At 32.6% G+C, this 124,407-nt stretch overlaps 1 protein-coding gene across 3 annotated transcripts; it reads left to right on the forward strand.

Annotated features, from left to right (window-relative positions):
* Positions 1-29,258: 29,258 nt before the first annotated feature.
* LOC124369803 (homeobox protein abdominal-A homolog) lies at positions 29,259-112,671 on the forward strand. 3 transcript variants are annotated; one of them, XM_046827911.1, is made up of 4 exons: positions 29,259-31,260; positions 46,228-46,260; positions 73,303-73,415; positions 108,363-108,603. In XM_046827911.1, exons 1-4 carry the CDS (start codon positions 30,648-30,650, stop codon positions 108,456-108,458), a joined length of 855 nt encoding a protein of 284 aa, XP_046683867.1. In that variant the 5' UTR covers positions 29,259-30,647; the 3' UTR covers positions 108,459-108,603. The 3 variants fall into 3 exon arrangements, with proteins under 3 accessions (XP_046683867.1, XP_046683865.1, XP_046683866.1); XM_046827909.1 differs by having other exon boundaries at positions 29,271-31,260; positions 73,303-73,320; positions 108,348-112,671; XM_046827910.1 differs by having other exon boundaries at positions 29,276-31,260; positions 73,303-73,320; positions 108,363-112,671.
* The last annotated feature ends 11,736 nt before the right edge of the window (positions 112,672-124,407 follow it).

The following is a 124,407-nucleotide window of genomic DNA, read 5'->3' on the forward strand; positions in this document are numbered from 1 at the left end:
ATTATATGTGTAACCTTGTTCGCTATTTCATAAAACGATGGTAGCCTCAAAGTTATTTAGAATTGAGGACCTGTAGAACTTTTTGTTAATCAAAACATCGTGTGGTATCCTTGCCTACTTACAAGACTTAGAGGTGAACCCCTTGGAATTAATGAGAACGGTTAGAACCTGAAAGATGTTCTTTTTACTGCAAAAATTCACATCCTTATCTTCAATATCGTTTCTTTATGCCTGTTTATAATACTCCCCCAAGATCTGCTTCAAATAAACACCTCTCTTCGTTGAGTGGGCAAAAAAAAGATATTTCCATTTTATTCTCTCTTTGTAAAATTTACTATAGAGGGTTGTGACCAGTGTTGAAAACATGTACAAAACTGCAGTAGAAAACCAATTTTTCATCCCTAATTGAAATACTCATTGACTATTAGCTTAGCACGAACTTCGGAAAATGAACTTATTTTGATTTAAGAGTCTACGTTGCGTTGGGTACAAATCACCTACGTTTATACAGGTTTTAGCAGAACCTCTGCAACTAACTTAAAACAACTTAAATTTACATTATTTCTTACATCTACAGTATAAGGAAAATGGGCAAAAGCTTACAGGAGCTCATATTAACTAATAACCAAAAATAATACGATGAAATACCAATTAAAAATTGAAATGTTCACTTTTTATCTTTTCAATTAAATACTCTTCAGTCAAATAATAAATTTTGACATCTTTCTCCCGCAAAAGGAAAGAAGATAACATGTAGTGCGGTATAAAGGATAACAGGACTTTGAAAATTTGTTACATTTATATATCACAAATGGAACACAACGTTTTGAGTATTCACCTATCGTTTCGTGGATTGTAGTGATTTTCGTATTCTTTGCAGTTTATATCATTCATGGTAATACAATTTTGAAGAGTTTCGAAAACAATTTATAAAAAAAATCACTACAACAGTCAGACAAATTTGTCTTGAGAATTACTTGACAAAATTGACCCTCATTGGAATCCATAAATTATTTCTCTTTTGTTTTTTACAGTATTATATCAAAAGGGTTCCAAAGATTTGTGTAACTTTGGAATGTTGTGGAGCTTTGGAATGTTCTTCTTTCGTACAAATAAAATCACTGTGGATTCTGGTATTCTTTAGAGCCTGAAAAGAAAACATTACATGTATAATGATACCGATCAATCCTTAGACAAGGGTTGGCGTCGGACCACCCTCCGTACACTAGCGCCCCCGTTATTGCTCGGAACTGCTTCTACCCTTGGGTCCATCAGGGTTCGGGAATCCTCCGTTAGATCGCGCCACCTGTATCCAACCCTCTACCACCACCGCTGTGGGTTTTATAGCTCACCTCCTGCTGTAAAACGGCAACACTACTTACTTTTATGGCGTGTTTACTTTTGTCATTATACCAACATAAGGTCAATTATCATGTCATTGTAACGTCATTGTAGTGATGGCTTCATTTTTTGATCCGTAGAATCATTGCAACATCCGACAATTTGGTACAAAAAAGGGAATGTATCCTTTTAACAATCGACAGTATGTTGAGTTATTTTTGCAGGTTACATTTGTATATAATTATTTAGTTAACTAACTATAAATTTAATAGAATTTATGCCACTTTATTAAACTCTTGCAAACACTTTGTCTTAACTACCCTTTCGGAAATATTTTAGTTTTACGTTCAAATTAGTGGTACACACATAACGAGAGAGTACATACACCTGACAAATAGTATATAATTATATCTTGGTATTTAATAAAGTGATAAAACTATGTTGAAGTTTTAGTTTATGGCTTTTAGTTTAGTTTATGAATGTAGATTCTAAAATTTATTAAATGAACTTAGAAAACACACTTTACAAATCCATGCGAGTGAAAAACAAGTTATTATTATAAGGCATAGAAAATATCTTATCACGAAAAACTCTAAACATAAGATACTCAGCTGTCCAAAACAGGATGAAACATGACCAAATACAATGCTTTATGGGACAAACTATATTTTTAAAATAACATCTGAAATGAGTATAGCTTAAACACTGATCAAACCGTAATATAAATTTATTTTTGTATGATTATAAAGTCTCTAGAAGTGTATAGTATATATTCTATAAATACATTTATATGCAGTAGAAAAGCAACTTAGCCTAAACCAGTTCTTCATATAGTCTGGTTCAATAACGTAACGTTCATATATCGTGCATATTACAATTTAGCCAACTTATTCAAATTTTAACTCGTTTAATAACACATGAGACCTTCTATTTCTTTTTATTTGCGCAAATTGGGTATTAATATGTGAAATGACAGGAGTGTGAAGCACACTTAGCTCCATCCGGTACTTCTAGCGATAACTGCACACTAGAACCGGCTCACTAAACCGTGACGCTTATACGATCAAGACTATGATCAAACATGCAGTTACTGCGGTATAACTTCTCACTGAATATGTGAATATCCAAGTCTTGATGAATATTTCATTATGCCTGCTGATTCTCTTTCTGGTCACATCAGTTGTAGAATGTGTAAAGAAGATTTTAGTCAATAAATTGTGGCTTTAGTAGAGTACGAATTGCAGAACTTGCGAATTTGCTACTCTTGTCGAAAGAGCGTCGTGTTGGTTATTGACGAATTATTTATTCACCGAATTCAACATTCCGTAGTCTACACTTCTGATTCATGATCGTGACTCGTTGTAAATGTGAGTAGTAATACGACTCAGTGCTTAGCGTCAACTTAAGTTTAAAGAGGATTTACTGCTGATATCACGACTGATTCATTCCTGGTTTGATTCGTTCTGCGTACGACTAAACACTCACGATCGGCAAAACAAATAAGGAATATGGATTTTTTTCCTAAGTGTTCGAAAATACGAAGGGCTAAAATAATTGAAAATGAGTTACAATACTCTTTATAGCACAATTTTCTTGCGTTGAGATTTACATAATTAACGCACGTAAATAATTTTCGCACTATAGAAGCAAATGAAGTAAAAGTACATGATCACTTTGTAGTTATCTTTTACAAAGAATAAGGGATCTATAATGCATTATCTCTTCTACCACTTTTGAAGGTAAATATTTTTGAAAATTATAATTAAAACTGATTTAACAGTTGATGTTTCTAACTATGTGAAGGTGGGTCATGTTGTAATCGGCCTTCATACATATAGGATAAATTGTACATAACAATATATATATATATATATGTGTCTACCCCCAATTCGTACAGAAAGAAACGATCACGAATTCGTCTTTTCAGAAAAGGTCCTTCTTTTCGATGGTGTGATGGCAAAACAAAGATATATTAGTAGATATTTAAAAAATTGTTCAACCGTATTATACCCGACTTTGTAATTACCAAAAAATTGAAAACCCCAGTGATAATATTTTTAGTTTATGATAAAATAATATATATGGGAGCTGAGAGCCTTGAAATTGTCTAATATCGTCTCTATTCGTAAATGTCAAAACTAAAATTTTGTACAGTGCCATAGGGCATAAAATTGAAAATTTTTATGCAAATGTTCAATGCTTTACCACCTAAGGATTCGGTGGAAAATCTTAAATGTAAGCATAGTTTTATATGTTATAAATGTGTATACCAGTTTAAAGGTTTTAATTATTAGAAGATCATGTCGCAAATTAGATCTCAAAAGGTAAATCCTAAACAAAATGGCGGAGCTCGAAATTTTCAATATTGATCTTACGTGCAGGTTCAAGAATGGCTTAATTGGATTATAACCATATCATACGAAGCTAAAAACATATCATATGATTACAAACACATGTTTTAAGATATATGTATTCAGTATCCTGCTATTCTTCTATGGCAACTGTCTACGAAGAGTTAGTAGAAAATTTTTAACCTAGCGTAAGTTGATATGCACATCATTTTAAAGAGCCTGTCAAGCAAATAAGTATGCCACAAACCGCACTTCAAAAGCTTTATCCGTTACAAAATAGTGGCGGTTCAAATGGTATTTAAACTATTTTAAATTCAGCAGAAAATGTATGAAGTTGCTTTAATCATTTTAATTTAACATTGAAAAGGTTTACTGGTTAGTGACATACCACGGTTGCGGCATACTTCTTTGTTTGACTAGCCCTGCACTTAAGGAACTCTACGTAACTTTGTCACCTTAGTTGAATTTGTCATGTGTGTAGGTACTTATTTCCTATGAAAAGCAAATATTTTTAATTATATATCAGTAGATTATTGAACACAGTTTTCGAACGGCACAGTAGCACCCCTTAAAACATAAAAAATAGTCTACAATACAAATATAATATACTGTAGGAATTGTAATATCACAAATATTGTATTATAAAATAAGTATGTCAGTATTATAAAAAAGAATATAAATCAACTATTAAGTATTAAAGGAGGTAAAACTGCTATTAACTAAGTTGTGAGTTCAAAACGATTCAAATATTTAGTCAAACTTTCCAAGCGCAATACTTGGTTTGATATTTTTTATGTTATCACTGGCCTACTTAAATGAATTGTTAGTGTTAATAAATATTATTTAATATTAGTTGAAAACATTATTAAAATTTACTGGAGTTACCGGTTCTGCTATTTAGCCACATAAAGTAATAACAAGCCTTATTATACTGAACTTGTATTGGTAAAATTATAGTCTGTGTATTCACATATGATTGTTATTATTATTAAAAATATTTTTTAAAGGGCTGTTATAAAAGAAAAGCATTGGTATCTCCATATTTCGTTCACTGCTGGCCAGCAAAAAATATTTTATAGGGGATTTAATTTGCATTATTGTTGGTTATAGTACTATAAAATCAAAATGACTATAAATATTGGTTTAGTAGATAAATTTATATAAAATGATCAGAACACCAATTTCCTTCCATTAATATGTTTATGTGAAATTTTATATGTTTTATTGAGTAAACATATTGGAATACAGGCTTGCAAAGTAATTGCTATTTAAACTGCTCTAAGTTTAAAGCAAAAAAGAAATGAGAATTTTTTTTTACCAACATGTTTATTTTTCTGTATGCCTATCTGTGCTTGTTAAAATATTATATTAAAAACAATAATCTAATTTTGATAAAACATTTGTATTTGTACAAACTTCCAGTTAAGTTCCAGAAAATGATCAAAATATAATAACTCTAAAATTATGTTAAAATTCGATTTTTAAAAATTATAAAAATATAACTAGATAGTTTGATTTTTTTATTGGATAAAAATAAATCTGTAGAAATATTTAAAGTGCCAGCTCATACAATAATGTACAAATTATACAAGTTTTGTTTCTATATCACAGTTCTTGGAAGTTCATTAATTTCGTGCAATATAATTCGTGTACCGTAAAAACTGCTGGCTAAATACAAGGAAATGTAATGCGTAATATAAATTTTGTTCTATTTACTGCAGTAGGTTAACTAAACAGTGGCTTTTTTATATACAACCCACTAGGTACTGATCGATATTTATTCTTCGCATTATTGAACAGTTTGTACTGATGAAACTAAAAATAAAAATAAACAATAATATGGTCGTTGTTTTTAAAACAGATTATCCATAATATTTAGGATGGTTTGGCAGTAGTTCCAATGACATATTTAGAAGTAAATTTATCTTGTTGGTGTAAATGAACCTGATTCACTAGACCCCGAAAGCAATAGTACACAAATATTACCCTTGGCTGGACTCCCATTGTAATCGTAGTCTAGTCATGGTGAACCCTTACTATTATAATATTTGGTATTTACCAGCCTCCATTGGCAAAAAGTACAGGTTACGTTATCCATCCATAGATTTCCACGTACAGTGCGCGTATCCGTGGCAATTACTCCACATTTCTACACTATGCTGCTTATATATCTCGCTAATTCTCTAAACATATCATAGGTCAGTGATGATCACTGGAAGAAATTCTAATTCCATCCTTTTCTACTTTCGCCAGGACTGACATCTTTTTTCATTAAAGTTTTCCATCTTTGGGAACCAGTATCTTTTTTACAGAGATTCCAAATACCTCTTGAGTTCCATGATCGAAATTAGTATAGATATATATTTGCACATACTATTCCAGTTTGCTCCTGGAGGGACCTATGGCCCCCAACAGGTATTACATCGGGAATCCATGAAATGAAACTGGAAGTCTCAGTCACGTATATCATCGGTGATGGTCACAAGGATGACTTTTATTTTCTCTCTACTTCCAGTTTCTAGCATTGGAACCAGAGGCCCGAGCAGTATGGTATCACTGGGAAACGCCATATATGACGTAAAATCTGAAAACACCATTAATGAAACAGTTTATCATCTGTTACTGTAAATTATTCCCTTAAGATCCAAAAGATCCAATGCTCTCACAGATAAATAATCGAAAATCATTTATTTGGTGGTTAGGTGCTTTCCATTACTCTTATAGCAGTGTTTTACTTGCTACAAGAGGAATCCTAATACCTATAACCTATCCTGTTTCACTACCAGATAGCCACAAAATCCCAGAAGTTAGTGAGAATAGTTGAGTGAAATCCTACATCAAAGATAATGGTTTTTATTGCCATAAACTAGCGGTAGCCACAGTCATGCAACGGCCGCCGAACAGTCACTCTGTTATCGTTGGAGCGTTATCATTGGCAATGATTTACTTTACAAACGGCCCCTGAGGACTGGGTCCCCCATATCGTTGGAATGGCAGTAGTTCTTGTTGAGACATGGCCATACGCTGATAACCATGACCTCTGACAAGGTGATTGATAGAAACATAGAGTTTATGAGAGGGTAGAAGAGATATCATCCCTTTAGCCGAGAGAACTATGAGCGTGAGCTTAGGAATTACTGAACTTTGGGTGTATGTACCTTGTAATTGTTTAAAAAGAGATCATATTATTTTTTAATACTTTTTGTATTGCTTTCAATACATAGTTAAGGATTTAGTGTGGATTATACATTTTTGGAGAGTAATATATAAATTATTACACAAACCCATTTATAACCATATCAAGAATTTCATTCATTCAAATATCTTTTTAGGTGTGTACCAAAAACCTATCAGCTCTTCATGGTGTATCGTTTTATTTATTTGTCATACAAAATTGTCTTCTTTGGATAACTGGTGGTGTAGATTGATATAGCATTGCTTTTAAATTGTTTTATCAGCCATAGATGGTTTGTGGGTAGTGACAACCCAAATCCGCGTAGCGTAGCAGCAATACGGTTAATTGTGTCATCCATTATTAATATGTTTTTGAATATATTTTTAATGTAAGAATGTTAGTGCTTCAAATTTGCATCCCATATGTAATAGAATTGAACTTAGTATTTTACAAATACAATATTATGACTTTTCAATAAACCTGGACTACTGTCGTACGTCGCCATTTCCGTATATCAAATATATCCATCCCTGAAAACTGAAAGAGGTGTTCTAAAATGCGATCTGTCTGCAACCCTTAAAACCCTGAATGTGAAATCATAAAATCCGTCTCCGTTAGGTGGCAGCCCGGTTCCGGCCAAGACAGCAGCTGATATACGATTTGTTTGCACCATGAATGGCACCCCCCACCCCGTCACTCCCCACATAAACGTTTTTGACAAAGCACAGGCAGGCCGCGTGGATTTAACGGCGCACTAAAGGCGTTAACGGCCTCAGCTTACAAAACGTACACCACTAAAAACACCTTCGCTACCGTCATAAAAGCCAAATTCTATTGCCTGATGCGGGGACCACTTAAAACCCCATAAAACCCTTGTGGCGGTAAGCGGCCATTAGTGTGGTATCTAGACCACTATTGTCGACCACCACTTAAAGTTGGAACGGGCGTAGATGGCTAGTCCAGCACTGTTGTTAGGGGATGCCACTACGTCTGCTCACTTCTAGCTTTTTCATTTCCTTTTCGCTACTAAGTTTGGAACAATTAAAACATTTTTATGATTTTCCACGTCACCATCATTTAAATAACATAATTGTTTAAATTAAAAGTTAATAATAGTCTATAGTAAATTACTGAAAAATGTTTATTTTTGACTCCTTACAGTTTGATAACTGAAACGTTTATGTATCAATGTTGACGTTTGGATACACGTAGATTTAACTCGTTACATAGTTTACAGCCATTACTGAGGGGTAGGTTTGTATATAAACTAATTTAAAACCGTGTACAAGTATTTTAAAATACTCAATGTCGAGAGTCAACACTAAGTCTATCTTTTAGCTGTACAAATTGTAACATAAACATTTCACTTCAAGTTTCACGAAAAATATAAACGTTTTAAAAGAACAATTACAAGAAGGAAATCATTTAAAATGTACGTCTTTGTGATCGAGAAAATATATAACAGTATCACTGAAAATGTCATTTTATTATTATTATTTTTATCATTCCTAGTTATAATATTACCTATTAATGCTTTCAATGCAACCTAAAAATGTGCTATGGATTTGATACAAATATTTCTTTAACATAATTTTTATTATATAACTTAATAATATGAAAACATAAGGTGATGGCTAAAATTAATAAATACATACACACACTGTGTGACAATTTTGTTGCTTGAACAGGCTATTGGTTGCACAAACAACAATGATGCAAGCCACCAGTGTCATCAGGATGAACGTGTATCAAAATTAGGTTAGTTTAGATATTCTTAGCCTGAAAATAAAACTTTCAAATCTCACTAATTGAAGAAATTTAGACAGTTGATGGAACTATTGCGTAACATTTAAAATTTTAAAATTTCCAGCCGAATTAAATTTATTTTCATATTTCAACTATGTTCCAAAATCAAAGAACTATTAAAAACCACCGTTCGATAAAGCTATTACAAGTGAACTGTAACATAACCCGTTATTAAATTGTAATAATAACCTTTTATAAAGCTAATAAATACATTTACATAAATATTACATTTAATGGGTGTAATAATAGTCCTGCACAAAATACCGCTTATTCAGATCAACTTCACTCCATATATGTTATCTATGAACTGCAATGCAGTATTTACTCTTACCTAAAAGTTTCCACATAGAAAGATCAATACCATGATAGTAAAAAATTAAATAAATGAATAGTTCTACTTAAACGGAGTTCCATAGAACACAAACACATTGTACATAGTATAGATTACAACGCAAATTTGAAAATGTGAATAACTTAAAACATGTAATTCAACAAGGAAAACATGCATCGTACAAAACGCAAACCACCGACCACATAATTGGCTCACCAACTAATTGTAAAACTGAAACAATGATCATAGAACAAATGTTCTCGATATATGTGTATCATCTGTAATCACTATCGTACGTATACGATAACTATTGATCGAAAGGTTCTAGAGATTTAAAAATCGACACATAGTTTCCTAGAGGTGGTCCAAGTGAGAGCTCTATGGATTTTAGGTGCAAAATGTCAAAGTGCAAATTTTTCATCAGTCTATCGATTTTCTATTTTAACTAATCTTGAAAAAATTTGCCGCCCGATCGTTAAATACTGTAGTTCCGTTCTGTGGAGTCCTTCGTTGCGTGCCCCTTGTTTTCAAAACTCATTCGTAATTAATGAACATTTTACAAGTAGGCTGTTTCATTATTGCAAAACAATTATTTTAACACAGCCTTAGCTTTTACTTGTATGGCTAACTCAAAGGAAAATCTCATAGTGCACTCTGAATAAATTAGTGAATAAAGATATGCTCATACCTCACCACAACTGGTTTAACCGCCATTTTTCCAAAGCGACTTCAACAACAGGTTCTCTTTCGGTTTCTGGCGCCGCAAAGGGAAAGAAAAGAATTATCGTTGTTTTCTGTGAAAAAGTCTAGTTTAAATTAGCTGACGTGCCGAGTGGCTACAGGGGGTATATAGGGGCCATCATGGGGCGGTTGAGTTATTGGGGTGGTCCGGCCGTAGCCACAGCCTAGCCGGGGTTGTTTAATTAGATACCCTACCCTCCTGATTGGAGAGCCGTTGTGGAGCTGCACAATCCACCTTGCGCCGCGCAGCACCGTCAGCGTCGTCATATCGCAGCAGCAGCAGAAGCATCAAACATAGTCACTACTTCTGTATATTACTGCGTCGTTTAGCATTGCAAATTACGAGAGTACTATTGCAAATCGCACACTTTTCCTCTTTCCCTACCTACAGGTCCTCAAACAAGTCGAACCCTGTGTACTCAACATGTATTTTGACTATCGGTTTTGGTCTTTCCGTCTAGAACTGGTGCTAAAAAATGGTTGAAAGAAATTTATATTTAATTTCTAAAGTATATTTAAGTTCGTTTTGGATTTTTATGTTTAATGTTTTAATGTTTAATCTCTGTACTAACAGTCCAGACTTTTTGAGATAAATTATTGTATGCCTTATTTTGTTTATGTGCTGCCCTTAACAAACATCTGAGCCTGATGTAATATTTTTTTTTAATGTTAGGTTCCTGATTTCTTTATCTATCCTTCAGGGTGTTACCTCTTACGATAGTTTTATAAAAACCCCAGAAATATGTTGCATGTTTTATTTAAGGAAATTACGATGCAAATAAAACATTTATGAAAATTATGGACTGTACAATATTTGTTCCTAAGCTTAAGAATTAACTATTGATTACAGCTATGTAGCATGAGTCATTGAGAAAAACTTTAACTGTTCTTATTTTTTAATGTGACGTTTCTTGTTATTTTTTATAGCTTTGCACTCCTTCAGCTAAACAAATACTGAACTGTAACTTCAAACCTAACTTTGACTTTTATCCAGCAAAATTGTCGCATTGTAAGTATTTTAAAATATAACTTCACAACCTATAGAGTTCGATCAAAAAATGTTATTGGGTCACTGATACATTGTTGAAAAATTCTCAATTTAGGAAGGACAGCTAAACACAGAATAAACAAGAATAAGATGGTAGTATGGTTTACTAAAAACATATTTGGCGCACGGTGAAAAATAAAAAAAGGTATCCTAAAAGATGAAAGTTTATAAACATATTTAAGAGGTATGTTACAGCAGACAGATGAACACGCTACCGTACAATACACGATACCACACATATGGATGAATAACAGATATAGGTCGTAGATATCTGGAAAAAGATTTATGTCCATACGGAAAAATATATTTAATTTTGAGATTAAATTTCAATAAATAACAATGAATGAGTAACTCACACTACTACAGTCTGAGTCTAACCTCCGTGTGGCTTTGCGTAACCGTGTCATAAAGGGACCATTTACAAAACACATGTTCAAGTAGAAAATTTAAAATTTTATTTTTGAGGCCTTTTTTTTAATGGGTTTGACATGAAGATTCATTACAGTTTTAGAAATCGTAATAAATAGCTTTATTGATAATGTTCGGACGCTTATGTAACACTTTTTAGCGACCTAACTTTAAATGGAGCTAAGTATAATAATTGGTATATGTATTTTGCCACGTCTGGCTGTTTAAAATTTCCCCCCATTCAATGCATCCAAATTATCTTTCCTCTGGAAATGATATAAACGCCAAGAAATTCACAAATGGTCAGAAATATTTTATAGTTCAGTACTTTAGTACCAACCGTATTTAACTACGGGTGTGTGTTGTACCAATTTTAACTTCTCGATATGTATTGTTTTTATGCCTTTCGGTCTTACTTCTGGTAGCACTTGCGGCAGAGATTGACCATAGAGCCGGCGACTCCGCTCACCGTGCCGGACCGGCAAGCATCACAATGGCCAGCCGCAGTAAAATACAGACGCTGAAGGGTGAAAGCCACCCTTGCTACGGCCCTTCTATTGATATTTCCGTATTGACGCGTCTTCACCCCTGGTTTGGCCTTACCCTCCCTTTCTCCGCTCTGGGCCGCGACGCTCCCCATCCTGACCGTCCGTCCCCATCGTGAGAGCGCGACCGCGATTCCGGGCCGCTCTTCGCTCTCGAGGAATTTCTCACCTGAGGCCATGTGTGGCATTGTCTGTTTAATTTTTACAATATATCTTCTTTATCTTTCAAGTGTAAGCCGCAATACGCTCATTCAGACATAAGGCGGACATTTGCACAGAAACCATCACGTAAACAATACGGCATGTTTTAGCCTTTGGAAAAGGCATCGCCAAATGCAAAAGTTTCAGGATTTAATCACACTACACTGGACCTTTTTTATTTTTGGAAGGTTAGCGTTAGAGGCAGGGAGATTGTAACAGTTAATTAAAAAAAATCCTTTTTTTACAAAATACAACGAAAAAGTGCATTAAGCAAAATTTTTGTCATAGCTAATCTTGTCCTATAACGTGTATGTAAAAGGGTTCTTCCCACGAAAGCGAGTTGGGTTAAGGTAAATGTGGTTTGGAAAATATTCATCCATACATGAATGCAGACTACATATTTTATCATCGCAACGACCAACCTACTGAAAAGATTACGACCATATTTTGAACGCTGGAATAGTTTTGTAAATGGAAAGACGGATAAAAAATCATGGATATACAAAAACCCGAAGTAATGTTTAGTATAGTCTGAAAATACCTGACAGAATCGCACATATAATTTTGCAATTTCTCAAGTTCTCATTTTACAAAAACAATTATAATACTAATTAAAAACGTAAATGAGCGAACTGATAAAGTAGAAACTAATTAACTGTTTTAATTTATTTTACATCCATACTTAACTGTATATATAATTTAAACCTCAGAGTTCCAAACTTTAACGTATTTATTTTACCTCAATAAAACAATTATTTGTAAGAGAGCACCATGATTCCTTCAAGAAACAACACTTTTTCAACAAAACTGAGTTTTCACGAAAAAGAGAATAAAACACTAAATTGTTAGCACGTGTAAGAATGATTCCTCAGTGCCATCGTTTGCAGCACAGCTAGCTGAATAAATAAAGGAGACAAACTAAAAAAGAGAAATAAAGGAAACTCTTTTGCTCAGTCGTTCATTCCATCTATTTGGATCCAAGCTATATACGTAGCCAGAAGGAACATTTTTTGCTAGGTATTGAGGTAAGAACAGTGCAATTCTATAAAGGCCTTTTCGACACATATACATTTTTAAATTGCAAATTATGAGTATGGCAAAGCATACTTTAGAAATAAGAACAATACTCGAAAAAAATTCTCAAATAAAGTAATTTGAAAATAAAGAAGCCAATAAAACATTTATAAATAGCAAAGTACTTTAAGCATTTTCATAAGTAATATGTGGTGATATAATAACAGACAAAATAGTAACTCAAATGTCATTGATATAAGTATGCAATTCTTGAACAATGCAACATCTACGAATAATAATATTAAAAAGATGTAAAATGGACACGTTTTGCATATGATTACTTTAAAAATATATTTCTGATCATAATACAACCATTACCTTACTTATGATGTTCCAGATAAAGATGTTTTAACAGTTTCTTTTGAGCTCTACTTATTACCTATATGTAAGGTTGGGCAACGAGTGAAGAGGTTTTTTTAGCCGAATTTGTGCCTCCTTGTTTTAGTGATAAAATACCAATACTTAAAAAGCGATACTCATTTCTCGTTTCTGACTGAAGGCGAATTCCTGTTATTTAATTTAGGTTTATTACTGGTAATGTCCACCTTCGCATTTTATTATGTAACTCAGCAGGTTTTTTCTTTTCCTCTTGCATTTTAATCTAATTCCTGTAGAGCTTTGAGCCAATTTCATCATCAGCTAGGTGCTGAGGGTACAGTTATGGTAGTATGGGCTATAGTTGATTGCGGTTCTTGTAATAATATAGTCTAAACTAAGTACCTCCAATGTACAACTCCGATGGATGCCTAAAAAACTACCATTTACAAGTGCGGGTGTCCAAACGTTTACGCATCCAAAACACCTGAAATCTAGGAATGATAAAAATGCAGTCCTAGTAAGAAATCAGATTATAATTAGATAAAATATCTTCTCTGCTTGTATTGGGTTTCGACACTCTTAAAGCAGTCTATAATGTGAATGTATCTAACTACTCTCTATCAATGAGGATATTGACGGTGGAAGAATGCTTAACTTCCTCAAGGCCATAGATAAGGAGTTGAAGAAAATGCGATTTAGAAAGACTCGCTGATATTAACATCAAATACAACAGATTGATTAGTCAACTCAAACCACCTTCTATTATGTCTTAAGCCTTTCTTTCTAAACTATTTTGTCTCCAAATTCAGTCAGAACCTTCACAGAAAGAGATTTCCAGAAAACAAACTGAAAACTTAGAAGTCCTCCAAGTGTTATTTGTACGAGTAATGTTGGTATTACTGCTAAGATCTCATGCCAGAAGACACACACACACACACACACACACACACACACAAATTAGTAGACCTAGAATAAATTAAGAATCTTATTCACCATCTCCCGTGGTTAAGAAGGAATATGGAATCCTTCAAGTAAAAAAATCCAGCCTAAAGAATGAATACCGAAAGAAAGCGAATTCGTAATGATTACGTGTAATGGGATAGGTAAATACTAAACATTAGTCAAAAATCTTCAGCTTCTGAAATTTGCGTTTATTGTGTCGGCTGATCATGACCAGTTCTGAATATAAATACTTACCAATGTTACTTACCATAAATACTTATGGTAAATACCAAAATTACCAGCTCACATAGCCTGTATGTTTCTTCCCCACCCTATCAAAACTGCTTCTGCGGCTTTTAAGTCAGGGATTGATCCAATGAGAAATATTACGCAAGTAAATGTGAGGAAATGTACCTAGCTGGTTCTCATCAAACTGTATCACTCTGTAAACAGTCATGTTATCTCTGCTTACAAGAAACTTAAGCAATTGGTTGCTAGTAATTATGTAGTAATTTTTACCTGAGGAGAAAGCCAAGAAATGAACTAAATCTGTGTAAAAGGGAACATTTTTGCAAACGGAATCCTAAACTGAAATTTCTGAACAATTTGAAAGAACGTCGGTTAATATTGATTGAGGTCAAAGTTTTTCCAACCAGTGTAGTTTCTGTAATCTAAGGAGTATTTTACTTCCATTTATCAGGCCTTTGAAGATGGGTAGTTGAATAAGAAATGAAAAGAAGGGCGTATATGAAATCAAAAATTGTAGCGATGCAAAAGAGTAAATAATTGACATTATTGTCGTAGCGGTTGAAGCTATTCAGCCCGTCATCAAGAAAACAAAACTTTTTCTAATGACGAGTTGTGCAATGTTCTTAGGTTTATTTTCAAGTAAAACAAATATCCTCCACTCTGTTTAAGTTGGGTTTATTGACCTGAAAGTCTACTCGACATAAATAACTCGGAACTTAAAAACAGAACACTCGAAATGTTTTATTGTCGTATGTTGGTGTTGTTCAAATGCAATTTAAAAAGTTATATGAATGTTTTTAGATTGTTTGTCATCCTTCCTCTCTATACTAGCACGGTTTCGTGAGATGGCACTCAAATGACAAGTGAGCAACCATCTTTAACAGCAACCGGTCGTATGGTTGATTTATGACATTATGTGTTTCATATTTATTTTCGAAGAAATACTAGTAAAACTTCTTACTATAGCTTTATTGTGTGTAGACAACTCATTAGCTCCACCGTGCTTTGGAATCGTGTCTATAACATCGCAATGTACTAAAATGTGCACCTGATGAGATAATGAGAAGTCACCTGATGGGTGTTGGTTAAACCAGAAAGACTAGGTGTCTCTGATGTCGTTACGATGCAACAAGATAACACCAAAGAACTCATTGTATTTGTGAGAGTAAGTTTTGAACGTATTCTCGCCAACTGGATGTGTTGGTTATAATGCCATTGGTGGCCCCTTATGATGCTGGTATGTTCAAGGATATTGAAATCATGGCAAGTACAAAGTATTATTACCAAGTTACTCTACTGTTTCGGTTTTACTGGACCTCTTCAGACGGACGTCAACTAAAGATTCCAAGAGTCAAGTCTGTGATAGTGTCAGATTTTAGGCGCAACACTAAGCGGAAGTTAAAATGTAACTAAACCCAGGATTCATAATCTGTTCCATCATTATTGGTAGAAATGAAGATTTAATACCATATGTATACTCATACTCAGTATATAAATGCTTCATGAAGTAAATTGTTTCTTCATTGTCAACATTATCTCTTGACAACTACCTATGTAATATTTATTAGACTCATTCGGGTTTCAAGGTATAGCTTCAAAAGACAAAAATTAATTTTAATATTAAGTCCTACGTAAAATTACTATTTATAGCAAAGCAACATAATCTCTTCCCTTTTAAACTCTTAAATAATAAGTATTAGAGAATAATCATATATGCTCATTATACCTGAAGACTTTCTTTAACTTGATTGTGGCCATTTTGTAAATATGTGTTGTTGGTATAAGTCAACTTAAAATTGTCAAATGAATGAATGACCAACAACTTATTAATCAACAAATGAGGAACACACTTATTTAAATGAGATGTTTACTTATAAGACTATTTTATCCACTAGTCACTACAAACAATGGTGACAGCCTTATACAAACTATAGAATTTTAAAATTCGTAATATACGATTCTAAAATTATCACAACATGACTAAAGACAAATCGACTTTCAAGCGGCTTTGGATTCAGTCTTATGACAATTAGATAAACAATCTAAGTGTTTTTAACAGCTTCAAATTGTGTTTGTTAAACTGTACTACCCCATGGATCACAAAAAGGGGGTTGATTTTTCTCCCACCCCTGTCTTTAAATTTAGTAACTCAATTGTATAATTTACAATGAGGTGTTTAGTTTATGATAACGCTATATTACGTATTATTAACTATACAACCGGTGTAGTAGGGTTAGGTTTGTAGGCTATTCATATAAAACATGCATATAAAAGAAATCCCACCCCCCTAATTTAGAGTAAAATACATGTTTTGTTTGTATTAAAATACGAAATACTATAGCTTATTACTTCATACAGAATGGTAATAAATCACTAACCTTATTTCACCCGCACTTTACAAACAAAAACGTAAACTGTTAATTTTTTACACAAATTCGAGTAATATATTTTATTGGCTCTACATGATTAAGTTTTAAAAGGCAATTGTACGAGTACTGGATACACTCAAGTATTATTCCCCATCGAAAAGTAAACAATTTTAAAAATTGTTATTGTTGTTTATTATTATCAAGGGAATTTTAGTCTTAATTTTGTAGTATTAATGATATTTAAGAAATAAAATTCATACAACACAATTTTCCCACGTTCCCAATATCAGGGAAAAAGGTATGAAAGAAGATATATGTGATCACCTTATTGTGTTTGTATATTAAGCTGGAATTCCATTAAATTCTTGTGATATTTTATATTTGCAGTTCATATATCCAAATGAATCTGATCCAGATACATTACACCAAAATGGAATTCTACTCCCACATGACGGAATTTAAAAAAAATTTTGTTGAGTTGGTTATGATTTTTTGGGTTAATAATAGTACTCTCTTAGAGGTTAGATTTAATAAAAAATTTGCTGTTTTTATTTTAAAGTACAATTTGCGATATAATATATGGCAATGCCTGTCAAGTCTCGAGCATTAGCTAGTGATGAATATTATTCTATTGTTGTAAAAATATTATACATCTTGATTCATCACATACGTATAAATTTAACTCAAGGCTTTATAATGAATCAGCCAGGAACTTGTGTGACTCATGGTTACACAAGTTTAACGTCTTTGAAGTTAGTTAAAGTTCATGATTTAGAGCATAATATATCAATTGGTATATGTATCTAGAAATACAACCTCGTCTCACTTCAATTTAGAATCCTTAAAGAATAGTATAACGTCAGAAAATAAAATAAATTGTTTATAAGATGCGCTGTCGGCAAGTAAACTCTAAGTAATACTTAATCAACGATATGATCATTAATGAAATAAAACAGCGAGTAAAAATAACATTTTGGAGATTACAGGACAGAAGCGGGGGTAATAAGCAGAAACGGCACGATGCGGCCCGGCGGGTGGCGTTGCTGTAGAGGGTTAGCAGGGGAAGTATCAGGGGGAAGATAACCAAGTGTGTGCTTCGCCGATGCAGATAACGCCTCTCTACCATTGCAGTTATGTTTATTGTATACTTCTACTACCCTTTTAGCCCAGCGCTGCTTTTCTGAAAACATCCGCTCTCGTTTCACCCCAGATAAAACACGTGGGTCGTTTTGTAAACAGGCGGTTATGATCGTGGTCATCTCGTGTACAGGGGTTTCCAGACAATATATTTTACAGTCAGACAATGTAGAATTGCTACTTTGAGTTGATTTATCTTGCGGACTGATTCTTTCATTTTGGGAAGATATTTTCTTAAAACTTTAAGTACTTTCTCTAAAACCCATGTTAGGCTCTTAAACGTGAAATAAACAGGATCATTTTGTATGTAATTTACTCAAACATTTTCCGTTTGAGAAAAATCTATGTACACAGTATCGGAATATTTTATAGCATTGTACAGCATGTGAACAGTTTTGATCAGTTACGTGGTACCATTTATTTCAAATAATGTCCTGTGGAATGAATATAAGTAGCCTATGTTTCTAGAAATATATTCGGTCGGTTACTGCTTAAACTCTGGGAAAGTAAATTTCATTCCTTCGATAGTATTACGCAAAGAGCCCACTTTTGAGGCCTATTGGAGCGAGATATAACACTTCCTTAAGTACCATTTACGGTATATAAACAGGAATAAACTGGATGTAGCTTAAGATTAGTTAGTCATTATGAAAATAGTTTGGAATGTTATATATTTCGTTCGTAAGTAACAGTTCTTTCAAGCAGGATATTTTTTATAGTCTTCGTAGCTAGTTTGGGTAGAGAAGGGTAAAATTCAAATTCATCGTGTTATTTATTACGTTATTCAAAATAAAGTTTGGAAAAGATTATCATTTTAATATTATAAAATAAATTATTAAATATCTATTTATGCCCACAAGTGGCACAATTCAGTTACAGTTTACATTATTACGAGTGATAGGATTGCTCGATGTTCAAGCCTTAACCATAGCTACATTACTAACGTGTAATTGTGTAGCATCTTAACATAAAAATCAAAGTATTGTGATATAATTTGTTTTTCTGCACAGAACGTAATAACATAATTATGTATAGTACATAACAATAAATTTAACGAAGGTGCTATATATAGCATAACAATGTATTGGACAAAAGGAAGAATAACAGCAAAAAACAAATAGTTTATAAAACAGTGTTATAAGTATATTTAGCTTGACTATATATTCAACAAAGAAATAACAAATAATATAACATTTCAGACTAAACGGACTGACAAGTTCTTATATAAATAAGAATAATTTTATCCGCAACATTAAAAGAAAGTCAAACAAAATTAATGAAGCTAATTAATAATATTAATATTAATATAATAATAAAAATAAATTTAATGTATTTATATGTACAAACAATTACTTCGTATTACAATCGATTATTATTATACTTCGTATGTCAGTTACACAAGTGTTTTTTTTATTATTAATCCAGATGGCGTCAGTAGCAAACTAAAAATACTTCTTCAGTTCCTGAAGAATAATTAAGACAACCACTTACCCATAAATTGCGTATAAACGTTCATTCATATTTCGTCGCAGCTCCCTACTTTTCTTTTCCTTTAAACTCACGAGGAAATAACAAATACTTCACAACTAAACTAAATGAAAATGACAAATACTACACAACTAAACCCAATAGAATTTTGTTACTTTGTATTAATCACATATGGCTACACGGTTTCCTGGACTGAAAACTCATATAATATAATACCTAAACAAATATCATACACATTTACAGTCATGTTACTTCAAAGATTTACCATAACAAAAGGATATTTCCTGTAACTCCAGGTCTTGCAACGCTGGCCTTTAATTTTATCGCAAAACCCCATAGAACCAAACCAAACCACATGATATTTTTTTATGATCGCAAAACCGATTATTCTTTATAAAAACCGATAATAGCGTTTTCTTGCTGACTGCCTGTAAAAACAATAGAAAACACAGATAACATAAAAACAAATTACATAAAAATCTGTAGGTATATTCAAGTTGCCTAAAAATTTATACCTACAAACGGCCATCTCCTGTGAATCGAGGACTTATCCATTCTGGCTCTTACAGCAAACCCTGATATGACCCGTAGCCTTAGTCCCACTGGTTGTTAGTCTTTCACCAAGACTCATAAAGAAATTTCCTGAACCAGACACCTTATGTTACAACAGTTAATGCTGTTCGATAGTTACGATAATGTTGCGGCATTTAAATATCTTACATTAACTATTTAGATATTACACAATCAAATCAAATCTTATTACAATTTATGCAGTCAGTTACTGCATGTGTGCCCACTAAGAAAAGGAGTAAGCCTATGGCTTTAGAATGCTCTATTACAATTTAACAAGAGCAATAGCTGTTAAATGAAAATCAAAAACTTCTCAACCAGAATATACCAGATGTTGCTCATGTTACTTCATAGTGCTCACTTATAGACCTCTGTTTTCAACCCCATATATAATTAGATATTCAGTGATTCAAAAGTCGTTCCAGAGATGAGCATGTTCTACAAATGACAATTAATTATCTCAGAATAGCTCGGTATGACACAAAAATAAATACAATGCTCCCATTATACTGTGAGTATAGTATACATAACTGTGAAGGAAACGGACGTTTGCCATCGTTTAGTGAAACAAAAAATCAGTAACACTACGCTTCGAGATCTGCATCTCTTCTCTTCTTCACGTAATTATTCATGTCCTTCCACTACCAGGTGACTGTCTTACAAGGATCACGACCTAACAATGTAAAATATTTCTCATGTCTAGGCATCAAAGACACTTTCTTTTACTAACTTTTATTATTGAAAGTTATGCTAAGTCATGTTCAAATACTTCGTATATATTCTACAGCCTTTGCCTTAAAGTACCATATCCTACAGTTTCTGTACGTGGACATCTCCATGGCAAATTGGGAAGTTCAAGGAGACGAGTTCGGTTATTTATCGTAAGGGAATATCAATCCAAAAGGAAATATTTTTAAATGGCCTGTATTTCAAGGTTATAAACAACCAGTTTCCCAAAATTTTGGAATATTTGATAACTACGTTGTACAAGCCATAGGAATTTTTCTTTGGATTTATAAGCTACATTGCTATGTATCTTAACTTTTTTATGATTACCCAAATAAAATTTGATTTAAAATACCCAATTATTTAAACTTCTATAAGAATTTTGTTTCTGTGCCTATCAAAGTGCACTATTCAAGTCGGGGCAAAATTTTTCATTGCCTACTGTCCTAAGAAGACGTATTTTATAAGGTTTTCTCTAATATTTGGAAATATATTTGTATTATTTACTATCCAATTGTCCATAATGGTTGATTTGTTGTTTTGTGAGTTTTTCAATAAATATAAATATTGATGGCAATTAACTGTAATTCACCTTCCTCTTAGTGGTGTCTGAAATTTGCTGCTGTCCTAGACTTAACTCCGATAGTCTGGAATCATGTTTGTCTGAAGAGATAAAAAAAGTTGGTGACGAGAAGCTAAAAATGAACTCTTTACATCATTTCGCCTTCAGAGACACCCAGACTACATAATATAGTGTGAATAGTGAATATAGTGTAATCTAGGTGTAGTGGTATTCCCATTGTCTCATCAGGTTCACAATTGAGAGTAATTTGATGTTTTTTTAATAAAGCGTTTATTTTGAGCTTTTTCTGGAGTCAAGTCTATGACAGCGTCTGATTTCCATTAAATAAAATTCGTATTAAAAGCATTACGTGAAATTTTTTAATCAAATTTAGTACTATTAGATTGAATAATTACTTGCAAAAAGAACCGCCTACATTAATTCAGTTATATATATATATATATATATATATATATATATATATATATATATATATATATATATATATATATATATATATAAAATTCAAGAAAAGAGTGATCTTTTTCCACGTGTTTTGAGAACTTATTTTTAAATATTTATTTTAATATGCTACGCAACCGAAAGTTCTCAGCTAGTCTTGGTTTTGTTGAAATAAATTTATTTTAATTCTCATAACGAAACACAATACACGTTACAAAGAACACTATATTGAGTATATTGAATTATATACTGCACAGTGCAGGGTCTGTTGGTCTGCTGCTATGTTAGGGAAGGACTGCCATAGAAATGATTTAGAATGACAGCATAACCCATGGTGGCTGCATCATACGTCATAATGATTTACGCCACGTCGTGGGCACAGCTTTATTCGGTCTTCGTTGGACTATGTATATAGACATATAATATATAATATACGAGTAAACTGATATACCGAAGGCGTGGAGAAGATGCTAAAACTGTACACGTTGTTGGTCGAACAATTGACGATCGATGTATTGAAACATACAACCGATATTTACTTACATTAGCTTTGAGGTTTCTATTGCTGTAAATCAGACGTTTATTTGTAAATACATATGTTACAACCAATCACATAATTAGTTAGTGGATTGAGGATAACTGCTTGAGTAAAACATGTTGTTGTAAACTAATAACAAAATATTCCCATAAGATTAAGTTGTACTTAGGAAGCGAGTGACGCAAATGCCTGGAGTTAGAAGTACCAAATCAACACAAGCCATATCTACAATGTAATAACTTTCGATTGATACCTAATATGTGTATTAAATAACAATTTTAGATACTTAAATTTTCCTAAATATATCAAGTAATACTTTTAACAACATAGATACCAGTATAATATATACAGGGTGTTCAGAAAAGGAAGTCAAAACTTCTGTGGCTGATAGTCTTCATCATTTCAAACAAACAAGTAATGTCATAAAAAATTGAAAAATAGGTATATTATTAGTTTAAGGTTCTGTGACGACTAGTTATAAAAGCCTTAAAAAAATCATCGTCTGCGTGATATTATTTACAGTTATTTAAAAGTTCACATCTTCTGACGAAGATATATCAAAGTGTATATGTTAAACGGGTATATACATATTTTTAAACACTCTTTATACACATATAAATTATAGTTAAAAATATTTTTTCTGCCAAAATGAAAATGGAAATGCTAATAGAAACCGAAGCAGACTTGCCAGACAATCGAGAGTCGAAGTTCTTTGTAAATTTCAAAAATCTATTTTAGCCAGAAATTCAGAAATAATTCAATAACAGAAAACTCTCGCTCTACTAAATATCTAATATCATCTAAAATGTATTTGGGTGCTGACAGGTCCAGAACTTTCACTCTCTGACGAGAATTGCATTTGACACGTAAATTTAAATTATGGCGTGTTTTCCCTTTTTAGGTCTTCATATCTGTTTGCCTAATGCATGAAAATCATTTTAATGTTTTAAGTATATTTGTTTTATTGCAAACGCACTAGGATATAATGTATCCTAAATCTGTTTCAGGTAGGAGACGCCCGTTTAACGCCCTAATCAAGGATGGCGTCAGGCCGCTCGGTAAGTGTTATGACAACGTCATTGTTGTTCGGTACAGTGACACCGATTTGCATGAACCGTACAAATCATTAATTGTTGTACATATGTAGCGACCTCTCGTGTGTTATAATCTTCAGTTGTTTGAGTGTAGTTCACTGTCAAAGTCAACATCTTCTGGTATGTTAAAGACGAGGTGGAAAATAAGAAATAAGCGCTAGAAATAGATAAAACAACCAACCAGTAGAATTGCAATGAATGTTACACTTTTTACTTTTATACACCATCTCATGCAGAAGCAAATATTTAATGACTAAGCTAAATTAGTTTCTGGCTTTCAAATTAAATGTTTTTTTTTTTACTGCTAACCGTAGCATAAGTAATGAGTACTGGGAAGTGCGTTATATAGAAAATGCCCATACTCTTAGTTAAAAAAAATGTTTTTGTTAAATCTATGAGAAATTTTATACATATCAAGTTGTGTTTAAAATCGCGTGTAATTACAACTACAGAAAAATGGCTAAAGATAAGAATATAAACTATGACATTTTTACAGTGTGTAAGAACAAGTTGTTTCTTAAGTAGTATTTTAATTTTAAAACAATTTATCAAATTACACTTAATTGGAGAACTACACTTCGTCAAAAAACATTTCCAGTAGCCGAGTACATACTGTAAAAATGATATTCTTATCTGGACAGTTTATTATTGGGGCTGATAAAAAATCGCTTCTAATTCATAATTTAAATCCCTTTAAATCCTTACGAAGTGATCAGAAGTCTTATAAATGACTGGGGTGATATTAAAAAACCCAAACCAAGAAACCAAATTCACAACCTTACCTGAATGTCTCAAACTAACTGAGACTGTGTTTAGAGAGTTGAGTTGTTTCATCATTTTTCTAAATGTGTTTCTCAGTTACAATTTAATTTTTATAAATATTTTTATAACCATATACATTGTTTTGTATAGTTTTAATGGGTTATAAGATTAATAAAACACACCAACACTATTAACCACAGTGGCCCAAAACTTCTTCTAGTAAAATGGAAAATGTTTATATTTTTGGAAAATAAAATCAAAAACATTATGGAAACTCTACGATGGACAGTTTTTGTACGATACTGTAAATTAAATACTGTACGCAATGTGCCAAAAGTAACTATGTGATTTTTGTATATTTCAAGGCATACTGGAAATAACATTTGCCTAGAAACAAAGTTATCTAACGTTTTGCAAGATTTATTGACTTTTATTGATTGGTCAACGGAAGAACCCGTTATATTAATGAACGTAATCCAAATGTGTCATTATCTTTAATTATATTGTACTTTTATAATTAATCCTCTTCAACGTTCTTTTTTAATTGGGTATTTTTACTGTGTAGTTTAAAATTCTATATACGCCCCATATCGACCTAAGCGTTCCAGAATTCTCGAGGAGTATTAAAATTGCAAAGTACAATATGCGATGTGTTATTTTCTGAAAAGTTATGATAATAATTAAAGTTTTAATATATTTCTGTGATGCTTTTTTGTTTACTTTTCTTTGTGATCTTTCTTCCCTTACATGCACGTTTAGTGTATGTGTCATAATAGAAATAAGCATACTGATATCGTCAAGAAGGTTTTACATTAATGGCCTCTCTGTCTTCTTTTAGCTTTATTACTGACTTTGAATATTAACTAGTTATTAATTAACTTACTTACAATTCCCGTCTTTCCTTCTATTTTTAACAGTCACTTTTATCAGTTTTTAAATATCAGTATCTTAACTTTGATTATTTATATGATATGTGGAATACAGCGATATGCATTTTCATAATAGGTTTGGTTTAATAAGACATTGAATATAAATAGTGCCTTTAATATTTTCTTGAATTAATTTTTATTTGCTAATACATCTGTACCACACCTGTGCTAGTATGGTATGCTCAGGTTCGAGTACTGCTCTGGTATACAATCTTTATCAGTACATTGAACTGCACGGTACTTTCTAGAATATTAAGATGTTTCAGAGGCTTTCGGGCCATACAGTGTATCATCGTTCTACCATAAATATTTATCCAGGTGGAGAGACAACCCACAATAACACAGCATTTGACAGTGCTAAACTAATTATATGCATCTATTTATGCTACTAAGTAGTCTGTATGTTGGTATGTTGGAGAAGCATGAACTACATTAAATAGCCTACAATTTGACTTTAATAATACCTGATTCAAACATGAATACGCACTTAGATAGACACTACTACACCGGTCACCTGGCGTAATACAGACCCATTTATACTATGTATGGTGGTGCAATTAAGAAAGATTAATTATACTAACCATCCGGTGTAGTAATTTGGTGTGGTGATCCGGTGTAGTAATCCGGTGGTGTCATCTGGTGTAGTTATTCTGTGTGGTGATCCGGTATATTAATCCGGTGTGGTCTGCTCTTTGTTTACCAACATTAGTTTTTTAGAGTTTCTAAAAACTTTATTATTACGAATACTTCAAATGCTATACTCTCTAAAGCGACTTATAACGTTAACTAGTATAGTTATCGGTGAACAAAGAAGCTATTGCGCCATATCTGGTAATAGACATCTAGCCATTGCATGAGCAGGTTTAGCGCCAGTTAAAAAGTAAGTGGGTGGGAGAACCATCGTTCCTAATATAACTTATATGTAATACTTTCCTTCCTATTTCCACTCCGTTTATTTGAATGGTATTACACTTATTCATAGTTGCTTATTTTCCATTAAAACCCTTTTCCGCACATCCTTTAACTACCTCATCGAAATATGATTGCGATAGATACAAACTTTCAGTACTAACTCCTCATTCAGGAAACAGAAATAAAAGTTAAAGAAGCAAAACATGTTTGTAATATGTGAATACAACATACCCGCGTATGTTTTACGACCTTGCGTTGTTTTTTGGATACAATTTTAAACAAAAGTTTCTTAGATAGAAATGCGACAGACCAAATAAAGTAGTTATTATTGGTAGTCAAGACAAATAGGACGTAATATTGGTTTTAAAAGACATCCAGGCTTCAAGAATCGTGTTCTTTATAGACACATAGTTTCAAAATTGGTTTGGTACCTTAAGATTTTATTATCAGTACCAAACCAATTTAAGTACCCCCCCCCCCCCACCACCATGCATAAATAAAGGCAAACGTATGTTTTTTACGAAAGACGTCTGAGAAACAATGATTTTCGTAATAGTCTTTTTATTTTTTTTTAAGTGTTACTAATTTAGATAGAGTGAGAATAAGAAGGCCCAACATATCGTTGAGCTAATACATTATCAAGGGACGGAGCCCGCATCATCAAGTGTTTACAAAAAGACTTCCCCGACAGCAATCCATGAGCCTTTCAATGCCATGACGTCCTCCACAACCAGCCGGACCGGTCAAAGGACAGCCTTGCCAGATTAAGTGCTTTCAATAGCGTGATGCCAACCGAATCACCAGTCAAGTTGTCAAACACTGCCTTGTCAGATGTAGCGAGACATCCACCCATTGAGGTTCCGTGCCCATTGGGAATCTTCACTCGACCAAGAGAATAAAGGAAACCCTACAGAATGTGCCAGAAACGTTCAACAAGAATTTGACAGGAACCGGGAGAGAGAACTGATAAATCTGGATAGCTACTAGTCTACCCAGAGCTGTGCAAGAACTTTTTTATTGTATCCGTGGTTTGTTACCTGAGCAGTTAAAACCCAAATAATGCTCCATTAAGGATCCAACCCATGAACTATTCATCATTAAAAGACAAAAACTGTAAACATATGTGAATTCTTGAACCTTTCGAAAATACCATAAAATGAATAGACATACATAAAAAATTTTTTTATGTTTAAACGTAACTTATTTCTCCTCTAACATATATGTTACCCATAACGTTGTTAGGGGTTACGTCTTTACGTATACGTAAGACTACATAAAACGCGTTCCAATAGATAGTAAAGTGGGTTTTTGTTTCACAAATATAAATAAATTTAAGATTTATTTTCAGCCACCATGAAACATTCACCAGTTCCTTCCATGAAAAGTGGGAATGTACTTCTACTGACTCTCTCCTCCATAGAAGCAAACGTAGCTAACCATGATTCGCCTGCAACATAAATAGTTTTATTCGTTTTTTTTAAATTTCAAACCACACACGAAGTAATTGTGTAAAATAGGAGAGCTATTACGGAGAGATAAACAAGTTTGGTAATATACTTAGTTGAACTTCATCAGAGGTTGCCAATCATGTGTTTCCAATTTCTTTCTACATTTACAAAATGTTTTAAGTTTGGATATAATAAACCGAAAAATGTTACATAAGTGTGTAAAGTGTTTTATATATTTATTTGAGTTACACAACATGCCTTAAAAAAAAAATATATATATATATATATATTTATTTATTTATTTATGTTTCATTACAGCATTGATTGTGGAACATAACAAATATTAATGACATGCCTTATCTTTGTTATAGTATTATCTATAATATCTATTATGTTCATGCATTAGAGAATCAAGAACAAAATATTAAAAATATAACAAAATTATAAGCTGAAAAATAATCGTGTTTATTAAAAAATGAATTTTATATTCCCATATACCATAACAATGCGGTATATGGCGAAGGCTGAGAGTGAAGTGAGAATAGTAGTTATTCGTGATGCGGTACTAACTGGAATGCTGATTATGTACAAGGGCTCTTTGTTTCCGTTAAAGATATTTACGATATCTAGTCTAATCATTTCACATCAACGAACAATAGACAACGGAAAGCTCTCTTACACTTAAGAAGCTACTTTGCTCTATTACTGTGTAGGATTTTTCCTCTCATATATATATATATATATATATATATATATATATATATATATATATATATATTAAACACAATAGTTGTATGAAATATTATATACATAAAATACTCAATACTTTGATGAAACTGTAGAGTTTTAATTTTTGTTTAAATTTAAATTAAATCTAAGACTACACAAATTATGATTTATCTTCTAAAATGTTGTCGATTTTGTTTAATCAAATATGAAATGCTAAACTTCATAAAGAATTTAGCACTATGGGGGTTTTATATCTCAAAATCTTTTTCTTGCAGGTCACGTGCCTCTTAAAACTTCGTTCCTACTCTATCCTAGAGCAAACTTAACATATAAAAGTAGAATAAAGTAAGAAAACAGAGAGCAGAAAAATATATATTTAAGAAATACGCTCGTATGTGGCTTTATTACCTTCATATTAAACTGCAGATAACAGGCTGCCTTAAAGCAACAGTTTACGAATATCCGATTGATTATTTCAGTATAAAATGTATACGACTAAAATACTTTGTACCATACATTTTTTCTCTGCTGTTGATTATTGATATAGCTCTCTCCATGTAAATCCTATTAACTTTTTTGGATATTAGATAGAACAAAATGACTATGGTACTTATGGTCGTAAAGATTATACTACCTTATTTTACATAGACTCATACACGTAGTTCAACATTATCGTTGTCAACCCAATTCATCACACAATATTACGCCGAAAAGTAAATTTAATGTCAATCGCTGAACATGAGCAAACTTTGACCTCAAAAATGGGCATACACAATCTTGGCGTTTCAATATTTAATTGTGCTTGTACAAGCGTACCATAAGTATTACTAAGAAGTTCTTAAAAAATATAAATTTTTCCTTATAACTTGTTAAAGTATAACATATTTTAATATATTTCAATGCTTGCTACATATATAAAAAGGTCGTAAAAGATTAAACTTTCAAAAACAAAACAATCGGTATAAACTATGGAATGAGTTCAATGGTATTTGACCGAATATATAATTTAATTGCGAGAGATCCATTTTGTGTTGTCTTACATTTAAACTAAAATCATATCAGTTATTTAGGTTTCAAATTAAAAGTTTTTTGGCAAAAGGTTATAATAATAACATTTTATATTCATATTCACAACTTTCGCCTACATTCGAAATCTACGCCTCTGTATGACCAGTTACCACAGACATTCAGACATAAACACTGAACGTGCCCGTTGACCACATACATACAGACACTTTTATGAGATTCGCTTTTCTAGTTTAGAGTATCATAAATGGATCACAAAACCTGTTTTTGTATTATATAGCTTTTTACCACAGTTTTTATTAGAAGAGTGTGCATTTCAATATTATTTACAAAGTTATTTTATTACGAACTAATTAAAACTTTATTACGATGTTTTAATTTAAGAGGAGCATATTAGAGGTTGATTATAAATGTTTTACTATATATAGTATTTTTTTAGAGTATTATTTAAATCAAATAAACACTAACACTAAGCACTTAGAGTGTTTTGTTTCATTTAATATTATAATAAGACTTGGACAGTTATTTTACTATTTTTCCATTATTGGGAAAAGTAATGATTTGATTTGTACGTTGTCCTTTCGACATTTTGAGGATACGAATATTGTATATTCACGTAAAGTAAGACAGCCACCCACGAACTGTTGAGTAATGACAACAGAAAGGTTTGTTTACATTGTAAATTTAGCAGTTAACTTATCTTGAAGTTTACAATTGGGGGCTAACGACATGTCCGCTCCGAATGCGCCCGCATGAGTAATAAACAAGATAGCGAGTGTGTCATTATTAGGTGACCGAAGTCATGTAGTGAAGTCGGTACTTACTTATCCGGTCACCGCGCTCCAAGGACGAGCGAAACCATAACCCTTAAAAACAGCGCTTACACCCGATCAGGCCTCTTTTATGAGGACTGATAATAATTTTGATCACCCGAAAATGTTTTGTTGTGGGAGTTTTTATCCCGCTGTTAAAATTCCGCGCGGATCCGCTAGATGGTGTTAGTAGTGCCGGGAAGGAAAAGAGAGTATCGACTGGGAGCCGCGTCTGTAGAAGTGTGCGCTCCGGTCCCGCCGAGCGCTCCGATTGGTCCGCCGGCCCCGCCGTCGAGCGCTGATTGGTCGCCGGTCCGCGCGGTAGGTGAGAGGGGGACTCTATAATGTTAAGGGGTTACTCAGCCTGGTGATATCCCGCAGTACGTATACCCTTCACATACACTACGGCCATAAAGGCTTTAACAAGTGCATACTACTACAAGGGCCAGGGTGGTGTGAGTGAGAGGGAGTTTTTTAGGTTAGGTTCGTCGTTTAGGCGCGTCTTTCTACCATGTGTTATGATGACTAGTCGTTATCAGTCGCGGGTTACGTCATGAGCTCCAAGTTCATCATAGATAGCATGCTGCCCAAGTACCATCAACAGTACCATCACCAGTTGTTGAACCCCGTCATCACTTCGAGCGGAGGCGACGTGTCTTCCGCGGTAAACTACTCGATATCCACCAACAACTCTTCCAGCTCTTCGTCGTCACCACCGCCTTCCTTGGTCTCCTCGGCGAGCAGGATGTACCCTTACGTCGCCGCGCATCACCACCATCAGCAGCAGGCGGCGGCAGCAGCGGCGTTCGCAGGAGCAGCGGCCGCCACAGGGTCCATGGTCCCTGGCGCCTTCAGCACCCCCAGCTCAGCCGCCTTGGCAGCCGTCGTGGACGCTGCCGCCGCTGACAAGTCCTGCCGCTACACCGGCAACGTTCCTCCCCCTGAGTCCATGGTAAACTACTCTCTGCACCACCAGAACGGCTCGGCCGCAAGTTCCGTCTCTGCCGCCTCCGCATCCATGGCCGCCGCCGCCCAGTTTTACCACCAAGCCGCTGCCGCCTCCGTCGCCGCCGACCCTCTGAGCTCATGCACGACGCAGGTCGCCAACGCCGCCACCGGTCAGCCCATGCCCGACATCCCTCGGTATCCGTGGATGTCGATCACCGGTGAGTACACTGCTTTCGCCACTGTAACCCATAAAAGCATGTCCTACACAAGGCCCTACCTCAAGCCCGTTTATGGCCCATATAACGGCCATAAAACACCCTCTTATGGCTTTTATAGCCCATTATTACACATAATGGTAGTTAACTGGAGCATTCACTCGGAACGTTTTATTGCCCATTAATACGATTGTTATTGGCTAATTATAATTAAATCTTAGTTACGTGTCATTTAAATAAAGTGTTTATTGAATGATTCGTCGATTACTGAGGGTATCGATATGAATGCCTAATCAGAGTTGGCTTTTACAACTATTCATTTTATTTAGCAATCTGATAGTATTCTTATAACATCTTTGCATCGCGGAATATATACAAGCTATAATATTTCCAAAAGTCAATACATTTTCTTGAATGTGTTACCCTACAGATTTTACTGTGTGTATCTGAACTTGTAATTGGTTAGGAATTTGAGCTTTACGTATTAAAGTGCTTTAAGTGTCCTTATTAATTGTTAGAATCTTTATTATTATGATCTTTAAACACAATAAGAGTCAATTAAGAAAATGAAATGACGGGAACCACACTATAGGAATACTAACTAAACACAACAAACGTAGATGGTGCAAAATTTATAAGTTTTCCAAAATTGTGTTTATGTTCTAAATTGAGTGGTTTCGATTCACTTTGACTAATCACACAATACACTTTGTTGCCGAATGGAACCGTGAGCTTTAAAAGTGAACTTGCTGTAAGAGCGGCATTGTTTGCTTATCACGGAAAGCTGAGTGTGATCAATTGTGAAATGCGATTCATCAGAGTGCTACAGAATTACCAATTCATTATACAAGTGCGATAAGTGCGGTACGGGTCGTTAATGGCCAATAACTTGTTTACGGCCGAGTCATTGGCAGCTTATGTGCAAACGGGCACGTACTCGGAGCGTTTAATCTGAGTGTATATGGGCTCCCGAAGCGACGGCGGCCACAAGCTCCACTTGATTGATTTTGTTTACTTTCCTCCTACAATGAGACCGAAACATTAACCGCTCGTGTTGTTTGTGTTTCGAACACGTCTGCATTATTGGCTATTCGGTTTTGTGCCTTGGATTGTGTATGTTTGGCCTCCGCGCATGGTAGCCTATCGGTCGTTTGTATTTTGTGAACCATATTTTACTCTCGGTCACTGAGTTATTTGGCAATTAATGTCTCGCCCAGGTCGAAATGCATGCCAGAATAAAACAGTAGTTGTTCTGAAGTTGATTGATGTTTCACGATGCATGTCACCGTAGCGTAGCAATCCCATCAATTGTTTTTACCTCGCACTAAACTAGGTAGAGCTAAATTTACTGATTTTGCAAGCGCAGCTATTTTTGTAGAAATGTAAAGTGTAAATGAAACTGTGAACGTGGGTTCTGTAAACTCAAATACAGTAATAATTAACAACAACACAATGTTTTAATCATTTACAACTCAATATAACCCGAATTGTATATTAATTTATTTCCTTATTGGTATGAATTGATTGCTGTATAATAATATAACAGAACAGCAGTTGATTCCAAGATGCTTTACCATATATAACTATTTTTATCGTCCACTATCATTATCTAAACACCATATTATTGTACTTATTACAGACAACTAACCTGGGTGGTTATCATTATACAACTCGACACCCATTTAGTTTTGTTTAAAACATTTAATGTTGTATTTGACATATTTTTTATATTTTTTATTTAGTACTGTATTTACCACTGCAGTAATATGTTTAACGAGAATGCCGTGTCTGCAAACTATACCACTGGGTCTTTGTCATACCTTAACATTTATTATATATAAATCTAATGTTATAAAAGTAATTAGTTTGAACCGACTTTTTGCATTAATTAAAGTTTCCCCCACCCAGCCATTTAATAACAAGCGGCCGAGCACTTTGTAATCTTACACCATAAAACCATGCAATTCTTCTATTAAAACAATTTAATTGCACATTACACACCAGGGAACGGATTTAATGGCGTGATTCTCACGTCGGCAGTAAAAATCGCGTAAATATTTAATATTATTGCACTTACGATATGCCCATGATGACGTTTAGTGCAGTTTTTAGTGGCGAAGTCGGTAAAACCCATATAATAAATAATCCGAATACACATAAATGCATAATAGGCTGTATAGTTTGATCCTGGTGAAAGCCGTTGTGGCTGTTTCCACTACACACTGTACTTTTATGGAATGCAACAGTTCTAATATTGGTTTTGTAATTTTTGCTTCATTTCCAAATATACTTGAAACAGTTGTTGTTGCTGATGCTGACACACATATTTATATGAAGAACCAAAGTAACAGTCTTAAATTAGAGAAAACATTACCTTCTTTATGTTTTGTTGTTGAAGTAACTGTTAGATTGTGTGATAAAAACATTTGACATTATTTTTAAGTGGTAATTATTCGGTACTTATACATACTGTTCTGGAACCAATCACCAGTACTGAATATTTATGATAATGTGAACTTGACTTGTGTATGTAAAATTGCTTGCTCAGAATTAAATGGCCTTTTTTTAAGGTATAGAGTTTTTGTTACTCGAATATATAGGTCAATAGTCCATCCTACCATTAAACTAATCGTGACTGCAGACACCTTAAACCAACAAAAAAAGAACGATTTCTAATTTTAACCAAATCGTTTGACTGGTTTCTGATTTAATTTGAGATTTCTTACCTGCAGAAACTATGAGATTTTTAACATACGAATGGTTAGTAAACAACTCTTAAAAATGAATAAAGATAAATACTTTGATGGTTTTCAAACAAAGGTTATCTGTAAAAGAATAGATGCGGTTTTATTTTAGTTCTGCAAACAAAAAGGATAAGGAATTACTTCTAAACGGTTATTACTAGCAAAGCGTGTCGCCTATTTTTAGAAGCGCGAACCCTTAGCCAAAGAATCCGGAGTAATCTAAATTTGTTTTCTGTTTTTTCATTTTACAATTTCCTCCTCCTCAATACTTTTGATTTTCTCTCTATACCACTTTTAATTTCTGTGGAAACGTATTATTTTCAGATTGGTTTTTACTATAGTTTTATGTTTTGACTGTCACTTGTTAAATAAACTACAGACTAAAAATAATATGCTCTTTAATACTTTTTCAAAACATATTAAACAAAATAAAAAATTACAGATTAACATATATTTAAAAGAGAGACATACACAAGGTCATATTTAACATAAATCCAAGTCATAAATTTACTACTTTTTATTCATAAATAAAAATTTATATGTTGTCTTTAAAAATAGGGCAAAATAAACAAAATAACTTGCTGAAATGAGTACAATTTTACATTGTTTTACTTATAAGTGGGAATGACGTATTACCATTTAGTAGAAACATATAATGCTCGCCTTTTAGATTTAATTATATAAAGGGAAATTCGGTCTGAAGCGCAAAAAAATAAAATCCTGCCGTATTTTATTTCTTTACAGTGTTTAGTAAATTTTATTATAAGTTATTAGTACTTGTAAATACTTAAATATTCCTCTTCATATTTGAATTACGAAATCTGTAAACATACAAGCATTTAAATCCATTTGTAAATATTAAAATAATCTTATTTTTATCAGTTAGATATATTTATCATAATATTGTGTTTAAAGGACTTCATCATGTTAAAACTCACGAAACAAATATTTTGTAGCTTTTAAATCTTTATGGGATGTAAAATTTTGTTTTATACTAGTGCGTTGATAAATATTTATTACTATATTTCTTAAACTAAATAAAAACACTATTCTCCCTTCTGTAACACATCGGTACACGATGCGGCACGCCGCGAAGCGCACATCGGCCGTGATGCGCTGGACCCGGCTCGGTGCAGAATGGAACTATTTTCGGATTATTATGTAATGTACTTTACGCGTTGGTTTCTGCAATTATTATTTTAGACTATTTATTACATTAAAGTATCTAATTTTACTTCACTTTATATATTTAATGGACTATTCTTAATCCCCGTAATGACTACTCTCCTTACAAGTTCAACTTCAAAACCTTCAAACCGATTCCTTTATAAGATTAGACTGTCTTTATTTTATTTCAAATTAAAATATTTTTTTTATGAAATATAAATTAAAGAAAGTATAAGTAGATGCAAACATGTCGAATTACCGACATGAAACTAGTTAGTTTGTGACCTCCAAAAAATAATACGGTTCAAGTGCTGAGATACAATCAATGTAGATGAACAGTGATAACATCCAATTAAAAGAATGACATTATCCGGCCTGAAATCATGTATAACATATTTTGTGCAAATTTGTTCCTAATTGACCAATCAACTGGTTTATGGTAGTACGAGTAATTGTGGTTTATTGGCACTGAACTTCTCATTGAACATGAAAACATATTTTTCAGTCAATGAACAAATACACCATTTATATAATTATCAGTAGGTTAACTATATATATACATATATGAATATATATATATATATATATATATATATATACATACATAATATATATCTTATTTTTAAAGTATTTATCATTTTACTTAGTTGATCGTGAGATTTGTATTATTATTTCACTTTCAGGAGCTATTGCGTTAGTATTATTAATGTGCTGATTCTATTAAATTTATTTTAAATTTGTATTTTGGTTTAAAATTCGTTTTCAATAATTTCATTCAGTATCGGAGGTATTTTAGTATTTTACAGAAAGAATATCTTAAAAATAATTAATATAATGCTACGTAATAAAACTAAATTATTAAATTACGTTAGCTTACATTAAAAAAAATAAAATATAAGTTAGTGATCACTAACTAACATAAAAATAACTACGTTATGCATAGATACTTGAATACTTTTAACCATAATGAGATCGCATTGAAAATTCAATATACTTTAAGAATGATTTTATAATTCATGGGAAAATTTAACTCAAACGAATTTAAGTCTGCAAAATTTAATTATTATATACATACAAGAAAGGTACATCAGTAATTTAAATCAAAATAACCACACACATTTAATTTTGTCCTAGGAAATTAATGGATTTCTCCCGTCAACAAAGTTTATATTTGCGTTAATTAAATAATATTACCGTATAACCTATTAAATACTGTAGTACGGTTATAAAACGTTATATGAATCACGAAGGGAGGAGATTTGGTTATATTTTTACCGCTTCAATCCTATTCCTAATAATTTAAAGTCGCACATCCCGCAGCGGCGTTGGTGCGGCCTGGACGCGGTGCCAACATTCATTACGATCTCGCATCAGTCTTTTTGATTCTGTAACACACACAAAACATTCATCCAATTAAATTTGTTTATCCGGAATAAATCATAGGAAACATAAATATGTGAATGCATGAATAAATAAACTCAATTTTCATATATATATATTTCATAAGTATATATATATATATACTTCTCTCTTAACACCTTTTTGAAAAATGTATAAATAAATACTGTATTCATATATGTAGAAATTAATAATCGTTTATTCTAAGATAATTCAGGAAAATCATGTTCATGCACCGTAATGCGATATATAAGTAAAATCCCCTTTAATATATATACTGTTGTAAATATAATTAATAAATGTTTACTTATATGAAATACATGGAACATTTTATACTGAGGTCCTAGTTGTCAAATTTTTATTTGTAATCATAGTTAAGTACATGCATTATATTTACGCTCTAAATAAAATACAAATATTTACTTTTGCCTATTTTCTGAGTTAAAATACAGCACAAACTAAACTATTTACATACTTTTAAACGTATTATGTACCCAAAAATATGTTACTACAGCGAATAAGTCATTATAATATTAGTATTGTGTATGGGTATTAGTCATACTTTTTAAAAAATTATCTAAGATAAAATATTCATATCCCAAGTGTTAACATAACAACATTTTTATAATAAATGTTTATTAGCGATACAGTTCAAAGTTTAATTTCTAAAAAAAAACACCTTTTAAATATTACTAACTTTACTTACAATTTTACTTCCAACCGTGACAATACTACTTAGGTAAAAATAGCCATAAAAATTATTTAGCGTAGATAAAGTTGTAAACAAACACAAATTTTTAATAAATTATTGATAATTTTATTACATCTTAATAGATACGATTTACTTTGCTTCATAATTTAGTAATAACTTTGTTGTTCATTTCGAAGAAATAGTATACTGAACACAAACTGAATGATAGTATCTCATATATTAAAAAAATGTTTTCTAAAAGAAGCAATTGAAAGGCGTTTCAACCGGAGAGAACATGACTTTGTAATATTAGTCATATAAGTATATAAATAATATTAACCATTTGTGTACAAGCAATTAAAAAGTACTGTTTTATGGGTTAAATCTAGAAGAATTTGCGCTATTATTGTATTACTTACTTATTATATTATTACTAATGTGTTTCCTTAAATTTTGTTTTCGTGCCATTCTCCAGTTATGACAGTGTGACAAACGTCTTACTTCATTTTCCAGTTCCAGTAAATTAAACGTGACTTATTTAATTTACTGTTTTATAGGCATTTAATTTACTTATTTGCATAATACCTATTACTTGACATGTCTTTGGTAAACAATTATATATTCATTAAATGTTACATTTGTATAAGTGACTCAATTTTATTGAACTATATCAAAACAAATTTTGCAGTTAGTTTATCTACAGGAAAGGCTTTCCACTTAAAAACTACATAATCCCAGAATATGATAATAATTTCCTCTCTTTACATATTAGAAATCTAAATTGACACAGGCTGCTCATTAAACTCGAGCATTTTCGAGGGATCAAATTAGGGTGAGGTTTGGGCCCCAATGGCTTCATTTGCATTTCTACAACCAATGCTAGAAAAATAATAGTGTAGGAGTATTAATGCATACCAGGTTTATACTTTTTGATGGCCCGTATACTCTAAAACAATATAGAGTATAGTATTGTTTTAGAATATAGCATAGTGTTTTATAAATATTGAATATTGTAGGCAAAACTCCTATAATTTTGTTTAATCAATTTGATCCCTTATAAAACAGTACTCGAAAAAATTCAAGAAAACATCAAGAAATAAACCTACCCGGCAGATTCCGTTTCACTCTAATCCGTGTGGGTTCATTACTCCAAATGTAAGTTTATTATTTTATAACTTTAAACTAATATTTTTAATAGGCAGTTTTTGCCGACGGGTTTCGAGAATAATACTTTCCATTACATGTTTTTTTTCTGATGCAACTGTTATGTTTAGGAAAAGTGTGTAGTATTAAATATGTTTCGTAGTTTATTATGGGAGATTTTCTAACTTGAAAACATTTTATAATATATTTTTTGGAATATTCTTGAGAAAGTATATCACAATTCGTTTTTTGGATCTTTATATTGGTACGGTTCAGTTTTGTGACTTTACTCTTTATTATCTCAATCGAGAAAATTTGGTCTTACACTAAACTAACTACTTTGGCTTGCCCTAGATCTCTAATACGTCTATGTTATATAAGTATTTTATTGAATCCAGTTTGCTTGACCTATTTATAAATATTTACTTCTTTTTTTAATTCTCAGTTCTTATGTAAGACATTACTCACTAGACTTGAAACTGTATATATACACTCTGTAAAACGAGGAATTTTCTGGTTCAATATGTACTAAAGTAGTCCATCCAACTTTGGTTTATTTCCATTTCAGAATGTTTGTAATCTGAAATGTAATATATTTGGTAAGCAACTTATGTTTTTATCAACTAAATTATCCTAGGGCCGAAAATTTTTAAGTATGCATAAACAAATAAAAACACTGAAAAGCGTGAAGACAATACAACATGTAAACAAATAAATTCCATAACAAGTGTTAAAAATGAAAAAAAGAGCTAGAATTTTAACTGTTAAATGTAATAATCAGTTCAGTAAAAATATATTTAATTTATTATTATTATTTTACAAAAATAAACTTTCTATTTAAGTATTAAAATTAACCCATATTTACCTATCCTTCTTATATTTTCATAACAATACAAATTATATTGTAAGGCCTTCATTTTAAAACCTAAGATAATATTTTTTTACATTTAAAAACTGGAATTGGTCTTAACTGGGATAAATATTTAGTATTTTGAATATAGTACACTTTATTAAATGTAAAGAAATAATTTCTCTTCCTAAAACGTAGACAGTAATCTAAGCAATATAGAAATGACTTACTTGTTTTGACCTAAAAATCGTACGATGAAGTTTAAATGAGTAATTTGTGGATAACCTGAGTTTTAAATATGAAACATGGTTTTATATTTTTTAAATCTTTATAATAATTCTTAGAATCAAGTAATATGACTTGTAGCGAGTATCCTAAATGTAGTTTAGTATGAAGCGCATATGGTTGTACTCGCCTATGAGTTCCATAATGTAAGAGTGAAAAGAGTTTTATATACTTACATATAAAAACATCCATATATATATATATATATATATATATATATATATATATATATATATATATATATATATATATATTGTATCTTTTACCTTAAATAGTATCAAAAATTTTGAAAATAAACAATGTATTTACACATATGTCTATTTAAGGAATGGAAGTGAATGGATACTTAAAATAAATTATTGTAAATTTATACACAATTGTGATCAACAAATTTTAAATTCATGTAATAATGTATACGGGAATTAATATTCTTAGGTAAAATGTCTTACAACATAATTAAGCAATCAAATAAAAACCATTTTGCAAAACAGTTGAAAACACATGCCATTATACAACAGTTTACATAACCAAATTCAGCACCATATATGTAAGCAACATGAGGACTTTTATGGGTAAAAACCAATTAAAGAGAAAAGGTCTTTAAAACCTTTATGCCATGCTAAAAGTTACGTTCTATTTGGCTGAAATGACCTAATCGTGTTTTTACTTATTTAATTTTGTCAGAAACTCTAATAGAACTTTACCAAATTTATTATGATTGCCTCGATTGTATTAAAAAAAAATGTCAGCTCACAGTTTTATTTCGAAGTAAAAGACCAGAAGAAACTATAACAATCTGCAAAAAAGGTGGAACAAAAGATTTTCTAATTGTGCGAAGCAATTTGGAGTATTGTCTTTACACCCTATTACTGAGGTATTTTCAAAAACGATTCCGCGAAACTGCTCTCCGCGTGCCGGTGATGGCGGAGGTAATTTTCCCAAGTAATTCGACTGCCGCTTGCCGGTGCTGCGACCTCGCGGTTCACCTCTCAAACACGGAATGTTCCAGCTCTTTGTAAACTGCACGAAAATAATAATAGACAGAATTGTACCTTAAATTGTAGGTTGTACATTATCGTCCGAAAAATCACCAACATCACCATAAGATCAAATTACTCTGTAATATTACACTGGCGAAGTAAAAGATATATCAAATGTTATTTAAAATGGAATTAGTAAGATGTAGTTTAGCCCCTATGGATTATAAGTGAAACGATTTTCATCTCAATAAAATTGATTTAATACGTTTAGATTTGGTGTGAGTTCAATATATTAATACTATTGATCTTAATTCGAAGTCGTAAGTGGATTTCACATCTCAACAGTAAGCAGTATCGCTCACTCTTTTAGTAGGATATCCAAAGAAAACAATAGGCCTCGTTACATAAATAAACGAAAAATCGTACAATAATTAAATACACAGACAACCCTCCCCGCTCGAAAACACCATGTTTCTTTTTCTCTAATTGTCCTTTCATAAAATGCTTTTACATATGCCGATACACCAACTTTTAACTGTATATTTTGAAACTAAGTACGTACTTATATGTTTTTCTTTTCTTTCTTTAGTAACAAATTATGGATTTTCAAAGTTGACTATTTTAAATGTCACTCTACATGTAAAGAGCAAGAAATTAATTATGATTGCACCAATAAAATAGCGATTTTGTTTTTAAAACGATCTAATATGTAATAAATTACTGTTACATTATTTTAAAATCTACCAGTAAGTTTAAGTGTAATATTTCTTTCCCGCAACGCAGTTTTGGTTTCTTTAACAGATAATAAATACTTAATAATTACTCTAAATCTTGACGGTCTTATTTAAACTTAGCCTATTGACCATTACAAATGTCCAATGGATCATAATACAGTGCGAACGAATTGACTGGCTTAAGAAATAACTTGTCCTATAATATTTAGAGTATCTGTCTTGGCTACTTGAAAATATTCATGCCTACTGCAAGTCAATAGAGTGAGTCTTGTTTTAGCATACACCTAACAACAATACATCAACAACACCTCAGAAACAACACAACATCTCTTGTAAACACGTGTAAAATAATTAAAACCAAAGAGTACTAAGTGGAAGGTGGAATGGAACTAAACTCAACAAACGCACACACAAATATTTATGAAACATTGCATATGCATATTTGGAAAAGTTTAATTTATGAATGGTCTTGGAAGTTGGCTTACAAAACAAATATTTTCATGAACTTTGCTAATTTGTTTTATTGTAAGTGAAGTGAATTTTTGCAATATTGTATTATAAAACTACCTACATAATACATAACGCACAAGATACATACATAACACAACATTACATCACACTATTACACACATCACATCACACATTATTTTTATGTATACATTATACATAAGAGTACATGAGTATTTAATTTCTTTATGTATTATGTATTATTCCTTATACATTATTGTCTTTATATACTTCATCTCTAGTGGATGAAAATCAATTGTGGCAAGAATAGATTTATTTTTAATTGCATAAAAAATAATTAAATTTTATGCCGAATATTGTATTAAAGTTTTTAAGCTCACAGTTTCATTTAAGTAATAACTATAATTTATGTTATTTCGTATACGAGATATATATTTTTGTAATACTTTATAATACTGCTATATTACGACAATTTCACCACTCTAATCACAAAATCAGCTTGAATATTTTGTATATACGACGACTAGTCACGTTAATACATTTTATCGCTTCCATTGGCTAAAAGATATAAAATGTAAGCTTTGTTGTTTTCTCTGTACGAATTAACGTAACGTGAATTCAATGGCCCAGACGTAAATCATATTTTGAGAGATGTTTATTGGTCCATCACCAATCAGTTGTTGAGTGCATGGACCTAATTAGTGACTATTTTCCGTGTAAATTCTTGAAAAACAAGAACGATAAATCACGAAGTGACCTTTAGACACTTCTGTTGATAAGACTAATTGAAATAGCTTCATAAACAATACACTAAATTTTATTATGCAATAATTCTTGTCGTAAGCCGTTATGATAATTAATTGCATTGACTAACGTTACTTGTTTATTGTCTTTGTCAGATTTTTACTTTTACGGATTTTTATCCCTCGAAGATTAAATAGTTTTATTCGAAACAACACTTTTCAGTCTCGTTAGAGTTGTTCCCTTTGTTGTTTGCTAGTCATGCCTCCTTACTGTATATTACTATTTACTCTCTGCCCTGTTAGCTTATAAAAAAACCATAGTGGGCTATATCTTTTCCATATTTATTTTTTCTGCTTTCGTATAAAATTTTTGTTTGCCGTTGAAATAAATAAACACAATGCAGCGTGTATATGTAGTGTAGTTTTCATGTATATATTTTTGTATAAAGCTAATAATACAGACTTTTCTGTCATTCTTGGATTATTCAGTGGAATATTATTTACTATCCTATCCATATGACCGATTTCAGCTATACAGAATCATAATACATTCGTTAAAAGTGTAAATCTGTGAGAACAAAATCCATTCATGTAATGATTCTGCAGGAATTCATATTCGGTGACCAGATAGACAACCAACAACACTACAGTAGTTATCCCAATAAGTATATGTGAGTAATTCACTTATGTAGTTTCAAATCACTGGGTTTAAATATACCGTGGCGTTGGTCTAGACATGATAAGGCCTGAGGAAAGATGTCAAACATGAACGTTATATGTCGCTAACATCCGGTATTCACTTTATTACTGATGAAACTTTGGTCAGGCCCATTTATTTGGAAGTGACATAAGTGCTATTAACTAAACTGGTTTCACTTTCACCGCTCTGCGTTTGGCAACTGATCATTGACTTATAAACTTACACCTATTCAAGAGTGAATAAATATACGGTTTTCACAACACAAATGTCGATAGGAACAGTTATAATATGAGCCAGGTACAAGTTATCATTGAACTATTTAATAAAACGCGAATTGCTGTAACCATTGTCAGAGAATGATTTGAAATAATGTTAGCTACCTTGTAAAAGTAAAAGCAAAATAAAATATGGTTTTCTGTAGATATTTTATACATTCGTGGCACCTACAGCAAAAGGTTTAACTTTTATAAGTATAAACAGTATGTACATATCTTAATTTTGGTATAGAATAGAAGTATACGATTGACTGTTTGCCAATATTTACCTGTACTGCTAATATACATAGCCTGTCTGTCAAAAAAGAAATATACCTTAAAATGTTGGACAAGCGAACGTATTCGAGTATTCTTTTTATTTTAGATACTGAAGGAAATTTGACCTATTGCAGACTTTGTCCAACTGTTAATCGACCAAATTTCCGTGTAGTTGCAGTGGATTTAAAAGTAAGTAGTAATAGAATATTAAATGTGATCATAAGTTCAGCAACAATTGCACTATACAACGATTTATTACGCAGATATTAAAACTCCAACGCCTAGGTACAAAAATCACAATAAAGTTTTAATTACCGATGAACAAGTCATTTCTAACTAGACAGCGACGTAAACGTGTAATGAATGACAACACATCCCGAGGTTTGTTTTTCTTTCTTAGAGATGATTTATTCACTATTTTTCAACACTTCGGATAGTTCCCTGCAATATAATAACCCAAGAGTAAACAAACAAGTATAACTTCACAAGACTATATTTACTCATTGTTTTGGACAAGTACGGATTATAAATTAAGCAGTTGTTTTGTAACCCACTTTATCAAAACAAATATTTCAACAACCGGTTACTATACGATAATGATACCTTTTAATATTGGAGATGAATTCAAGAAAGACCTTATCAATAATTGAGTATAAAGAATGTTAATTTAAAGAGATAATACGGTTTATTGTAAATGCTTTACAATATATTTATCTTTTTATTGAATGATTATATTAGAGGATCATAAAAAAATTCTTGAAATCCTAAATCCAATCTTTTCCCAGAAAGCGGCCTTTCTAAAATAATAAAGTAACAAGACACCTATCAAATGCTAATAGCTTTGATAACCAAAACCAAATTCAACCAATGTTATATAATGTAGAACAGAATTTTCATATTCCTTTTGTCTATTATCAACTATATAATAATTACACAAATATTCTATATTGTGTATTAATGGACGGTAGAACTTTATTTCAATTGTAACCTTTTAATCCTTTTGGGTTTCTGCAATTTTGTTTGGTATGCTTGGTGAGACGTGGAATAAGGCAAATACAGTTAAATAGGAATAGCATCGCATGAGCTATAATAAAAGGAGTTTGTTTATACGCGTATAGAATTTTATAAAACAATGGAAGGGTAATTATACACTCATTCAATACGAATGGTAATTTGTGATAATATTAATTAGATCTCTACCATAGCTCATCATAAAACTAGTTTAAATATTTTAATGCACATAAAATCTAAATGATGTGATATGCGTTTAAATAAATATACAGTTTGTGGGGCGCAAGCAAACAAGTTGTGGAAATTAATTGTGGTTTAAGCCATATACTTGTTTGGATGACAGTACGTTTGAGACTGGGATAGGTGTTTCGAGCTTAACGCGAAAACTTGGTTAACAAACAGAATGAAATCAAATTGTAACATATTTTATCACCAAGTAAGAACGGTTTAATTTCAGCAATGAAAAAATAAAACTGTTGAATATTTTGTGTAAGTGACAATGACTTAAGGAAAGAATCAAAATAGAAGCTCATGCAGCCGGTAACTTTGACATTGGCGACTGATAAGAACGTTGCTTTCTAGCTGTCAGGGCTGATAGTAGCTGACATTCATGACACTATTGTCACACTGGCACCCGATGATTTGTGCCTTAGCTAGCTTTAACTTACGCATACAGTATTACCGTTTAAAGTATTTCAAATCTTAAAGCTACTAATGCGTTTCATTTGTTTTAACCACTGTGATATGTCTTTCAAGAGTTGTATAAAATACTATGGCCTTAGAGAATCATATAAATGTGGGCCTTTTTAAAAACAAACTTGTAAAAGAAGTTCAATAAACATGTTACAGCTGACAACGCAATACTCAATAAATAAATAAAGTTCAATTCTTACTGAGTTTACATTGATGGTTAGCGTTCCATGACAAACTAACTGTTGTGTTGATCATTGAAATTTACATTAATAACATTTCAAATATACATCCCATCATAGCCCACAGAGAACCTGTATCTGCAAGTTATGCATTTGCTGTATCGAACCAGTTATTAAAGCGTTTAAATATTTTGTATGATATAAATGATCTTGTATTTTCTTTTAAAAGTTTAGGTATATTTTTATCACACTTAATGTGATTTTCTCATTTTTATGTTTTATTACCTGAACCGCTTTGCAGTGAATTTTTACTTGTTAGTAAAACTTGCATGAATTGTGTTGCACGAAGCTATGTAATATTCAGTATTTTAAGTAGTTCAAGTAGTTAATAGAGTGGATACAGTAAACATCTGATTATTTTTTAAGTTAATAACATGACTATTAATCAACTATAATGTTTAAATTAATAGTTCTTAATTATTTTGTAGAAAATTAAGTTATAAGTGGTCAGTTAAATTAATTTGCATGCAATTCCATCAAATGACGTAACTTAATCAAGCATATTATTTGTTTTTATATTTCATTTATTTTAATTAAAGCTTATTATTAAAAATTTAACTACCGTATTAAAATCTGTGTGTTATTTTACAGACTGGATGAGCCCATTCGACCGCGTCGTTTGTGGTAAGTAGTTTTATTATTTAGTGTTTTAATTATTTGCAATAAAATAGTAAAAATAGTCAATTAAAAATACTTCCAATACAGGCTATCAGTTAAAATTATTATTTAAACAACGACTTCTTAGTGCACTTCATAAGAAAACTAAAGCAGTTAATTTATGTAACCAAGGGTACTTAATGGATACACTTTAAATATAAAGCAATTTCCGTTATTATTAGTAAATTTATTTTTTAACTAGAATACTGTTAGAGCTTATATTTTATTAGTAATTTTGTTGGGTGGATAGAACAAATCAAACAATTCTAGACTCTTTTTGAGAGCTTACGGTAAAATGCAGAAAGTATTAAATTGCGACTTATTTTATTTAGTTTAAATAGATTTTCAAATTATTACATAGATGTTACTGTTGCAAAACATTTCAGGATAGTACTCAGATAATGTGTTGCATCGTAAATATATGATCACACTTTGAATTGTCAGCAAACACCATACAATATACAATGTTAATAATACATATCTTGCCACATGTTCAAGTCGTTTAGTATCGTATCCCTTTTTCTCTTTTTCGAACGTAGACGGAACGAGGTTTACTAGAATGATCACGGACAATCGGGCAATTCATATAAATTGAGGTTAACTCCCGCGCATAAACACGGCTGAAGAAAGATCGAATAGTGAAACCAACATAACACTCACAACTGACTAATTACGATTCACTGGCCCGACGGTATGCAAAACAGCGCCACAAACAATGGATCGTACAATACAAAAACAATAGGAACACTGCATTGTCGGATAATTATTTAAGTGGGCTAATTGGATAGTTATCATACTACTCTAATTATTCGTCGGAATGCGTTGTTGAAACACATGTAGCTTTCTACAGGTTCGTCAAATGAAATTAACTGGCTTTACAAACCACTACAATCCGATTTAAAATTATGTATGATTGAAATCATCTCTTTCCAATTTATTTAGAAGTGGACCATTAACACATCCGCAACATCGCTTTGACTCCTCGCTACTCAATATCAGAATCGCTTTATTACTCCATCCGGTGTTATCTGTGATTTCCAGAAATTAATTTAGCTATTAGATTTATGATTGAGTAAACGTGTAGCTAACTAAGACGAAAAGACCGTACATATTTTAGTTTTTAATGGAGAGATGCTCTCATGATATATTGTCAAAGAAGCTTAAACATTATCCTCAAATATAATTTTTTACATATACAGTCCCATTAAAAAGCCAACCAATGGTCTATTAATGGGCAGAATCATCGTTTGCTATAGTTTCGAAAACACTAAATCTTTTTATGAAATCCTTCTTATCTAGAGGGATATGAGTAATGCAAAGTATATCCACTTTTAAATAACAAAAGTACAGATAAAACTGTAGTGTGTCTTAATCAGACTTTTTAGAATATTTCTTATTTATTTCTTAAACATGTTTCATATTGAGTAATCATGTGTTTGAATGAACTTTTATCAAAATAAAATTATTAAGCACTTGTTTAAGTGTAGCCTATCTTGAAATGTCAATTTCTAGCTTAAAAGGCCAGCTTTTTCGGACACTCAAGTAAAATTGCTATTTTACTAGAACTTAATTTTTAATACTTTTTAGTAAGGCCGCCTTGTATATTCAATGCGAACAATGGGTTAAATACTTCATATGCTAATAACAGGTTTGCTTGCTCAACAATATTGACAACACTTAAATATTTAATATTTTTGTTTGATAATATTTTTACTAAAAGTATTCAAATAAATCCGGTGAAGTTTGAAGACATAAAACATATTTAAAATGGTTTCATATTGGAAGTCTATAAACTTAATGAGAAAATTCAAGATGTATAAGTAAACAGATGATACAACTGTCGTTGTTTGTTGATTCATTTTATTCGTTTCTGTTTTTCGGACTATTTTAGCTTGGACTCTGTCTAGAAAGCCCATTACGGTGTCGGGGGATAGGAAAAACTATTTTGTAGACGTGCTAAAGGGGGAGAGAGGAGCGGGTTAGATTTGGTTCGCCAATACACTCATCTCTAAGGGTAGAATAGATAATAGATCTATATAAATAGTTTGTTTAAATTATATATTTAAATAACTTACAACAACTTTGGGGAGTCCAGCAGGCTATATGACTATGTTAAGGCAAAATAGAGAAATTTTAGAGATGGATTGGTACTCGTTTTTTATAATTTGTAAATCATTATTACATTTCAATTAAAACATTTGTGTTGGATTAATTTCTGTTGCATTATTGCAGTTCTAGATTTTTAATAGTGTTCAATTAACGATGTTTTAGTACATTGCACTGTTTCCGGAATTGTGGAGGTAGAATGCATTTGTGTAATCTCTAATACAAAACAGTTGAGGAGGAACAATTAAGGAGGAGCAGGAGGTAAAGTAGTGTAGAGGAAGCTAACTGGACATTGTTCGGTGTTCTCCATTACTAATTACTTACTTGTAACGTACCGTATTCCACATAAATTCCACCGTTTCGGACAAAATCGAGAACTCTCGTAAAGAAATCAAACAGTGTATAGGCTTATAAGATACGGTAGAATGTGTGGAAGTTGGCTATATTGACTGTTTGTGAGCCATAAGCGTGGTGGTGGGACGAGAGGGGGGGTAAGCGACTACGAGCGGAGCAATGACGCCGCTTGTCGGCACGACTTGGCAACGCCGCAGCTGGAAATAGCGCCGCGCATACTGCCTCCACTACACCGCACCGCCACCGACACCGCCGTGATCAAGCGAGGCGCTGTTTAATATACTTACACTTTGGTTGGTCGGGCTCGCCTCCACTTCTCTCTCTCTCTCTCTTTATCTCTCTCCTATATGTTGGAATAATATGGAGCGAAAATATTAAAAATTACCATCGAATTCCACGATCCAAATCTTATGAAAGGGTTTCAAACGGCACTAGAATGTACAACTAAGAAATTTATTACGGAAACTCTACTTAGGCATAAACTAGTAATTATTTCCGCTGATGTTACGTTACATTGTAATTTCTTCCCCATAAATTCAAGCTGGCATTGTCAGGAATAACATCACCACTTTACGCTAAAATAGAGCATAAATAATTGTTAATATCTAAAACACAGTCTTACGTCAACGGCAATAATCGATTTATTGCAATTGACAGAATTTCCACGGCTCAATCACCACATTGCATTTCTGCATCATGTGAACTGGGCTGTAACGGGGAACACGAACATTGTCGGAATACACTTATACAGGTCAATGAACAGGGGATTCTTTTTTTAAAGGCCGAAAGTCATTGTCTCATGAGATGATACTATTTTATTATAATCACACCGTTAAGTTACAAAATGTAATTAGAACAATCATAATTAACTCACACTACACTGTATGTTAAGGAATATCAAATTTGTGTACTGATTTACACCTTTAATTATAACAATAATAACTATTCCAAAGATTCGTGTTGCTTATTTAACACATCAGTGCGGTCTGCATCTGTTTCAGTTCCTACAGACTGGCAGTTTTTTCAGAGGCCGAGAGAAAGTTTGAATGAAGGTGCCAGGCGCAGGGTTAAAAAGGCGCTTTTTAGCAATAACAAAAGGGGTGAAAGTCGTGTTTTGCTAAAGGGTTTTAGCAATAAATTTGTCACGTCCGAAAACAAAACGGCCTATTATTATGTTTGGCGAGCCTGGCAGGTGTTGGGCGACGAAACAGTGACCTCCGGTAAAGTCTGCCGTCTTACTGCAGCTTAAGGTAGGAGATTTGATGCGTCAATCTAATTTTGGTTTTCACTAGCACTCCAAATGAAGTTTTATTCAAATATTGCGTGTAATTGTTTTGTGTTCGAATGGTTCGTATGACACTAAACGAACATTTACCTATTAATTCATAAGAAAGCGATGAGAGTCACAGTTCTGTAGTTTAATATTTTATTGCTATTGCTAGAAGTTATTATTTGTAATTTTGATACATAATCGTTTTTAAACTAGAAATTAATTTTCAGTTCTGGTGGCACTAACTTATTTTTAAAATACAATAATACGGTTTATTTTTTTTACAATTACCTGGTAGTGCATGACATATTGAATTGTGTTGAGAGCTCATTTATGTTTTAAATGCCCACATCAACAGTAATTCAGTTGCCACTTAAACTTATGTGTAGACTACTAAGACCTACGAAGACAAGAGCATCGGATGACTAAAGGGTCCCTAGGTCTTTAGCAGACAATTTATGTTAACATTTCTACTTAAGAGATCTCGGAAACAGTCGATAGCTAGGGTTGAATGGTATCAGACTACATTATGGTCACATTGGGTACAGTGGACTACTGTTAATTGGGTGTCGGAGGAGCAAAATGGCCGCCGAGTCGTTACTATAGCAACCAAATGGCCTCTTTGTATGCGGGCCAATGGTTTGTTGATAAAATAAAAAGGCTGGAGGGCCTTGGGATAAATTGCTCCTCTCTCTCGTTCTCTCTCTCTCTCTTTCTCTCTCTCTCTCTCTCTCTCTCCCTCGCTGTCTCTTTCTTTCTCCTCCCTTGTAGCTCCTGTCCCGCTTCTCGGTGTTCGAACATCCCATTCCATTCTATGATTCAGTGCTCTTAGATTTGGAGTTCTAACTGAATTTACTGATTTATTAAGAGATAAGTTAAAACAAAGCCCGAAGGACATTTTTGTAAGGGTTCCAAACCCGGACCGAGGTTTTGTCCCAACCTTTGGGATTTACTCTTTTCTTATCTCATCTTGAGTATGTTAGCAATTTCGCAGGATGTTACAGCATAAATGAAATAAGGTATTATGTAATACAAACTGCCACCACTAAGGGAACTGATTTATTAAAACTATTAACGGAATTTATATTTGCATAAGCATTGTTAACACTAGCCTATTCATAAAATGTATACCACTACTTCTGTTTTAAATAAATATTCCCATCATACATTTTATCGTACGATGTAATAGGTTTTGTACTGATTTGTTTCTAACTTTTTCCATGTATTCCTTTTATACTTTAAATAAGTACAATAATATACATTTTTTAAACACTTACAATTATTTTAAAACAAATATAGATTTGTAATAACAATTAAATAGACATTTTCATCAGTGGCATAGAAAACGGCTTGCCTGTTGTATCAGTGTGTGAAAGCGTTGTCCAGTGTTGAATAGTTGGTAGTGTAATAAACATCATTATTATTACAGTTATGAATTTTAGAAAGCAAAGTAGTTATATATAAGCAAATAAAACAAACTACCTTTATTTAACAACAGAATTAATATAATACCTTAGTAGGAAATATAGCATTTTACCGGGTAAATTTCACGTGGGTTTAATGTAATATAATTTTTTCTAACACCATTTTTAAAAAGTTTAAAAGGTAACTAATTAACTATTGTATGAGTTTTATGTAGCAGATGGAAAATTAAACTAGTTGGTTTACTGATTTAGTAGATTTTTGAAATAATTCATTATTAGAAATCTGTAGACAAAATGGAATTTTGCATCCCGGAAGCTATGTTTTAAGTCTATTTATAATTTTTAATTCTATTGAAAAAATTTGATTTTTTGGCACAACTGGTATTGTTATAACTGTTATTATTTTATGTGTACTTTTATTAGAAATCTGTAGACAAAATGGAATTTTGCATCCCGGAAGCTATGTTTTAAGTCTATTTATAATTTTTAATTCTATTGAAAAATTACCTGTAAAAAATAACTGTTATTATTTTATGTATAACAACAATCTGATTATCCAGTAAACAGTGTAGAAAAACATTTGTTACAAATTATGTATACTGTAAGTGATACATTTAAATCTATTTAAATGTTATAAGAAACTTCATCCCTGTTAAAACAATTTCCATTTTAAAAATTTTCTGTTTATTTTTGCCTTAATAATCGGAAATAGTTTGTTTATAATTATTACTTTTCATTTAAAAAAGCAGAAGCTTTATCGAATTAAAGTTATTATATTTACACGAAAATCTTCCTTTGATTATGATTTTCTGAGAGAATCTTGTGTACAGCAATGATTCAGTTTACGACTGCCATTGAAACTAGTAGCTTACTCACTGCCTATTTCCCGCAAACCCTCGTTGTGCTTGTTTATTGGTGGGGGTCTTTCCATTTAACAAAAAAAATGACACTTTAGCCCGAGGCTAGATAATATATTGGCTCTTGTGACATTTAAAGCTATATTCGATTCAAGAGAAATCAACTGAACGTGGGACTTTACACGAGTATGTATTGAAATTTTCAATCGTAAAAACAAGGAAGACGTATAACTTTACTATCTCTCTTTCTTATGCCGTTAATATAGGTTACGGACAAGCGAAAATAATGACTTAAAATCTAAACTAGATAAAAAATATCTAATTTTTTCTAAAAGCTAAAAATAAATGTAGATTAAAAAGGGAATGCCGATAGTTTTAATTACATTCAAATATTACGGTAAATAATGTTACCTCGAATATGATTGTTTTAGTTTAATTGTCGGGTGATATAATGTTATAAAATTTTCATGTTATCAAAATTTTATTATGATTCAGTGCCTGAAAAGTTTTGACATTTATCTCACTGAAATACGTATCTATTGCACGTATTACAGCTGTTCATCACACTGACAATCATACATTATTAATTCTTATTATCATTTCCAGAAAACAGTCACATTGTGGAATTTGAGATGTTTATTTTGCTCTCCAGTCAGATATGCTTGTTCAATATTTCAAATCTTTTCATTAATAAATTTTTAATGTAATTTGATTTTTTCACGTTTTTAACATGTCCAAAGTCAAGGATTAAAGTTATAATAGTGTGTAAATATAACACAACAAGGAAAATTAAAGTAATTTTGCTACTTATTAGTATATGGCATATTGCTTACAGATATTTCATTGTTCATAATTATATTTTTCCGTTGTAATGAAACCCCAACGGGAGAATAGGTTTAAAATTGTTTATCAACTATGGATGATAAATATGAGATACCCAACTGCTTACCGGCAACACTACACTCCAACTTGATTAACCCAGGCTAGAGCACGTGAGTTTTGTAAATAACTGGAATCAAGCCTTCAATTCGATAATATTTTGCCGTCCTTGTATGCTTTCCTGAGTAGTTAACGCCTTAGATTTTCACTCCAGGGATCCGGGTACGAACCCCGGTTCGGGAAATATATTTACGCACGTTAACAAATTATTATTTGAGCCTAGTTTGAAGTAATTTGATAAAAATTTCCGGACTAGATCTTCAGATTCATTAAACTATCAGATTTGTAACCAATTCTTGCTCTGTTCAAACTCTAGAGCCAGTCATTTATTGTTCGTCCGGAACATCCATCATGATGTATACAATAAACACGAATAGATCGGACTCCGGGAAAACAGCGTATTTACACTCAATTATGCCAGGTAGACTTACGATTAAGCAATTTTGGGCACATAAAGCTGGTATTAAAGTGAGCTAGCATGTAAGAGCTGACGGGGTCGGGGGAAGGAGGGCGGGCCGGGCCGGAGTCTGTCGCCCGCGCCAGTCGCATGGTTGGCTGCAGTAAACTCCGTGACAAGCCCCATTAGTTACACTCCAGAGATTCTGTTCCGAAATGTAATGTAAGGCTTTGTTTCACTAATGCTGGACAAATTGGACGTCCAGTGCTCGACCGGACGTAACAAGTGCCGACAAATTTTTGTTATCAATTTTACTAACTATTTGTCTCCCTAGTAAAAAAGGTACTCCCACTACAAGGGAATATCACCTGTTCATTAATTTTAATGACATAATATTTTTCCGAAATTGCTGGTCTGCCCAATAGCCTAGTAATACTTGACAATATGTATAAATTTTTAGTAATTGAACAAATTTATAACTGTAAATATATATTTTTACCTTAGACGACAGTTATATTAAATATTGATAAGTAATATAAAAAGACATATGCAGAGCAACTTTTTAAACAAATTTTCAAAAAACGTCTTAAAATAGCAGCTCCCTAATGTGTTCTGCCCCATTTTTGTTTTATTTTAAAAACTGAAAGGTTAAAAACTTAAGATAAGTTAACTGTAGTTAAAAGGAAGTCGTGGAAATTTCAATTGTTGTATTATTAGAAATTACGCAGATACTAATTTTTTTAACTATGATGGTTTTATAATCATACACTGGGTAAAATAAAATTAGCATAATTACGTTGTTTAGTTTAAAGCTTAGTTGAATGTACGGAATATGGTGCACTTTAAAATCTGGAAACTATTCTTTAATTTATTATGAAAATTATTCATGTAAGTCCAAATGAAAGGCTTAAAGAAATGGTCTGCTGACAAAATTAAATGAGAAAAAGAATAACTTTTGAACTAAGTAATATCGTTACAATTCTGTTTTTTAAACCAAATCTCCCTTTTAATTCAAGAAAAAGTACTCACATAAAATAAAAACCAATCAGTATCCTAATGGTCGAATATGTATGTGTATATCTCAATTTCCACTCCACAGCCCATAAACGAATGGTAGAAGTGGCCATTACGTTTTTGGACAGTAATAAAAGTGGTAGCACACGAAGGAGTCATTAAAACAATTATAACCTCTTAATGGCCCATAAAGCAAGTGTTTTGTGTACTTTTTGCGTTATAAACTAGGATGGCCCTTTCTTTGATTTACGGTCAATTTAGGCCACGCGACCAACTCTGACCTGTCAGCTATGTCGTAGTTAACACTTGGTGGCTGGCATCATTTGGCTGCCCTTTTTATGTATCCCAAATCAATTTTAAATTGACAATGCAATAATAGATTTTGTTATGTAAGTGTTTCACGCAACGAAATGCTCCTTGTTTTGTAAGTAATGACCCGTGAGAGTTGGGAAATCAGTCACAAAGATGTTAGGACTGTAGTTTTGTTAGCGTTTTCGTTCTCTAATAATAATACAAATAACGACCTCTATACGAATTTAATTTTATTCATAACTATAATTTATAATTGTTGTGGAGACATATTTTGGTTATTTGACCGTTTCATTGAATCAGCTTTATTAGAATTGTTTTGTCATTAAGAGACAACTATAACTGATATTGTTTTAAATTATTGTTTATACTCCTTATGAAATATGTATTGCATATATGTATAAATAGTATATGTATATGAATATGACACACTAAAGTTTAAGTATTCAAGTAAAGTATTTAAAAATTAAATTCCTTCCAACAGTTTGGATGGATATAGGTGACGCACAGGTGCCTCTGGCATTCCCAGGGTGGGGTGAGTTACAGTTGGGTGTGGTATTCACCATTGTAAGCACTCACTAAAATATAAATCATTTTCAGCGCCCAAAGGGGCAATCAGTTTAATAAATTCTTCAGTGCATTTGCATACGGCGGCGGCTTTGAGGCGGAACTGGTTTCTCGAGACTGGACAGTTCAAGATGGCCGACGTAACCGTTAATAACCACTTTTCGATTCTTTGCGGCTGTCCCCATCAATATCGGGTTTCGTTACCGACGCTGTCCACACCGAACATATGTTTTTGTTGATTCAAAAATACGTTCACTGATGGCGAGTCAGTATAAGATTAATCAAATACCTTAGTTTCGTATAATTGATTATCAAAGTGCGTGTGCTAGTGAATGTGCAGGATTTACGGGCAATTGTTCTTGAAATAAATGTGTCTATTATTATTTAAACAAAATAAATACCTTTATGATAATAGCGTCTACGTCCAAAAATATGCGTATAATAAGGTAAGGCGGTGCGATCGGTTTCGGAAAACATTTTATTTGGTAAAATTCTTAGCTCTTTCGTAGAACTTTCTTAATTACAAACAAGTCGAATTATAAAATTACAGGCATTATAACTAAGAAATATTTGCATTTTGTAATAGGGCCCAAATAAAAACAGCGGAAGATATAAATGCGTAATTTAACTGTGAGTAAATGAATTATAGATCTAGGGAATGACGTGTATTTTATCCATTTTTAACATAAGGGCATCATAAATTTGTTATTAAATATGATTTAAGAAAATATGTTTTTTTAGTGAAATTAAATTTATTTATAATTAAAAACAGCACTTCTTTAAATCATAACTCATGTACATGCTTATAAATGGTCACAAATTTTGTCTTCAGCATTATTTCTTTGGGCCTGATAAAAAAATGCCTAAATTTCCTCCTTTACTTTTTAATATATTCTCATGGATGATCAGAAGTTGTTTTTCTACTTTTTTGGTGTTCAGAGAAGTCATCTTAAAGAGCTGAGAATTTAACTTAAACATATTTTAAAAGCCCTACTCGATTGCACTGCCTTAACGATAGTACGTTGAGATCAGATTTATTCTCAGTTCTGCTGTATTCAACTTGAAATGCTTAACAAATCTACTACTAAATACTACAAAAAAAGCTGTACTAAATAAAGGAATAACAATTTTACTGCGATAATAACTTTTTAGACCGATAAGTAAGCACTTGTGATCGGATGTCTTAAAACATTCAAGTAAAAAAGAACTTGGGTTTAAATCGAAAGGAACATAGTATTACAACATGAAAATATTTTTGGATTAAAACTCAAAAACGTGTTAACAAAAACATGTGCTTAAAGTATTTAAGGTTGTTAGTACCCCTGGCCAAATTCACGAGGCAACAGTTCAAGGTCGCACATTCTAGAGTGTAACTGTATTATTCTCTAACGACACTGAAAATAGACACCTAACAATCTCTTGCTGTTGTATTGTTTAATGTTGTAAATATCCTAATCGATAACTTCCAAATCAGTAACGTTTTGTTGGTTTAACGCTGCGTTTAAGGGATGCTCCAGTTGCCAGGTAAATCTGTGTATGCTTCCAAGGCTTTCTGTGTTTGCATCATTCACATCTCTGTATCGTTCATTTTTTATATTCTTTGCATCAAAAAATTCACTTTGACTATCGCTTGGCATTTTCGTTGTAAATTTTCGTGTCGCAATCAGTTACAGTCTTTATACTCTCTCACGAAGCTTAATTTTCTTTGCTTGAGATTGTTGGGTGTTAGATAGGAGTTGGTGTTTTATGTTTTTTTTCTTGACGGATATACCCACTTGATTTGATGTATACAATCGTCATTCAATCACTTCCTGATAACGTATTTCTATAGCACCAGTTGATGATGGTTTAGATGCTTGTCTCGTTGATTCCTGAAAAATACAAGATTTTCTGTTATCTTATAAACAATAACTTTTATGGCATTCATATTGGAATTTATTTTGATTCCAAGTTATTATTTAGTAAATCTGAAATCCGTTTTAAACCCCTATAACTTTGGCATATCGCAAAACTTTATTGTTTCATAGAGTAAGCACGGCTCTCCTGCATTGAGTATTTTTCATTCCCATTTGCATGTAATATGTTATGTACATTCTTTTTATGCCCAGTGATGTAAAAATTTTGTTTGATATGGTCAAAATGTTTATGTTGATAATCATAGTTTTATTTGGTTTCATATCAAGAAATCCACGTAAGTACAAGTGTTTTATTATTCATGTAATAATGTTAATATTTTTATTATCATTTAACTTCTGTTGTTTTTATACCTCCGGTTGCGCATACAATTAAAATTATTTAAACTGCTTTATGGAGCATGTAACGAATTTAGGGGGTATTAATTGAATTTTAAGTCAACGTTTCTTCTTATTATGATCTGCAAAATGAATAGTTGGCGTGGCTCAAAGGTTTCTGTAAACTTTCCCTCCGAGTAACTTCTCGTCAGTGTTACGTCTACTTCGAGTTAATTCCAATTATTTTTAGTCCGAGGGGAAGCATACATTTTCTTTTTCTCAGTTCTGGGAAATGTCGTTGGCATCTCTTTAAATAGAAGGGTGTCGATGTCAATGCACCGATCCTTAGTTGAAGACCTGAAATAGCCTCAGCAGCTAGTTTAAACCTCGTGCATCGTTATAGCTAGCCGCACAAGCAGAACAGCGCATCATGCTAACTAAGCCCGAGCTGTACAGGAAAAGAATGTTGTTATTAAAGTGCATGTTCCCTTTGTCACAAAATATTCACGAAAAGAAGATGCCATATTTAGGTTCAAGGTGATTCTCGTTTGTTGGGTGAAGCCGTTTAAGGAATAATTATACCTTTTTAAAAATAACTGCTGTTAACGTTCTGTAAGTTGATAACATTTTTACCCCTCATTTTAAAGCTGAAACTTTAATCGTAATTCATTTTTGTCGTAAAGTGTAGTGGAAACAGGTTTACCAGAGTTCGTGTCCCACGTGTGGTAACTGTCACGATCTGTCCTCGTAACTCAAACATTCACACTCTATATAGGGAGTCACTCAAATCGCCAGACGATTGTGTAATACAAAGTCCAGTAAGTGTTATACATACGAGCAGACTCAAGTGCCCGTCATTGACTCTGTAACTGTAAAGCTCTAAAAACGTGTGACACGTTTTCATTACATTGTTCCGTACTATAGTGTCTGAGTAACATTTATTATTTATATCCTTACGCTTTCTTTTTATAGGTAGAATGAACATGTTTGTATTATAATATCAATAAAGGATTTTTAAATCCTAAGTAATAATAGTAAATACAGTTCCTGACACAGCTCCAGTATCTATACGATATTTGGCATTGGTAGCTGTTTTGAAAAATATCATCTAGTGTATTTTATTTTTAAACTCAAGGAAAGTTCTTTACCTAACTGATGATACTTTATTTATCATTTAATTAAAATAACTATTTCCCTCGTGCAATTAGCATAAATTACGTGTCTAAGAAGCAACTGTTGTAGGTTCGATTTTACTTTAAATAATACGCTTCCGATCGGTGTACTGGGGATTAAGTGGAGGTTAGAACACCCAATCTGATGCCGAAATTACGCTATAAGACCTGAATCATTGAGGCGGTAAATTATAAATAGGAAATTACTTGCGGAAAAGATTTTAATGATTGTTAATTTCGAGAGACACTTATATGGAGCCAATTTAAAAATCGGGCGGATTTGAACCTGTTGGGTAAATTACGACCTCGGACCGGTCGTAGCAGTCAGCAGGGGATTGAGATCAGGAATCTGGAGTCGTAAAATCGGTGGGACTGAGCGATCTCACGCTTTGTAGGAGCGAGTATACTGTAGTGAGTAGCGAGTATTGGACGGTGCACTGAGCCAGGGAACGCTTCGTTTTATAACTGAACCCGTCTGCGGTGCGGGTGAAATTTGTTCGATAGATCGGAATCAGTAAACCACACTTGAAAGGTCAGGTTAGTCCTGTTTCCTGCCTCCCCGCAAAATAAAATTTATTGCATTCCCACAAGAATGGATATTCTGCAGTAGATTACACCGGTGTGAGTACTGAACTGGCCTAGTCTAAGGCTCTGAGAAATAGTCACTTCCTTGATTTCACTTGCTGTTTTACTGCTGCAACACAACTAAGTGTACGTGCAATTGGTCATAAAGCAGTGACCTGCTCACAAGCAATTAATGTTGAAATTTATACTAATTCTGAGATACTTCCAGGGGACATTCGACCAGTGACTGGAATGTTCGGTTTTTATAACGTAAATTATGTTGAACCAAATAAAATCGATTATCAATTTTACTCCTTAAACTGCATATTAGGCTCCTCCATTAATACTTGTTTTCAGTCTCTGAAGTACTAAAATAAAAAATGTTATTGGTTTATTTTTTTCTGCACATAAATTATTTGCCAAATTCGGTTAGAATAAATTAAATTATTTATTAAACAACTGTATAGTAACAATATAGTTATAAAATTGTATCACACACATGTACTTTCTTAACGAATATTGAACTAAAAAAAATTGTCTTAAGTCATAAATAAAAAAGTGTCACTACCTGAATGTATAACCCATGTAGCCTATAAACGGTAAAAACGTAACATTTTTATATTCACCCGATTTTATTTGGGTTTGATTATCAAATTTTCTATAATTTCTTGCTTTAAATATCTGCAATTTTACGTAGAGTAGGCTAAGACAAAATTTGTCCTACGTTTTCTGTATTCAGCACAGTTTTCTTAAAAAGCTATGAATTTATTATAAAAATATATCCTCAACCAAAAATATATTGCCTTAACTATCAGTTACATTTTATTAGCTGTTATGAATTATTTCGTAATTTACAAGTTTAAATAGTACATCAATTTTAATATCCAGTATAAAGTGTAGTATTGATACTGTTGCTTTTATTTAACATTTATACTTCTTTTCATTACTTCAAAAAACACAAATCGTTATAAAGAATCGTCTGTACCTTCGTAAACAATTCCATCTAACCCAAATGATTATTTAATGAAATTAAGACTTCATTATACTTCAATAATCATAGATTGTTATCCAATAGCTTACGAAAATTTGAATCTTACACGTCCCGGCGACTACATTCATGGCCGGTGGGGACGCTTGTGTAGTCGTAGAATGCCACGTAACGCCCACGCGTTTAGGCGTTTTAATGTCTCTACTAAATCTCCCGGATGGAGCTCTTAAACCGGGATTATTTTACAGCCGTGTTAACCGCTCATCGATTAGAAGTTAGAGTGTCTTCTATTTGTCTTACTCCTTAAAGGGACATCTCACATAGAATATGACTCCATTCAGATTGTAGGAGCATTAGAAATCTCTTAATGAGAATTCCATACATTAATTCCATTCGGTTGAAATACATTATTCGAGTAAAACTGTATATAAACACGATCGTTCTCTTATATTAGTAATGATGGGTACATTAATTAAGTATTCATTTTAGGGCAGCGTCGTTAACATATAACAGTGCTTATAATTTTAAATTCATTAACATCTATTTAGGGATGTGGCTTTCCTGTACGCTGGCATACAGAACCGACAAGCTCGACTGTGTCACAAGCTGAAATTTATTCCCTATTTAAAATGAACAATTTAGTTATATAAATTGTTTCTACTAGTAGATTGAGTTATCTCTGTACCTGAGTCAATTTACGGTCACAACTATGTAATCGATTGGTCTCTGTGTTTTCCATATTTGTGATTAATTTATATATCAATGGTAGCCTTTATCAGTTGCTCGAAAAATTATTGGTGGAAATAAGACATTGTTTTATTCTTCTCTCTCGTTGCTAAATGAAAGTTTCATAATTGATTTGAATTGCTTCCATAAATAAGGAGCTGTGCTCTTGGCCATCTTGATGTTAACCCCATATGAAAAATGTTATATTTTATTCATATTTATGATTATATCTTGAAGTGATAACCCCTTCCATTATTCTAAAACTAAGGGCGTCAAAGGGGTTGAAGTAACGAGTAAAAGTGTGAAGTAAAAGTTACAAATAGAAACATTGTTCTTGTAGGGTAAATCCAAGTTGTTTATCACGTTTATAAATCAAATTAATTTATTATTATCCATGTATTAACCTATTTTATTGTTTATTACATGTATCATAAATGTTCTATAAAATAAATCTTACTTTTAAAATATAGTTCGATAGTTATCACTTTTCTTTTATTTTAAAGCTGTATAAAGTTTTATTCAAACGTTATAACACGGTAAATTTTAGTTTTAAAGTTAAAAAAATAAATTAAAACCGTAATAGATAACGTACGTCTACGTTGTCAGAAACTGTAGTACACACATAATGTGCAATGGTTTCATATACAGATGACAATATTCAAGAATAATGAACTGTTCAAATAGTCCTAGACTGTACTAAAGAGCAGGTTTTTGTGTCTGTATCTATGGATTTTCAATTTTAACATTTATTCAAAATGTTAATTAGGGTTCGTTTATTATGCAAGGGAACAAACCGAATTTTATATTTTTATAGTTATATATTTAGAAAAATAATTTATTTTTAATACCACCTAATAATATATTTAGTTCCGTAATCACCAACCTACAATATTTTATATTAGCTTTTGTGAATATGTTGGCAAATTTGAACTTGTGTCATCGATATACCTACTATAAATCATTCAATGTTTCCCACTTTCGTTCAGATATCCAGGAATATTGGTATCCTTGATCACTGGGGGTTGAAAACAAGACCAGCTATGGCGCGGGTTTAAGCCAAAAGGAAATCAGATTCTTATTTGTCGTAATGAGTGTAACACATTTACTTTCTAACCAAGCATATTGATAGCTGTCATACTTCATGTGCTGGATATGAGTCCCATTTCGATTTTTTATGACCGGCCGTTGGAGCCAAAATGTAATTTGCACTCTATAAGGATTCAGCCGAATTTTCGCTGTAATAAATAGAGGGAATGATTTCCTTAGAAAGACAGCAATCATCAGCCATTACAGTTTTGTTTTTGGTCGAAATTTCAGGTTTTAGAAAGGGTTAAAAATATGAAACCATAGATTTTTTCACAGAATATATATTTTTTAGCTTAATACACTAAAAACTTATCGTTAGACACACAAATAACTAGATGAAGAGACATGAAGGGTCATTTTAAGGATCTGTAGATAGATAATTATCTACTCTGATTTAACATTTATTTGTTTACTTTCAATTTTATTAAGCTGAAAAAATATTATCTGATATATAATGTATCTTATTATCTTTTAACCCTTTTGATACCTTCCGATTTTGACCTTCGCTAAAGCTAGCGCAACTGACAGTCGATTCTTTTTTTAGAGAAGTTTCTCTATTGATTTAAAGGAACTCTTGGAAGTGAGCTTATACAGTGCGAATTGTCTCTTGGTCTATAAGGGAAACTATTCACTTACATAAAATACAGTGGGGATAGAGAAAACTTAAAAGTTACTCTTCAATTATGGACTTACACGTTCCAGAAAACAAAACAGAACATATTTCGCCAAATACTGAAAAATTCATTTAAATTTTAACTTCGGTTGCAAACTATGACGCGTGTACTTGTTTGAAATTTTGATGAAATAAATAGCTAAATACTAACATATTCATACGGTTACCACGAAGCAAAAAAAAAAAAATATTAATAACACATTTTCAAAGATAAAGGTAAAACAATTTTATTCGCAAATTATAAAACATAATCTTCTTTTTTAATATATTTTGTATTATTGACTCATGGACCGAAGCGAAGTAGAGAAACCAAGTGTGATAGACTTGTGTGTAACTCTGAGGTGAACGAAAAGTAAGAAAAGTAGCGTTAAAATTATTTCCTTATCTTACTCACGCTACTTCTATTTGACAGATATATTGAACATTGGACGAAATTCGGGACCAACTTATGATGATCACAGCTGACCAAACCGTCAACAGTTTGACCCCTGCTCCCCTTGATAAACTAAACCATTCCGACCTTGCCGGCAGTCAGAAATGGCCCAAGCATCGCCGGAGTTAAGTTAGAGCACATAGCGCTGTGAGACGGCCCGTTTATTCTTCTGATGACAGTGGTACACGAGCTAAATCGCTCTATTTTGCAGCTCCAATGTCGAGTGGGGGGGCGAGGGACAACCCTTCCCTCAGGGGCTCAGGGACGACTTCCCCCAAGTCCGTACGCATACCTCCCTCGACCCCTCCCCCCCACACCGGAAAATAAAAAGCAGACATCGCTGTAACTGTTCTGCACGTTGGAGCCACGGAGACTCGGTTCTAGTTTATCCCCTGGCTTTCTGAGCTCGCAGTGTCTTTCTGAAAACACGCCATTGTCGTTTGTTCTAGTCACAAATGCTTCTATTTATTATTTTATTTTCGAAAACAACTCCTATATTGTCATAACGCTGTTTGTGACATGTTTTCGTGGAAGTGAACACTCATTGAACTTCGCCTGGGTTTTGTTTAGCTGGATCTATTTATTTTTATACGGATGAACTGTATTTAGAGTTAATGTTGATTGTAGAAAACAATTTCTAAACTTATACTTAAAAAAGGCACATAAAATAAAATTCCTTGCACATATGATTTCCAAAGTTTTAATGTTAGCCTTTAGTTTCTTTTGCGGAATTCACCTTTGAAACATAAAACCCACTATTAATTATATAAGTTACGTTAGAAAATCGCTAATATTAAATTGGATTGCAGGTTAAGTTATTCAGGTATTATGGGATTTATTTTAAACTTTAAACATAAATTCCACAAAGCAAAATGTAAATTCCACATGACTTTATTTGCAGTTTATATAATTAATTATCACAACTATGAACTCGTATCATTTATCAATTACACACACACACACACACACACACACACACACACACACACACACACACACACACACACACACACACACACACACACACACACACACACACACACACACACACACACACACACACACACACACACACACACACACACACACACACACACACACACACACACACACACACACACACACACACACACACACACACACACACACACACACACAAACACACACACACACACACACACACACACACACACACACACACACACACACACACACACACACACACACACACACACACACACACACACACACACACACACACTCACACACACACTCACACTCACACACACACACTCACACACACACACACACACACACACACACACACACACACACACACACACACACACACACACACACACACACACACACACACACACACACACACACACATATATGAAACCGAAAATAATCTTAAAATAAGCATTGCATATGTCTTCTGTTTATGCAAACCTATATTGACTAAGGAGCTCAGTAAAACCTAAATTAATTAAGGACAGTCTCATTTAAAGTAAAGAACTATGATTCAAGAAACCGAATCTTTTTAATGAGAATAAGCACATCGAATACGTTTTATGGACAAAAATTTTCATGTTGTATATATAGATTATACCTTTAGTCTTACACCAGTTAGATGTTGCAATGAATATAATCAGTTGCCTTTCGTCTGTATGTAATAATAATCGAACACTGAATTTTCTTGTTCATTTGTCAGTTTTTACATGATCCTAAAAACTCCTGTAATCTTCTGTTTTCTTATCTTATGTTGACTTTAAAATGTCCAAAAGAGGCAATATTGAATACTGTCTAATACTTGATTCAGTGAGTGCACCAGCGAATATTTTATACAATAAATATATTTTTCCATAGCAATTACAAAGATGTAACTTAAACATTTTAACAGTTTTAATGTTTTAAATAACAATCACAGATATAAGGGGCGCAGTAATGTTATGTTCATTGTAACCCATAAAAATATTTTTCTAAGTGTCTATCCACATTTGTATGCTCCGCACATGATCTCTAGTCACAACTATCACGAATTCAACACATCACTGACGCCATTTCACGATGCAACCCTTTGACAAACCCCATACGGGTCCACAGAAAATATTGATTTATAAACTCCCCACCCATCAGTCCAATGAAACTCAATTTAAAAACAATTGAAAACCGGAAGTGAGAAAGTATTCCTAATTAAAGTTGGGGAGGAACATTAGGCTCTCGACTAATGAGAAAAAGAGGCCAATCGGGCGTCGAATGGTGTGGAATTCTCTACAGCCCTCGAAATAAATGACATCCGGCAGTGCTTCATTCATCTTAATCGCGCTAGCGCCCATCTTTAAGGCTGAGGGAGGGAGGGGTTGTTAGTTATAAATTTGACTGTGGAGTCGCTTTCAACTGCCATTAATTTCACCCTAGGGCCGCCACCCCCGTCGCCCCCCCAACCACACTGCTGCTGACTAAATTGTGATTTAATGGCGACACGAGATGGGACAACGGCTTTGTCATTGTAATAATAAATTATTGCTGCAATCACTGTTATTCTTTGTTGGGACAGTATTTGTAAGCCATGGATTAGGATTGTGAGTGGCTGGACGAAGGTGGCTGAAAATATTAAAATCTCCAACTAGTGCAACAGATTCGATTTCGTATTTTGTGATTCAATACAATTTTCACTTACTTAAGGAGGAAGCAGTTAAAACGTGCAATTACAAATTGTACTTCTGAAATAGTAAATTTTTATCAATAGGCAGGCAATTACCACGGAACCTCAAATCCATTACGACCTAGTTTTTGACATTCCTAACAATGGCAAAATAGTAATTTACTTAGATTACCCTAATATTTCTCTCTGATTAAAAGTGATGATCAACCAAAACACTTTGTTAATGGATTGCACAGAGTCGCGAGACCGTATAACCTTGAATGATTAGGAAATAGCGAACAATCCATTCTCTTTGTACACTCTATTAATTCTTATCGAAACGTTTACGTAATTTCCTGAAGCAATTATAATTCTTAATCATTATAATCTATAAAACATTATGAATCGAATATAGTATTTCTTTTGACACAATACTAACTTACTTTACAGTATGTTTTCTTTATATTTAATGAAATTATTGAAGTAATAACATTATAACAATAAATACTTATTCGGAAATGTCGATGATATTTTAAATATGATTCTAATGCCTGATAATTTAATTGATGCTGTTGGGTGGCATTGTCAACTAAATAAAATTTCTACTGCAAAGAAATATTTTAATGTAAGTAATTATACTAAAATTTCCAAATCCTTCCGAAATACGTGACACAAACATCGTGCTCGAAGTCAGTAAGAGAAATATGGAACGAACTTTACTTGAACCACTTACTTCATTGATGGCTGTGGAAAAGACACTACAGCAGCGAGGTGGACTTTCCTCCTAATTATTATGGTACAAAATTATTAAGTAGGTTTAGGTAAGAGCTTGACCAGTGTTGGTTTGTTCGAGTGAAACTGCCGTGTTCAATCTCTGAGTGTTTGTTATTGCACTCCTTTATAGCTGTTGTTACCTTGTATACCTTGAGTAAATACAGTTGTATTGTGAAACCAGCAGTCTGCGGATTATAGTGTCACAATGAAATTGTGCGCCATTTACTGAAAGTTTTAATTTTCTCACACGATGTTATTTTTCTGACGATTGAAATGTATACCGTTTAATGAGTTGGGAGCGTTCATCATGCTAGTAAGCTTAGTGTTATCTCCTCATTAACTATGCACTTTATATAACATTAATAAACGATTAATTAACCATCAATCCTTTTAAACTCACGTTTAAGGTTTAAGGTGTAATGTGTAAAATAAATATATAAATTTCTAATTTAATTATTTGAGAAATATTCTCACATGAGCTACTAAGACTGTGCGTGAGAACGAGTCACCCACAAAATACTCGGTTGGTATTTCAAACCGTAAAAGTTTTAGTTTAGTTTTGTAGTTTAGGGGAATCAGTAACCATAAGAAACTGTAGTTAATAGTATTATTTACAATAAATTTATTTAGTTCCTACTAATCTCTGAATAAGTAATGGCACTTAATTATTTCATAATTCATTAACAACATGACATTTTTCTGAAACTATAATTCATATGTGCAATGTAAGTTAAACAAATTCATTACAAAACCGATTAAATTTCCTCCTTTAAGTGCATATAACTCATGTAATGTTAAAAGCTTTTTTTATGTTTTTATGATGTTATCTGGCTGGGAAATTAATAATCATTATCCTAAGCGAATGATCAACCTTAATACACGTATCATATAATAATAATATTGAGACAGCACTACACTTTAATAATTTACCCACTATAATAAACAATATATATATATATATATATATATATATATATATATATATATATATATATATATATACACAGTTGCATAAATCCCCGTTAAACGGAGAATCCGACTTTAAATTTTCCCTCCTCGAGTTTAAAATAAATTATGTCATGAAATTGACATCCGTCATCAGTATTTACAGTCTTTATAATGACTTCGTTGTAAGCACAACAAAAGAAAGAAACCTGGCATAATGTTTTTAAATAACATTATCAACAAACTACTTTTAGTACGCTGTTGAAGTGGGTATTTCTCATCATAAGCCTAACCCTTTTACGATGGCTTTAAAATTTACAACACAGATGTTTTTGGAACAGTAATTGAATATAATTAAAAAATGCTTACAATTAAACACTACATTTGGTTTCATAATAATTTTTTATGTGAGATAGCCTATTAGGACACATTTTACTCTTTAGTGAAAGTAACTCTGTCTTCTAGAAGAAAATGTACCTGCTGTTATATTTATTTTCATAGCCACCTGATATTGCAGGTGGAGTAAGGTTTTAGGTTTTGAGTAAAACCATATTATATACACCAAGGTAATTCAGGAAGGATACATTTTGAGTTATGTAAATATTTACATACAAAAATATGACAAAATTCCCATTGCAGTTTCGCTTGTTATAAAAACCTGTGAAAAATATGTATATACTGTCAAAAACCATATTTTTAGTACCGAAATGCTCCTTCATATTTAATTTAATTTAATTTTTTAATTTAACATTAAACAATCTTTAGATCAACTCGGTGAGAATTCACACTGTGGAATAGATCTTACTTATGAGGAGGACAAAAAAACACTATGAGACTTCTAGGTTATATCTGAAGATAGTCAATTAGTTTTTCTATATTAATTTTAACACCTATGTATAGCATTTTAATTGCTGTAAATTCGAAATTAAAAACACAATATGGAGTGAGAAATTAGTTGTTCCAAAACGTTTTATCGAAGTCACCATCTGGAGCACACTGGAACAGCCATGGTCGCTCAGTACCGTATAATTACAGATTGCGAGTACACCTGAACATTCTCCGCGCAACTTTCTAAAATGAAAATGTCTACAATTATACCATTAGCCGTTCTTCAGACATGGCTCCAATGGTTCACTGGCTTTTTTCAAGAGTGTAAGGCATAATAATGTTAGGTTTTACGACCAGTCGTAAATGTGGTTTAAGTGCACCTGCGGGTCGTAAACCCCCTCCACGGCGCCCTCTCCCACATAGCTACGTCATTCTCATTTCTCAATACGATCGACTTTCCTTTATACGTTTTTAATTTAATTATTTCATCGCAAAATCGTTCACCTCCTCCTGCCGATCACTGTCGGACAGCTGCGCTTTCCGAGATTGTGTCATTGTTGTGCAGAGTATGTGTCGTTATACAGTTTATTGTTTTACTCTTCGTGTTTGTTGACACTCGCCTTGTGAAAGCTCGATCATTTCTGCTCGCTGTATTTTCTTTATAAATAGTTTTTTGAACACCTTACGGTATTTCTTGCTTCAAAAGGTATAATATTTTAAATAAATAATAGATTCTAAGCATGGTAATTAATTATAAAACTATCGACCCGTTATACTTTAAGACTAAGGAATGTAAATGAACAATAGTTCTACAAGAACAAAACTATCATTACATGTATAAAATATTCATTAATGAATCTCACTTTTCAATCATGATGTTGTATATTTATAGTTATTTTAAAATGATAAATAATACATTTTATTGATTTAAAATTAAATTAAATTTGAATTAAATTAGCTCGCTGAAAACATTACTTTATATTTTTATGAACAATTAATGCTTTATAGGTGGTAAGTTGTTCGTAAATTCAGTATTTTTTTACAACAATTCAGTCATTCTCCCGTAGTTTCATATTATTTGAAGTGGATTTAATTCAACAACAGTTTACATTCTCCTGAATTTCAGTTTGCATTTTTACAATAATTTAAAAAGATCTTTGATTATATTTTTAAAGCGTACATAAATAGGTTATAATAAATTATTTTGATTAGACTTTATAATTTTCAATAGAAATAATTTAAATTCATGTGATTTAAATTGCACGAATTACACGCTCCACATTATATCCTGCTGGTAAATCCATTTATTCATTAGTTCGTTTATTTACAAACAAAAGAGTAATTAGTAGTCTAAACCGAAAGGTAGTTATCTTGAAGGGAATAAAACTGCTACCGAATTACAACGCGGACCGGTCCGTATTGTTTGAATTCAAACACGGTCGGCAAGCGATTACAGCGTGTTCCGAAATCAAACCCGTAACTCGTACGATAAAGGCGATGTTAGGATTAGAAGCACGTTGGGTACACATTTAGATGGCGAGTTTGGCGCATCAAATTACCATTCTGAGCTGGCATTTTGCTAAAATAGCAGAACTTAGGTGTGGTGATGAGAGGACGTGTTCGGGGTAGCAGCGCGGGGTTCGTTAAATATTCCTCCCCCCGGCCTACGGGCAGTTCTACCCCACCTGCCAGTCCACCCCCGCGTCCCCGGAGATAGTGGCACTGGACATGATGCAAATCTGCTTTATCGTGCTCGATGTGGCCGTCCGTTTGCGAATTTCACCCCTTCCACCCTTCGTCCGGGTAAATGTCCGATTCAGCGCAGAACTGCCAATATTTTTCACAGACTTGGGTTTTATCTCGGTACAGAGACAGTTTTTGTTCGAAACCACGGTTTTTACAACACACCTCCCTCCATGGCTGTTTCATTGTCTTCAATAATAACAAAACAAAATTTTCGACAATGATGTATACCAATGGTGATAGTGGAGTATTGTTGTAACACGTAACAAAAAAATATCTGCGACCACTACTTTAGCATTGGAATATTAACTCAAGAACATTTGCTATGAGAGTTGTATTGCGGCTAAAGATATAAAACATAATTTTTTATCATACTATATGAATAAATCCCTCAAGTTGCAGCATTTCAGTTCTGAATAGATTTGTACTTGTATAGTATTTACGCTGTATTGAGGTCAATGAATCTCTCTAACACTGGATAATCCATAAAAATACTATTTCCACTAGTTCTGTTTTAAATTGATGTAATTAAAAGTTGAACAAATAATTGTACTAGCAGATGTATTTTGCAATCTTATCAAATCATTAGATATTTCCTTGTCCATTTTCACCGGAACATTATTTCATTGATAAAAGGAATTATGAATTCTATGAATAAGTAATGGTGACTGGAATATAAGGGAGCACGACAAGCCGAGTAAAAATTAATTGAGTCAAAATCGAGTAAATAATGTTTTGATTGTACTTAATTGTAGGGTTGTCAACAGTCAAAATTAATAATATCCTTAAAATATTCTTAAAATTAACCATTTTTAAAGTGTACATTATACAAAAACCTATATATTTTAAATGCCAAATAGTCTACTGATTGTACGTGTTTGGTCATTTTCCCAATATCGATGGAAGAGAATGTATCTCAAGAATGAAAAACATATCATCGTTATAAGACTGAATCCACCATATCTTGGGTGTTTGCTTCTTTATTGCGTAAGAAACAAAGAGAGAGAGAGAAGGCACAAGTAGACAAGACATGTTTACCACGACAGCTACACGTTCAAGTGCCCACAGACGCGCGGTCGGTCGCTGCACTGGCACGGGCGCGGGCACGAGAAGTGCACTGGTTAACTATCTATGCATCTCACATGAGTTGTAATTTACATAAACAAACAAGTCCAGTATATCAGACCACTTAGTGGAGGTCCACTTGATGACGGTCTTGTTTGCGAAACGAAACGTCACTACAGTCATCACCTTGCCTCGACGTGATCAAAGTGGTCACTTTTAGAATCTAATTGATACCGGGACTCGGCTCTAAATATATGGTCGCCAGGGCCGTCCTCACAGCTGTCACCCCTAGTACTGGTATCATGGGCAAGAGAGTTACTAAGCTTTGACAGTGATTGAGTTTAAAATTTAGGAGGTGATGTAGAATTATACAGCACTTTTTAATACTTTACTTCATATATCATATAAAGAAGGAAAGTTGGCATGAGCAGTATATATCACCAAATATAGACTATGATATATATACATTTTAGGCCACAAAATGACAACTCCTTTAATTCGCGTTACATGTAATACAAACATATAAGCAGCCATGGATTGTAGAAACTTATTCATTTTCACTGTTTTACTTTAGTAATACATGAAATTCAGTTTTGTAAAATTATTCCGCTTATATATAAGTAACAGAACACAATAAGCAGTGTATACAGTTCATCACGACGAAGTTCTGTTGTAATAGAGTACCCAAGGGATCAGTAGGTACTCGGTCACTAGTTTTCCGTTTTATTTTATTATCATAAACTGCCCTTGAAAGTTTCCATACCCTTTCACGTCTGTTTGGATACTGCAGTATTTAGGCCTATTCCTCGCATTCACGCGTTCAGAAAATACAACTCATAGCCATAAATATATATTAATCTTCTTACTTTTAAATAAAATGTGGGTGTTCAGTATAATATAAGATTCCTTGGGTTATGTAACGAACAACAGTCAGTTAATTAGTGGAGCCAGACTGTACAAGCCTGAAGGAACCCTGTCAATTGCGGTGACAACTGGCTTCTCGTGAGTAATGCAATGTAACGTCCGGAATGTAATTAATGAGGGAACGAGGGTTGGTGGCCATATTAAAAATATCTTCCCTCAGGAGAATGTAATTAATAAGGAATGCAGCCTTCCCTCTTGCCCTGGTATATTGCGGTTACAGGCCAACTTAGATTGAAAAACTTGCCGCATCCTACACTCAACCCCTCCCCCCCCAACACTCAACACTGACATGTTCTAAACTTGGAAACGACTTGGACATTTCTAGAATTACACACCTGTAGTTAAATTCTTAGCTTTAGCTTGATTATATATTGCTGATATGAAATTTGAATATTCCGTTAAGTAAAAAATTAAAACTAGAAAAAAGCATACAGTTAGCTACCAAATAATGTTGTTATTTATTTTCTGAAACGAAACATAATTCATAATAATTAGTAAACTGATAACAACACGTTTTGCGCTAGGTTATTTTAAGTAACATAAAAGTTATCTATATAGATACGAAAACCATTAATCTTATTTTACACACTAATGTATTATAATTACATATAAATTAAAACATATTTCAGACTGCAGTCCACACAACATTCCTCTGAACATTATTATATTAGCATGTTATTTAGTGGCATATTTATTTTTCATAATCTGAGAATGCATATACATTTCTTTGTTCAGCCAAAGCTGTATTACTATTCCTAATAACATTTTACGACATTATGCTTCACATGCAAATGAAAATATTCAAGGCACAAATCGGGCTATAAAATTTGTACTAACTAAACTAATAATATATACTATACTCGATTATGATAATAAATACTAATTTATATTATGAAGTAATCGTTTTATGTTTAGTTTGATTTATATGTCTTTTTTAAGTAAAGAACATTAATGGTGGTTTTCTGTTTTTCAGGAAGCCAACTCTTCGAAGGTAAGCCATCGAAAACTCCATCAAGCTCTCATTCTATCTTAGTAAAAATCAAACGAAACTCCTGCAAACGCCACAATGACATTCCTGCATGTTTTGTAAGTAAATGAAAACATAAATGGGAAATTATAAATAAGTACTTCATAAGGAAAGGAATTTTGTTTAGGAACAAATTTTACAGCTAAATATTCCTTCTCACATGTAGTGCAGGGTCTATAATAATGTATTCCATATAAAATATCTTATAAAAACCCCAATTATTTTAAGGTTTGCTTGTACACTAAAATTAACTTCTAAGATTTAACTTCCTTGCCTTTCCTTGGTATGTATTGAAATACAAATTAACAACATTAAACCCTTTATTAATAATAAAAATATAGTTCAAAGAAACTTCAGCTTTTTTGTACACGATACATACAGCTATGCAGTTATACATTTGCTTTGCATTTAACCATTGTAAAAAAATATAAGAGTAAATGGTATTTTAGAACCCCAATCCAAAGTTGAAAAAATTTTAAATGTAAAATTTTGCTGTATATTATCTCTCAGGTTAAATACCCTATCTGATATTTATACAATTAAATGTTAATATTAAAAAGAATTTTTTTAAACCTAGTGAATCCTACAGTTAACTTATAAATTATAAGTTAATAATGTTAAATTAATTTTGGGTGTAAATCCTTACCAATGAAATCAAATTAGTTGCAATATATTTTAAAAGTCCAGTTTTAACACGATGGTTGGATTAGTTATACTATATATCACGTAATTTTAACAAATTATAAAATTAAAAATTAAAAATATTATGTATAATGTTCACATTTACAGGCCAGAATTAAGAAATTAACTTGTGCCATAATATGTTCAAGACAAACAAGTGGGTAATAAATTATACTCATTAGTATGCAATCGAAACTATGCCCGTGCATGTTAGATTAGCAGAACAAACAAGCTATAAAGTGCAATTTCAACATTGCTATTGGGGATAGTTTTACCAAACGTAACAATTTGTATTATTAGAGTCAAAATTTGCACGTGTGTTGTTTTATTGATATGTGGCGTTTGCATGGAGTCGTTTTCTCGTCTATGTTCAGTTTTGATTAGCAGTTATTTTATGTGATGTTTAATAACTTCATATAACCGAAATCACCTTTATTTCTACTCTTTGTTTACACTAAGGTTAAATAAAATGTTAGATAGGCCGAAATAAAACGTTATGATAAAATTAAAATCATCTCTAATTTTCTGCTGTCATGTATATAAACGATGTTGCCTACGATGTCTAATATCTAAATAAGTTGATGCTAAATATCGTCTTCTGATATTCTTAATATGCAATATTCTTGGATTTGCCAACATCAATAAACAGCAGTGAAATTATGATAATACATTTGGTGTTTAGTAAATTTGTGAAATTCGTAGCCATTGAAGACGACTTCCCTGAATGCATAAAATAACAAATATCTTTTATCACTCCATGTGAAATTAGAATGATTTAAGTATGAACTTTAGCCAACTTTTTATTAATCAGGACTATATATAAATTGCCGAAGATTAAAACGTGAATTCTATACAATATGACATAACTTACAGACTCAGGAATCGACATGTTATTATCAATGAATACATATTAACGTAAATGTATTGCTGAAGGAAATATTAGATTTTTAATTTAATTTTAAAAAGTGACATGTTTTTAAACACAAATAATGAAATGTATAAATATTAAATTTTTCGTAAATAAAAAACATGTCAATCCCTGAAACTATAACGCACATAAATGTTGTAAAATTCTACTTCTTTGTAATACACAAAATATGAGGAATAAAATCTGATAAATACGTCCTTCGCCGGGAAATGAATCTATAAATATAGCTCCCTCATATGAATAAATTCTAGAAAGATTTACCACCATTCATTTAAGGGGTATAAGATGAAAAATATTTTGTTTTGAATCAAGAGCCACCTCTTTATTGTTCAAGTTAGATAACCACACCATATACATATATATGTAGATTAATAGGATTGAATGTATGGATTGTCTGAAATTGAAATGTTTTGTTGCTTTTAAAATATACAAGTAGATAAATAACGCCACACACATTGCACTGTGCGACGTTGCAGAAGAAAACAATAACGCTATACCTCAATAAAAGTAAATATTGTAGTAATTCCGGGGGTGGATGCTGATCTAATTTATTTCCACTGTAAACAAGATAGCAGTGCGACTGGCTCGTGCAGTTGCATGGAAGGGGAACATTTCCATGCGAGAGGGTTGAGGATAATTGTACCCCTTTGTCCGCAATAACCACCGGAATCCTGACAAGTTACGGCATCTGGTAGTGACGTACCGGGACCGGGCTGCTGAGCCCGATATTGCCCCATCTGGGTCCGAGCACGGTTAATCGAGAGTCCGGATAATGCTTCCACGCGTTGGCTTTTGTTTACCGGCAATTTTCTTTATTACTGGTTTTACAATATTTAACAAGGCTATTAACACGTCAAATACATTTTATTATTAAACTACACACTAAATTTTATGGGCTAATATTGAAATGTTTGGCATTAAAATAATATATTTACTATTTTTTTACATAATAAAGTAATAAAATTAGCATTTTGTTGTATTTAAATTATTTTTTCTAATTTATTACAGTTCATATTTAAACAAATTCATTCACAAACAGTTATTTTTTTAAGGAAGTCAATAAATTACGTATGTTTTTGTTTAATCCTAGGATAGGGAATAAGTCAATGAGCCTCGGGCGGCTATAAAGTCAGTGAGCAGGTGCACGAGACACATTTCTAATTAAGCCGCTCCAGCCACATCTCCTTAATCTGGCGAGTTAGCGGATTCCTGTATGCAATCGAACCCGTGGTGGAGGAGAGGGAAGGTGAATTGATGACGGGGGTCTCTGACAGCCGGGTGGTCGGTCGTGTGGGAGGGTGAGCAGGAGATCCGATCCAAGGGTCCGAACAAATGACGAGCCATCATTGTATTACACGGCACGGGCGGCCATCGCATTAAATCAGAAGGGTGGTCAGGGGGTTGCTGATAGTGCAAAATTAATTGTAACCCATTACTCGGATTACCGGAGAGCCGCTTGGGTCCGTTCTGGGACCGGTTATGATCCTGGTACTCCGTACAAGTGTAATCAGTGACATTATGTTTTGGTGTGCACACAGTGTCATTTACTTTAATGTGGACCCGGCCCTCTGACTGGAGCTTACCGTTACGTTTCCATCGTTGTAATGACTGGCGGACTTTTAAGTCTCTTTTAAACAAATAATTATTTTAATAATATCTAAATATGGTGTAAATTAGACAGAGTTATCACTCATATACTTAAATTTAAGCAGACAAATCTCTATACTTTGCGTTTTGACTAACATAGTAGTATGTGAAAACCTGCATTCAAAGAGTCTACAATATGAATATTAATATGGAAAAATCATAAGGAAGGATTAATTTGTGACTTAATAAATATATCGAAGAGTCATTTTCTCAATAATGCCACAAGCCCACTTCGTATAAAACGTTGCTGCTCCCTTTATTTTCTTTAATGTGGACTCATGACGTAAAAACACCCATTTGTTTCAATAATGAAATGTTCATTACAAAATGTGATGTAAACTTTTAATTGACCCCATATACTTGAACTTTTAAAACCATTATGTTAACTAACATGTCTCATGCTGAAATACTGACTGATCCAAATTCTTACTAAAACCAGGTTCTAGATTTTCGACTACAAGGTTAGGCATAACAGCGCTTGATCACCCGCAGACAGTTTAAATAGATTAATTTTCCATATAAACAGCATTATTTCCATAGAACTACAGCAAAACGTACGGAACAAGGTCTAGATTTAGAGCACATAATACTAGCAAAAGAGCCAAAAGGGGGTACAATAAAAGTGTAATAATTGGTACATTGCATCTGCCGTAATTTTTGTTCGTATGAGATGATATTTACGTCACACTTTGCCAACTCATTGATTACATACGAGGGAAAGGGAATATGGCAATGCTACTTTTTCTGGCTGTTTAAATGATATTTGTGAGGGACAAGAACAAGGTAATGTCATTTCTACCGAACGTTTTGATGACAGTTTTGAGGGAGAGAACATGACGAAGTCAATCTTGCCAGTTGATTGATGATATTCGTGAGAGGCAGACCATGGCAATGCCATTAATTCCGCATGTTTCGATGGCATTTGTGAGGAAGAGTACATATTGATGTCACCCATACCGGTTGTTTTTCTGTTACAAAAGCTTCGCCTACCAAAAACAGTGATAGTTGACTACATTGTACGCTATTAAATATTGGGCTCTTTTTCGAATTAGCGTAAACTGGGTGTATAACAGATCTATCAACCCACTGAAACGCGTGAGTTATTCTGTTCCCTTTATTCTCAATGCAAAACCTCCAAAGAGTTGACTACTTTAGGCTTTGTATCGTTATTTATGTCACGTTACTCGCTCGGAAGAGGTCATGTTCACTCGACTGCGTGCAGTGACATTAGCGGATGCCGTATTCCGTCTGTCGTTTAAGCAATAATGAACGAATAAAGTTTTACGTCCAAATAAATTACGTTTATTACATACTATAGGGTGATATGTATTGGATGACACTATGAGTTTTAATATTTAAAGTTGGTCACAAAATCCGAGCGTACGTTATATCTACATCTCTTTGATGGAAAACTGGAATAGATTATTAAGGATACAAGCTTCCAGTATCTGTAAGATAATCGGTTGAATCGAATAAATGAAACCTACAGGACATAGTATCACTAATCTAACGTGAAGCCATGCCTCCGGCACACGTTACGTTGTACCACCTCGACTTCGCTGGTCGGCATGCAAGTCGTGCCCGGTCCCCCACGAAGTCAAGGGGACTCTGGTGCATACCCAACACCTTCCGGGCCCCCTCGAGTCGAGGTCAAACCGTACGTCTCCTCCCCTCACACCGTACCTTACCGGTCCAGATGTATGTCACCATTCTATTCTGGCGATCGTGTTTGTTTAGAGTAATACTTCCAGCTAATACAATAGTGAAATATATACTGTCATTCATGTCTTACAAGCTTTCACTCACTTTTTAATCTTTTTAAATATTTACTTCGGTAAATCTAGTATAAAATTTCATAGGTCATCCCTATAGTTAAATCATGTTAATAATTTTTTGTTTTTGTTATTTTGAAAGCTTCTTTGGTGGATACAAAAATGTACAAATCTTCAAAAGCCACATCATATAATTATTACCATGATTAATTGCTGTGGCTCAAAATGTGTACTATAATATTATTGATAAAATTATTAATTTAAATATACTAATTTCATAAGCTTTACATCACTTAATTAATACAATTTATTTACTATCAACTCTCTGGATGTGAAATTTAAAATTTGACAGTCAATAGGGTTGTGGACATTTACAATCGTTATACTTCAACCTGTCAAATTAGCCATAGTCAATAATGAATTTAAAACGAGGGATTTTGGATGGCTTGTAAAAGTTTCTACAAATTCAGCACTATATGTCGAATACCTACATACAAGGAAGACAAAACAAATTTCTTACCCTACTGAGAGCTTCAATAATGAGATCCATCCTAAAACGCATTATTGCCTGATGCCACAACACCTGAATGAAGTTTCTTGCAAACTTTAAAGCCTGCAGATAATCGTTATCAGGATATCTTGTAACAACATAGATTCTAATTTTTGTTCATTCATTTATGTACCATAGCAGTGTTTAAATAATAAATGTTCCGATGAGATAAGAAGGGTGCTACAATGCATGAATGAAATGATATCAGATCATCATTTTTTTTTTTTTTTTTTTTTTTTTGCTGTATGCGTAATGCACATTGTTCATGTACACTATGATTTGTTAAAATCTCATATGGTTGTGTTCAGCTTGTTAAAATTTGTTTTATTCTATTTCGTCGTTGCCATCGTGATTATCCATAAGACCAATTAAAATATATTTACTAACGCTTAGCCAAATACCATGGAGTGACATGCACCAACATCGAACTCATTGTTGCTAATATATAAAGCGTCATGTAAAATTTAATATCTTTAATTTAGTTCATTTTCAATATGTCGTGTGGAGTGGCAAACTAATAGAAGACAAACAGAAATGAAATATGTTCAGCCCCTCGAGTTATAGGCTTCACTAACACTCAACCAAAAAGAGATTTGAAGTCTTGAAATTGATGCATAACTGAGTTATTCCATGATTTAGAAAAGAAATACTTTAAAATCACTGTCTGATTTGGCAGCCCAGTGAATATAAACATGAATAAGCCTAAATATAAATCAAATATCTAATCAGATATAACTTTGAACAGAATATAATTATGTGTTTAAACTTAGATTTGGATGCATAGTCGGAACACATAAGAGATGTAATAGCCTATATATAATTCTCGAACGAAAGGTAAAAAACACTATTTAATTAATAAATGTTCCTTATGTTTTTAAACGATTTCGATTGATTTTGTTTTTAGTGTCTCACAACATTATACGCGTGTTTTAATTAATCCTTGTTTTAATTGTTAATCCGTGTTTTAATTGACATAGTAACTAATTCGTTAAACACTGCATGTATACGAACCCGTTTTACGATATTCCTAATGATATTGTGGTTAAGATATTAATGGTAATAATACACTTTTTAGACTGTTACCTGGATCCTGCATATTGTTAGTTCACAATGAAAGCTCCTATAGTTTCTCGTTGTTAGGATCGAGTTCATTTTTTGTGCCCAGGGGGTTTCTCTTTCTCACTGTCTGTGTTCTGGAAGTCGTAATAAAGGCATTTTATTGCTTTTCCGGACATGCCTTGTCCGTCTATTGTGAATCACCGACAAAAACCACCCCTTTGGGAAAGTTGATCGGAGCTCAACGCTCGGCGACCGACTCCAGCTTGTCAGTTCTGCCCGGTCGGGGGTGCGAAAGGGTGCGAGATGTTATCGGTTCTTCCACTAAGTGCAGTGATCTTTAGTTTACAACTACTCGATAGTTTAAGTCGATCTTATAACTAATCGATTTAGGAAAGGATGTTGAGCCATTTTGTAGAACTAGAATCTGCAGATCTTCTAATACATGTATGTTTTAATATAGCTGTTCATTAAAAGAGGTACTTATACACAAAAAGTGTCATAATAATATTTGTATAAATAATCATTGCTTAATTCATAGTCATTATTATAACATCAGCAATGCGGTTCTTTTTAAACATTGCTTTACAACATTACGTCGAAGACAACTATTTCAATAGATATTCCTTTCGGTACAATAACCACACATAACTTGAGGTGTTTTAACTAGAGTTTAAAAAGTACAATTTTGATTAACCCATTCGACTTAATGTAATTCTGTTTTATATGTTCATGTCTTAAAAAACTATTAATATAAAAATATCTAAGCGTGTTTGTGACAAGTTTTTAAAATGTGAACTTTAAATAAAAAAGTAGTGTTTTTTATCAAGGAATGAAGGAAACTAATATGATGGTTTGTACATTCAATGGCTTTTATACATAATACAAACATATTTTGTAGTTACAATAATTTTCATTTGTTTTGTATTTGAGATTGGATGTTAAGGGTGTTCCGAGATTCCTGCGTACGCAAAGCTCACGTACTCCACTAACAGCCACTAAACGTAACGGACAGAAACAATTTGTGCGCCAATATTTCCTAACATATGAAAATCCCGGGCTCTGCGTCTGGGGGCGGATAAGTTACGACATTTAATCTTCCTCAGGGTATCATGCCTTTAGCTGCAGGAGCCCAATAAATAACATCCGAATATCACGGCTTATTTTTGTTCTCCAAACATTTTTGCAATTTTCAATCCCCGTGGGCCCCGCCCCTCTCAAAAGCGGCCACTCGTATATAACGTTGTTGTACGGTTAAAAAAAATTTTCACAACGACAATCCCCGCCTCTCTTATTTGCTTACCAAATCCGAGTGGGCCCTCGAACCCTAATGGTAAATTACAGCCCCGCAACGCTCCTTCTTCCTTCATCAAAATGTAATTTGAGCTCCTCGGCTCTAATTTATTACGGACCGTTTCAGTTCCATTTTAATACACGAAAGATGCATCAAATGAAGTGGGGAGGGATTGGGGAGAGGGTGTGCATAAACCATTTGAATTACTCTACGGCTGGGGAAATAAAATTTTCTTCTATGATTAAAAAATATTTAAGAGTTAGGCTACTTAGAATTTAGATTAGATTAGATAATTTCTCCCTCAAGAAATACTCAATCTGTATTTGTATTCCTGAAATATAATCAAATGTGTAGATTAAAACTTTGATAATATTGAAGTTACCTCTAAATCACTAATGACCATCATGATACCGATCTTTAAATAAACGCTTTGTTTTATACCTCAAACATTTCATGTAAACAATTAAACTTTACTTTTTGGTTCAGGAAATTACGGTGTAACCAGTTGAAGAGTGGTTCCCAGACCACACACTCGTTCAGTGATATGTTCAGTGTACACGTCAGGAGGCCATAACTCTAGCGTGTGTTTTAGTTCGGAGTTTGTGTGTTTTTACTCCGGTTATCGGAAATAAACACGTGTGCTGGCACATGTATCTGTCGCCGCTTCCTAACTGTTTGTTTTAATTGGGTTTATATCTCTTTGCGTTGACACGGTGTGGTTGAAAACATAGTTAAAACGGCGTGTTACTGTTTTAAAGTCTGATTGAGTATCAAATTTCTTTGATGAGTTTTTGTTGTGGATATTAGTTAAGTGATACGAAATTGTCTTAGTAGACTAGTTAATATTATTACGTATCTCACAACAAGTGTGTATTCTAATCAAGTTAAAAAATCTTAGTTCCGTTATATTTAAGGCACACGTAACAAATAATAAAAGCAATATACATTATTTAACATAATAAATGCTTATCTCTAACAAGGAATCTATACTTGTGAAATAAATGTATGACACCAAATATTACTTTTGAAAGATTACAGTAGCAACTGTGGGATTAATAAAAAGTTTTAATTTGTAATACTTCTTAGTCAGTCTATCAACTTTCTAAAATATAATTTATAATGATGCTAGATTGATCTATTCAGAAAATAATTTATTTTACAATACAATTCACATCTATCGAAAAGTTTCAATCATTAACAGTCCAACAGGGCCTTTTGAAATTCGAGTGTTTGCTCGCTCTTCGTGCGAAAACTCTTGATGAAAACTAGGTACGTTGGTTATTCCTGGTTCAAGAAGGGACTCTGCAATCAATTCATTTTGTGATGAATACTTGTATCAGTTTTGAAACAAGATGTTTAAACTATTACGTACAAAAATACAGAAAGAGCATTTGTAGACACGTGATATGTGGTTTTCAAAAGTACCCAATTGATATCAAACGTTCATTGTTTAATTAATTGTTTATTTTCATAACGTTATTCAAAGTTATGAAATTCAATGACCAAAATACTAATATAAATTCATACCGTGCTAAAAGAAATTAAAACATTATCATCTGCAGGTCACTAGAATCTGCATTATGATCTTGCGGGAGTTGGGAAGTACATAACTGACGTTTAATTCGGAATAACTGGCAGCCAATTCAAAACCGCAGGTAAATAGACCAGGAAGGAGGACGGTTCGGAGCTAGGTGGGCAATGGCGGCCGGGGCCACGATCTGAGGGCAAAGCACTGACCGTCGAGCTCGACATAATTGGCACTCTGCAGATTATCATCTGAAACGGCCGCTCAAACAAAACGGCTTATTCTTTAACGGGGAAATGGCCGCGTAAAACGGCTATCTCCATCTTGATCGGTCATCTTTACGTGGTACGTGAGTGCCCGCGGAATTGCCCAGGATACCTCCCCGGTTAGTTTGGTTTAGTTAAACAAACATAACGCAGCTTTCTATAGTACAATGGGTCTTGACCGCTGAGGCAGTGAACTCGGTGACTTTTACTGGCACCTGGGTAATATACGAGCTGAAAGCAACAAAAAATTATGTTATCATATTTTAAATCTTCTAATAAAAGTTTTCTTACAAAATTAAAATGTTTTAATAGGATGGTTAAATCGGGAACCAACAATTTAGTGGAATCAAATTATACTTCCAACACTGTCTGCTCCACCCGTTCTATTATTTATTTATTTATTACCCACGATACTCCAACACATTCACAAACAATTAGCATCAAAATGTATGCTAAAAATATTTTGTGATGAACAAGAAAACCTAAATTGTAATCAATTTAAGCTTGAGAAACATGCAAAATAAAAATTACAGAACGAAATAGTGAATTAAAAAAACAATAAAAAATATAGAAATAACAGCAATACAATTTAAAAACTTTAGAGATTACAATAAGAATGTAGGCTATGTATTAAAATCAATAACAATAATAGCACACATATATCAGTAAGTAGGGATAAAAATAGAAAATGAAGTTAGTAACAAAAACAGAGATCCAAGAACAAGTATAAAAGCATAATATTAACTAAGAGAAAAGGCATAACAGAAAACATAAGACCAGAAATAACAGTGACTATCTTTTAAACTTCTCTTTTAGAATAGCACACTGTAGGCTAATAAATACATTTTACTTATTCAATATTCGGAAATTTCAAAACACTGGCAGTAGATTTTTATATCTCTGAATGTGCCCATGTAGATAGTAATTAAGGATTAGAAAAGGTTATACCTTGTATTTATCATCCATAGCTATTCTTTCCTTGTTGAAGGCACCGAAAACATTGTTAAACATATCAATACTTTATTACAACAAGGAACCTATACGTTCTTCATGTATTTATAAAATAAAAAAACAAACATTACGTATAGTCTCAGCAAAAATGTTTCATTATTTTATTGAATAATTTTTAGAATTATCACAGATATTTAAATGTTGGAAACATGGCTTGGATTTGAAGTTTACTTATCATCATTCTACATTTTAACATTTTATCAAAATAAACATTCGGGATATAAAAAGATTGAGTTACTTAGTAACAAAACTCACGTCAGTGCATATACCTTTCTTAAATATAATGTATAATGATGGTATTTTGATATATATTCTTAACATTACTTTGTTTAAAAGAATTTCACATCAATCGACGAGTTTTAACTATCAAGGCAAGGTCTTTTTAAAATAATGCTGTTGCCCGTCCATATTTGCGATAACTCTGGAGAGAAATGTCCACTTGGTACACAAGTTTCTCTTACTCCAAAAAACAACTTTTTCCAGTCCTTCAATAATCGAATTGATCAGTTTGTTACTTGTAAAACTCGATTTAGGTGACTAGGTAGATAACTGTACTAATTGTTAATTTAGATTTCTCTTTAGCTTACTAATAGTTTATATTTGAACCATAAAACGTAAAATAAATGATTTATTTCATTAAGTAGTTCGTTTCCCGATTCCCCCAAAAGAAACTCTAAATGAAAGAGCAATAGGAACGGTCACAGACACACGACCTGCTAAGCCTTTCATTTCACGCAGCATTGCTCCGAGCCATGTCACAACAAACTAATACACTTCTGAATTACCGACGTTAACACAGCAGTTTGCGGTCCGTGTTTTGGGCCGCCTATCGGCAATTTTCCAGTCTATGGCCACACATCCGGGCAACGCCCCCGTCGGTGGACATGCAGCGCATCCGTCACCCGGCCGCGCACTTCAATCACTTTATTTTCTACGATGGAAAATAAAAAAAAAAAAAAAAAAAAAATACCCTCACATTCTACCCGTGTTCATAGGTAAAGTACAATAAGAGGCAGGCTAGGGATTTATTGTACACAATAGAACTATGAGTTTCCTATATATTCATACAGGAACTAACTTAATATTTCATTGAGTAATAATATAAACATCCTTTACCATAAATTAAAAGTTACTTTGCAATTCGAACTTAGTTCTCCGAAAGTGTTTTGCAGAAAGAAAATCTCGTTCAAGCAATTAAATGATATACATACAAATTTTATACTCAGCATTTTTCTTAAAAGCGGCTTCTCTTTCGTTAATGTCTAAACATAGTGCTACATTCTCTACATCGTACGGAAGTTAAATTAAAAAGCCATTGTATTCTTATAAACTGTATTTAAACGAGGTTCTCTAAACAATTTATATCATAGGGAACACCAAACACTTGCATATAGTAGTTGAAACGGTTGCGAGTGGTCTAAGGCGTCGGTCTTTGAATCTGAGTTGGAGATATTGAAGGTTCAAGTCCTGTCTTTCACTTTGTATCAGTATCGTATATAATCTTATTTTATTTCATAAAATCATTGCACAGTCAGCGGCCCATGAGGACGAGAACAATAAGCCTAAAAAAGGGATTGGACTCTTTTTTCTATAAAAAAGGAATTAATTAACTACCAAGACGCCACGTAATATAGCATTCTCCCTAACGAGACGTGTGATTCTAAGTTACGTTCTGTTAGTTTCATGATATAGAGATTTTTCATTTAAACGTGTAATTTAGGGTTTTAAGCAATGCAGATCGTCTCGTCGCCTATGTAGATTGATTTGTAGTGCGTTCAGGCGTGTTCACCCTTAGTTTGGTGGGGATGGGGGTGCTGACAGGGAAGTGTACCCATATCGAAGAAAAAGCTCCTTCGAGTCCCATCTCCGAAATTATTTTACGTCGCCGAGTTCTGAAGCGTCTTGCCGGGTAGGTGCGGTCACATATGTTTGAACGCGCGTTATAGCCCTTCGCTCAGCTACCTCGTGATCGAGTGATATGACGCCTCTGTGTGAGCTACTACGTGTGCGAGAGGGATCTTCACGGAATTCATGTGTAATAGCAATCAAAGTGTAGATTTATAAAGACATTTCAAGTAAACTAAAATAACAGTCTCGAAATACTAAGGTTTTGAAAAAGTAAAATCGAAACGCGAAGTAAATTAAAATAAGAGCGCGCAATTGTTTATTTTCCACAAAGTTATATGAAAGTTAGATGTTCTTATACTCTACACCTAGCTTCAATACTTTACATAACCATATATAAACTTTGTTACACAATCTACATTACATACTCGAAAAAAAATAATACATGTAAAAATATTATTCATGGGATTTTTTTAGTGTAAATTACTATATGAGGCAAAAGGATTTAATGGCTTTTATGTAAGATAGCAGTGCGCCTTCAATTAGGGTTTGTGTATTAGCTAATTATTAATGCAAACTGAATGAAACAAAATGCATTTTCAGCATAATTTTAACGTGCGACAATACGTCTTTGTTTCATTTATAAATCTTTGCATGAATATTATTCCATCAAAGGTTCGTTTTGCTACTTACTTTGTAGAACTATCTAAATAATTATATGTAATTCAAAATGTGAGAACTTTTCCAAATTATAATTAGACTTTATCTAATATTACACTATTTGTATACGCATGCCTAACATGTCTCGCATGAATTACTAATTAGGTGATTTTAAAAATATTCCTGTTTTTTTGGAATTTATAGGCCTTTGATATTAGCTGAAATTCTGTGCAATACACAACATATTTCAATCAGTAGCATAAAATACACTACCATTTGGTTTAAAACTTTTTCAGTGCTATAACAAACTTTTGTAATCGTTCCTCACTATTTTTATTATTACAGAGGATAAAACTTCCAGTACTTTGTTTTGTAAATCCATACCAGCGACTAAATAACTGGGATAAGAATAGGAAGAGTCTTTTTAAGACGAACTCTCTACAATTATTGTGAATTGACAACCTACGAAACAAGATTCTTGAGGGCTGCATATGTGACATATAAGGAATAGCAAAACTAAAGCAATAAGTTAAAAGGTAAATTTATAACTCCGGATTAAATAGTTTGACATATTTAGATAGTCGTAAGGTAACATAAAATGTCCTTACATGGTACACGTGTTGTTGAAGTCGTATAAAAGTTACAGTATCTACGAATAGTTACAAGATATAAATTAGAGATGCAGGTCTATCCTATATAAAAACGAGGAAAACCTGGGCACAATGAGCATTGTACATTGAACTGGACAATACCAATCATATACCCCATCGCTGCTATAGGTTCCCATACCCCCACCTACGACCTCGGAACCAACGGCAGGGCCCAGACATCGGTTAAAATGATTGATGACGGCATAAAATCCGAGGAGCCGACTCTGCGTGTAAAGGAATGTCGACTTCCGCGGAGAAATCCTTAGGCGCTAAATTACCAATGCAAATAACTTGCCAGATATAACCAAGATATAGGGATTTGACATTTCCTTAAATTATTCTTATGAATCAAGTCCACCTTGAGTGTTTTTTTGTTAAAAGTTTTGGTAGGGTTTCATAGAACACTTTTATTTGTTGTTCAATTATAAAAGAGGAGCTTTAGATATGAACGCGAGTTCTGAGTTAATTACCAATTACATCATTGTTTGAAGAAATTATAGAAATTTTCATAAGATCCTCATATTTTAAGGAAAGAATGTAATTCACTCATAACAAATACGATTTTAATCAATGCGATATATGTATTTTTACAGCATTTTCAATAGAAGAAATTATTTATTTTTAGTAATGTAAGCAAACCAATTTCATAATTATTTCAGGTAACATACTTCTTCTATCAATACCATTTGGTAGTGTTTTTAGAAGCATCCAGTTTCAAGAACCCGTAGATAGGTGTTGGCACTAACAATAATGCTATTTTGAACAAAAGTAAATGACATCAGTAACATAATTTTCGAATACATATAGTTAGCATAACACTATACTACGTATTGACTATAAAACGTGAATTTAAATAAGTTCTAAACGCTACTACAGATCTTTATAAAAGAGTATTTCAAATTATTTTTGTGATGTTTGTTACAGATCCTTGAAAACATACAGAATTTGTGGTTTATCTGTGTATATTATTATTTTTACTCTTGAGTGTAGAGACTATACAAAATTGTTAAAATACTAACCCCATCTTATAAACCAAAAATTTAATTAAAGGAAACATTTAAACATTGCCGTTTACAAAAAGGTTTGTAGTGTTCTATACAACACGACAGCAGTTTGAAAAGGAAAAACTCTACTTTATTTTCATTGCCTATTACATAAATCAATTAGTGAAGAATAAACAATACCGAACACAAATTTTAAAATTTGGGAAACAGTTAATTTGTTAATATACATATTTTACTCTTTTATTATGGTAATCGTTCCCTAAAATGTTTTTTTAAATTTTACTATTGTGATTATGATATTTAACGTGGCTGTTTAATATTTAAAAAAAACTAATATTAATATGATATACGACGTTTTAACCCTTGAATTATGACTAAATGAAATAGCTGATATATTCTTCAGATTAAATAAAGGTACAACATTTTATGAAAATTTAAGATCCTAAAACACTAATATACCACAGTAATGCAATACACAGTGATGAAATTATCATTACTGTTAATTCATTGTGATAAATAAAAATAACATTCCAAAGCGTTTTGGAAGAGCTTTACAAAGTAAGAAACCTCTAGTATTACCAGTGTTTTAGAGGCCGTAAAACGGAACACTAATGCCAGCGGAACATCATCTGAAGTTACTTTCGTTGAGGTCGCCCTGCCACGTGGCGCGATAAACCAGAGTTGTACACCGTAGACGGGCTGACGGGCAGAGCGGCGGCGCGACCTCTCTAGAGCGTGACCGGAATGAAACCCGTCCCCGAAACGAACAACGCGGGAAAATTTACGAAATGCTCGGAAGACGTGGCCAGCTTCCCAATGGATTGTTTTCATAACATCTCATTTGGACAGTATTTCGCGACGCGATTTGTATCGCATCACGGCAGAGCTCTTCAGATTTAATCCAGATTTATTTAATTATTTTCGTTTAAGATCATGGTTAGTTATACGTAACTTTATTGTGTTGCATTTGCTTCTAACAACAGCCATATAAAGCAAAGTATCTCATTAGTACAATTAGACATTTTAAGACTAAGGAATGTCTAAACATTCCCCCTTCCGCCCCCCCCTCTCATGATCTCTTTATTTCAGAAATTGAAAACTGCCATATTATTGAAATAAAAGCAATGGCAGAAAGAAAAATATATTTTTGAATTTGTGTCCTTCATAGATATTGTTGAGTATTTCTGTTCAGCGCGATCAAAATATGAACAGTCATCATTGTAGTTCGTACATAATTCTGAAAATTCTGGCTTGACGGCAACTCAACGTTGGGTCTTACCGTAAATAAACGGTTAGGACAGGAAAAGTATCGCATCTTTCCCAGTAAGCCAGAATGGTAATGTGATAATCCGGGCGAAACTGTCTGCGAGCGGATCAATAAGCCCTCCCCTGTACCTCCCCCGCGATTTCCTGGGGAGGGGGAGGCAAACGGCAGTGCAGACACTTAGGCGCAAACTTGGAATTTTAAACAGAAATGTTTCTCTTGTTTTTAACCCTCGACGGCCGTACGGAACATGTGGGATTTGCATCAGCCGGAGTGATTTGAGCAGGGAGTATTTTGGGAGGGGGGATGTTGTGAGTGAAAGAATTATCCCCCCCTAAACACACGTGCCCGGAATTAAAACTGAGCTGTGTCGATAGCTATGGGCTGAATGCCTGTAGCAGATGTGTCCCATGTTATTGCCCGGATGGGGAACTCCCGTACAGCTCCCAGCGGTGTTGGATCTCGCTCTCTCGCCCACCTATACGTCTTTGATAAACCAACTTTTGTCGCAGAAACGTTTGTTTCATATTATTTACATATTCAATCAAAAGCACCCTATTGCTACTTCCAGAACGTTCAATATTTCTAGAATTATCGATAAGAAAACTAGTAGATGATTTGATAAAAATCACCTTTCTTTACACATGAACGATTCTCACGTTTCTAATGTTAAAATATATGCTATGTGACAATGAGGTTTCACAGTATTCCTGAAAACTAAGCATTTTTCTAAAATTTTTACTGACATGATGTGATACAAAGAAAATCGAATCACACATGGAAGTACAGTAGTATACAGTTAAAAGTATTTGATTCAGGTAATTTAAGAACAAAACTTTAAAACTTTGTGAGGGATACTGGACACTTATTTTTTATTTCGATGGTACAATTATGTTAAATATATGAGTTCTTGCATGCGGCTTGCAATTATGCTTTAATATGGGACTGTAAAAATAAATAGATAATAGATACAGAAAATAACAAGCGTATATACACCAAGCCAATGATCTCTAACTTAATAGTTCAATAACATTATAAATAGTAATAATAGTGGAAGTTAATACAAACATTTAAAAATACAATAGCAGAGTACAATTAATCTAGGAAACAAATGTGTAAAGATTGTTAGACATTAAATATTATTGTAAATTAAATAGTCAGAATTGAAATAGAATTTTATCAACATGTAATGTACAAATGTTTTCGTTATTTTAGTCGTTGCTGTAAACTAATACAATGTTCTTGAACAATTAATTAATTCCAAATTATTACTATAAAAACAATTAGATAAATGTTAAAACGATACTTTAAATTTAAATTTAGTTTTAATGAACATTATGGTTTATTGTTCGTTTCAAATTCGAAGAAAACCAAAGGAAGTCGAAAATGTTCACTAACTCAAATGAAGTGTTCCGCGTCTTTATACAGCACACCGTAACTTTTAAGTAAATGAAAAACACAGCAAGAAGACACAAGAGTGCTGATGAACCTACAAGTATAGAGTACGTATCAATACCAGGAACACCGACTGATGGGACTCCGCAGGGGTCACGAGACCCGACCACTACCAAGAACTGCCCCGGACGCCCGGTCGCCATTTTGCGGTCCATAACTCAGTCGGTGTGTTCTAAGCGTCCATTACTTGTCGATTTGGCCCGTAACAGACCCGTAATAATCTCCAATGGCGTGTACTGAAGTACCCTTCTCCATTGGTTTTCTATTCCTTTTGTTGTACATCTTTGTTCTTGTCAGAGAGCCACGGATTGTCTAAACGCCACAGTTATACATTTTATGTTAATAGAAACACAGATTTTTACGGTTTGTTGAGATATTTCAGTTTAAATCACTATCACTACGTGTTACTGTCAGCGTGTTACTGTGAAATGTTGCTTTCCATTTCCCTTATTTAGTCTGCACCACACTTTCTTCCCTAGTTTTCAACACCAGGATGTAAATTCTTACAGTTCCTCAACTGAAAGGATAACTAATTAAAGCATTTCTGTTTTGTAATTATTTATATCAATCGGTGCACGTTTGAGTAGTAGATGCATAAATAATTATCACAAATATATAGTTAACACTACAGTAATTTATATCTTTCTAAAACCTTGTGTCAACTAAATTCATTAATACAGTTTACAATTCCTATTATTTCCTGTTTTGTTCAGTAACATTTTATTTATTTCCAACGGCAGCAGCCATTATTACAATTGACTACAAGAAGTACATGCATAATACAAGTTAGAAAAACGACAATGCTTCTATAAATATTAATTAATAAATACTCTAACTAATAAAAGATACAAATTTGCAAGTTTGAAGTAGACATGCAGTTGCTATTAGTTAGTGCAGTATACACATATAAAAAATTTTACGGTAACAATGTAACCCGACTAGGTGCAACAAATTTCAACTTGAATATACAAATATAAATTATTAACAAAAATAATGATCTAAAACGTAATATAGCATAAAATACTACCCTACTGATGAACAATTGGCAGAACCTATAATCTTAAACTGTACATAACTAACTAAAAATTCTCTTTGTTGGTTCATTTTCATAGTTAACTTCGTTAAACAAACTAAATGCTTTATAAGAATTATTGTGTACGTGTATAGAACTAATGTATCTTTGACGTATTTTTATGACTAGTAGTTAATTTCCATTTGAAATAAAAATATTTAGTTTCTTAAGATTGTGTTTGATATATTTAAATTGTAAATTTGTTGTATTTTAATGATTTAATACAGCGATAAGAGTCGGATCTAACTGCGTTACTACTGATCGTACAGTTTGGAGTGTCTCTTATTTCAAAAATAAGGCTGATAGGCATTCAGATGCATTTTACTTCCCCATATTAATGCTAATTATTATAAAAAACTGTACATCCTAGAATTTTGCAATTAACTCATTTGGAGGGTTATAACTCGAAGATTGTAATGAAACTTCCTGTTAGTTTCAGCATCCAAAAGTAACGCTTTTTGAAGTTCAACATAGTTTCTATTAACGTAAACTCATGGTTGTTTAGGTATACCCGAATGATTAAACATTTTCTGTCAATTTACCTTTCTGAAACTGATGACATGCAACAACTTTTAGCTCAGGCCGGTTGAAATAATGAAAGGATATCCCCATAGGTTTCTTCAGTGATAATAGCTATGAATTTATTTGTTTTTCAAACGAAAACCTTAAATGTTGTAAGGCTTTTCAATTCCTTGAGTTATAATTGTTTTCGCTGTTTACTAAAGTCTTTAAAATTAGTTAACTAGCCTTGTACTTTTTGTTATTTTCAAATTTTAGATGTGATTTTACATTCAAATATTAGATTGTAACAAGAGTTGTTGAAGCTTCTTTCTGTAACTGTAACTGTAAAAAGAAGGGGTTTTTGCGTTTTACGTTCCGCATGATGGCCGCTGGAGCCACATAAACACTATCCTCGAAACAGCAATACGGCATAAGTTGCAGTATCTCAGGTTTCTCTCACTAGCCATAAGATATGTTATGATTAAAATTGTCATTGTTAATAAAATTATGACGGGCATAAGAATTTTAAAAAATCACTGCAGAAGGTTCATAAAATATATGTAAGTTTACAAATAACTACGTTTGACAGCAAGAATTCAGTCAGTACAGCACTATTACATCAAAATATAAAGTGAATCTAATAACCCCAGCAATACATTGCAATACACCCCAGACTGAATAGAAATAGATAACAGATAAACACACTTCAATGCAACAATATCACAATAATAAGGTGGAAAATACGTTCTAGTTCGTAAACGAACATAAAAATCAGAATTTCTTTTAATTATTTTTTTAACACGCAGTAATTTTTTCTCCATTGTGTTAATATTGGATGTAAAGTAATATACATTTCTTAACCCACATTAAATAATTTTAGAGAAACAACAGAAAAGTAATATGATTCAAGTATACAGCCTATGTATATTCGATATTTTAATGTTGCAAAATATGAATAATCAGATGGCCGGTTAAAAATGGGTTTTGTCTCGTGAAAATTGGACTGGTCTATTACTACTGACTAATATATATTTTGTATTAAGAAGTTCCCTGTCCACGTAATAGCATGTAACGAAGGTCTAGCACTAGTTATGAATAGGTCCGACCCGGTTATTGTCCGTTACGGCCTCAAACGACGCCGTCAGTCAAGGCTAGAAAAGCGGATGACAAATAAAAAGAAAACTGCCGGCTCGAAGCGGAGAACTGTATATAGTGCTAATTACTGTAAAGGCAGTTACGGGGTTGAGAGCCAATCAGAACTCGACACGTTCCCAATTACTGTCGACCTAACAGAGGTAAGAAGTACAATAAAAGTATAGCTCAGTAGCGAGTCTAGCAGTTAGGTAGTGTAGAGGAGCGGAGTGCGCAGCTTATTGAAGTCGTATTTCTCTAGAAATGGCCTCTGATTATAGTACAGCTATGCTGGAGGCAGCCACAGGATTGTGTGGAACATCGGGGCCGGCGCGGACACCGAGAGACCCGGGTAGTCAGTCTGCCGTAGCCGCGGCTCTGAGGTATGACCTTTCCCTTGTTCTCATCCTGCGGTTGGGATGTCTTCATTTAGTCAGTCGGGTCTGGGTAAATTATACTTCTTCCCGTATAACCTGCAGAACATATATTTTACTACATGCATATATATATTACTACACGGTAATATATACCTTTACTACACGGGTTAAAGACCTTTAAAGGAGGAATTCAATCCAATTTTGTTACGAGGCTCATAAAAAAATTGAAACGTTTACACTATGTTCTTTTGTTATAGCTAAATAATATTGCTGAATATATATTGACATGTTTATATTCGTGTATGATTTAAGTACTTTGTATTTTTCTAATCGAGTTTAGTTTCTGAAATGTACAAGGTTTTAACAATTCTTTCTTTACATAAATTATCTTTTAATAAGTAATAAACATGTCACTCTACCGAATCATATTTCATGGCACACTTCGTAAAGTTCATATCAAAGATTATTGGGCCAGATTATAAAATATCCCGATTTTTGATTGAAACGCCAACACTCCTCTTACAATAGTAAAAATTCTTGTTTTGTTTGCTTTCAAAAACAAGAGAAACAGGAAGTGCTTTTACGTAAAAGGGTTGCACTACCTTAAGGGCTTTTGCACAAGGATATTGATATAAAATGTAATTACTTTTATAATTTTAGTGCTATCAAAGCCCTATTTCATAATTAAACTACAGAGTTAAATCTATTAAAGAATAGATGTAATAAATTTCCATTTCCTTTTAAATTTGTTAATATCGGAATAGGAAAAGTCTAATTTTGATAGATACAGTTCTTTTAAAAACTGAACATTATTTGTATTATAATAACCATTATTTCTATAGGCCAATGAAAACTCTTTATTTGGTTACAGATGTCTTTATAAAACAAGGAATATTTAATACCCTTGGCAACATTTCAATGTACCTAAGCACGTATATACAGTACTTTCTATGTATTACATGTCACTTTTAAATAGGGACTGTAGGATTAAAGTATCATTAAAAACATATGGAGAAAATGAAAATGCAACCATCTGTTGTACTACATAGATTATAACAACTAGCATTAATACAAATTTTAGAGTATCAGCACTCAAAAAACTGTTTTCGTTTGTCCAAAAACAAAAATTCCAAAAAAACTTCAAGGTAAGATTGAGGCCAATTTCACTTAACTACTAGTAATTTGACATATGTGTTGGATGGAGGTTTACACAGTTTACTGAACAATTCAATGACAATAATCATATAGTTAGTAAAGGCTAGTTAGATTCTAACTGAACATGTTCAATTTGTGTAGTTCTTAGTTAACACATAAATTTTGTACGATCAAATTAATGTGGTATATTTTCACACTAAAATCTACCGCATTTATTTTAAACGGTGTTAGGCCATAACCTATAATCCCCATGCCGAAACCCCCACTAAGATAATTTGCAAAATCTTCTAATTATGTGATTTGAATTAGATATTGTTGGTTATGGTGTATCGTAAATGGAAGCAATATTGATATCGTAGATAACCGCATAGATACACAAAAACAAGGTGTGACAATCTCGTGAAATAAAAACTATCCATACTCGAGAGCAAAAATGCTACGTTCATCTCGCCACACTTTACGACCAGCTGTGGTCGAACAAAAACCTCAGTTGATTACTGATGTAAAAATCTGAACTGTTGTTACTATTACAAGAGAAAAATAGTTCAAGGTTTTTAATTATGAGCACACAAAAGCGGGCGTGTGGCAAGGTTCGCACGACCGAACCGAGGCAATACATCATTAGTATAATACTGGTGACGTTTTAATACCCTTCACTGATTAGCGGAAAGGAAATAAATTGGCTGTTATAAATTATTCTCTTTAAAAAATAGACATTTATATACATAACGTGGAAATTTTAATGAATGCGCCCATCAGGACTTCTACCACTTTCCCCTTACATTTATTGATTCCTGTAAGCAAAGACTGCAACCTCTTCACACAGCGTATTATTTATTAATTTAGGCACTTTATAATAACTATCAATGATTATTATTAACAGATAAATAGCATAATATTATTTATCAACCCCGCCTCTGTTGATGAAGTTTGATTGAAGTTAATGTATAAGTCAAATATTTTTAGACGTAGAAACGTTAAACTCTGAGATCCACAACATTTGTCTCTAAGTAAACTATCTATTCTTTATTAATCGATAATGTTAGTTTTCTAAAATGCAGAGTAAATTACCTTGTAGTACCAAAAAAGTTGTTTTTTGAACATGTAAATCTTTTTGTTATTATATACGGTACCTTAAGGTGGGGGGGGGGGGGGGCTGAGTAAAAGTTCTAAACAAATTGTTTATGCTTTATTTTTTTGTGCTACATACTATAGGTATGATTGTAATCTACTAGCATTTTTAAACAAATTGCATGTTACCATTGATAGAAATATTTATAATAATTTTGAACAAACGTTATTGGATATAAACGGCGAAGATGAAATTATCAAACAACAATTTTAATTTTTGATTTTGTTTTTCATTTAATTAACATTATTGATGAACGCTTTGCTTCATTTACTGCATTTTACAATTAGGCCCCCCCCCCCAAAAAAAAACAAATCCAAGAAAAGAATTTATGGTACAATTTTAATACTGATTGTGACTGAAGTAGACTCTAGTAATGCGGCTATAGCTGTATTATCTTAAAATGTGAAAACTGCGCGGGGCTGCCTACAATTTGCTTACTTCGTACATTAGCTTCAACAGACTTATTTAAGAAGTAATTTTAATTATTTACTGGCATCAAGCTATTTTGACCTTCAATGACTTCCTAATACAACCTTGAAGTCCATGAACCATATTTCTATCTTACTAGGCGGAAACGGAGCCTCACCCGAAGAGGCGGTCGGGTCAGTGAAAACTGCAACAAACTCAGCTAAACAATTCAACTGGAGCGGTCCAAGATATAGGAATAGGTATTTAGACAGAGCGGGAGAGGCTAGCTATCGAGGCAGCCATGATGGCTGGGCGGGGGCTAGTCGCCTAGCAACCGTCCCCCACCCTTACAGTGTACTGTAGGGGCGCACACCCCGAGATCCTGACAAATGTCAGCAGATTAGCCTGCCAGTTCAGCGATGACATATTTATGTCCAGTTTCCACTAATTACTTAAGATTCCTGTTTAATCTTTACTCATTCGTCCCCATAACGACCGCTTCTTATCGTTACATCAATTTGCGTCCATCAAACATACACAGACAAGCTGTGAAAAACCGGCTACTCACCACTAATTGGTTCACACCACAAACTGCACTCAAAACGACCCCTGAGTCTCCACTTAGGCAATGGCTCGTGGTTACATTTCACGTGGTGATATAAGTGATTCTGAAGTTGTAAGAAATCTACCTACGTTTATAATAAGACCTTCCTGTTACATAAAAAATCCACTGATTTATAAACTTTTTAAATTAACATGCGAGGGTTATATGAACTCTTCTTTTCTTTGATGGCTGTGGAGGTGGTGGGAACGCGGCTATAAGGGATCTGTTAGATCTATAATCAAAATACGTTTAATTAAAATATGCTATACATTTGAATTATATAGTAATGTGCAATACAAATATTTATAGCCCACAAGTGAAAGAGCTGTGTATTTACTTTAGATTCATGCAACAAAAACTTGTTTCATCACATTAAGTAAATGATAAATCATACAAACAGCAGTAGAGTAAATGGTTTGATTTCTGCAAAAATACTATTCCAAGAAATGCTCTTCAAAACCTCAACTCCTTGCTGGAAATGTCCGTTATGCCATTAGTTTTTAGGGTCGGACGCTAATATTTATAGTACTTAAATTGTCAGAAACAAACGGAAATGAGGCGAGTCAGAATATAAATGACAGAGGAAATCAACGATATAATGGTCATGATACGAATTCACGATTACGGAAATGTGAACGGATAACTGGTACCAACACAGCGACTGTAGCTGGTATTCATGTAGCTTATTCCAAGCACTGAAGTCCATATATAAATAAATAAAGCTGGCCTGAATCGTAGGTTTAACTATCTCAAGCAGCAGAGACGTTAGTGCCTACCACCCCAAGAAGTGCGTTCTTATCTGAGCAAACTATGTCCTGAATGGAGTGCTGAATGCTGAAGTAAAATGCATTTATGCTGTTCAGGTATTAGTTAAATTATGATTACTTTAGTAGGAACTTAGCCATATATAGGTAAGCATACATAATTACCCCACAATGAATGAAATTAAATTAATTTTAAAATTAAGTATTCATTTTAAAACATTATCGTAAAACGTCTCCAGAAAAACTAATAAACACCAACATTGGGTACTAACAGAGTACGTAATTCGGCAACGCAAGTTAGTGAGTCTCACTTATATTGTATTCGCTGAGGTGTCAGACACCGTGTAATTGAAGGTATCTCCATTAACATCTGGTCGAGAGCCCACTACAGTGTCAGTTGTTGGTCGCTCCCAGTTTCAATTAACGCTAGCGCCCATAAACCATCTCAAGAGCCCATTACACTGATAACCTCTGTTATCTCTTATCAGAGCCTCCAGGAGTTTGGCCCGTATAAATAAACACTTATTCGAGTCTCTTATTGACAACTCGGAGTTAATTTGTATACACTTGCTAGACTTTCTTAGTATTCTATAATTGCATTGATTTCGTGGTATCCTGTTACTATTTCTCTTAAACATCGTACTACGCTGATGCACACGTACCGTATATTAATATCGTTCAAAACTACGCTAATTAAATTTGTTACAGATTAAGTAAAAATGTTAATCTGTCAACTAAAACGCTGCAAGTTTGAAAACAATTAATGATTTTCGAGAATTAAATTATAATTAATCGAAATTAAATTTAATTAAACTGCCCATAGTATTTAACAATAACAGTTAACTATCACAAAACAAATTATAACACCTGGACTTTCAAGCCTAATCGAAATAAATACATTTTTAAACAATATTAATCTGAATGACTCCCACGGAGCGAAAGCTCGAACCACTCTCCCTCCTCAGCTGTGTCGATCTCGAGGCAAGGCTAGACTCTGAGGTTAACGGATAGCCCTGTCGGAGCCAACAAGGCTGCGAGACAAATCAGGTCGAATGACTAGCGTCCGGGAAAGTATCGGTTGCCGCCCTGCAGATCTAGATCTGATCTGTACATGAAGTGGACGTGATCGCGGCCTACGTTTTGCCACAACCACCATTGTTGCCACAATTAGTGTTCGATGAAGGTCGAGAAGTGGCAACATCGCAGATGGCCGGATAGCCAGCTGGTTGTCCGCTGCCCTGTCACCACATCCCCCGTCCCTGACCCGGCCGGTTTGGACCACCTGGAACAATGGTTCTCAACTCGACTTTTTCAGCGCGATTCAATTGCCAATACACCTTTATCAGTCATTATTTTGATCTTTTTTTACCCCTCAGCTCAAATTTTGTAATTGTCGAAAATGTCTTCTTGATGATTTGTGTGAGGTGTGCTTCCACGCAGTTTTTTAGATCAGGGCATCCAGTGACCGTAGGTCAGATGTTTGACTTCTTGTCTATTATTTTTGAAGCCTATCAAACGTTTTTTACTGGCCTATATCAATGTATACCGGGTGCTTGATAAATCAAGACCCATCTTCAACATTTATTTCAGTGTTGTCTACACATGTATCCAACCACCGCGCGCCGTCAAATTTCTGCCACTGAGGCTTCCAGCGTGTGAGCTGTTATTTTTGTTAACTCTCGCACTTTGTTATCGAGATCCCGTAAGGTTTTGGCCCGGTTTTGTGTACTCCTTCTGTAATCCAACATATATATATATTACAGGCACCATTGCATATATTTTGGGTATTGACTTATAAAGCATCCTAGCATAAAACTTATATCAGTTATTGACTTATCAAACACCCTAACATATAGGGTATTATTAGGTACTGGACTCATCAAACACCCATTTGCCCATTACCTAACAAAAGTACTTACAAGTTTTGTGTATTAGTGTTTGAATTAAAGTTACAGGAAAAATCTTTATGCTTTATAAAAAAACTAGAAAAAGTTGAAAAAAATTATTTTAATTCTTCTAACAAGTTATTAAACTCAAGATTCAAGTTCGTTATTTTGGTGCTAACCTGATTGAGATAATGATGCGATTCTATGGCTTACTTTCATTCACGCGAATGTAGAGTTAATGAATAATATAAATGGCATCAAGACATAGAAGTTCAAATTTATATGTTTGAAAAATGGGACACACATCGGATGGATTCTTTGTGCGTTATGTTGAGAAATTTGTATTAAATATGGTTAATGTGATATTGTATTTAAATTAAAAACTGTTGTTATAGTCAAAAAGTAACGGTAGAGAAGTTTTTAAGTTAGAAAGATTGCAACATCCTAAAATAATATTTAAGTAATTGAATCTAATATTTAACAAATTCTACGATCCATAAATAAGCGGAGCATTTAACTGTCAGGAACGTACATTGATACATCTGTATTTAATAAAAGAAATGGCAGAAAAGTTTTCCATGACCAGTAATAATCATGTAATTAAAACATAAGTTTGACCTTCTTGATTTCTCTATGAAGTAATTTTATAACATATAGAAAAATACAGACATTGAGACATGAATTTAAGGATACTTTTTTATCTAAAAGGTTGAACGTTTCATGAAGTTTTGTGTTACCCCAGCGGAATTGTAAAATCATTTACAAGACATTATGAGTCAAATAGAAATAGGGCCTCGTGGCAGATAAACTATTGATCAGCCTTGTGCAGGTAATGATTATTACAGGAAATCTTGATTTATAGAGTTTAGCACAGTTTGGAGGAGCCGTCAAGCGTAGAACTCTCAGCACAACATTAGACACTGATTAACACAGCAGCATCTGATAATGGTGACCTGATACGTATCAGTAGGCCATTCTCCGTACTCGGGCACCAGAAACTAATCATCTCCTTTGCCTTGCGGAGTATGACCAGTATTTGATCATCCCTGTAAGCGGAACTGGCTTGGGTGAAAACGTATTAACAACTTCACTTCATTGTTTGTAGCATTGTTAAGAATATCTATTATACGGAACTTGGATAAAGAATCAGAATACTTACTTAGTATTATTTTTACAGATATTGTATTTATTTTGTGGACAGTTCCACTATGTTCAGCTCAACTCCCCTCCCCCCAAGGGATAGATGGAGGGAATGTTTTATATTTGAATATAAACATAATTAAAATACAAATTCTTTAGATAAGAATAAAAAACAAGATTGGTCCTTAAATATATGAAAACTAACTAACAGAACCATATCAATAATCAAACCTTAATGCTCAGTTAACATAATGAATAAGAGAACATTTCAAAACACAAATTTTGAAACTTCCTTGTGCTGCTAACATGACTATTAATATCACCGTTAGCATTAATAAATAATCTAGAAAATCAACAAAAGAAAATAAACATTATAATGACTTACAGTATTAAACCTATATAACATGTAATATTGGATAAAAAATAAATTGGTAAATAATAAAAAAAAATTGGTAAATAATCTGATGGGCATCCCTGGCGTATTGATTGCTATTAATTTTGCCTCACAATTTAATTGAAATAAATTTAATTAACGATAAAAACTTTATAAATGATTCCAGATAACTGAACAATGACCCAGTCTAGTTGTTATGTACCCAAAGTATAAAGACTTAATTGGACCTATTGATGAAATATATTTGATTTTTCTTATTACAAATCCTAACATTTTATAAATATACTTGTTGAAATATTATATGTATTAACAGAAATAAAATTTATAATAAAGCTAATAAGATTTAATGATTTAATTTCGTTCAAAATTTCAAGTTTATTTATGGCCATTTATGGAATATTGCATAGGACTTGGCTGTTTTAATACTGAAGAACTGATACAAAAACAATTTTAATGCTTCATTATAGACGATTGAACATGAAACATACAAAAAGCGTATCCGATAAATATTAAAATGAAGCCCTACCCTTGTGTCAGTAAACAAGTCTATTACAACTTAGTAATAAATAAAAGTTGTCAGCACAAAGAAAGCACTTAGTATTTTCTAAAATTTCGGGTAAGTGTTCATAATTAATATAAATAAAAGAGATCCAAGTTTAGAAACCTGTGGGACTGCAAAGGTACTCCATCAGTAATGAAACGATTTGTTATCGATACATCGTGATCATGTTTCAAATACGATTGTAATTGGATACGTAATTCTTCTATTCTTACTCCCAGTAATTTTGTTCTCCCACTGCGTCTAAAATAATTCCTTGTTGAAAACCGATTAAAATTTAACAGTATTTTTTAGGGTTTGCTGCCCATCGGATAATGATGTGAAATAAACACATGGAAAGGGTGCACTCCAGACGCAATAAAACAGTAATTGAATGTAAAATTACGAACCGTGAAGGTAAAGACGTGATTAAAATGATGACAGCTGTATTTATTGGCGATTCAATATAAACCTCATTATACCAGAACAGTTTACGTCTTGACTGTTAATGGGGGCCTGTTAATTACTATAAAGTGTTAATTTATTGTTAATGTTCAGGTAAAACGTTATTGCCTCGGCTTCTGATTAGGTTAGTTTCTGCTACTTGAAAGCATCGTTAATTTATGACTCGATAAAACCACTATATAGCCTCGATCGAGCAGTGTTTTAGTTCTTAATTAATGTTTATAGGGCTAGAGGATAGGTAGGACAAGTTTATCTACGGTAGAAAGTGGGCCTCCACACATCCCACACCAACTCGTCGTTACGTAACGTTGACCCGTTCTGAAATCATTTAAATAATATCCATCAACCATGACTCGAGAATAAATGGCGAAGGATTTTCCATGAACGAATCGGGATTTAGTATTAAATTATAGTATATCGTGGTTGTAGTACTCGATAAAAGTAATAAACCTAAAACGTGTCCGGTATGGTAAATAATCTACTACATAAAAACCTAGTAGTCTTCAAGAAGATAATAAAGTCTAAGCTATTATTTACGTTATCAGTGTATTAAAGCAGTTAAAAAATTATGTACAGGTAAAGAATATAATTAAATACCACATACTGTATATTATTTTAATTATTTAATTATAAAAAGGAGTGAATTATGCCATATTGCACGATAAGAGAAATAGCAATATAATAGCCTGCAATCTTGATATTGTTAGCAATAAAGAAAGTATGTATGAGTAGAAGTTTTTTGACTGTTTAAAGTACGTTTTGTTCGGTTTTTATGGTCATTAAAATCATTTGATCATGCATACATTCTTGTAAGTCTTTTGCTGTACATTCATTGAACTATGCTCACAATATAAAATAACACTTTATCCATTTAGTTTTGGAAGTGGTGGAGCTGCAATCAAATATTTACAGCACTTTTTGTTTCAGGCTAAAAAACAGAACTCGTATAAATGCCATTTTATATTTCACTCTTTCCAGTCATTACGTTTAACCTGCAGTTCGAATGAGCAAGGTAGTCTGCACCTGGGTTTTATCACGCATTAATTTTACTTCTATACACCCTTCTTTATTAACCTTATTAATATATTAAACTAGAAAGAATAAGTGATAAGTAAGTAATTTAATTACTAAAATTTAGGGAATTTTTCTGAAATGGGTGCATAGGTTTTTGGTATTAAAGTTTGGATTTAAATGGAATATTTACGCTTTTTATTACACGATTGTGTATGAGTGGATTAAAGAAAACACTTACGAATAGTGCTGGCCTTTGAACTTAAATTTCTCAAATCCACAATTTAAAATCTTTATTCTTCATGGTTTTGGAATCGGTTTTATATTATGAAGTCATTTTGATTGATTTATTACATGTTTTTGCAAATGAAAAAACAAGAATAAGATAACAAATAAACGCTACTATATTACCTATTAACATATTACACTAGTACTTTTCCCTTTAAGTACCAATTATATAGCAATGTTTAATTTCTTTACTGCATGGGCCGTTGGGTTTTTTTTTGGGTTTAGGATAATATTGTATTATTATCAATGTCAATTTAGCAATTATTTACTACTTAAATGTTAGAACTTAAATATATAATTTTGTTGTGTGTCCTTCTACCACACACAAACCCCTCGTATTCTGCAATTTCAATTAATTTCAACCACACAAGTGTTTAGGAATTTTGAATTTTTATTTACTCTGGATTAGTTACTGCGCGTTTATGCTTGTCTAATACATATGACATTAAAAAAATTCAAACTTCTGAGGTTTACAAATTTCTTATTTTTTTTAACTTTATGTTATGTATGAGTTATCATTTTGTTGTTTGGAAATATTGTTATTTTTACTTATTGATCAATTACAAATTTATCTAGCAGTAAGTAATTATTTTGAAGGGTGAAAACAATGCAAGAACATTTATACTTGTTTTCTTCTGAACTTCGTTAAATAGTCTTCTAATTCAGCAGTAAAATGTCGAAAAATAAATATTTTCTCTGGCATGTTAAATATTAATGAAATCGTAATTGCATTTATTTAATTTATTTCAATAAGTTACGTGCATAAAGTGTTTAAGAAATGAGTTATTGAACTTTTTTAATAAAGTAGGGCAAACAAACAGAGTAATTGTAATAGAGCACGAGTAATGAATACAGACTTAAAGGACAGAGGAATAGAAAAACTTGTTATATATTTTCAATTTTTTTCTGGTTTATAAAATTATCGTGACATACACAACATTGACGTCGAAATTGAAGATCACTATTAAAACCCGTTCGAAAAAACTATACAGAATATTTTTAGAACAAAAAGTCCAAATATTTATAAACAACCCTTTCCAATTAGTAAATTATTAAAGACATTTAATAAAGTTTTAAATAGGATATTTTGATTTAGAATACTAAGTTATATTATGCCTATGTGTTTTAGTTTACAGATTCATTTTATAATTTTTACATTATTCCTTTATATTATCCCCAAGTTTTAATGTCATAACTCAAGGACGATAGCTGGAAGCCAAACGGTATCCCTTCTTCTGAGGGACACCAGGAATGTTTTGTTTTGAACTATTTCACAAAGGATAAAAAAGCTACGAAGTGAAAGTTGCTATGAGCAACCCTTTAGAAATGTTTAACGTTTTAAAAAGAGAGAGCGAGGTGGCACAACCCTTGTATAAGGGCCATAAATCGTGAAAACAAGGCCCTCGGACTTGACGGATGCGTTTGGCGGTAGAAAGTCCTTCCAATGCGGAGAAACCGTTCGACTTAACGCCGGTCTAGTTCTACCACACAGTTTCACATTGTGCAATTTATTTTTGATTTATACATATATTATAGTCAGATACATACTCGAAGATATAACAAATAAAATTATTTTATCTTTCAAAGAAAAGAATAATTAATATAAATTAAAATAAAAACTTCCTTAATGAGCCAACTTAAGTTTTCACAATGTTTTAAATTTAAAGTAAAAATATTTTTGTAATAATTCAAATTTGTTGTATTAGTTTTTTTTTAATATTATTTTATGACATTATTTAAAGCAACATTTAAATAGCACTGATTAATTTGCTACTTGATTTGATGACTACATTGCAAACTTATGCAGACGGTATCATATTTTCAACAACCAATCATTTACGAAATCGAGTACCAAACTGAAAAAAATGATCGTTTATTTCTAAGGTTATTAAAAATAATCATAACTTAGAATCGCATACTGAAGAGTTACAGTTACTTTTATCGTCTTACACACACTTCGCCTTTGGATTATTTTGGTAATATTCAAAGCTATACGTAAATGTGTTTAATGAGGTTATGGGGTAATCATCGATAAATTCCTTTAAACAAATTCAAAATTTTACAGCGTCCGTTATGCACAGTGAAAATACATTACAGTTATTTCGGGATGTAAAATACTGACCTAACACTACATTTTAAATTTGGTTTATTTTGATACTTTTGCAAAATAGGAAGAAGGAGGTAACTCAAATTTTCAAAAGGAAAACACTCACTCTAACACTATTTTTATCCTCTTAAAAAGTCTCGATGAATCGCATTAAGAATTTATAATATACATTTTTAACCTTAAATTGGCCACCCTTTTTACTGGACTTTGTGGGTGGAGTTGCGTATTGTTTCGGGTCTTCATTTGATGAGTTACTACAATATGAAGATATCCATTTGAATAGTTGAGTTTGTCTCTAACCCGAATTCTAGGAAATGTTTTAAGATAATAATTTACTGCATACATCAAATTAAATCAATCTAATGGCCGTTTATAAACTCTGAGAGTAATATTTTTTCTGAATGGTGAGGGTTACCTTATTTCTTTGCTACGTTATCAATGAAAATGTTACAGACAAATTTAAGATCCGAGTCTAGAGGTTCTACACTACCAACGAACATCCAAGTATTGACGACTGAACTACCATTTATAATAACACATCCGCTGGTACAAGAAATACACAAAAATATTCAATCGATCAGTTTCAAACTTTCCCCACTGTTTTGGTTTCGTAAAATAAATGTTAAGTTTAGAGACTGTATAGGTGACACGGGAAGGTTTTAAAAAAATCTAACTTATTTATCTCTCTTTTAATTTATGGATCATGATTAAAAATATGGATTTACAAAGAACATTTATCAGATAAATAAATTAAAATACTAGTAGGCACGGTACGCTTGGTTTTGAATTGAACGATTACCTACATGTTCTATCACTACTTACTTACCCATGTAAGAGTAGGTATCGGTACTTGAACGTAATGTTTTATATGATTTACAGCCCTTTCATAGCCATGTTGCTTTCAAAGTCAAATATATAGTCGTATTATATCCTAGTAGTAACGATCATACAACTCGGTAATTGAGCAAGTAAGGTAGCTTCCAGTTTCTTCTACAACTTCGGTTTAAAATACTTTGTATGACAAGTAGTAAAACGTAATTTATAGCTATTTGTCAGCAGCAGTAAAAGTGTTCTATAGTAATACGGAAGTCGCTGTGCGATGAAATAGTGTTGTCCATACTGTTCACTCGACAATGAACCATTTCGTTGCTTGCCATTGTTTAGGTTCGACACTCTTGTTCTCATAGGAAAACTCTCTAATGGACATACAACATTTTAAATTTCCTAATAAAATATATGAAATTAATTATATATATTAACATTGAATCAATAATGTGTTCCTAGGCGCTCAACTGGGGGACAGCTGGACCCATTTAACTGATTCTTAAGAAATCGTTTAAGGAGTAGGAAGGATTTTATGTAGAGAAAGAACTTCAAGAAAAAACTGAAAAAATATGTTTTAGTTCGGAACAAATAATGAAGTATTTTTTGAAACATAATCCAAATTTGGAAGTAAATAGCTATTGAAAAGTTTAGCTGAAGTTCGTTAAAGAGGCTGAAAAATTTCTTACATTTGGATTTTAGAGAATATATTAAATATGCTGTAAGCTTGGTCAGGAGTGTGATGCTGATAGCAAATCCAATGTTACTATCATACTACAGCGTGCCTGTAACGAGTTGTAACCAGTTATTGCGTTGTAAATACTTTTAGGCAGTGTTATACAACACACTTTGATGAACAAATCTGTGACTGTTTGCCCAAAAAGTACCAGAAACTGGTCGGCTTCCTAGAAATTGCGATATGGAATTTTTACAGTTCCTCTAAGAGAAACATAGAAATGAAGACTAACACAACTCAGGAAGCCATTCTTTTAGACTAAAGTCTGAAATATAACAAGAGTTCTAACAGCAAAACTCATAAACTATTGTGTTTTAATTTTACATAAACTTAGTAAGAATGTTTTCGCTTATGCCTGAATCAGATGATTATTGACCGTAGCAAGCTTCTTAGTTCTACGTAAGTATTTCCTTCTTCAGGATAACAAGGCAAACCCAAATATTCCACTGAAAATATGTTTTAAGTTTTTTGACTGGAGTAAGCTTCTAATACCTGCATGTGTATATATTTTCTTGATTAGGGCACCAAATCAATCTCAGCTGTCTTCTCTGAATTCATTCGAACTAAAAATGGTCAGTGTAAATTTTACTCAACCTCTGGTCCATTGTATTACATCAAACATGATTTACTATGATGTAAAAATTAAAATGTCTTCGACCTACTCTACTCATTTTACTTTTCACAATATAAAAGGTGTTCTATTGTTTGTGTAATATGTAATTTTTAATGGTTTTTTTTATCTTTGTAATGTTTGCTGTGTCAAAATGGTTATTATTGTGTATTGTAATATTCTTATGCTTTGCTAAATTTACCAACGAGTTGTCTGTGGAGAGCACAACAATAGTCTAATAGGTCTGTTGGTTTCAGGCCCCAACGGGTGCCCGAGGCGCAGGGGTCGCCAGACATACACTCGCTTCCAGACTCTGGAGCTGGAGAAGGAGTTCCACTTCAACCACTACCTGACGAGGAGGCGGAGAATCGAGATCGCCCATGCCCTCTGCCTGACAGAGCGCCAGATCAAGATCTGGTTCCAGAACAGGCGGATGAAGCTGAAGAAAGAGCTCAGGGCGGTGAAAGAGATCAATGAGCAGGCGAGGCGAGAGCGAGAAGAGCAGGACCGGATGAAGCAGGAGAAACAGGCGAAGATGGCGGAGCACCAGCATCACCATCAGGGTTCACTGCACGACCCACACAAGATGATGACGGGTCTAGACAAGACGTCAGGAGCAGATCTCCTCAAAGCCGTGGTCACCAAAGTGCAGACGTAAGCTCTTATGGTCACGCCAGACATACGTAAGGACTCAGCGTGAGAAAAGTCGTGTCCATCGAGAAATCGTTCTACCAGTATTCTTTCTCCAAGAGTAGTTTTATTGGATGGCTGCTGGACTTTACCGGTTTTGGCAACTCGGATACGTATACGAGGCAATAACATTGAGATCCAAGCCTGTGTGTACTCGAACTTCCGATCCACGTCCATTGTTGTTGTACTTAATCGGTTCGAATTTGTGAAGTATTGAGCAGTGCTCCCTGTTTTTGTTAGGCCAGTGTTTATTTGTTGTCTGGACAGTTCTACTTTACGTTATTGTTGTAGTTTTTATTGAGTTGTTGTTTTATTTTGGAAGAATTTGAAGAAAATCCCGTTTGTTATTTGAAGTCACTGTTCATTTTCGACATCTGTTGCAAAAAGTCAAGTTACTCAGTGCCTTCATTTTGGAAATACGTAATCAATCTAAATTTTCATGTCAGTCGCAAGCAGGATTCTCTTCATTTGAAGGCCTAACGAAACCATCTATACGTAAATTTACTGTGTATAAAAATTCCGAAATACGTAATAGTCTTTATTCTGAAAGAGATATTTTTAATAAACCCTTTTGAAGTCTACATTTCTAACCTTCAAAATAAAGAGTTAGGTTTTGTTAATGCCATGTTTGATAAAATGTTATTGAAATTGCTCATTTTTTACAATTTACTCATATTTATGTTTGGAATATTGCCTGTTTATTTATGCATTTCATTATGTATCTATGTTTTGTTTTTTGTTTATAGTTATAGTTTACAATTCAAATGTTGCCATATTTAAGAATTTTCTTTAAGAAGAAATTAGAATTGTAATTTAAGATTTGTTTTAGTAATTATTATGATGAGCTTTAAAACCTATTAGCAATTTTACAATGAAGCATGTAATCCCATCATGTTTTGACTTGTCTGTTAAGTAGCAAGAATTTTAAGAACTATAAGATAAATGAGCTGTATTTTTTGTTATAATATACTACTACTGCTTTCGTATTTAATATAAAAAGTATATATATATATATATATAAAAGTCCCCTTGATACACGATATAAGTAGTGATAACAAATATATTTGATCTACATCTTCTACCTTATTTCATACGAAACGGTCCTTGGAAAAACTCAACCTTTCCAAATTACATATACGTTTACTTTGAACTGTCACTGTTTCTGAAAACTTTATGAATTCCTACTCTGATTCCTTAACCGCTAGGAGTCATTAACCGTAAAGTAACTGTTTGGCCGTATCGTATTACTAAGAAATTTATATTCCACGTACAATTTAACTGAACCGAACTTTGCCCCCCCCCCCTTGTTCTACCCACCTTGCGATCAATACTCGAAATACAATCATGTGCCAAGTTCCCTCTACAACGTTGCCACTTTCACTTCATTTTCGCTCTTAGCAAATTCCGAAATGAGTTCCAATCGTAATTTTAAGGGAGCGAATAACAAATAACATTGTTTTGGTTCGAACCATAACAAAGTAATCCTATACGTAAGCTGGTGGCAGGGTTGGCGCGAGTGAGAAGCGTGTGTGTGATCAACTCTATATTGTTTCTGTAAGAATCTCGTCCGTTATGTTTAGTTTCGTGCGTGTGCGTGTGCATGAGTATGGGTGCGTGGGAGAGAGATCTCGCGTGACGAGTGGTATGCTGTGTATATTTTAGCATTACATGTACATTAAGCAACCTTGTGTTTCAATGTTAGACTATTATAATTTCTTCTACTAATCTATGTATGGCCAATGTTATAGTACTTACACAGATAAGGGACTGTATCCATTACCCTAAGTTTTCGTTCCTTGTAAGTCTCAAACCGCGTCCGTCACTAAAGTGTGTCCCCATTTTGTTCCTAATGTAAGCATATGCAGTTGCCTCGTATTATTTAGTCTCGGCTTTCACGGGTTTTGGGATCTGCTCAACGATTTTATTATTTTACTGCCCTTGAACTTTTATCATAAAATGGAAAATCAGTACCATGTGAGGGAAAATAATTTACCTCGATTGTACAGCATTGCTGTCTTAATAATGTACTACTGGGTTTAATGAACAGCCGTTACTTGTATAATTCTTGTTAATCGCTCTAAACCATGGTTTTAAATATTTCATAATGATGATTTAAATGTGGTTTGATATCCATATTTAAAACAGAAAATGCGGGTATCAAACTAAAAATAATATACTGACAGTGTTTTAGTCAAAATTTAAAAATAAAATTACAATGGTTTTTGAGAAAAGTACAGAGTTTTAATTACTTCTGCGTAAAAATAAAAAAAATCAATTCTGTGTTTTAATTCCAATAACTTCAGGCAAAGTATCAGTAAGATGCAGTAAAGTATACTGTAACCTTTTATTTGGCTAATTTTTTGCTGGAGTAAAATGAGTTTTAAAATATTGGGCTGAGCAAAACCCAACGTTACATGGAGTTTTCATCCACAACAATACTTTGCTTCCTTAATACTTAACACAAAATCCGTGAACAGCTGAACCATTTAAAAATACTTACAGTAGTGTTTGACAGATGTATCTATAATTTAAATTTGTAGTGCTCAATAAGTATATTTTTATAAAGTAAATAATAATCTGTATGTAACTTCTCACTCCGAATTATTACCTAGTTAGTATTAATACTGTATGCTGTAAATTGCTCGTCTTTTATATAGCTGTTGTTTGCTGTATTATAGTGATGGTTATTAATACCTTAAAAAATGAATATAAGGAAATTAAAGATAAAATTTGGTGATTTAAAATATGAGAAATGTAATGCTACAGCTGTTTAAGTCTTTTCGTTTTTAAAACAATTAATTTGAAACTGTTACTAGCAATTACAGTTAAAGTAAATAAATGATTAGCGTTTTTAATAAATAAATACAAAGTAATAACTTTAACCGTACATTTGATAGCAAATTTTATAGAAAACGTGAACATACAAGTTTCAAATAGCTTCATGAAATATCACAATGTATATTTAATATTAAAACATGAAAGCTGTCTTACTATTACGTTAATTGGACTGATGTGACCATTGAAAATTTAAAATTTATTTCTAACTGAATAATTCTTGCGATATTGTGTGTTGTAACCACAAATTCCCTTTAATATCAAAGTTTTAAATCATTAGTATATTTAGTTATTTCATACACCATTTCCAATTACCGTTTAGCGAGAAGTATATTAGAAAAGGTACTAAAATGAGATAAAATATAATTAACAATATACATTCAAGTGAGTACAGTAATAACTTATAAATTTCTTTTTTTTTGCTTTAAAAAGAATTTGATATAAGCAAGTAGTGAACCGTAATAATGTTACGTATGATGTACATACCACACTGAGACAACTGCATTTTGCATAAATATATACAATATGAATTGATTGTGATTGAGTTATCTAAGAAGACTACTACGTAATGTAATGTAATGTATAACTTAATGTATGTGTCGTGTATTGTCGCTAAAGTAGCATTAGCGTCGGATAGACAGCGTACGCTCTAGCTTTAACGTTACGCTATACATGGCTGCTTTTTGTAAAATATTGCGTTTTTATTTTAATAGATATGTTTTTATATTAATGACAATGTTGATTTATTTATATTCGTGTCGATTGTATTTCTGTTGGTTGGACTTTGATAATCTGTTTTTGTTAGTGAGTTTATTTTAGACAAATTTTAATTTTGTTTGTTGATTCTAGGGCACAGTGCTATAATTCGATTGTTTATTGAATCTTACTATTGTTCCGTTTTGAGTCAGTATTTTTGAAGATCGGTTGCCTAATTTGTTTGTTTCTTGTGCTATGTATTATTACATCTAGTATCCATTTTTTAGATAAACTGTAGACACAATTCACTGTGTACATACGTTTAGTAAACTGTATAAAACGACACTGGCATTGTCTCCTTTCCTACCCAATCACATCTATTGTGTACTACTTAATTAGAATAAACATATATATTTATAAACATGTGAATGGAAATATGGTATATAAGTTATTTCAAAGGTTAAGTACAATGTCATAATTGCGCGACATTCTGGTTGGGCTGTTCAGGTTTGAAACTTCGAAGTCTACTAATTGTAAAACGTGATTTATTTCCCTTATTATTCGTTGAAAATAGTAAATACTATGTAGCCTTAAAGATATGCGGGAAGTTATCAGACTACATTTGATTCATATATTTCTTTGACTCTCCTCTTCCTTCTTTTAAGTTTGATTGGAATTCCAAATTTCTCCCTTTATAAGATGGGAGAGGTTTTTTTAAACTTAAAAAAAGTGTATTTAAAACCAACTCCATTTTTTTACTTGGACTATAGTAAACCATTTTTGCAAAAGTTAAAATCTATTTTAGTACCATTACTGATTTTGTTGGATACATAAAATGTATTAGTATTAAGGACTTGGACTTTCGTCACTTTAATTCCTAGGAAAGGGGCAAAATAAGGAAAATTTAAAAAAAATCGTAATTATTTAACAAACACTCTCCAAGATCATATTAAACTTTGTAGTATAGTTTTATTCTTTATTTAACAGTTAATGTATAGAAAGAATATATTAATTTACCCACTTTTATTTATTATTTGGTTTAGCTCAAATTACAAATAACTAAATAGAGTAGATTATACAAAAAAACATTATATTTTAACTATCAAATACCTGAAGGTTTGTGATGTCCCTTTTATGAATGAAATTTCATAGAATTTCTAATTCTACATTTTCATATGTAGTAAAATAAAGATTATTAGACAAATTTAAAAAGGTCTAGTGAAATTTTCACAATAGTCTTTGTTTCTATTTTTACTATATACTCGGTTGAAAAGGAGGAAAACAAATTAACTCTTGTTTACTCCACAGTCTATATACCCGGAGTATTTTAATTTTAAATTGATAAAATTTACCTTGAGGTGAAGCCATTTATTTTCAGGTAAGTTATTTTTTCAAACCAATCAAAACTAATTTTAGTAATAGACCTTTTATTGAAGGAAGAACAAATTATATAATTTTATTTTCAATAAAAGTTATGTCATTGGTAAAATGTCATTCACATATAGCATAATTTATATGAATAATGTAAAATATTTAAATCCTAATGTTTGTCAGTTCATCTGTGGTCCTGGTTAAAAATTTAGTGACATGACATTACTGTATAAAAGTGCTAATATAAAGTATTTAAGGATCCATCTAACGTTCCGAAAGTGATTCCTGCTAAACTGGTAAGGTTAATCATAACACAATTTTAAATATTGGTTATGTAAACCCATTTAGGAAAGTGGTAAATAATAATTTCAGACTATGGAACGTGCAAAGCTTATTACTTACTAAATAAAATGACCTTTAATATATTATGAAACACATAATACTTCCCAAAGGTAATACTTCTGTAGTTAGAAATCCATCTAGAATACCAATGAGCAAAAGATTTAATACATGTAATCTCAAGAGTATAGACTTAAAAGTTGCTCCATATGTTTATGCGCTCTATATTTAGTTTATATTGATAAATACTTAAGAAAACATAATAACAACAAATTAAATGAAACTGCGTTTTATAGTTACCAAACAATCCTACTACACATATTTTGTAATACAACATTAAAAAAGTTGAGTTATCCCATACCCAACGTGAAGTACATAACTAGTAAGATCAACAGCATGTAAACTCCAACACTTTAGCTATACAAGGGCCATAATTGACAAAATATGATAGGTTTTGTATTTGGCAAGTATTATTAAGTTCCACAGATAATTTTCACAAGGTAGCAGTTTAAATTTACGCGGAGTAGTGTACTTTTCATTGTGAGTGTAGTTATTTATCTTGAATGCTTTATACGTACGAGGAATACTGGTTACGACTCGCTTTCATTACTACCTATTTTTTCCGAAATTAGCACACTGAAGTGTTAACGTCCGGCGTTGAAGGGAAGCTGGGTTCCCCCTATTTTTATGGTTAAATATAATTTTACTGAAAAACATTTTTTTATTTTAAAAACAAAAATAAATTATTTGTTGTTTTGTAAATGATAAATTGTATTAGTCACTTTCATCCAACCCCAATATCTAATGAGGCTAAGGGTTTATGACACCACTGCCGCGGCATGACGGTAGTGATGGGAGAATCGAATACTTAAAAGAATCAAATACTCAAAAGAATCCAATACTTAAAATTATCGATTACTTATATTAAACTAGAACATGTATTAACTAGTTCAATTTATCAATCGCAACATAGTAGACAGAGACACAGCTTCACGCACTCTTATACGTCGGTGACAAGGGTATGCTATAATATTTCTACACGTTCTGTTCCTGCATAGTTTCTCGATTATAAAGCCCTAATACCTATTTATCGAAGTTCTTGCCCAAATTTTCAAAAAATATGCATTTTAAAGCGTAATGATAAAAAATGAATTTATATATATAAATTAATATATTTTCTCCTCTTCACTACAAAATATGGGTTGTTGGGTTTAAACCCCCCAATTGCAATTCCTAAATACGCCACTGTGCTTATCGGATTCAACTGCTATCTAAACATAATAGCTAGTTTTGTATGTTGTAATTAAAGTGGTTTAACATTAAAATGATATTCAGAACAATATATTTTTAAACAAAACCTTAATAAATCATGACCCCCGTAAACTAGCTGTTAAGAACAGCCATTAATTTCCAATATACATTCCGATTGCCACTGTTCCATTTTCTAATTTTAATAGCATTATATTATGTATAATAAAATAAAATAATTAATTGGTTTTCGTTGGTTCCATATATGTCACTGGAACAAATGAGTATATTGAAATTACTACTAATAAATAATTTAAATAATTGACTCAAAATAAACGATCAAAATATGTACTTATTCCTATTATCAAGGGCAATCAATAAGACACGCTTCAACCAATTATATATTGGCCATAGTTCAAACTATTTATCATTAACATAATAATTACAATATATTTTACATTGTAATATACTAGTTTGATTTGAAAACAGATTTTTGTATCCAACAATTACCTTAAAATTATTATATAACTATGCATAACGTTTTATTGTAAATATATAACAATAAAGGTTACCATTTTCGGCAATTTGTTGATTCCATGTTGGTTTGATTGTTCCAGTTGATTAATTTTAAAATATACACGTTATGTATCTAATACTTTATTGATAAAGGAGTATATTTTTCTTGCTTAGATTGTAAATGTTAAGAAGGAAGGTGAAAAGACACTGTTTTGGCAAATAAAACTTGATCGCGGATAAAAAGTTTGTGTACGAGTACACAAGTTCGTAAATTTTACACTATAACACATTATATGTTGGGTGATGCCAATGAACACAAAACTATTGTATTAATTAGCGGTTGCAATGGGAATTAGTTCAAAAACTAGAAAGATAAAACATTTTACTATAAAAATTAATGTACTATACCAAAACTTAATTTATAATACTATAGCGCTAATGTATGTTGCGAAAAACTATATAATAGCCAAGATTTATATTTTATAAATTGCAAATAGCTATTCAAAAATGTCCGTTTTTAGGGAAGTCCTTAACTTTTCCATTCATAGTAAAACGTTTCACACATTTTTCCTGTGTCAGTGCGTAATGAGTATTATAGGAAAATCTTTGCTAATTAGCCTTAATTTTGTAAGTAACACGAAAATTTGTTTTACATTGATAAATGTTGAAAGCTATCACAAAGTGCAATTCTTAAAAATATTGGGAGACTAATAAAACTGAACAGCAAAAACATAATTATTAAATTTTTAATGGTTTTAATAATAATAAAATTAGGAATAAGTGAGCACATAAATAAGCAAGGAATGTTTGACGTCTTACTATTTTAGATGAGCTTGTTAAAATGCTTTCCAGTTTTCATAATTACATTTTGTCCAATATAATAAAACTTTGCTATTTTAAGGTTTTCAGAACATAACATCTTGACTGTCAATAATATACCGAATTCAAGGTGTAAGGAATATTTATATATATATATATATATATATATATATATATATATATATATATATATATATCTATTACGTTAATATATCTAAAAATCTTATTGCTTTCTAGAAGTGATGTATTTAATTTAGTAGGCCTAATACCTGTTTAAGATACGCACGTGATCTTTAAACTGTTCCCAAATGTTTACACATATATAAACATTTATATCCCTGCGGAATTGCTTTAGAGAGTCTTAACAAATTTCAAAACGTAAATTTAACTGAAGAATCTAGTTTGATTAAGAATATCTGTATGTTTTCAAAATATTATTGCCAAAATAATAGCATTAAATACTAATTTCAAATTAAAAATTGTATTTCATAATAAAAAATAATATAAGCTTTTATTAAACTACTGTTATTAAAGTACAAATTCTTTAATATTCTGTAAATATTTTTACTTAGTTTATACGACATTCCCATCATCGATTTAAATTAATTTGTTCGCAACAGGCTTTCATTTTAAGATAAAAATATAAAACATGACAATCTAGCTTTATTTTAAAACTGGAAGAAACATTTTACTTTTTCAAGTAACAAAGCTAAATGAACACATGAAATCTACTCACTAAGACGGTATTCAGTTATTTCTTTGTACTAGTTATACTTATATATCATAATGAAAAGCACACACACGCATACCAAATTAGTAGCGTTTTAAAATTTTTAGCTATAAACAATACTATTCATAGGTCAGAAACCAAAATATAATAACTACTTCATTATAACTGAATTATGTTTGTGATGTAAATACAACAACATTTTATGAAACACCACCTAAATATTATTGTACACACACATTGTAACACATATACACATTAAAAATAAAAATTTTAATGTTTTAATATTGTAATTCTTTACTTTTTTATAATTCTTTGTTCACTACTTAATATTCTTTAAATCTCCATACAGTAACAGAAAACAATGCCCTTTATAGTTTTTCACTAATAGTAACTCCATGAAATGTAGTAGGCCTAACAAGAGGTGGACAAATCCTAGCAAATATACCAATAAAGTATTCTTTAACTATTTGTACTTGCAAGCAGCCCACTTGCCCGACCAAGGTGGTGGTTCAGAAGTCACCTTTATGCCATTGGTCCCCAGGTTAAGTATCAGAGAGTGCTTATTAGCTCTAAATTCTTAGCTCCAACTTCACCTAGTGAAATATGTAATTCTAAAATGTGAACTAGCTATAAAAAAATGTATACATGAAAAACAAACAATAAGATTATAATTGTGAATTTAAAACCAAAGAACTAAAAAGAAAAAAAATAGCATAATTTAATTTACGAAAGGCAACCACGAATATATTGATTAAAATTACTAACAGAGCTTCGTTCTTCATTTATCCACCCAGTTTAGTTGTTTTCAAAATTTTGTTATTTATCACCAACCTTACATACTCCAAGGGGATCAGAAGTGCCCCCCAACATTTTTGAAACCTCCAAATCTTACCACTAAAACTGCTGGTAGTGAACATTGCGGATTAGGTGTTCTGATTCAGAATAAATCTTGACCTATCCGAACACTACGAACAAAATTATGTGTGGGAGGTGAGCAAGGATTAAGTTTAATACCCTTCCCCCACCTCTAGCCATAATAATATTGATTGATAATACCATATTACAATTATGATGATTTATCATTTTATTTTATAGTTTTATTAGGATGTAGTACTACAGTTAATTACTAACATTTGTTTTTTCCATATTTTAATTTTCACTATAATTCATAACAGTTCATTAAAAATAATATATAAAAAACCTAATATATTAAGGAAACTCTAGTGCTGCATACGTCTATTAGTTCCTGGGACGCTATTTACTGATTCGGTGAACTGTATCAGTTTATAAAAACCTGACTGACCTTCACACCTTCACACCTTTACGCCTTGAGTATTATTGCATTCGTTAGCGGATATCGTAAGTTTTTATTTGTATCTCAATACTGATACGTTTCTTTTAACTAATGCAACTCCCCAGTATCAAGCCAATGGTGTGTCAGCCAACTTCGAGAACGGTATAATTTACTTACCACGTTTATATATTTACAATAACACGGAAATCGGACAATCATTGCGGGATTGTCCGTACCTGGTAGTAGTTAGTACCTGGTAGTAGTCCCTAACTGGTTTGGTTAGTACCTGATAGTAGTCCGTAACTGGTAGTAGTCCGTAACTGGTAGTGGTTAGTACCTGGTAGTAGTCCGTAACTGGCAGTGGTTAGTACCTGGTAGTAATAGTTCGTACCTGGTAGTAGTTAGTACCTGGTAGTAGTCCGTAACTGGTAGTAGTCCGTAACTGGTAGTGGTTAGTACCTGGTAGTAGTTCGTACCTGGTAGTATTTAGTACCTGGTAGTAGTTCATACCTGTTAGTAGAGTAAATAAAGCCTCACTTATCACCCCAGGCATGCAGATTCGAATCCATGTTTAGGCTTGGGCACAGAAACAAAAATCATCTTTGCTTACCTGAAGTAATGTAGTAAAAAACATGAGAGGGGGAATCTTGATCACAATACAGAATGAATCATACCGAAATACTAATAGCAACAGATTATGTTCATTGAAATAAAAAATTAAAACAATATTAGTAGTTTTGAATGAATTATTATAAAATACAATGGCACATTATTTTTTTATATTAATCAAGAAATGTAATATACTTGAAATCTACACAAATACCGCAGAGTAATATAGTAGAGAACCAATCTTATACTGCGACTTTAATGATAATAAGTAATAAATATTTAATTGATCTTGGTCATTTCGTGTAATCTAAAAAATTCAAAATGTGTTAGTAAGACAATTTCAGTGATAAATAAACCATAGTATAGTTAAAATTTGATACAAAGTGTCTTTATTGAAATACGTGATGTATAAAATTGTACTATATACACGGTTTTATATATATATATATATATATATATATATATATATATATATATATATATATACACATATATATACAGGATGTTTATAAAATGGTGTCACAAAATTATTTGGCTGGTAGTACTCATAATTTGTATCAAAAGATTTCATATAAACATAGTTAATAGGCGTCTCGTTCAGGCGCCAGCCACCGTTTTGTATCTTTTTTAACAATATTAATATCACTAGAACTATTTATGCTAAAGAAACCAAATTTGTCCTTATGTGAACGCACTGTATATAACATACAATAAAAACTTGTTTTTAAATTCATAATTAAAACTGAAATTTTGATTCAAGTTAGATTTATTTTGTCGCTCTTCTTTTTCTTGCTATCATAAAATTTAAATTTCATTCATTTCTGAAACAAAGGAAACAAAAGACTGATTCAAGTTGCCCAGCAATTTGCCATAAAATGTATTCGATCCTAAAAGATATCTAATTGAACTTTTAAACTTTTCATTGTTTACAATTATTTGATACACTCCTAGAGTTTGTTCATCACGTTGACACAAACCTGAGATAGAAATTGTTCATAAGCAATCGTTCCATGAGACTGAATTCTCAAGTTATCCCTTCCTCTCGTATTATATCCGTGGACAGTGCCCTGTATCAACTAACATTTGCGTCGACAATACAGAACAATACAGAGGATATAGAGGTAAGGCAAAGTCCGTAATCCCAAGCCCTGAAGGTATCTTCACGACTCTATATTTTACATTTTCAATGTTTCTAACTGCGTACTTTTGAAGCCGAAAGGCTCTTTCAATTTTGTATTTTGCTCAGGCACTCTAAAACCCTATTCCATAAGAAAAGTGGGTATACTAGCCCGTAATAGAGCTTTCTTGTAACGTATTTAAAGCAACGTTTTGCCAGATTATGCACAGCAAAGATACCAAAGATACCATTGGCGTTATATCCCTCCAAACCAGCCTTTTATCGAGTTGTATTCCTACAAATGTAGTATAATCGGAATAAAATGGAAAAGAATTTTTCACGACGATCAATGGTAAACTTGAATTTTCTTGCCGATAAAATTGAAACGTATTAAATTAGTTTTATGATTGTTTATTACAAGGTTTATTCGTAAAATAATTGAATTCATGAAATAATTTCCTTGTAGTTGTTCATTTCTAAGTATATTTATTTTATAAGTTAGATCGTAGATCTTATCTAGATTATAATGTGCATATTGAACAAGATGTCCACGTTGAATAGTGTTGTTCAAATTGTTTACGTGTACCAAAAGAGTAAGGGCCCGGATCACTAAGGGATCGCCAAGTCCATTCTTAGTTTTTTTGACGTGACAACGTCTTAAATTAGGTTGCGGCTCGGAGTCACTCATGAAAAAGTGTAACGCCCGGTAACGTTACGATGCCCGTCCAGTGGGTCCGCCGCACGGGATCCGCACGGGATAAAGCAGATAACTGTGGGTCCGCCGCACGGGATAAAGCAGATAACTATGTTTATTCGTGAAAATATGGAGTGCTTAGATTCGTCATTTACAACAACTACAACAATAAAGGTAAATAATTGTACACTGATATTTCATTATCGTAAACTATGATTGATTGATTAATTGTTAGATTGACACAAAAGTTGAGAAACTGAGTTTATAGGTTATGTCATACTATTGACAAATGTTGATAGTGTTAAGTAAATTATTAGTTTAAATCACTCTGCAATCAATCGTAATTCAGTCGATTGAGAAGAAACAGCGCGTATTGCTAATCAAACATTTAAAATAACAAATTATAACCTCTAACCTGTCATAACAGTGCGACCAAACAAACGAACTAAACCGACCAATCACCACGCGCGGAGTTAGAATTTAACTGTGTTTAGCAAGAATTTCAAATTCCAATTTTAGTAAATGTTTTATTCAACTTTACCATTTACAATAACAAATTTTTTTAAAGGAGTTTTCAATTTGGAGAAAGTGAAAGACTTAATTCACATGACTGGTAGTCCCCTAACATCGCAATATTGAAGTTCACGCAGCGGTGACGCATAAATGACGCAGTGGAAGGCCTTGGACAGATCCAAGAAGACAATGAATGAATAATTTTCTCTGAGAAACCCCTCGAACACCAGATCCACTAGTTCTTTATTGCATGAATTGTGGAAATATCTTTTTGGAAACCAAGTGGTTAGGTGAAACTATATTGACAGGCAAGATTGGTCGATAATTGTTGACAGATTTAAATTTTCAATAGGCAAGGATCTCCCATTTTAAATACTGCAATAACCTTTGAGGGCTTTACATTTTTCGGGAATATTCCCATCTAAAATGACAAATTAACCCTTATTGTAAGTTAACACTTATTGTTTGATCTCTAATATATTCGTAGCATGGGTGATTTAATCCACAACACAATATTTTTCTCTCATTTGTAATTTTTTTTGTTCCAGGAAATCATATACGAAAATAACACGCCTTGTTCAATATTCACAAAAAATTGATTTGATTGCTCATTTTGTGATTTTTGTGTCATTTTAGATCCCTGAACTTATGTAAAACTGACTAGCATGGCTTATTTTCTGCTTTGCATGCTTGATGGAAGTCACCAGGTTTTAATATAAAATACATTTATTAAATTGTGAAAGAAATAAAAATGTCTTTTGTATTAAAATTGCTTGGCTTAATTTAACATGAGCCTCGTATTTAAATTGTCTCCGTACAAGACCTTGATATAAATGTAAACTCAGCAAAGGTCACTGTTACTTGGGTATTACTTACTCGTACATGTATAGCAAGAACACAATGCTGAACTGAATTGCTTACATAATTATATTACATTATATCTGGCAGATGGAACCGTGTACAACACACTCTGGCAAATAAGTTATAATATCTAATTTGGAAAAAACTTCAAATAGGAACTATTAAAAAACTTGTTATTATTAAAGACTCTTGCAACGTACTCTTGCAAAGAGTATCTTTAACATAACCTTCATCAATGTCCTTCGTAGCTATGTATCTCACGATTGGACGATAGTACTCTCATCTTTCAGTTGAACAAATTGTATTCATTAGCAGCTCTCTTTCTTACTGCTATAAATTAACAATTGATATGGCAAGTACACAATCATCAGGAGAACAAATTGCATTTATTAACAGCTATCATTCCTACGGATAGGAAGTAGCATTGGGAACATGATAGGTACAAAATCATCATGAGAACAAATTAAAAACATTGGTAGTTCTCTTTCTTACAGATATAAAGTAGCACTAGGGATATGACAGATACACAATCACCATGAGAACAAATTGCTTCCACTAGCAGTTGCCTTTCTTACTGCTGAAAGGTGGCATTGGGGATATGCTGAGAAAATAGTCAACTACCTCTTGTAAGTTTAAAATTAAAATCGAGCATAAAATGTCTTTAATATTGTATCTTTTTTTTGCTCCTAAAAGATGGTACTCAGAAAATGCTGCTTATCTCAGTCTGCTACTTTTTATGAGTCGTAAATCTTTATATAAAAACTAGGGCATAAACATAAAAAACTAACTCTTCGGTAACGAAATGCATTTACAGGAAACGTAGTAAGCTGCAAACGAACTCCGATGGCATGGCGTTAGTTCCAAATCTGCAAACACTCTGAACTTTTGAAAGTATTGTATACACTTTCAGAAATTGTCTAAATGTTGTAACAATAAATCAGAAACTACATTTTAAATTTCAGTAGCTTTGCATGGTTTCTAGCAAATTCTATGTACATGTACACACACAAAAATATTACTCAAAAAGACATTTTTACTCATTGTATTCCAAAATCAAAATTTAATTTAACCTTTATGGAACGCTTTGGCCGACGCTTCTCTGAAATCGAACAAATTTAGGAGTTTCAAATAAAGAACATAAATACCAAGTTAAAACTACCACGGTATTAGTGTTCAAAACAAACTCAAACCATTATACAAAAAAGCCACAGTATTAATCTTAAGATGAATCCACGCCTATTACGAAACTGATATCGTAATCTGATATATGATATTAATAAACAGATATCTAAACTGGATATCTGATATCTATGTACCTATAACAGATATCCAACATCAAATATATCAAATATAATAAATAAATTATATGCTAAAAATATATAAAGAGTCATTAAAAGCGTATTTCAATAGAGTTACATATGCCAAATAGATCATTAAAATATTTTAAAATAAGAAACAATAATATTAAGTTGCTAAAAATAATGTAATAAAACGAATATTAAATCCAATTCAAATTATTTAAAAAAGTAATGTATTAAACAGACTAAGAATAATGAATTTAAATATCAGTAAATATTTCCAGTAAAAGAAATTGTTATTTAGTCAAATTTTTAATTAGTGTTAATATAGTATTAAATGTCAAATTAATAAAAATGTACGTTCTTTTAAAAATATAGCTCAAGTTTACAAAGGTTTTAAAAGTTTAAATCATTATATTAAAATATACATTGTAATAAATATTAATAATTACTATATATCATAAATATTTCCTTTATCAAACAACAAAAATTTGTTACAATTAAAACTAACAATTGTTATAACAATGTTTCTTGAAACTATTGAAACCATAAATCATTATTTAAATGAAAAAAGTTCTAGACACCAATAAATATTTGAATTATTTAAAATAGTTTTAAAATAGTTATAATATTAACAAAAATGTGTATCTCACCAAGTGTATTTTAATACAA

The sequence above is a fragment of the Homalodisca vitripennis genome, chromosome X (genome assembly GCF_021130785.1).
Source record: "Homalodisca vitripennis isolate AUS2020 chromosome X, UT_GWSS_2.1, whole genome shotgun sequence".
Taxonomy (NCBI): domain Eukaryota; kingdom Metazoa; phylum Arthropoda; class Insecta; order Hemiptera; family Cicadellidae; genus Homalodisca; species Homalodisca vitripennis.

Bases quoted from the DNA above. Each gene is read 5' to 3' on its own strand.
- LOC124369803 (XM_046827909.1), top strand. From the start codon at position 30,648: ATGAGCTCCAAGTTCATCATAGATAGCATGCTGCCCAAGTACCATCAA. The intron at 31,261-46,227 runs GTGAGTACACTG...GTTATTTTACAG, and splicing joins TCCGTGGATGTCGATCACCG to ACTGGATGAGCCCATTCGAC.